The sequence below is a fragment of the Condylostylus longicornis genome, unplaced genomic scaffold, assembly GCF_029603195.1.
Source record: "Condylostylus longicornis isolate FDR11 unplaced genomic scaffold, ASM2960319v2 ptg000048l, whole genome shotgun sequence".
In the NCBI taxonomy this organism is placed as follows: domain Eukaryota; kingdom Metazoa; phylum Arthropoda; class Insecta; order Diptera; family Dolichopodidae; genus Condylostylus; species Condylostylus longicornis.
In genome coordinates this window covers 5337779-5474235 of record NW_026578017.1, presented here as the reverse complement: position 1 = coordinate 5474235, position 136457 = coordinate 5337779, and the positions used below count along the sequence as shown (strand labels likewise).

At 26.6% G+C, this 136457-nt stretch overlaps 3 protein-coding genes across 5 annotated transcripts; 2 read left to right on the top strand and 1 right to left on the bottom strand.

Moving 5' to 3' along the window:
* Positions 1 to 9913: 9913 nt before the first annotated feature.
* LOC129611108 (MIP18 family protein galla-2-like) lies at positions 9914 to 10613 on the top strand. The gene is made up of 2 exons (XM_055524062.1): positions 9914 to 10147; positions 10208 to 10613. Exons 1-2 carry the CDS (start codon positions 10033 to 10035, stop codon positions 10558 to 10560), a joined length of 468 nt encoding a protein of 155 aa, XP_055380037.1. The 5' UTR covers positions 9914 to 10032; the 3' UTR covers positions 10561 to 10613.
* Positions 10614 to 18977: 8364 nt separating this feature from the next.
* Positions 18978 to 127343, top strand: LOC129611260 (gamma-1-syntrophin). 3 transcript variants are annotated; one of them, XM_055524321.1, is made up of 12 exons: positions 18978 to 19124; positions 61695 to 61746; positions 83599 to 83680; positions 100894 to 100958; positions 108367 to 108513; positions 109103 to 109388; positions 109513 to 109674; positions 110164 to 110348; positions 111827 to 111985; positions 112402 to 112626; positions 112770 to 112973; positions 114627 to 116033. In XM_055524321.1, exons 4-12 carry the CDS (start codon positions 100899 to 100901, stop codon positions 114735 to 114737), a joined length of 1539 nt encoding a protein of 512 aa, XP_055380296.1. In that variant the 5' UTR covers positions 18978 to 19124; positions 61695 to 61746; positions 83599 to 83680; positions 100894 to 100898; the 3' UTR covers positions 114738 to 116033. The 3 variants fall into 3 exon arrangements, with proteins under 3 accessions (XP_055380296.1, XP_055380297.1, XP_055380295.1); XM_055524322.1 differs by lacking the exons at positions 18978 to 19124; positions 114627 to 116033 and adding exons at positions 20283 to 20595; positions 127205 to 127343; XM_055524320.1 differs by lacking the exon at positions 18978 to 19124 and adding an exon at positions 20288 to 20595.
* LOC129611259 (uncharacterized) lies at positions 101137 to 105928 on the bottom strand. The gene is made up of 4 exons (XM_055524319.1): positions 105119 to 105928; positions 103824 to 104081; positions 103175 to 103736; positions 101137 to 102402 (listed from the first exon to the last, which is right to left on the bottom strand). Exons 1-4 carry the CDS (start codon positions 105457 to 105459, stop codon positions 101641 to 101643), a joined length of 1923 nt encoding a protein of 640 aa, XP_055380294.1. The 5' UTR covers positions 105460 to 105928; the 3' UTR covers positions 101137 to 101640.
* Positions 127344 to 136457: the final 9114 nt, after the last annotated feature.

Here is a 136457-nt window from a genome sequence, read left to right as displayed (position 1 = left end):
CAATTTTATTTCATTACATTTAATGGAAATCCTTAAAGAATCTGTATATGGGATGCTATTTCTTATTTACATACTTGTTATATTCTAATAATGCTTTTTCATTGAAATCATTCTGTGTTCCAACTCATTAAATAAAAAATAATCTCATTATTTTATATTTAACAAAAATGTAAACTTATATATTAAACACTCCAATTTATAGGCATTTTGCTTTTATTAATTAAAATCATTAAATAAATTTTTATTCGAATTACCGTATTTAATTTTTATTTCCTGCCGTTTCCTATTTTAGTCATTCAAAGCTCTATGTTTGATTATCGTTAATTTTAATTAAAAAATTTAATGAATGTAAAATTAACAATTGAAAATAATATACAAAAGCAAACTTAAGAAAACACAAGTAATTAGCTAATTAAAGATATTGAGTATTTATTAAAATTTGTATACAAATACATATACATATACATATATATTTTTACTATAAGTGCCTATATATCCTTTTATGTTTGTATCCTTTATAAATAAATACAAATAGTTACTATGTATGCAGTTCTTAATTCATTATTTTTAATTCACTGTTAATCTTTTTATTGCCATCATTCTGTACAACTTTGTAATTCCAGGTGAAAATGATTATTCACTTAACGTTAAGACGATTTAGATGCTTTAAATTTAAAAAGGATAATTTAAAGGAGGTTACAAAAACTGTTACAAAATATTTTATTGAAAATAAATATTTTTTTCTCAGTGATGTATTAAGTAAATTTTATAAGCCTCACGATATAAGACTTGATATTTTTCTCCGATTACATAATTGTTGCATAGCCCAAACTTAATAGTGTGAGATGCTGGCATTTATGTTTTTACGTAACCTCAACTCTGAGCTCAACTTTAATTTATATTAAGTTCACCAATGACTTACAAGTTCAAAATCCTATTAAATGAAATTGAAACAGTGGTCTGAGTAATTTCCATGCAATTTTCAATTTGGTCTAGTTATTCTGTAGAAGCCACAGTACTTCACTTAAGCATAAACAAATAGGAAAATCGCTTCACTTCTTTCGATAAAAGTACCTCAGATCATGTGAATCTTAATGGTATCCGCCATAGAATTTCAAGAACAATTTAATCAAATCTACAAAACAATGCGATCTATAATCTCGAAATTTTACAAAAACAACTATAGTACGAGTATACTATGGTCGTCTGCGATTTTCAAAATTGTTTTAGGTTTTATAAAGGGGCTCCAATAGCTACAATAATAATTTATTCAAATCTTAGAAAGAATTGAGGTTGTAGAAGTCAAAATTAGCATAAACCATTTTAGCTTTCTGTAAAATTTTCATGTCATTTCAAAATTAGGTTTCTTATTTCCGGCTATAAAATATTCAATATAATATTTGAAGTAAATAAACAACTACGACCCTGTTGAACAATTCTTTCAATTCTTTCAAAAAAAAAACATTCGTTTGAATAAAGTTCAGGGAATCGGTAAGAAAATCAAATTAAAAAATTGAAAACTTTGAATTGCAAATTTTATTACGTGAGCATCATTAATTTAAGATATACTTACATATTATTATTATTATTTTATATAATTTATACATTTGGATTTATCCAACATATTTATAAATGTACTTATCAATGGGTGTACAATTATACCTACATATACATACATACACAGACAATAATTTATAACAATTTTTTATTTTTACCTTTTAAGTATCTGCAATATATTTAAATTTTACTATCTGTAACTGTAAATTTTATTCTTGTTGAATTTTATTTTATTTTAGGCAAACAATCTAATTGATAAGAAAAGGATTTTTAAGATTATCTTTTTTTCTTTTTGTTCCATTAAAAAAGGATATTAAAATTTATACGAATTTTAAGTAGGAATATAATTTTTATTTTAAGGACTTTTTCATTTGTTATTTTTATTTATGTTTGATTTTGATTTTTTTTTTATTTTCTGGTTTTAATTAATTTTCGAATGATCCTAAATTAAAAGATTGGGGAAAAAATTTTTCAAATAAATCGTTTTCTTTTTTAAAATTTGCCCGACTCCTGCCTGCATTTAATATGAGAAATTGTATAGTTGATGAAACAAAAATACTTTTTTTTGTCGAGAGTAATACCAGAAAATTTTAGATCTAAACTTCTAGAACTAAATAAGAAAATAGGAATTGGTTTTGAGGTAAAATTTTAAATTTAGTTTAGAAATGTCGAAATTTCTTTTCATATAATAAAAATGAAGGCAAAAAACTACATTACAAATAAACTGAAAAATAAGATTTTGATATTCAACTTCTCTACAAATTAGATTTTTCCACCCTTTTTTATAAAATTAAAGAATTTACAATAAATAACACTAATCTAAGTCAACAACTGGCAATTTAATCTCTTATGAATGTAAATTAATCAGTTCGCAATAATTTTCCTATTTCTTATCATCTTGAATTCAAGGACAATATTTGTTGAAATTAGTAGAAAAAATTTCGAATTCTACTCGCACTTAAATTAAGTTTTCAAAGATGGTAATTTTTATAGCATGCGTTATAATTTTTATTTAAGCACAATGTCCGAAAAGAAAAACAAAAAAATTACAAAAATAAACGATATTTCATTCCTCTGATATAAAATTTGCAAACCACTAATAATTGATCACACCTGTGATTAATGATTAGCTTTATACTTTTAATATCAGTTCTCGATATACCGTCTCAATGTCAACGTTCATAAAATATAGAATTTCTTTTACCGTATATTAATCAACCATATTAATTATACACAAATGAATTTATATTTTAAGTGTAATTATTCAATTTTCTATACTTTGCAGTGCATTTAGTTAAAGGGTTACAAAAGTAAAAATCACCAAATTATAAAATGATCGGGAAAATTATACAAATTTTCTTTCTCATAGATATTTAATTATAGTATAAGTTGTAGTAATATTTTAAACAAACATAATTTAATTATATAAGCAAATGTGTTCTCTATATACATATTTTATGATTTGTTTTGGAGAACAAAAATTATTATAAAAGAAGGGTAATTAAAATTACCTATCCTCATATTATATGTGTAGGTTCAAGTAATAATTTTTTTAAAATTAAAATATTTTATAAACAAATTTATTTTATAAATAACATTATGGCACATTATTTTTGTTATCAGATTAAGAAAGGGGTTAACATATTGAGCGAAAGACTTTTCAGTTAATCTTCTGTCCACTAATAGCACGTAAAAACTATAAAGTACATAATAAAGATAAAAAGCATATTTTTTCAAAAATCGTTTCCATAAACTTTCTGCCCTTGTAACACTAACTCATAAAATATCAAAATTTACTTGTAACTGTCGTTCAACCTTTTAAAAGAAGTAATTAAAAAAATATTATGAAAAAACAGTTCTCTTGAGTCAAAAAAAGTTAAAAAGAAATTATGAAAATTAAAAAAAATTTAAAGAGGTTGCCAGTGTATGCAAGTATTGGAAACATAGTTCGAATAAACCTTTTGTATGTAGAATTACGGTAGACTAGCAACATACCTAGTTAAAACTCTATGACGCAATGAAATTTAGGAGATGACAACAAAAAAAAATATTAAATAGGGTAGTTTAATTGCAGAAAAGGGATATTTTTAAAAGGAAATAACAGCTAAAGCTTATCGTTTTCCAATTCAATTTCTCTTAAAGCAATGCTTTTAAATCAGTTATAAAAAATTTTATCAGCGTTTTAAAAAATTTTTCATTTACGTTTTTAAGTTTTTTGGCAACTCTACGTACTACAAAGCAAATTTTTAATATATAGAGCATCTAAAAAACATTTGCTTTCGGAAATCAAAAGCAGCGTCCATGTTGATCGTATTTAAAATGTGTACATAGAATAATAATTATGAAACGCTTATTTGCTGCAAAAGTAACTCTCAATTATTTGTAAATTAAGAATTTGTATTAAGAATTTGTAAATTGTGATATGGGTAGTTCCTTGCAAATCACATAGAATAATTTTGTTCTCTATATTGGAACACACACGTTCATAAATAAAATCTTAACCATTTATTCTATATACGTGTTACATCTTTATTAATGAAATTAATTAAAAATATAAAATTCTTTATTTAATTAAAATCTGCCCCTTATTATGTTAAACATTTTAATTATATAAGGTTTTTGAAAAGAAAATTTCATTTCGTTACCAATAAAATACCATTCAAATTCAGAAATTTATTCACACAAGAAAAAGCAAAAAATTAATTCTAATATGTAAAGATTTTAAAAGTTTTTACTTTTGCTTATTTATGAAAAATTATTTGTAAAAGGAATGGGGAATAAATCGGTTCCAACACACTGGTAAAATATTTTAAAGGACAAAGTTTTTTAATTTAAAAGCTTTTCCGAAAAAACAATTACCGACATTTGCATTTTTCTATAAAAAAAAACCGAAATAATAAAAACGAAAGAACAAAAGTTTTTCGTTCATAAGAATTTAACAAGACTTTTACAGGATAATTGCGTTTTGGACAAAAATTCGCCTTTTTTTCTGTTTTCCTAAAATAACATAAGAAAAACATTTTGTCTATTTTTTGTATAAAATCACAATGGAGAGTAAAGTGTAATAGACCGTATACGATAAATTGTAGAAGAAGGCAAATTAAATGTTTGTTTTCAAAATGTTGCGTTTACCATGTGTTACCAAAAAAACAAACGGATAAAAAAAAAAATTTGGAAGAATTTTATACGGAAATTTCAATTACAGTTTAAATTTGAATATTAAATAGAAAAATATTTAAAATTTTAAATAAGGTTTTATAGGCTTAGAAAACTTAAAATTAAAATTTATTATATGGCGTCAAATAGTTTGTTTTAAAGCTGGGCCAACTTTTATTAACTAATTTTTAAAACAAAAAGATATTTCTCTTAAGAAACATTTCTCTAATATTGAAATTTTAATTTAAATTAGGGTTTTTTACATAATTAAGTTTTTAGCACTTGTCCAAAAAGTTTTTGAAAAAAAGTGCTTATTAGTTTTACTCTGTCCGTCCGTCCGTCCGTCCGTCCGTCCGTCCTTGGACACTTTTTTTGTTTACAAAACTTCTACACCCTTAAAGATAGAAAGCTGAAATTTAATACGTACATAGATCTTTACTAGAAAGTTATTTCCGTAAAACAAAATTTTTACCTATCTTCCCCCCTCTAGAAGTTATACCACCCCAAAAACCAAAAAATGGCCTTTTTTAACTATTTGTTGCAATGAAACCATAAGCATTTTTGAAATTTTGCAAACGCAAAAAGGCAGTGGCTTGCTTCCTCTAGCGCGGTATATTATAGTTAAACTTTAAAAAAACAAAATGGCCGTTCAAATTTACCGTTATATAAAGTCCTTTTTTTCAAATTTTTGATTTTGTTTTTCTTCTAGACCCCAGCCTGTAGAAGCTTGAAATTTTAGGGGCTATTAGACATTAAATAGTTCATTTTATTAGAACAAAATTTTTTTCCATCTCTACCCCCTCTCAAGTTATCGCCTCTTGAAATTTGTAAAATTTGAATTTTTGACATTTTATATTTCCGAAACCGCAAGCTTTTTTAAATTTCTATAAACGCAAAAAGCAAACGGTAAATTCCATGACATTTAAAAATATAATCATTTTTCTTAACTCATACAATTAACCCTTAAAATCGAACATTATGTTAACCCCACTTTATACCCATTTTTGCTTTATTTCAAAGACTGCATAAATCGTTCATCCTAAATATATGCAATCCTAGAAATAGTATCGTATATGAATGAAAATATTTTAATAGTGTGGTAGATATAAGACTGTTTTTAAAAGCCGAATTTTCACTTGTTGAAGGGAAAAGTGCTACAATACAAACCATTGGTTTGACCCAACTTTATTATTATATATTTATAATCTTGTTTACTGCATTAAGAAAAGTGTAGCACATAAGTACCTTGTTCACAAAGAATATAAAACTAGTGCAGTTTCATTTTCTGCAGTTCATTCATTGTTGTAGTGTCCGTTAAATTGTTGGCAAATTTGTAGCACCTACGTAATGCAAGTCAGCTTTCGATGTATCTATACATGTATGACTATTTCATATTGTATAAAGTTAAAGGCTGTAAATAAAATTTATCAAATTAAAAAAAAAACATTCTGAAGAAGGTAATCTCTTTTAATGGCAGAGGTGGTTGCGTTGTTGTACAAAATCTAAATTGTGTTGATAAATATCTAAAAGTGAAGCGCAAAGATATGCTTGAGTAACAAATTTAAATTTTTGCAAGGGAGCGTTTTGAAAGTTGCTAATTCGCAAAAAGAAGAATTAGAATCACGCTGCATAGTTAAATAATTTTGAAAAATTTGCTACTTAGCATAATGCTAATCATGTTCATCATCAACACATAAATACAGTAGAAATGGTCAAGGGACCAGGAAAAATTGATGTTTAAACCAATTTTCATTATAACTGGTATACAAATAAAAAATATGTAACATTTATATTTCAATTTTTGTCATTTTTTTATTTACTCTTCAATTCAAAATGAAAATTCAATTAAAATGACATTTAATGATAAAAGAAAAATTTTTTCCAAGGAACAAAAATTTTACGGCAAAAACTATCATAGATATTCGTTGTAACCAATTTTATTTCTATGTAAACAGAAATGTCGCTAAAGTAAAAAATATTCGACATTTTTTCATTAAAACCGATTTCGTTCCGAAGCTATTTTTTTCCATACATTTTATATATGAACCAAACTTTGTTATCGTTTTTGCGCGCTATAACCGATATTTCGTTATTACCGATATACTTTATAACCGATTTTCACTGTATATTAGAAAAGATAATCCAAATTACAGATTAAATTTTCCATTTATTACATTTTAGACCATATCCTTAGAATTGATAAAAACACATTGATTTTTTGAATTATCAGGTAATTTGTATATAACACTTTTGTAATTAATTTAGTATTATTACTTTTCTTATAAAATCCCCTAAATATCCGGCATAAATTTATTACTACACGAAACATCCAAAATAGACGCATTTTATTCTTAAACAATTCATTTGACTAATTTTTATGAAACTAAAAACTCATTACGTTTTCGACATAAATGTTGTGTGAAAGGAATTTTGGGAAGATACGTGAAATAAGTACATATCATATAAGGAAAGGCGCATCAAGTGTAAAACGGTATCACGCTCTGGTCAAATATATTAAGCAATGTTTTTAAGAATCGGAACTATTGCATAATGCTTTCAAGGCTTTTTCTTCTTAATTTCAACATTTTTACAAACTTTTCAGCATTAATTAAAAAATTTTGTTTTTCCTGCTTGCCCACACTTTTTTTAATTAAAAAAGTTTCTTTTATATTTTGTTTCTTTTTTTTTACTTTTAACGTCCCATACCCGAAAAGGAACTTAATTAATATTTTAAAAATTTATTATATATATATAAATTTAAAATCGAACAAGAGGATTCTTTCATTGGTATTTCATATAATCAATATACATAACTAAATCACAATTGTTCCTCTTTTAACGAAAATATACAAACAAGATGTCTTACTAATGAATTTCAAGTTTTCTAAAAAAATCTTTCGGCAATAAACATTCGGCATATTCTGTATACATTAATACCGTTATGTATTAAAAAATATAAAGAGCCTGCATTTGAGAACATCTCACATAACGTAAAAATTTTTAAAGTGATCAGAAAATTTCTTCATATACTTTTTTTTTAATTCAAACTTATCGAGATTAAATTCAATTTTAAAAATCCGCTTGATAAGATAAGGGATCAAACATAAGTTTTGGTGTAATACGTATCAAACTTTCCTTAGAAGCTAGTTTCAGCAACAATTATTAACAATGTCAATTATCACTGACAATCTTAATTACATAATTACACCTTAACAATCTGAGTATAAAAATTTGTTTCTCAAACATTCTCTAAAATATTTAAAATTCAAACATTTTTCGAATATTTAAAATTGGCTTTTAGAGTTTTACGGCAGCTACCCAAACTTGTCAATTTATTCCACAAGAACTTCAAGGATACATCTGACCTATAATTGGACACGCGACTGTCACATTTCATGCATTTAACTTTATTATTTTCCAATATTTAAAATTAGCTTTTGGAGCTGTATGGCAGCTATCTGACCCTGCGAAGCTATTCGATTAAAACTCCAAGGTTATATCTAGTCTGTGATTGGAACAACTGTCAAATTTCATGGAACTTTATTATTTTTTCAGCCATTTCAGCTCTGCAACAGCTAACAGATTCTGTACAACCATTCCATTAAAATTTTAGGAATATACCTTCATATGTATGTATGTATGTAAAATTAATTTGTACACACGCTTACAAAATTTACATCCTTATTAGTTTAAGAAAAATTTAAAATAATTTTGAGTTGTATAGCAGTTACCTGAACCTGTTCTCCGAATCGGTCGAATTACAACAGCATCCTTTTTATACTCTTCTCAAAACGTTTTGATCGTATCTCTACCTTGTTCTTCATTTTCAAATATTTTTGTATTTAAAATATTTAACTTCAATTAGTTACGTTAGTTACATAGAATCAGGAAAATCTAAACACTTGTTCTTTCACAGAAAATTTTTCTTCAACTTTATCTTTTTCGTCTATTTTCTTCATTAAATAATAACAAAACAGAATCCATTTTTATATTCTTTTAATCAAATTTATAATTCAATACTTTTCAAATTTATAAAACTTATGTTTCCACATTTAAAATTTGAATTTTGAAAATGGAATTGAAACACTCGAATTCGTTCAAATTTAGGTGAACACCAAATCTGTTTTCTGGAATCTGGAGAATGTAAAATTTTAATCCTGTTCACATTCTGGTAAATGCGGGAATATGGTGAAATTTAGTAACAGCATTAAACAGATTTTAGCCGTACATTTGAATGTACATACACAAATATAATATTATATTGTCGTTTACATGCTTAAACTATAGCACATTTGTAAACGCATAACTGAAATTAAATATTTTTCGACGTTTAATTTTTTATCTCAATTAATTAGTAAGTTTCTTGCACAACAAAAAAAATGTAACATCTTATCTAACTACATACGTTCACCTTTCATACACCTACATGCTGTAAAGATCGAATTTTTATGAAGTAAGCATTCCTTATGGAACCTTTACGGGACAAAAATTAAAAATATCAGTGTTAAAGTTTTCTGACAATCAGCTGATTTTTGATTTCGTTTTCTAGAGATGAGATTGCTGCATTAGATGCAAAAACTGAAATTAAAAGTTTGCTACACTGAAGTAAAACAATAAGTGCCTAAGGGAATGTCAAAATTGCTACAACTTAAAAAAAATTGTAGAAAACATTGAAAAATATTTTTGGAAAAAAAAAATATTTTCACGAGACTTGTTAATAAGTTAAAAGAGTTTAAATATAAATCTGACTCTTATTTTTTTGGAAATTTATACACCAGATATGTTGACTTACATTTACAGAGCAGTTCCGATATCATTTTTACCAAAATAACGACGAGCATTGTACAATGTTGACAGTATTTTAAAATAAATTATCATAAAAAATTCTTTATAATCTTTATATCACAGAATCGTTCATAAACGTGTCACATAATATTTTCGGTCGTTAAATTCTTTATGCAATTTACATAGAAAATTATGGCGATTTAATCATACATAAGACCAAGTTATTACATTCATCAAACTTTCTGCAAATTTGTTATAAATAACAGGCCTATATAATTTTTTTCCCTATAAAAATAGTTTGAAACACGTATTTTAATACAAATGTAAACGCAGCGCAAGTAAATTTTTACAAAACGTCTTCCTACTAAATTTCTGAACACTTACAATTGATGTCATTTTGACGTTTACCAAGTTGTTATCAAAATATTTCTGGAATCGTAGTAGAAAGAAAGACAAAATAAGATTAGGGTTTTTAAAAAATATTGATGGAAATAATTAAGGAAAAATAAAAAGTAAAGTTTCAAATGTTAAATTATGCCAATAGAATTATTTAAAATGAGTAAAAATTTATTTAAAAGTGGTAGTGTCGATAAAGCAGCAGAATATTTTTCAAATGTCACGGATCTTTATGATGAAAGGGAAATTTTTGGTAAGATTTTTAAGTACATATGTATGTATTTGTTTAAAAAAAAATATCAAATATTTTTAGATATCATTCGTAATATAAATGATCCAGAACGTCCGCAAACATTAGAAGAATTAAATGTAGTTCAACAAGAGTTGATCAGCCTTGATAGCAAGCAAAATTTAGTGAAAATTCAGTTTACGCCGACTATACCGCATTGTAATTTGGCTACTTTGATTGGTCTTTCAATTCGAGTCAAATTATTGAGATCTCTGCCACCTAATATTAAAGTAGAAGTTGGCATAACACCAGGGACTCATGATACCGAGGATGCTGTTAACAAACAATTAGCTGATAAGGAGCGTGTTGCGGCTGCTTTAGAAAATAATCATTTAATCGACGTTATTAATCAGTGCATTGATAATAATCGAGATTAGTATATAGGAAATAAACAAATGATATAAAGTTATAGTTTTGTATATTATAGAAATGATTATGTTTACTTTTCAAATTTAAATTTAAATCTTAAAGAATTGCTGACATTTTACAGAACAATATATGTAGTTATAATGTTCTAAATAACTGCAGTTTCAACTTCAATTGTAGCCTGAGTAGGGGACTAAAGGTGTAGTAAAGTTTTTTGTTCTTAGCTACAAATGAAGAAATTTAAATATGTATTTTTCAAAATTGAAATGTGCATACATGTTACATGCCTACATTATTACAAAACTTACAAAATGTTTTTTAAATTGATTTTCATACAATCAGAAAAAAAATAGTCAAAATAATTAAACAAAAAAAATATATTCTAAATAAGTACATATATATGTATCTTACGAAATTTCTTATTAATAAAATTATCCATAAATAAAGAATTTATATTATTAGAGATAGATTAGCCAATAATGTTAAATAATTCGTTAAATATGTTTTGTATTCTAATTCGTGTTAAGGGTTTTTTATTAAATTTTGAAATTGTTAGTAATATCTACACTATTATTTTATACTTTACATACAAGATTTTCCCAACTTATATTTTTGTCATGTCAAGGTGCCTATGCTTGTCAGCTAAAATAAGTTAAGTATTATCATTGTGTTGTAGTATTCAATATCAGATAGATAAGCTGAATATTGCGGCTTGATAATATTTCGTAAAATTTTATTTTTATAGTAAATAATATTAATTATTTACTAGTTATGGCTAAAGTAGGTACTTGACATACATATATCTAAATCTAACAACTAACAAGAGAAATTCAAGAGCTAAGGCTCACTCAATTTGCTATCGAAGAGAAATTTGTTTGAATTACTGAGCCTGATAGTATGCAAACTGTCGTTATTGAATTTAGATTATTTATTTTAGCAAAATAAAATTTTGTAGTTAACATATTATTCCGAAATTGTCTATCGTTATTATTAAAGAACGTATTGTTAAAACCTATTGTGGTTATGATGCATGTTTGTAAACATATTAAGTAATTTAGAAAAAAACTTTTAATAGTTAGGTTGTACATTTATTTCAAACAATCATTTGTTTTGAGAAAATGGCTGGAAATTGTTAGATTTACTTAAAACAATCATCTTAAAAAATTAACGAAAGAATGGTTCCTAATAACGGCTACATTACTTCATATATTTTGTTACAATATATTTAGAATCGTTTCTTCTTCCAATTATAGTCAAGGACATTAAAGACTTTCAAATACAAAATACAAATTCTATATATCCTCTTGCTTAAGTTAATAAGTATTTGATTTATTAGGATCTGGCAACTTACTTTATAATGAAAATTTTCCAAAAATGAACAGGATGATACGTATTATACAATTTTTATAACTTTGAATTTAGCAAAATTTTTCCGAAAATCACGCCTTAACTATAAAAATTAAATTATGAAGTTTATTATGCGAATATACTTCAACAGTTCAGTTTCGATGTAACAGTATGCTGGAAAATAAATTAAAATGACTGTTGCAAGTATTTACATATTTTGTTTTACTAATGTATTTGAACATATCAAAAGAGCCGACAGTCTTAATTATTATATATTAAAATATAAGTCAGATGAACCGATACCAAAACATTAGAACTAATAATAAAAAAAATTTCAGTTAAGCGTGGTGGAAATAATAGAAAGTACAAAAAAATGAAATAAAGCAAATAAAAAAAAATTTATGTCCCTAAAACTTATATTTAAAAGAGAATATCGAGTATTTAAGATTTTAGTGTTAATCAAATTGTAAAATGCAAAAATTATGTTTTATTTTAATAATTTTTTCTATAATTACATTGTATGCAAAGCATGTTGGATGTAAACAAATTTCAAGATATTGTAGTAATAATGGATCACTTGAGACATTTGTCCAAAAAAAATTGATCAAATCGGAATCAATTCCGAGTGTAATAAGTGTCAAAAATAATATCAAAAATGAAACAAAGCGCGGAAAGCTTATACGCAGAAATTGCCTTTTATCAATGGCATTACTTGGACATCTCATGGATGATTCGTCCTCTGAAGAAGATGACACAAATACATATGTTAGAAGAGTTTATTATTCCAATCCTCAACCAAGGCCGAAACCAAAGCCGAAGCCTAAACCAAAACCTAAACCGAAGCCGTCGCGTAAAAAACCAACGCCCAAACCATTACATAAAAAACCAGGACGCAAGGGTACACCCAAGAAAAAACCGAAACCAGTAACAACCACAGAAAGACTTACAAGAAATATGCAATCTCATGCAGAGTTGCAGAGTGCCTCAACATCAGTACCACAAAATTGTTCATGTAGAAACAAAAACCTTTCGCAAAATCCAAAATCTAAGCCAAATTCAAAACCCAGGCCAAAGCCGACAGGAATGCAGCAGAAACAAAAACATAAACTAACGCGAGCTACACTAAAACTTAAACCACAACCAACAAAAATGAATTCAAGGCCTAAGCCAAAGCCAACGAAAATAAAGCCCAAACCTAAACCAGAGTTAAGGCGAAAGCCAAAACAAAAACCTAAACCCAAACCGAAACCAAATTCTAAGAGAAAACCAAAACCCAAACCAACAAGACGGATACCAAGGCTACCACTCAAAACTACTCAAAAATCGCAAAAATTGTTACAAACAGCATTCCCCACATGCCCTTGTGCTAACCGAGGAAATATGATGAAAACAAAAGAAGTCACAACAACTACACTGAAACCAACAACAAAAATAACAAACTCTCCACAAACAACTACTGTTACTTGTAGCATGACTCCGATATTACAACCTACAAAAACTTCAACAACTGTAAAATTGTCTACAACAACAAAACGAATTAATAAACCAAAACCTGAATTACATCCAACCTCAACTACAGCATTATTCAATATTCCAACGTTCAATCTAAACAACACTCAAACTAAACAAACAATAAAACCCACATGTTCATGTTACAATAGTGATACTGCTGAAGAAAACATAGCGATATTACAGAATTATACATCAAAGCCACCTCACATAAACTTGGAAACGGCATCCTCTACATTGTCAAAGGAATCAAATATTACATTTAGTGTGGCCACTACTTTATTTCCAAAATCAACAGAAGAATCAAATCAGCCACCGAAAACACAGCTTACATCAGAAGAAAAAATAATAGTGAATTCTTGTGTAAACTCAATGTCTACATTAACATTCGAAACCACAACTACGCCTCCGACAACAATTCAGAGTTCCTTGATTATTAACAACACAGAACCTTTATTAACAACAACAGAAAAACATGAAGATCCCATTATCTCAAATCCGTCACAGTTTGATTTCGCAGATTTGCCAGATTTGGTAGAATGGACCACCGAATCATTTATGCCTTCAAATTCAAAAAATACGCAAATCATGCTTGATAAATTGATTGAATCAAAAACAGAATCGAACTCTATTGCGGAAGGAAATCGTTTTATCTGCGGTAACCAAAATTGCACTAATTGCTATTGTGCGATAGTAAAAATTTGTTGCAATCCTATACAAGATTCAAAAACGATGATTCAAAATAAAAACGATTATTTTAATTTTAATCTTTGCTCATTATGCAGCAAATGTTGCAACGTCGACAACAAATTTGGAAAGGAAGTTTCATACTTATAAACCACTATTGAATGCCAGCGTTACTTATTAATTTTATTTACATATTATTCATGACGGATTTTTTTGGTGTCTGAAAAAGACTGTCATAATGCAGCAGATGTTATCAGTAGTAAATTTCATTGTAAAATAAATATTAGTTTTTCCTCGTCAACATTAGATAGGCAATAAATAACAGAAAGCATCATTTTCTGTTTGTTTTCTTTTTGTTAAATTTCTGTAATGACATCTTTTATGAAACGTTTTTTGAGAACACGTTTGAGCTGCTGTGTGAAGCTCTAACTTGATGGTCCTGATTTATTGTATTTGAAAAGCTACCTATGTATTTTTGAAATCAGTAAATTTCAATTATTAAAAAAATAAAATATTGAATAAATCGTGTAATGGCGAAATTTAAACAGTTTTCGGTTTACTTGTAGCACATAACAATTAATAGCACTGACTTCAAAGGCTAAATAACAAGATTTTATTTTTCAGTATTAGAAACGAATGTTTTTAGTATATTAAGGAAACGAAGTTATTGAAGATCTAATAAGTTCATGTATGCACATTTGGAAAATGCGCATCAAAAAAATAAGGTAACTAGTTGTGTTGCAACTATATTTTGAAGCATTCATAACTAATAGAAATATAAATTTTTCTCATTTCTGTTCTATAACCTGCCTACTTCTTTAATATTGCTAATAAGAAGAAACTTTACTAAGATAATTTAGGTCGGGATTGTTATCACATAAAGGAATTAATAATTTTTTCAGTTGATTCTAATATTCAAATTTAATATTAGCCGAACAAATATAGTCAAATTTCATGACTAAATATCTGAATATTTCCAGAAGTATAACTAATTTTTAATCATTATTTAATCTTAACCTACATGTGTATGAAACAATTTGAATTGCCTCTAAAATTTTTAAATCTAATTTATTTACTAAATTTCCATTATGATTTTATGTTATATCATCACCCTCACTATCATAAGAAACTCGGATTTATTCATTCTCCACCACATAATATTAAATGGAATATTCTTATATATTAAATTATGGTCCAAATTTCTGATACAACATGTATTATGAAAGAAGAATACATTATGCAGTTTTAATAAATTCATAAATACGGTTACCACATAATAGTCACATACATGCATATTAGAATATTCGTACATAGAACATCCTTAATACAATTATTAACTCTGAAATGATTTAAGAAATTGTAATAATAATAATTTCTGATTATTGAAGCATTGCGCACCACAAGACACATATTTTATTTTTTTTTGCGAATTATTTCTTTTTTTTTGGTATCTAAGTAAAAATTGAAAAATCATAGAGTTTCGAAAAAAATATTCAATTAGGATAATTTATAATTATGTGTAACGAACAAGTCAAACAGAATATCCTTTTTTTATGTAGAAGCAACAGTTACCTTTATTTGTAACCTAATAGAAAAAAGTCTAAACTTATGGCATCCGTATATGATTAAATTTATTTAACCATAAATTATTAATTTTAATAATTTGTCCTTATTGTATCTTTCCAGCAATATCTGCCGGGTATATAAATTTATTTCAGCGAATGGTTATTTTCATTTCAGTCTTGTTTATTTACCTTCGCAACTTTACATGAATATTATTAAACGAGTTTCATTTCGAAAATGAAATTTCTCTATAGAAAATTAGTTGCAAAATATTGGAGCTTTTTATAATATATGGTTGTGTGTTAATAATCATTTTGAATTTTGTGTATGATTTTATATAAAGATAACCGTTTAAGAAAAGAATACTACCGAACACAGTATAAAGTAAGGCACTATTCATGAAATTCTCGGTACATTCTGCTATCTTTCGAGAATTTCTTTCGACTTCTGATATCCTAAATTTAAAGTTTGGTTAAACCAATTTTTACGAAAATTTATGAATCAACTTAATTTTAAAACATGATGAACAGATCAACTTATTTGGGATACTTATTTTTCGCAAGTGTATCTGAGAGATTTTCTTGAAGTTTTATAATGTATTCTCTGTTTGACAATATTTGAAAAATTTTCCAAGAAATAAGACAAGAAATTTAAAAAACAATTTAAAGAATTTACTTTAAAATTATTTGTTCAAACGAAATTTGTCTCACCAAAAGTATGTTTTCGTAATAGTTTAATTTTCAACAAAAAAAAAACGCAGCTATGTAAATGGTAACGGAGACAAAAAGTAACTTGATACATAAATCGAATTATTATTTGGCTAATTTTAGGTTTGATTATTTGCTAACTAGATTCTACAATGTTTTTTAGTGAATAATAACAAAAATGAGAAATTGTGTACATTCTATGTTTTTGGTTTGAAACTTGGGTGCTACTTAAAAGTACTAAAATATTTGTTTGCTTTACAATTTTTAATATTTAAAAAGTCTACACAAATTTACTATTAAAAAATTAACGCTTTTCATTTACTACAGCTTTTGGAGGATAAATTTTTAAATTCTCTTTAATAATTTCATGAAAACTTTGAATAAACATGTTTATAACTAAATTGTTGGCTCAATACACGCGTATAGAGTTTCATACATGCATGAAAAATGAAACTACCTTTTAAGATAATAACTCCATATACTTTACCGACTATAAAATTTTTTTTTTTCTAAAATTTTCGCGTTTCATGCAACGAACGAAAACAAAAATACGTGATCTTTAACAATTATGTATGCACTTGCGCTTTCTCTTAGAAGATGCTTAGATAAAATCAAATTAATCTGAAATGTTCGTTATTTGGGCAATATTTTATATATGTACTTGCAAAACACTTACCAATCAATAAAAAACTGAAATTGATTTTAGCCATGGATTTATATTATAAAATAATGTTCAACAAATCGTTTCGTACTAAGGTACTTGTTGTTGATTTGCCTAAATTCATAAGTGGCCTCCATGAACTTTAAATTAAAGGAATCAATTTTATGAGGAGTGCGAATTTTTAAGCTTTTACTGAGTACAATAGCCGAACTTTTTACTAATATTCCAACAATGTTATTCTAATATTCATTAATACTTAATATTCTTCTAATTTAATTTTGAATAATAATTTATTCTGGTAAGATACATGTGTATAAACATGAATATGGAGCACCGGAAAAATCGTAAACAAAAAGAAAGCAAAAAGCTGCGTTCAAAACCACAACGACATCCCTGGTCATAATGTAAGTAATATCTTTCGTAAAAAACTGTTTTCTATATAATTTTCTCTTCAAAACCTAATAAGGCAAAAAAAAAAATTTCTACTTTTATTTTCTATATCCACTATTCAAAATCATATGTTTTTATTCCCTCATCTGTCAAAGTCAAAATATTAAAATTTCCCAAAATATTAACACTTACACAAAGTGTTTTTTTTTTGTTTTTTATGGAAATGTAAAATGCAAAACTCAACACCAATACCAATATTTATTCCATATATGTTTACATAATATGTGTATGTGTTAGAAAACTACAAAATATATAGAGTTTTTATTTTTTGAAAATTTCAATCAACAGTCATTATCGATACATATTATATACACACAATTATACAAAACACATTTAAAACAAATACATAAGACACATACATAAAACAAGAAGAAAAAATAATTATATTTTTATTCCCACATAAAAGGAGAGTAAATGAAAATAACAGAACATTATTTACATGTATACAAGAAAGAAAAAACAGTAAAGATTACGCGCAAAACAAGCATGGTAAAATTATTTCTGATAACAGAGAGTAACGGGATGGCCAACAAGAATGTTGTAAATCGTTGCGGTCGCTTAATTTAAAATAGCAATAACAACAAAAAAATTGTTAATATAATATTATTGAAAATATTTTGTTTAAATACAATATTTTTAGATGAAATAAAAATAATATATTAAAAATATTAAAAAAAAATTGCTTAAAATATTGTGTGTTCTAAATTTTTTTTTTTTTAGAAAAAGATAGAAAAAAAACGTTGAATTCATTATAAATTCTTAGCTCTTAAAAAAATAAGAATTCTATAGTTTTTTTTTTTTTGGTGCTAAAAATATACATACGTATGTACATACATTTATATATAAGTACTTACTTGCCTATTATACTTTGATACATACAATGTAGTATTGATATACTAAAAATGTATTGAAATTGGTTTTAATATTTTTATTGGTTTGTTATTTCTCTTATATTGAAAAGCTTTAAAAAGCTAAGCTTAAAATGTTTTTAAAATAGAATACATACATACATGTGATAACATATTGGTATTTAAATAAAATATACATATAATATATATGTACCTATTGAATTTTTTTAATAAATAATATTAAAAAAAATAAAACTATTTACTTATATTATACACACAAATTTCTATTAATAAAATACTAAAATTATTTACACTTTATTGTTTAACAAAGCTCAAACCAAAAAGAAACATCTTTTGAAACTGCAAATTACGTACACACATACAAATGAGTGTATATCTAGTACTAAATTGTGTTTATATATTTTTAGTGAAAAATTTTTCGAAGAAATAGAATTTTTAAATTTAAACAAAACAGAACGTTTATTTATTCTTTCTACCAATATTATGTAAGAGCTATAATAAATAGTAATAATCAAATAATAAATTAAATAAAAAATATTGCACATGCAATGGTCTAAATACAAAATTTTTCCTAGTGAAAAGTGGAAAACATTAATAATAATATCTTATGTAATTATTTCCTATAAAATGGTCTAAAGAACAAAAAAAAAACTAATCGTACTTATACTTAATAAAAATTGGTTTCTGACTAATATTTATCTAATGTTATTAAATTTATAATAAGAATTTATATTCTTAATTTATTGAATATAAAATAACAACAAAACCGGGCAATTAAACAGGTTAATTTTTAATTATATTTTTCTTAAACTTGAAATTTGAAATTTTAATCATTTTTTTAATATCTCTATATTTATAATACAATTTTATAAAATATATTTAGGTATTATTTTTCAAAAATTACGATTTCCGAATTTAAGAGAAAGAAAAACAACAATACTCATTGTATGTATGTAAGCTATGTAGCTATACCAAATTAATAAAGAATTTATTAAAAAAAAAATATATGACAAAATCTTTTTATATACCACATATGCTCCGTAAATTTTAATGTATATACACGTACATATATATACATATACATATACATAAAATAATAATTCATATATATAGCTGTATATTATGTATGTAAGAAAAAGTTTTGATTTTATTAATACATAACTGTGTTATATAAACCGTTGATATCATCAAAAGAAGGCCAACAAAGATAAAAATAAAAATAAAAGAAAATAAAAATTCTATATATTTTTAGTTTGCACCAAATAACAACTGCCGTGAAATATTTTCATTTAAAAAGAAAAAAAAAAATATTATATAAAAATCCTTTTAATTTTTTATTTTTATAACAAAGCACAAAAGTTATTATAAGTAATATCCTGAACAAATTATTGAAAATATCCTGAATCAAAACTCAAAAATTTAATAACGAAACAGAAAACACTAGATAGAATTAAGTGAAGTGAAGAAAAGAAAAAGTTAAAAATAGTTTTTGTGTTTTTAAGGTCAGGCTCAATAAATCCTTTATTGTAATTATTTTTTTTTTCTTCCATACTTGTATATGCAATTTTTTGTGTATATGTTCATTTGTACAATTCTAAACTGAATAATTTATTTAACTTTAATAAATTATTAATTTTATTAATTTTTAGAATATTATTCATAAATTATTTTTTTTTTTAGTATTTATAAGTAATGTAGCTGAAAATCATATTCGAGTCAACGCAGTATAAAAAAATTATAACAGAATTAAATTGAAAAAATATTTAAAAAAAGTAGCTAATAAATATAAAATAATTTTTAAATTGAAAAAATAAAAATTAAATGAAAAAATTATTCTGAATTCAAAGTAATTTTTGTTAAATTTTCATTTTCTTTAAAAAAAAAAAAAACACCCTCTGTCATTTTGCAAATAATTTTCTGTTATAATAAAAAAATTGTAAGTGTATATAAGTATAGTAAATAGTTAATAATTGTAAGGATATATTATATAATATATGTACATGTGTGTGTTTCCATATTTATTAAAAGTATTGTTTTGTGCGTGTAAGTGTTAAAATAAATACCAGAAAATTCTTTTCTTATACCGCATATGAACATTTGTTTTTTTTTTCTTAATTTTTTTTTTTTTTTTGGAAAAAATCAATTCTTAAAAGAAAAACGAATTTAAATAAATTTATTTTTTTTTAATTCAAATATATAGAATAATATAAGAACATAGTAAATAGTAATTTATAATTAATAAATATTATGAAGGTAAATATTAAGGTTTCTTTTAAAATTATTTTTAAAAATTTATTTACATTTTTATATTAAAACCTATTTTTTTCTTAAATAATAAGCTGGAAAGAAAATATACTTACTTATGTATTAAATAGTTAATTTAGGAGTCATTAAAACATAATGTTTTTATTATACTTAATTAGTAAAAAAAATAAATTTGGATAACTATTTATTTTATATACTTACTTAGTACATATCCCTGTTAGGTTATATAAAAATATTTTATTTTGTACAATTTTCAATTTTAAAATCAAAAATTATTGACATTAAGCTTTTCTGAACGTTTCTCATAACTATTTCTTAGTTTTGCCCTAAATTCTAAATATAACATTTCTTTTTTAAAATTTACATTAAATGTCATTATCGTTGATTTTGTAGCTATAGTCTAAAACTTTCAAATTCATTTTGAAGAAATGATTTTGAATGTTCAGGGTTGTTTACAGTAAAAAGAATTGAGGAAAAGGAATTATTATTGGATTACTTAAGAGTGTGTGTTTATTCAATATACTTATACGTACGTGTGCAATAAAATGTCATTTAGATAGACTGCTCTTGCAAAATAGTGTCTATGTGAAATTTTTCGATTTTAAATAGTTCCTTTAAAATATTATCTAATGACATTAAACAACGACTTCTTCCGACTGTAAAACCAACAGTTACCCAATTGTCAAGTAAATTACGCAATAACCGACAGATGTGAGCAAAACAATAAGAAAAAAAATTTTACATACGGACTGTAGCTATGTAAATTAATAAAATTAAGCATTTATTTTGAAACGAAAATGAAAAATCGTTATTGCACAGTCAGTACCTAGAGAGGAGTGTACGAACAGATGTATATTAAAATACTTAAATGTAAAAATTGGTGTAAGTTTAATTCATCTGAATTGAAGAGATTTCTTTATATGTCAGATTGGCTAACATTTTTGAAAAAGAGAAAAAATTTATTCTCTATTTATTCCGGAGCAACTTTAATTGATTTACGTTTCGAACTACATGTTGGTTGTGACAAGTTTGGAGAACTCAGAAAATACTTGTAACTAAAAATCACTTAACTAAATCATGTAACTTAAGTTTGCGTTATAGCATGCATTTATATTGTATTTCAATAATATCTTATAATAATACCAAAAATTGGGATGCGATTGGGGTGCGATATGTAAATAAAATTCGAATTTAAAATTGTTTTGCAGTGATTCTTAAATATTTTAAACCCGTGGATTTGAAGAACAAACACAATCATACTGTTTAATGTACAACATTTTGCTAATCTGTTCTATACTTACGTACATACAATCTTATATCTTTTTGTATATGATTTGTTTTCTTATATTTTTATATTCCAGATTATTGTTCTTAATTTTGTTGTACCGCAGTTTACTGAAATAAAGACAAAATTATTATTATTTACATTATTAAATCAATTTTTATTATTGATATTATAATATTAATATAATCTTTATCATTATTTGCTTAAAAAGCACACGAAATTAAAATTTGAGTATAATGCGAAAATAAAATAACGCAAGAACAATAAGAAAACCAGAGGAGTGGTAAATTAAAAAAAAACATAATTTATTTTATTATGTAGCATAATTTTAGGCAATAATAAAAATTGTAACATAAAAATATACGAATACATATCATATCATACACATATGTACAAACATATACTAATGTATGCTTTTGAGGAAAAAAAATGTATCCGCTATGCATATATGAATATTATAGATTTTGATGACTGTAGGTCTGTGGATCAAAACGTCAAAATAAGAAAATGTCAAAAATTAATACATTTAATTTTGTTTTATTTTTGCATTCGGGTATTTGAACTATGTATACGTGTTTGAGTTACAACAAATAAAAAATACGAATACGAATTTCGCTATACGTATGTATGTTTGTATGTATAACAAATAAGAGTTAATTTTCTCTTGAATGTATACAAGTTTATATACTCATAAACTCTATTTTCCATGGCATGACGAAAGTATAAATCGACCCCCACCTAGCTATATGTATGTATTTTTTGACAGTTTCTATGTTAGTAGAACTTATTTTTACAGGGAAATTTTTATATTATTAGAATGTAGGTGAAATGTAAATGTATTAGTGTTATTTTTCTTTTTGATTTAAAATTCTTTAGTATATTTTATTTACATTTTTTTTTCTTTTATTTCATACTTTATAATTATGGTAATAAAAACGTTACTTACATTTATGATAATGTTATTGTTATATGTATGCACTTATGTATGTACTCATACGTATGTACATAAACGTATAGTCAATGTGTGTATGCACAAGTTTTTATACCTATTATGAATTCACCTATGTATGTATGTTAATATATATATTTATTTTCAAATTAATTTTTATGTGACTTTCATTCTAATTTTTACTGTGGGTAAGGATTCATCAAAAAGGCGAATATTCGTATATGTATGTATGTAGGTAGCTATATACAAGTAAAATACAAATATTTTTATTTTTGATGTTTTGTTGCTTATTTACGTTCTTAACACATACATCTATATATACATACACATATATGTTTTGTTTATATTCTTAATAATGAATTCTCGGGGGTAATATTTTTTATTATTTTTTTTTTTTGGAAATTTAGTTTATTTTCGTGCTGCATTAAATATAATTAAATTCATTATTAGTGGTTAGTGTTATTTAAAAGAAAATTTTGTGAATTTTTGAAAGTACTAGATTTAGATTAGACAAGTAGAGAATAAAACGAAAATACAAAATTTATTTATAAATTGCTATAATGTTACAATTGCAGTAATTACAAATGCAATTGCAATGATTACATATTATTAAGATCAACGGAGTTTATTAAAACATATTATTTGGGCTCTGTCCAGCAATGAAACTGACTAATAAATTTTCAACGAAATTGGTTTTAAACAGCACAACAGATAGTGTGAGCAAATTTACGGGAAAAATGTACAATAACTATTCATAAGCCTAATAGAAAAAGATAAGCGCATCCATTTTTAAAGTGTTCTTTCAGAAATCAGGAATTTCAATAGATTTTCAATTGCTAATATTTTTACTATTATAAACTACTTTACTTTTCCGATTCCGAGTTTGAGATGTTGAAGCCACTTTTCTTAAAATCAAGCTGGTGTCAGTCATATATGGATACTGAACACGCATTATTTCATAATATTTTGCTACTTCCACGATTTTTTTTTCGTATCAAACCAATTGTTTAAAAAGAAGAATTTTTTCTTAAACAAGTTTAATGTTAGAACATCTGTCTGCTTAAAATTTTTCAATATTATTAAAAATTTGTTTTACGAAGAAAAAAATATTGCATACTTTTAGGAAACAAAAATTAAAATTAAAAGAATCGTTTACGAATTCGAAGGTTAATTAATTAAGTTCAGATAATTATATTTTTTTGTTGAAAAGACATTTACCCTTAGTTTTTATAGAAAATTGGAAAAATAAGAGGAAAATTGAAATTTTGAAAACTTTGTACGGGAACAATTTGTAAGAGAAAGAGTGATGAAAAAAATTTCACTTGTTCATGTCATGAACTAAAAGTGAATTTATTATTTTCTACAAACTGTTTTAGATTTCTACAACATATCATCAAAGAGAAAAACAGTGTTAAAGATTCTGAAAAAACAGTCAATTAAATTTTAAAAAAAAAAATGTTTATTTTGAAGACCTTGTGGGTTTATAACTTCTAAAACTAGTAAATTAGATAAGGGTTCACTTCTAAAGAAATAGGTTTGTCGCAAAAATCTATTCCTAAATATAATTTTGAGTTCCTATCTGAAAATAGTATTTTGTAAACAGACAAGCGTACAGAGTGAAACAAACAAACATTTTTTCTTCAAATTTTTTCGAAAATGTACTAAAAAGTAAGAATTTGTGTCAAAACAAAACTTTTTTCTAGCTTATTTGAATATTCAGTCCCTTACAGCATAATATGTACTTCTTGATAGAATTAAAGGTTTAAACTTATTGTTTGTTTATATGGGGGGCACACATATTTCCACATTAGTACAAATGTTACAATAGCATCAAATTTTTTTTATTATAATTCACAGTAAGTAAAAGGTAAGGTATGTAAAATGAAATGTGTATAACTGCTATAATAAGTACACAAACAACAAATACAACAAGTAACAATAATAGGTAGTTCATAATGTGAATGAATGAATGCCACATCGTAAAATAATTTGAATGCATTGAAGCGCGGAGTAATAAACACAATACATAAAAAAAACATTGACATTCAATGGTTGTTTCTGTTATTTAAAAAAAAAAAAGATTAACAGATCTTTGGAATTTTATATTTTTTGTCTTTTTTTGTTATTTCTACATTTTGTTTCTAACATTATTTGAATTAAATGCACAAAACAGGTAAATTTTACCTGTTCATCTAATTATTTTTTGATTCACCTTGTAATTCATTTTTTCTTATTATTTCATTTATTTTTTGTCTTTATTTTTTTTTTTTACTATTGTCGTTATTAAATATTTCGTGATTACATGGTCGTATGTTGTTGTTTTTTTTTCAGGTAGACAATAATGAACTTTACAATTTTTCTAGGCTGATTTAAAATTTCTTACTAGGTAGGTACTTGTTTTTCTTATGTTATAAAAACAAAAATTTGATCTATAGCAGGTTAAAGTTAATTATTAGAAATTACGAAAAAAAAGTATTTTTTATTTTATTTAAAAACAAAAACCGGTCATCATTATCAATCAAAATGCTATTTACTAGCTAGTTCTTGTTTTGTTTCAAATAATAATTTTTATGTTCAACTTAATTAGGCAAAAGTTTTCGGACCAACTAGAAATTGAGAATGTTGGAAAATTGCGTTGTAATTTTATTTTAATTTAGATGGAAGATGTTAAAAAATAAAGTCGGAGCACTTATACAGAAGTAGGTTAAATCAAATTCTTATAATAATTACATGCTTAGCACTATATTACTTTTAAATTTTCTTACACTCAGTTTTGAACCTCATATTCCAACTCCCAAAAAAGGGCTAACCGAATTCTTTTAGCAGTATAACACATTACTATTTCTGCCAGTTTTTAAAAACAAAAACATTTAGCAGAACGAATTCGAACCCGCCAGCTCTCATTTTGTATCTGCTTACAGATAGTTCATTAGAGAATTTGTTTCAAGTGTCAAGCTTCAAACTGTCAAATTCCTGTAGTCATCGCATACTTAGTATTAATGGCATTATTACGTGACGGTGTCTTAAGATGGATTAATCGTTCCGTCAAGTTGAGATGAGCTTATTTTTCTCATAAATTTTTATCATTTCTTGTGAAAGTTACTGAACTGAATTTTTATTTGACGTTTTTTTTTTTATTTTTAGAGATAGGCTGACGAAACAATGAATTCAACATGACATGTTGTAAAGTGGCCAATTTAATTTTGAGTTTTCTTGTTAATAATATTTTTTTTCGTTAATATATCCAAAATGTTGTTTAAAAATTATAGAACCTATGCTCTTTTAAGGGCAATCAATTACCTAATTATTTATACAGATAAATAACGTTTTCAACACTACACGTTCTTTTACAACGTTCCAACTTTGCTATGCACTGTAATAGAACTAAATTTATTAAAAACCAGGACTAAATTACCACAAATATGTTGTGTTACAATTCCAAAAGTTATTTTCCTATAACAAAGCGTATTTAATAATGTAAAGCATAAAAGCCCAAGGCTAAAATGACTTTTAAAAATATCGGGTATACAATCTACATACTGGTATATTATTATGAGCGTAGAATATGTGTATGTATACAAATATAAAACAATGATTTTTATTATAAATTTTTGGTGATTAAGCAAAAAAATTTGATTTGTACGTTTGGTTTTAATTTCCAATTTTATCTTTTGATTACAAGATGATGCAAAGTTTGTTTCTTTTCTGAGTAAAATTTTAGGATTTGACTATAGAATTAAGATTTCATAAAAAATTAAGAATTTTATACTTTTGTGTGTGTGTAAATGTTGCTTTGTTTTTTTTATGCGCTATTCGATTAGCTTTTTTCTGGAAAAAGATATGACCAGTTACTTTTAAAATCAAATATAAGTCAATGTTGTTTAAGAAATTCTAAATAGATTTTAGATAAAAGAAATTTTTTTCAGTATAACAAATAGAATGACCTTTTATTGCTCTTTTTAATTGTAAAAAAATTCTTAGACATTAAAACTGAACATGAAGATTGATTAATTGTGGAAAATTTGTACCGTTAATTAAAAATATTTTTGGTAAATCAAAGTTGGTGCGTATGCCATATTATTAACCAGAGTTTAACTTTGCTTAGATTTAAATCATCTTTTTTTCAATAAAAAATTTCCTTTTATTTTCATTCCTCGTAAACAAAAATGAATTTTATCTCTTCTAGAGGAATGTAAAGAACTTTGTTATTTAATTATAAATATTAATGCTACATTAATTTCCAAACTACAGCAAATCATAAGGTATATTTTTCACACATTAACAGCACATTATTGCAGTTCGATAAAAATTTTCCACTGGTTGTAAGAATATTCTCTTTAATATTTAGAAATTTTTAATACATACTTAGGCAATTAAGATTATCTACTCGCAATAATACAAACTGTTAGTAAGCATAATATTTACACACATACATGTTCTTAAATAATATTAAATTCAGTCCAAGCTTGAAGCTACTGAATAAAACCAAAAAAAAAATTTCCAACTTAAATTATTCCATATAATTGCATATTTTTAGGGCGAGGGCAAAAGAAACGATAGCATAATATTCAAATTCGATCGCAAATTTGTAGGTGTGCTAACATAAACCATTATTATATTGTTTCTTTTTATTGGAATTTGAAAAAGCTTATAGTTTTAAGCACGACAAATTAAAAGTTTAAAATTGCTGTTTTGCTAATTTTGATAGGGCTTTTCGAATTAATCTTTTTGGAATCTGAAAAAAATTAGTTTAAGATAACTTTCAATATCAACAGCAATTTAGTCCTTCCAATTATTTAATTAGCTTTTGTCTGATTTAGTACCGAGACAAAATTAAAAGTATAATTTGTAAATTATCTAAACCTGAAAAAGTTAGGAATTATTACATTTTTAAATAAGAGAAAACAAGTGTCAGATTATTTTAGTCTTTCAAATCAACTATTATCGCAAATTACATTAAACCAGTTCTTTTATCATTTTTAGGTTGCAAACGCCAATTAATACTTACTTTACAATAATCTCTGATTAATAGTATACCTTGACTAAAGTTAGAATGAAATTTCGTTGTACCTCCCAATGAGTGAAATACTATCATTTAATAAGAAAATTCCCATATGTTATTATTGTAATGTCAACTAATCTTAATTATGCTACTCGGTGTTTAAAAAATTCTGGACAGAAATTTCGATATAAAAATGCTGTTCAAAAATCCTACTCACGCATTAGAGCTTTGATTAGAATTGACTTGAAAGAAATGCTTAAAAGCAAATAATAATTATGAATTTATAGGTTTCTAGAAATTTAAATTAAAAATGAAATTGTTTGAATCGAGGACGAGATTAGAACTGAATTAAAATAATTATTGAAAAAGTTTTTTTCTAAAATAATAGAACAAATGTATTGTTTTGTTTTAAAATCCTATAATGTATAAAAATTCAGGAAAATATATTTGTGTACAAATGTGTGCGTCTAGAAAGAATTATGCAGGTACCTTCCTAAATACATGGAGAAAATGCTGTGTCCTGTTATTTTTTATTTAGAATTATTAAACAAAGGGTTTTCTGACCCAAAACCATATTTATTGTGTATTTTTCTATGCTCTTTTATGTATCTACATAGCTACATACATTCACGTTCCTTTTTTTTAATTGTTTTTACAGATTTCATTTTTTTTATTTTTAAATTTTTATATAGTAGAAAATTTTTATTGTTTAATCAAATGGTGGTTTTGTTTTTCTTATTTCCTCGAAATTTTTACCCTCTTGACCGGAATATTTTTAATCAAGGAAAAAAGAATTTGTTGTTTTTTTTTGTTAAGGCTCACAAGTATGTTGTTTAAGTAAGAAAGAAAGTGAACAACAAAAACAAGTGAACCACAGATTGGCATACTTTTTGTTTTTGCATATATTGGAAGAAAATCGATCGATTTTGTATTGACTAAGAAAACAAAATAGCAAAAAAAGTGAAAATAAAAATTTGATGAGGAAAAAAAAACAAAGAGTCTCCGCTGAATAATCCTTGTAAAATGTTTTCAATCCTATTTTACACACACACATGTTTCCAGTAATATTTTAGAAAAAATTTGCTTAGGTACATTTGTTTTGCTCTAATAAATTTTTTCATTTGCCCATTTTATTATTTTGTTCCTCTCAACAATGCTCCATTAGAGAATCATTAAGTTAGAAAATCGAAGGCAGATGAACTGAGAAAAAAACGGTGAAAGTAACAAGAACATTTATTTTTTTAACCTCTTCCTTTTAGTAGCTTAGTAGGAATGCAGGTTAGGGTTAAACAACAGAATTGTTTTCCTCATATAATAACAATATAAAAATTGGAATGGGTTTGATTGACTAAGTTATGATTATGAAGATTCGGTAATTTCTCCAGTTTTATGACGTGAAAAAAGAAGATATACTCCATAAAAGAAAAACTGGAAAAGGTCGCAGAAATTAAAGTTGCTCGTAATGCCTTTAAAACTGTATAATTATTTAGACTTTGGCTCCAACCTACGGTTGGTAAAAAGAAATACTCTGCTAATAATAAATGAATAATGTGTATGCCAATAATTGGGTCAGAATTATTATAGCTAAATGTGGTTAGGAGGGTGGGTAATCGTATTTTTTATTCCTTATTCTTTTAAATTTTGCGCCATAAAATATGCTAACATTGCTCAATGTTTAATTGATTTAAATTAAAACAAAATTATTTTCTTATTTTTTTCGATATTTTGAAATTTTAAATGACTAAGTATGCACTTTGAGAAGCGCTAACGAAATGCGCTCTTTTGAAAATGTTAGATTAATTTAAACTTGGTTGTTTTTTGTTTTTACTTTTTGTTCAACTGCAGCAAACAAATTTTTTGCAGTTGTTTTTAATTTTATTCATTGATATGTTCAATATTATTCTCTTGTTATTGTTAAGGGAAATTTCTTAGAGATCAAAATTTAATAAGAGGATAAAATATTATCCTATTTTTCGTTAACATTTTGTAGCATTCGTTAAGTGGTATTTATACCCGTACGAACGTATGTTCGAAGGGTATACTAAATTTGCCTTACCGTTTGTAACGCTAAGAAATAACGGTTTTAGATATAGACTCAAGTGTATGTTTTTGATCAGCGTCAAATTCTGAGTTGATTTAGCTTTGTCTGTCCGTCCGTCCGTCCGTCCGTCCGTCCGTCCGTCCGTCCGTCCGTCCGTCCGTCCGTCCCAACGATAACTCAAAAACTAATTGAGCTAAGTTCACCAAATTTTCACAAATGATTCATTGTAGTAAGTGCCAGAACCCTATTCCCTACAACTTCAAAATTTATTTGGCTATATCTCGGAAACTATAAAAGCTGTGGTAGTGAAATTTCACAAAAACGAATATATTAGTAGGGCCAATGTATCTCATAAAAGTCGTTGAAATTACTTGGCTCCTTCTGGTACCTGCCATACAAGTTCAAAAGTTATTTGACTATAACTCAGAAACTATAAAAGCTGTGATATTGAGATTTCACACAAGTGAATATATTAGTTGGGCCAATGTGTCTGGTAAAAGTCGTTGAAATTGCTTGGCTCCTTCTGGTACCTGCCATACAACTTCAAAAGTTATTTGGCTATATCTCAGAAACTATAAAAGCTATGGTATTGAAATTTCACACAAACGAATATATTCGTAGGGCCAATGTGTTTGATAAAAGTCGTTGAAATTGCTTGGCTCCTTCTGGTAGCTGTCATACAACTTCCAAAGTTATTTGGCTATATCTCAGAAACTATAAAAGCTGTGGTATTGAAATTTCACATAAGTAAATATATTAGTAGGGCCGATGTGCTTGATAAAATTCGCTAAAATTTCTTGGCTCTTTCTGGTAGCTGCCATACAACTTCAACAGCAGTTTAGCACACACAGTATTTTGAAAAACACATTGTACTGAAATTTTGCATAAATTAATATACAGCAACTTAAAGTCATCGTCTGTCCCATAGTCAGTTATGGCATCTTTATTCGCACATAGGATAACAAATTCGTACGGGTATCACAGAGTTGACAAGGTCAACTCTATTTTTTTCTCGTTTTGTTTTAGCAATCTCAATCCGGAACTTATAGTTTTTAGGTTTAAATGATGAAAAAGATATTCTAATGAAACAATTCTCTTATCATTTTATGTTGCATATATTTAGGAGCAGCTTTTAGCGAAATAGCTTTAGGCATAGAGAAACTTTAGACAAGATTGTATGTATATGTACTAATAAAAAGATAAATTTAGAGATAATAGTACGATTAAGCTCATGCTAAAGTAATTGTGATCGAATATCGGAGATTCTGTATGCTCTTTAAATATCTCTCTGTCTATGGTACAGAAAGGTGATTGAACAGTACTTGTAAATATTTTTTGTTCCGGTAGAGTGCTATTAAATTAGTTATTTTACGGACATAACACTGAAATTAGCTTTCGATTTATATCAGACTTCTTTAAATTACCTTGAATAAGGCAGGGAGATTATGTGGCCGTACCAAATTACCGAACTCGAGTTGTTGGTGAGCACAAAATATTCCGTAACAGGATAATTTATTTACTTTTAAATTAATTTCTTTTAGCGAAAATTTCCTTTGGGCCACATTTTCGATAATTAGACAATATTTTTTTAAACTGAGGGGACATCATATTTTTTTTTTTATTCGATTGCTAAAATTGTATTCCTTATACCCGTACGAACGTATGTTCGAAGGGTAAACTAAATTGGCCTTACCGTTTGTAACGCTAAGAAATAACGGTCTTAGATATAGACTCAAGTGCATGTTTTTGATCAGCGCCAAATTCTGAGTTGATTTAGCTTTGTCTGTCCGTCCGTCCGTCCCAACGATAACTCAAAAACTAATTGAGCTAAGTTCACCAAATTTTCACAAATGATTAACTGTAGTAAGTGCCAGAACCCTATTTAAATTGGACATGATCGGGGTACCGGTTCGGGTAGCTGCCATACAACTTCAAAATTTATTTGGCTATATCTCAGAAACTATAAAAGTTGTGGTATTGAAATTTCATACAAACAAATATATTAGTAGGGCCAATGTGTTTCATAAAAGTCGTTGAAATTACTTGGCTCCTTCTGGTACCTGCCATACAACTTCAAAAGTTATTTGACTATATTTCAGAAACTATTAAAGCTATGGTATTGAAATTTCACACAAACAAATATATTATTAGGGCCAATGTGTCACATAAAAGTCGTTGAAATTACTCGGCTCCTTCTGGTACCTGCCATACAACTTCAAAAGTTATTTGGCTATATTTCAGAAACTATTAAAGCTATGGTATTGAAATTTCACACAAACAAATATATTATTAGGGCCAATTTGTCTCATAAAAGTCGTTGAAATTACTTGGCTCCTTCTGGTACCTGCCATACAACTTCAAAAGTTATTTGGCTATATCTCAGAAACTATTAAAGCTATGGTATTGAAATTTCACACAAACAAATATATTATTAGGGCCAATGTGTTTCATAAAAGTCGTTGAAATTACTTGGCTCCTTCTGGTACCTGCCATACAACTTCAAAAGTTATTTGGCTATATCTCAGAAACTATAAAAGCTGTGATATTGAGATTTCACACAAGTGAATATGTTAGTAGGGCGGATGTGCTTGATAAAATTCGCTAAAATTTCTTGGCTCTTTCTGGTAGCTGCCATACAACTTCAATAGTAGTTTGGCACAACCAGTATTTTGAAAAACACATAGTACTGAAATTTTGCATAAATTAATATGGTAATACGGCAACTTAAAGTCATAGTCTGCCCCATAGTTAGTTATGTCACATTAGTTATTCGCACATGGGATAACAAATTCGTGCGGGTATCACAGAGTTGACAAGGTCAACTCTATTTTTTTTCTCGTTTTTCTCTAAATTGGAATTGCTTAAATTTCTTTGAATAAATTGGAACGAAATTCTATAACTTTTAAATGTTTTAACCTATTATAAGTTGCCAACTTAAAACATTTCAGGAAAAATTTAAATCTAAGACGATTATGTTGTAAAACTATTCTCAGTATTTTATCGTACTTATACACTATATATATACTTTTGTTTATGCACCTTATGACCTAAATTAATGCAATAATTACGTCCTTACAGTTAAAGAATTTTTTTTTTTTTAAATAAACTTTAGTTGAATGAAAATTATTTTTAATAAGGTTATTAGAAAAAATTAGAGAATTTTTTTTTATTATTATATGAAGTGTTCAAACGTTATTAAATATGAACTTTCAGTTCCCTTTAGTTTACTAGACTAAGTAGTGTACGTTCTCTAAAATTTTACTAAATAAAAACATTTTAATAAACTAAAAAAAGATTAAAATTTAAGAAATAATTACACTTACCTACATACATACATATATAAATGTTTAAAAAATTTTTGGGATTAAGTACACGTTACCTTGAGCTGAAAATATAAATGAACATGTTACACTTATTATGTACTATATTCTGTATATGATTGATATTAATTTCTACATGAGAAACAAACTAATTTCATTCGTACTTGTTGTATAAACACAAAAAAAATTTTAATCTATTTTAAAAATATAATATTAACCTAGTAAAATAAAATAAACATAATCATATGTACATGTGTGCATGTATACAAATTGTACAAATTATATATGTACATACATACATGAAGATTTCTTATATTTAGTTTCAGATTAAGCAGTTTATTTGACCGTGCACAATGCGGTTGTGCAAAGAAAGTTTTTTTTTCATTTTTTTTTTCTCTTTTATTTTTTTTTTTGTTTTCTGTGTACTACAGCATTTTATTTTTAGTATTTGAATTTAATACTTTTTTTCTGTGTTTGTTTTTATTAAAAAAAAAAAACAAAAAAACAAAAGGACAACATGAGAGAAAGAAAGAATTCCATTAAAATATTGCTCAAGGCTTAATGAATTTTGGTTTCATAAAGGACATTCGAATCCTTGAAAATATTATAATAGTAACAAAACAATCAGAAATGAAGATAAAAAGCAAATAAAAGCAGAAAACTAATAATAATAATATAAAAAAAAATTATTTTTCAGAAGTTCTAACTATCAAGTTGTATAAAATAATTAGAATAATTGATTATAAATGTAATAAATAAGAACAAAAACAAAAAAAAAATGAATAATTTTATAGCGAAAACAGCGTATAAATGTGGTGAACAAATGCTCGCCATAGAACCGTTTTCATATTATGTGGTAAACATTTAGAATTATTTTATTATTTGTTCATAACACTGACATGCTCTAGGCGATAAATTGAAAAATAAACATGAAAAAGAAAATGTTTATTTCTGTACGAGTGCTTTTAATAAACTAATAGTATTGTACAACTTCACATATGACTACTTAATATGACGTATTCGATGCTATTCAATTTAATGTACGTACGTATGTATAATGTATATGCATATGCGGTATTGTTCACAATGTCCGGAAAATTAATTGATTTTATACGAAACATGTTGTATGAAAAATATATCTATAGCTGGACTCTAAAATGAATAGAAAATTATTGTATGCGCAATATTAATTTTTGAGTAAAAGTGAAATTAAACGTTAATGTTCTACCATAAAATTATTACAATAATTTTTTGTAATTCAATAGCACATGGGAATTAATTCTATTTTTTTTAATTCAATACTTGAAAAAAAAATTTTATTTTTTTAAACTAATTTTTCCTTATGATGAGCACATGTTTTACAATTTCAAGTGGATATTTTATTATTTTAATGACTGAATTGCTTCGGGTCAATATTTTTTTTTTTTTTGATTTTTAATTTTAATTGTGGAAACTTGCTGTTTATACTATCAAAGTAACTTGTCCAATTTCGAAAACCATATTATAATATGACAAATGAAACAAGAATTGCGGCTAGTGAATATTGTAAGTAGCTATATGTGAGAGGCAACTTATCGTTACCCAATAATCATAAAATCAACATTCAAATATCTAATTGGTTTTTATTAAAGATTTTTTACTAGAAATTAAAAAAAAATTATTTAAATCCTGTTTAATGCTTAATGTTTATCATATTGCATCAATACAATTTTTAATCTGCGTAATGGTTCAGTGGCTTTAACTAAAAAAGGACTCGGGCTCAAACCCTGGTCCATTGTATGAATTCAGATAAAAATTATAGTTAATATTATATAACTCAGTATACAATATATTATAAAATAAAAAAGTAATATAAAAGCAATTAATTCGAATAAAAACAAAAATAAAAAACTACGGCGGGCTAGTCCCTCTTTGACTTTAAAAAATTTAAATGGAAAGCCTTATGCTCTCAGATGGAATAAGTAAAAAAATAATTAATGAATCTTTTAATATGCTTTTGAATTTTGCAATTATATACTAAATCCAGTCGATTCGGCAAAGTTATTCTTTCATGACTAATTTAACAACTTTAGATTAATTTTTTTTCCTTTCAATGTCAATATTTTTTTTTTTTTATCGAGTACATTGCATACTATAAAAATCAACGTATTAATAGAAAACGTCAGTAGCTGAGTTTTCGCAGAAAATCTTCAAAATAACCAAAAGACTTTATAAAATTTATAATTTCAGATTCAAAAGATTTTTTGAATATGTATAAGCCCAGAAAGCTTCTCAATTAAATCAGATTATAAGCAAAAGAAACCGCTACTAGCTGTTTACACTGTTTAGAATTTACTTTTTTGTTCATGCATAGGCATTGCCATACAAATAAGTAAAAGATTTCGTTGAAATTTCACATTTCAACTGTGTTTGTTAAAACAACGACTGAACAAGCTTTTCGATGAAATCGCTGGTCGAAAAAAATTCTTCAAATGCTTTTATTGGAGTATTTTGTATTACTGACTTTTGATCTCAAGAAAAAGAATAATCAAGAAATTCAGACTTTAAAAAGTAAATCTGTACATGAAGTACATGAATAAATGCACTTTTAGAACCTTGCTTAGTACTTTAGCTGAAGTAGTAGCGAATATTGAAATTCTAATGAATTGAATTTTTTGAAATTCCTAAATATTAAAATTGGTGTTGATAAAGCAATTTTTTTTTATTTTAACATTATTGATTATTATTATTGATTGTGATTAATCATTTCAGATCGATACTAAAGAATTTGTTTTAATTAAGCTATAATTAAAAAATATAGTATTCTTTAAGAAACTGTGGCGGAATATTTTTGGCCCGGTTCACCTTTGGAAGTAGTGGCTCTGAGTCAAAACTTGTTCAAAGTTGAGTAATAAAATACATTCTGCAAACAGGTTGAAAATTTAAATTTTAAAATTATATCATTTCACTTTCACACTTCAAGTGTCAGACATTCCATTTAATCTCAGAAAATGGTACTCATGTCATACCAGTCCGACGAGCTTAAATTAGTTATAATTTTAATTTTTTTTATCAATTATCAATCTATGTTTACCCCTTTTTTTATACATTTTACTAATTTGTAACCAAACTTCCTTTCCAAGATAATTCAACAAAAATAGAATGAGAAATGACTTTTGATATTTATTTAAACGTCACACTCTTCATTTTGAAACAAATTAAAAAAAAAAACCTTTAAAGTAATTGTTTAATGGCATTTTTATTTGTTTATTGGAATAAACAAAAATAAAATAAAAGCAATTAAATATTTATTTACGTACACGTTCATGTAAATGAGTTCGGCTGGCTGGAACATTACCCGAATGAAATATTAAAAAGCAAAAAGAACAGGAGGAAAACAATTATATTAATAGAACCACAAAAATAAAAACAAGAGAAAAGAAATTTGTAAAATACTTCCGAAGCGGAAATTTTATAATTTTTATGAAACAAACAAAACAATAACAAAAAAAAAACAACAAAAACGAAAAAAGTAAGCAACCAGAATTGGCTTTCCATTTGTGATTACAATAACCTCATGTTTTCTGATTGTACCGTAAGTTGAAGAGGGTTTGATAAGTGTTTATTTGAATAAAAAATGCGGCAGAAGTTTTAAAAACTCAAAATAATTAAAATTTTTATATTGCATTGTAACTAAACTTTTTAAATTTTCCTCTTGATTTTAAATTTTTCTCTTGATAGCTTGATTGGATCAGCTAACATGAAGGTATAAACGAATTTTAAAAAATATTATGAAATATATTCTCAAATGGAAGGGTTTCAAACTTAAAGAGTTCTTAGCTTACACGAGTTCTTAATATCTTTACTTCTTGCCGGACTTAAACGAGTTTATAAAATCTTTTTTCCTCAATGAGTTTTCCCATTCTCATTGTAATTTCGGAAATGACAAAATAATTTATTTTAAGTTCATGTATAAAAACTAACTGTATGACTTCTTTAATCGTAATTCACTCTATTAATAACCGAAATGTTGTGTGCTCTTGTGAAAACAATAGATTGCTGACAAGAGTTACTCAACCAATGTAAAAAAGTTAATGGGAAAGTCATTTAAAAAAGTTTTGTTTAAAAATTTATGAAAACTGTGTTTAATACAGGCCTCAACCAAGACAGTCAAGTCGTTAGCAGCCTGTTCGTGTATCTTGCTTTTTCATCTCGATTTTTATATTCACATTCACATCAAAAATTCTCATTTTTTTTTATAATTTTTTCAATTACTTATTGTTTGAATTGGATTTTAGCATTTTGCATTTTAGAAAAACCGAGAAACGCAACATGAAACACAATAAGAAGAATGCAAAAGTTTTTTCCTCCACAAATTAAATAATTTTATACGAATTTGAGACACTCACTCACTTTTGTCCCACCCGGTGAGTAGAAAAAAACGAAATATTTACGCGATTAAGCCCTGATATTTTTTTCTTGCAATTAACGCTTGTTTTTACTGTTTAATTTTAATTTCTGGCATCAAAAAGCTTATAGGGATATTTTCGTGCAAAAGGAATCAATTCTTTACTTAACCTTTTATTTATATGAATTTGTCCACTTTGAAAGTTCAATGAGTTTGATTCCGATTTCATGAAGCTCGTGGATAAAGTGAAAAGAAATTAAGGAAAATAAAACCCTCACCATATTTGTGTAGCACAGAAATTTGATTGCCACTCTGAAGTACCCGACAAACTCATTCAATTATCTTTATAATATATTTAAATATTATTTAAATTAAAAATTTCATATCACTAGGCACTTTATATAACAAAATTGTCTTTTGTGTTAAATTTAGATAAATACGAAAGTTTTGTCTAATTTTAAAGTTATTTTTCTGGAAATTAAACATTCGGCTTACAAGCAAGTATATATTTAAAATATATTTTAGTGTGCGTGATGACTGTTTTCACTTTATGTGATTGGTTCTCTACATTTTATTTCCGGATACTAAAAAAATCCAAAATCCTAAAATGAATTATTAAATGAATTCTCGACAAAATGAATAAAAGTAAAAATAAAACAAGGGAAATGAAAATATAAAATCATGAAATATTTCCCAATTCCTATATGTGTAATTTAACTTTTACGAAGGTAGTGCTTAGACTTGAAACAAAGATAAAATGGCTTTTTTGATGACTTTTAAGCACATTTACAAAATATTTTGCAAAAAAATACAAATAATAGTGTCATTATGTTAATGTGTCTGTCCACCTCTCTACAAAAATTCTACACACCAATCAAGACAGAAGAATGAAATTTTGTACGCAAATAGACCTCATTAACACATTATTTAGGTTATTTAACACATTTTACATTACATTATAATTCAAGTTTTTGGTAAGTTACACTGTCGAAATCAAAAGCAAGGAAAATTTTTCTTCTAACCGGCAATTCAGTAATTATCTTGTTATCAAATCTTTACGTAAGTTTTTTGAAAATTATTACTTTAAGATTTTTTCTAAACTTTTGTAAAATTATGTATGGTATTTATTATTTACAGCTAAAGCTATGTAAATACAATTTGTAAAGTAAAATTTTTAATAGGAAATGTGCTATTTCATAAACAATGCGTTTGATCTACTACTGTTTTTTTTTATTATTATTTTGTATTTCATTAAAATTTCATACAAATTTCCCTTATACATTTGTATTTATGCGGAAATTTGCCAAATTTTTCAACATGAATCTGCTCTCTGTATTCCCGCATTCCCTTTTGAATTCTTTAATATAATGAGTGCTCATTTATAGTATATCTCTCATATACATATATGACACAGAATGGCATTGCAAAACTTCATCATTTGGTCTACATCAATCTAAATTTCTTGTCAATAATAAATGTTGACGAATTACAACTGAAAATTAGAAACTTTCAAAAAAACTTTGTGTAAATGAACGTTTGAAAAGAATATTACACTTTCTGAATAGATTTGGTTATATGCCAAAAATTTAGTAAATGAATTTTTGAAGTCTCCAAAAAAGTTCATGTGAGTAGAATCTTATTGTAAACGCACAATAACTTTATGAAACGATTGATTCTGTAAAGGGTTTTTGGGGTTCATATTTCAACTAAGATGTAGAGCTCGCGAAGTAATGGTTTGTAGAGTTAATCCGTATAAAAGAACCAAGTTGAAAGCTCAGTACTACAGGAAATCCGCTTTTAACAGAGCAAATCATATGATTTTGTATTGAAAACGTTTACATGAAAATATTTTTGGTGAGATTATTTTTTCAAACAGTTGAATATTAAATCGTGTTATTCTCAAGAGACCTCATTATAAATATTAATTATTTTATAGCCAAAATCTAAAAATTAACCTGTTCGGTTGACAGAACTGAAATTTTACTTTGAAACTACAAATAAATTTTTAATTAATTTTATTCGCCAAAACAGGGAGGCAAAAGAGGTTAGAAATGATACAATTTACGAGACGGATAGATTCCATTCTTGGTCTCTCCAGTTTCCCTTTTAATATTGTTCGGTGTGTGGTTTGTAAAAAATACTATTTATTACTCATCTTATAACACACACTCGTTCTGAATCCGTTTAAGAACATTAAGAGTTAAAACTGATTTTTAATATTTTAACACATTTTACAAGTATTCTAAGAGCCTTCTAACCTAACTGATACAGAATTTTTATACCAGTACGAATGTATGTTCGAAGGGCATACTAAATTTGCTCTACCATTTGTAACGCTAAGAAATAATGGCCTGAGTATATGTTTTTGATCGGCATCGAATACTGAGTCGATTTAGGTTTGTCTGTACGTCCGTCCTTTCGTCCGTCCAAAAGAGTTTCAAACAAGTGAATGTATTAGTATTGTCAATGTGTTTGATAAAAGTCGTTAAAATTGCTAAGCTCCTTCTAGGTAGCTGACATATAACTTGAAAAGTTATTTAGCATAATTTCAGAAATTATTGGAATTATAGATAGAAATTTCGTGAAAACAACTGCATTAAGCTATGGTATATTTACTCGCACGTAGGATAACAAATTCGTGCAGGTATTACAGAGTTGACACGGTCAACTCTATTTTTCCCCGTTTAATATAGAAACTTGTCGTTAGTATCAGATACAATAATGTTAAAATAAAGAATTATTAAGAATTAACTAGAAAATACACCACACCTTTTAGTCATAGTATATTGTGTAAATTCTGAAAATGTTGAATTATTTACGATCTTCACTGCTTGACTCTGGTGATAATTTAATAGAGTATTCTAAAAAAAATCTCGTATGCTAGGAATGATTGTGCTTCACAGAGATGATATTAAATATTTGATGATAATACCTACATGTTAGGACAATTTACGTTCCACAACTGTAATAATAAACTTTAAGGATTATACAAAATCGGATCATGTTCTTATATAATGTGTATCTCTATAAAACCTACCGACTAAAACAATTAATATGTAGATAATTGAAAATGAGGTTAGAAAATAATTCATATTTATGGATGTATCCTGTCTGATATTGAAATTTATTCATTGCAATTAACATATAAGCAGCAGAAAATGCTTTGATAATAAAAAATAAATATTTAATTTTTACTTTTAAAATTGTTGGGCAGTTGCTTAGCTTCAAAAGCACAGATATAATGTACATTCACATTTGTTTTGTTATATTAAACTCATTATGTTTATCTCATAAACCCCGAAAGGAAATTTAACAAAAAAAACTGTCTGTAGATTGTGTGAAAAGGAAAAATAAGTGAAAAACAGAAAAAGCTCAAATAACCTTGGCTGACATTTCACCTTCTACATTTTTTTTTCATTTTCTTATTATTCAATTTTTTATTACGTTTTTTTTATGTTTGCTATGTTTAAAATGCTTGTAGGATTTTATAAAAAAAAAAAGGTTTTTTTTTTTTATTGTTTTACAAAATTGTTTGAGTTATTAGAATACCTGGTATATACCTAGAAGAATTTATATAGGTTAAGTTCTGCATAAACTCCTCTGCTATGATTAAAAAGATTTACACACTTTTGTGCCCAAGAACAATAACCAAAGAAAAGCGAAAACACAAAACAATTTGATAACCTCCATCATTTTCGTTTTCATCCTTTGATATTTAGTGGTAAAAGATGACTTTGTATTTTTATTAAAAAGTAACTCGGTTTGTTTTTGTATTCTAATTCATTTGTGTACATAGTACATACATACATATATATTTTATTTAACAAAGCAAATATAGTACATAAATGAATAAAAATTACAATATATTTACCGACCGTATTGTGTAAACAATAGGTAGGTTATGTGATGGCAACAAATTTTGCATAACGAGTTTTCGGTGGAAACTTACTTCTCCATAGTAGGGAAGTGTAAATAAACTATTTTTAGCAACCTGTCGGTCTGTCGGTCTGTCGGTCTGTCGGTCTGTCGGTCTGTCGGTCTGTCGGTCTGTCGGTCTGTCGGTCTGTCCGTCTGTCGGTCTGTGTGTGCATGCGTGTATCTCAAGTTCGGCTGAACCGATTTTGATGAAATTTTATATGTAAGTTTGTTTCCACCATGGCACGGATCGATCAACTTTTGGTGTATATCAGGCCTCGGGAACTGCACTTTTTAGCGGGCCTGTTTTACATTTTTGAACATTTTGAAGAAAATATTCAACAGATTTACTTGAAATTTTATATATAAGCTCAGCTCGACCGTCCGCAAAAACGTGTATGTTTTGGAAGAAATCAGGCATCGGCAACTAGACGTTTACTACGGGCCAAATATACATTTTTGTGTATTTAAAGAGAAATAATCAACCGATTTCATTGAAATTTAATATATAAATTCCTCGTATTAAAACAATGAACATATAACTTTTTTGGAAAAATCAGGGCTCGAGAACTGATTTGCGGGCCGATTTTACATGTTTCAAAATATCCACAGTACAAATTGATGGAATTTCTTGAAATTTGATATTTGAGCTCTGGTTGTTACCGAAACTAACTGGCGAGCATTTCAGGGAATTCAGGTAGCACAAAGCGAAACACTACTAAGAGCCAAATTTACATTTTTCTAAGTATGTTAACTATAAGCTTACTAATGTCCTAAAAATTGGAAAGAAGTATTTAACAGACATTTTTATATATTCTGTAACACTTTCACTTAACTAGGCAATATACAATGCGGTCGGTTATGTGCTGACCACATCAGATTTTTTTATTTGTGTACTTAAACAAGCCTTTAATTGTTATATTTATAAAAATGTAGGGCAAAAATAAGATGACAAATGCATATTTTATCCAAGTATAGGAAAATTTATATGAATATATATATATATATATACGTATACTAACATACACACCCACAATATACATTAATGTATGAATAATGGGTATAGAACTTTTTGTGAAACATTTTAATTGTTGTAGAAATTATTGGGTTAATAGTATATTAAATAAAATACAAAGCTGTACACAAAAGCAAAAAGTTCATATGACATGAAATTGTGAAAATCACACGTCTCAGTAGCTGATTTAGTCTAAAATCTCTATATAATGAGTGCATGAAACAAGTGATGAAAATCATTTAACAAATAGGTATCTGAACCTGGTAAAAAGTGTAATTGATTTAAGAAGTAATTAATATAGAAAGTATTCAGAATAATGACAGTCTTCTTTGTGTAAATTCCAACTTAAATCTTTTGTCAATGACATTTTTGAAATCACATTTTTTTCATTTTGTAAGTTTCTTTTCAAGAAAAATCAAATAAATTGGAGTTGGAAAGAAGTTACAGCAATTTTTAAATTTCGCAAAACGCAGGAAAATTGCTATTTGCTTTTGCTATTGACAAAACATTAGTACCTGAATGGTCTTGAAATTATTTTATCTTAATCTAATTTTTTTCAATTCTTGATATAGCCACGGATTAGTTTTGGAAAGTTAATTTGCGTTTTTATCACTAATGCTCTGCTTAGCTCGTATACATGATCCAAAACATAAATTCAAAAAAATGTGTTGTTTTTTGTTAAAATGCGTCGCTTTTTTTTTGCCTCACGAACAGTTTATTCTTTTTCATCCTAAGTCTGTGTTTTTAAGAAAACAAAAACAGAGGCTTAGGATAACAACAAACAAAACATAAAAGAGAACAGTGCGAGTTTTAACATATAGGGCTTAGTTGTGGGGCCAAAATATTCCTACCATGTTAAAATTAAATCTTATTTAATTCTGTAACTAAAATTTTCTGGATCTTGCAACATTTTTTGAATTTTTTGTGCATTGTTTATTGAAATCAGCAAATGAACTCACAATCATTGTTTCTAAACATTTTCAGAGTGAATGCGTTTATGTTACGATTGTATGTATGTATATATGTTATTATCCATATGGTGTATGTGGAAGTAAATAGCCAATTAATTGAATAAAGGGTAATCCTATTAAAATTTACATTATTTTATCAGCACAGTATTGAAAGCAAAAACTGCTGCTTTGAATTTTTTTCATTTATTTTCGAATTTCCCTCTTTGTTTGCTTCATCATAATTATTTAAAAAATCATGTATACCTTTAGTAATATGATATAGTATTATAAAGAATGAGTTAAAGCCCATGCTCTGGGCATGCAAAGAAGTTAATTTTGATTTCTAAATAATCTTGACTTTAAAAAATAATTAAATAACTTTTTCATATTGCAATACTAAAATTTTCATATTAAAAAATATTTCATCAATGAAGGACTAATTTTGAAGAAAAACATTTCCCAAATTTGAAAAGCGATTTGGGTAAATACTGAAATAGACCGTACAAGCAGACTTAATAAAATTTGCCAATATATTTTTCATACGCCTTTATTAAAAATTCTACAAAAGAAAAAAATTACAAAAGAAATATGCAAATTCCCATAAGGATATAAAAATAAGGATATAAGAATATTTTAATTTAATTTTTTCTTTATTCTTCTTTTCCTTATTTTTTTGTATTCATTGTGATATTGATATCCGTAGAATGAAAAAAGCCGGAAAAATATTAAAATTCAAATTGGCTGAAATTGAGAAATCGTTTCAACATTGGAATTTTACCATTCCATTTTTAATTCAATTAAGTAAAATTTTTACATACACACATTCCTTATGGTGAATATCAAATTTTCATTTGATGTAATCATATCTGTCTGTTTGTCTGTAACTTACGGGTTTGTTCAGGCGTAATTTATACGATTCCAGGTTAAAAAACGAAATTTACACAAAAAGGTTAGGATTAGATGACAGGGTTCTTCAGATGAAAGTTCCATTTTCATAAATTAAAAAAACAAATCCTCTTTATTACAAGAAATTATTCTTTATTTTGTTTGCGTTTGTTGAAGTATCATGCAACTATCATAAAAATTTTAAAATTACCTAATTATGTTTCTGAAATTATTTCAGCCACTATTTCATACGAAATTCCACAACGATTAAGAGAGTATCTAATTCTAAAATGAACTAGCATAGAATCCTTTTTGTATAAGCATTACAAAAGCCTAATTTTACATATTCCCGTTTCCTTTTGTTCTTATCTTTTAATGAATGTAGATACATACAAATATATTAAATACACATACATTGACATATTACTGAATAATTCTTTAATCAAAATGCTACCATACTGATGATAATCAAAAAATATGTCGCCTACTACATTATTTGATTAAAGATAATAAAAGGAAACATAAATAAGTAAGAAGGTGGAACAGATAAAAGAAAAAACGGTAAGTATATACGTTTATGTAGGTTTATCTCGAAAATATCTTAAATCCGGTAGGTTTTATAAAGAGAATGTATGACATTTAATTTTGTAATATAAAGGACATAAAGCACAAATTTTACTTGTATTGTTAGAGTGATGTTGAATTTTTAATGAACATTTATAAATTATGAAGTTTTTGTTGTAATACAAAAGTTTGTGAAAGACTAGTGTCGTAACCAATATGAAATTATGAAAAGATTGTCTTCGAAAGCGTCACAAAAATTTTAAGAACTGTTCGATGTGATAAAATGATTTTGAAATTTAAAACTATTTAAATTTTTATTAGCAAGACATACACTAAAATTAAAATCGAGGAAGCTGTAGGAAATTGAGGATCTCAGAGACCAAAAATCTCATCTTGTTTTCCTTTAAAATGAAATAAATTCAAGTCAGTCGGTTCTATACTTTATTTCTTACCATAATTTTTCATTACTGTCGAGTCCTTAAATTTGCTTTAAAGAAATATAAGATTAAAAAATTTTACTAAGTTGTCCCTCCGATAAACTTTAAAATATTATGTAAAATTCCAAGTACATTTCAATTATTTCGAATACATTTTGAAAAAAAAATCAAAACTTATCCATATGCATTCATGTTCGAGAAAATTATATAGCATTTTTTTCGATTTTGAAAATTTTTTAATTAAAACTAACATTTTACTTTTGTTTTTCGTAAAAAATATTCTATTGGATTCCTACACTATATCCATATTATGCAAGTATGTGCACTGAAAGCTTTATAATGTAAATTATAAATGGGAAAGTAAAATGGGCAGATATTTGAAAAAGCGTTCACTGTTTTCTAAAAATAACTAATAACTAAACTAAACAAATGTTACCAAATTACCAAATATTCTAAAATTTCCAGCACGTTCAATTACGTTATTAATAATTTGGAATATCAAACCTAGGACCGTATATACAAGTATTGAGTTGCGAAATTTATCACCTATATATATGTATATGAATCGAGTCGTGTAGTTCAAATAATTTAATCAAATACGAGCACATCTTGCTATTTATGTATCTTCTTTATATATGGTTCTATTAAATTATGTTTAACTTTAATGTGCTTATAGACTTAATCCAACAAACTTTTATAAACTTTTGGTAGAATTAACACCACGGAACTGACTAAATACTTTGTTTTGATATAAAAAAAACAAAAATGCCATTCATTAAGCGAATATCTAAATTACATGCTCTAGAACACATTTTAATTCAACAATAAATAAATTAAAATGCAACTCATGCCTATGTGAGAGTTAGCATTCACCCATTTACATATGTATCCATATGCACATTCACTTTGCACAAATAGGTGGACATAGTAATGCAGATATATGTAGATATGTTCATTGTACGTACATTTATAAATAGCTGCATTTTGAAAACACAGGGTGCTTTTTAGTTTTGTCTATATATATTTCTCTAGAAAACCGATTTCTGTGAAAAAACACCAAATTGAGAAACAGTTTTAATAAGTTTAGATTGAAAGTTTTAGGTCACGGTTCACAAAGGAGAGAAATAGAGAAGTTTCCTAACTTTATAAAAGAAATAATCGATTTCATTAGTAGATAACGCTTATGGTTCTTTTGTGAGTGTATAAACCTCAAAACAGTATACCACTCTCAACCGTATCAGCTTTTGTATTCAAGCAGGAGTTACGTTATGGAAATGATTTTAGATTTCTGTAATACATTTTAGGTTTTCACGCAAATTTGACTTTTCTACATAATTATGCTTTGTTTTTTAAGTGCTGTGTTCTAAAAAAATTTAAATATCGTCTTAATGAACGGCAACACTTTTTCATAAAAAAGTTTTCACTAAAAGGCACCATGTATAAAATAGAAAATACTTGGATTATGTATGTATTTATGAATGTATGTTTTGTAAGTGGGCACGTATATTGGGTATGTATGTATAGTATGATTTTGTAATTGTTTGTATTTTGATTCAGATATTGCGAAGTAGTAAAAAAAGGGTTTCATTGAACTTTTAATTCCTGGCGCCGTTCTGTTTTTGTTTTTGTAAAAGTATATAATAAATACATTTTCGTCTAATGCAGATACGAACCCCTATCGTTTATATGCGCATATATTTATTTTGTACGTTATATGTGTATAATCATATGTATTAGTTTTAAATGGATACGTATAAGTATTATTTTCTCCAGTAATTTATACAGGGGGTTGAGAACCCGTTGTTATAAAAGCAAAATGATAGAAAGGATTCAGGCAAATAAAAAATCCTAAAGGACAAAAAAACAATCAAGAAAAATAATAAATTTTTATAATTTTCTTCTCTTCTTTTTGTTTCTCGAGTTACTATATTCAAAATTTGGTTTTAGAGGGTTGTCCCCATTTTAAATTTATCCGTATGATTCAGAAAATATGAGTCAAATGATTAAAGTTTGTAAACCCATTCAAATTTTTAAAATACTCGCGTTCTGGAATTTTTTTAACTATAGATTAAAGGATATTTAATAACCGAAGCGCTATATAGATCGCAAATAAGATATGTAAGAATTTTTGCAACAATTTTTTCGAATTAACAATTCTCTCCTAGTAAAAATGCGCAATAATTTGTACTCGTTCTCTTGCGCGACTGTGCCCACGTTTTCAAAAGTTAAAATTTTAATTTTTCATCAAATGCGTAGTTTTTCTTGGAAAATAATTTCTTCAAACTGAAACTTTCCCCTATCTCCTCTTCCTTCAGGCCTTATAAAAGCCAGAAAAGTAGTGTGAGATTTTTTTCTATTTGAAAAAAAATTGTCAGAAATTCGATGGTGTCAAAGTAGCTTTCCAAAATAACCCTTAATTTTTTTAACATGGCTTTTCTCCTAATTTTTCAAAATTTAAAAAACTTTAGGTATCAATAGTTTTTCATATAAGCTCGTCTATACGTAAGTGCCAGAATTTAAAAAAAAAATCTAATACAGAGAAAATACAGAAGCAAATGTTATTTTTTGTTGAAGCAAATAAATTTATCGTGCCAAAATATTACGGCTAAAATAAATTAAAGGATTAAAAGGAAAATTAAAAATTGTAACACAAAAAATTTTTCAAAATTATTTTTCTTTCTGCAATATTATAAAAATTAATATGCTTGTTCTCTTATCCTAGAAAACAATTTTATTACAGCAGAATTGAGGTTATTATTCTTAATATTGCTAATTATTTTAATACTCATAGAGATTTGTAAAAAAAAGGTTAAAACGTAATTTTTTAAATACTACGAGTATATTATATAGAAATAGATAAAAATGTGTAATAGAAGTTCAGACCCCTTTTAAAAATTTCGTGTGCTTAATAAATTTTGAGACCTTGTTTTTATTATGCGCGCATATTTAAGTGATTACGAAGGGATAAATGTGTGGTTAGCAGTTTAATGAAGGTGAGTATGACGACAAAAATATTCCAAATTCAAAAACATTTTTCGGTTTTCCAGGGAAAGAGTCTTGTTTGGCAGGTTACTATCGACACAAAGGTTACATATTTTTAAATATAATCTTTTTAAATCTAAGCATTCTCTGAACGAGACTGAAACCGCAAGATGAAATATATTACGAAAATTTGTAATCATTCAGAATAATTCATTTTCAAAAATTTGACCTTTGGCCGAAAATATTAATTTTATGAACTTCAGAAGTAAATTTAAATTTTATTCGGGAAAGATATCTTTAATTTGGAAGTATTGCTCTAAGATTAAGGATAAGTTCGGACTCATTAACTTATGTTAATTAATTGGAATATAATTTATATAACATATTTTTTTATGCTTTCTTGTCGTACATACATACGTACATATCCTTCATACACAAATAATTTAAAACTACATGTTAAAGTGAGTTTCCCTGTGTTGTGGACAAAAAAAAACAATTTTCATTTTCATCGATTAATACATCCCATCAGAATCAAAATTCAAAATTTTTATTACTAATTATTTTTCTATTTTATGTAAATTAAATTCCTACGAAATGTTTGAAAATGTGGTATAATTGTGTTCAGATTTGGCTATTCATGATTAGTTTCAACATGTTAATAGAAGGCCATGCATACTTTAAAATTTCTGCGTCTTAGGATTACAAACGGAGTGGTAATTTATGATACTTTTCGAAAATAAATTATTTTATGCGACCATAAATATTATATAGAATAATTTAAGCAAATAAAACTAAAAAAAAGTGTAGGTTAGTCGTACCAGCATTCTACGACCTTGCGAGTATTATGAAAAAAGGAAAATATTTCAAGGTAAACCTCACATAATTCGAAATTTACGATCAATAACAAAATTATGTGTACGAAATAATTTGTTTCCATATTATGAAATAGATGAATCTCTGTAAGACAATTACATACATACATATGTATGCATAAACATGTTGACTTGCATTATATTCTCTTATTTACTGTGTATGGGAAATTAATCTAAAAATTAATCAGAAAACAAAAAATTATGTTCCCAAAAAGGTATGAATTTTATTAAAAGTTTTGTTAATAAAAACAAACTAAAAACCTTTTGATTTCATTTATAGTATATGCTTGATTTCGTAATGCACTAATATGATGGACATAAGATCTACATATACAGCACGTAGTGACAGCCTCACGATCGAAATCATACAACAAAACAGTTTAAAACTTTTTTCTCTGTGTTATTTTTGACGTCATAGCTTTTAATACAATATTAAATTTTTAAAATGGTGTTTTCGTATAAAATTGTTGTATGCGGTAAAACTGAGTTTGTTTTTTTCTTAGCAAGATATTACAACTAAAAGCATGCGTTTGGCTAAGAACAATTTACGGCAATGGCACACCATCCACTGACCAGCATTCGCTTAAATCAATAGCAAAACTCATACATATGTTCGGTGTTATCGTTGTAATACAAAGTCCAAAACAAAAATTTTATTTTAGGTTTAAATCTTTTTTAAGACATTTAGCCTATTTTTAAATATTTACAATGTCAATGGATCTGTTTGACTAAGGTTTCTTGTCATTTCCGTTGGTGTCGTTTTATAATCTAAAATTGATTTCATTCCGCTGGCATTTACGCTGGAGCTTCACTATAAAGCGAATAAGAGGTTTTCATTTCTTTTTACTAGTTTACAATAACAACCCGATGTAATAAAATACTATTAAAAGCAATTAGTTCGGTACAAATTACAGAGCAATAGCAATTAAATGATTTTAACATAACTTTCTGATCATTCTTTGTAACTACATTATTTGTTATATAGGGGAAGTAGGCAAGAAAACAATAAATGAACCTGTTTATTACAAATCCAGCATTTAAATGAAACTGAAACAAAAAAACATATTTTTTTCATTACCACGCTCAAGCTTTTTATTTGTTTTTTCTCTTAATTTCATATCGTCTATAAGCACAGAATATACGTTTGTATATTGTACATAATAATGTACATGCTTTGAATCGAACACAATACCGAACAATGTATTGCTGTTTTTGCTTTAATTAAACAAAATTATTTACGTGTAGTGGTGAATTTAAATTATAAATATTATTTTATAACCACTCAACTCACCAGTATACAGGTGATTTTTTTGGTGGCCGTAAAGAGAGAGCTAGTTAATTGAATATTTTTTTTTGAAGTTAAAAATGTATTCTAAGTTGATAAATTATCTTAAGAAACTATAAAAGTTTAGTTGTTCGAAATTCTGGAGAAAATTGATCCTCATCTTTAGAACTCAATGAAATATTTTAAACTATAAGTACTTATATGTATCTAAAATTCGCAAATTTAAGAAGCTTTAAACATAGCAATAGTACCTATATATGTATGTACGTATAAAATTTTGTCAAAAAATTCATGGCGGTATTACAACTGGGTTGTACGTACACTGTTTTTATTGACAATAAATAGTGTAACGGTTTGAGTCACACATTCCGTGATTCGCTACGTATGAATGTCATTTTCACTCAGTGACACCTATGTGGCGATTTTTTTTCTGTTTTTAGAGCTTTACTAAGCTCATACATACATATCTCTTGTTTAAATATCAATCACCCAATATCGACTACAGTTCTAGAAAGCAATAACGAACATGCGTTTGGACTGAAATGCTCCGAAATGTTGCTCAAAATTGAACAATTTGAGTGGATCACTTTAAACCGGAAATAAGAAATTCCGTATGAAAAGTTACTATCAACGGAAATTAAAAATTACATACTTATATATATGCAATTTCTCGATGTTTTTCGTTATTTTAAAATGAAATATATACACGTATTATAAAAGATATATACATATGTACAATATTTACATTAATACAAAACTCAAACATAAGTATGTATGTATGTTTATTCACTGGTATAACGTGAATAATAAATAATTTTATGATATAAAAATTTTTCAAATTAACAAAGAAACACAAAAAAAAACCTCAAACAAGAAACATGATAAAACAAGCAGCAAATAAACTGGAAAACAAATACCTTTGAAGGTCACTTTATTGTCAAAGCTTAAGAAACAAAAAAAAAGACCGGTTATCTACCAAATTTGCTCGTAATATATGGGTTTTCGTTTATAGAAACGTATAAGTATACTGAAGTTATATGTGTATAAATGTGTGTGTATCCAATCATACATTATTACATAATAAGATACGAAAAAATAAAACAAGAATTAAAAAATAAAGTAAAAAATCAGAAAATTCAGTGAATATTAAAAATCAATAAAAAAAATAACAAAAAAATAATCTAAAACAGAAAAGACAATTATGACTACAGGATAAGCCTGGACATTGCCATCACACATTTTTGTGAAATTTTCTATGAAAAAAGCAAAAAGAAGAACAAGTTCTGCAACAATGAGTCTACATTTGAATAAAATAGCAAAAACAATCTTGTTAGAAGAATTTCTCTTTGTCGAAACATTTTATTGCCCTACTAAGGTAGCCGTTTATGTCGAACAGCCTGGACATTTTTCTAAGAACCTATCATTTTTAAGACTGACTAACTGTAACTCGAAAAACTGTTTCTATCGCAATGAAATCAAGTAGATTTGTAGCCTGTATTATCTAAAACAATTTGGCTTAAGTAAATTACTTTTTGAAATATTATCGCAGGGACGGACAAATTGATAAACAAAGATTTTATAATCCGTGTGATTAATCAACATGGAAAAAAATGCTCTTTGAAGTAGCCAGACTGTCTGTCACATATTATCCTTTCTTATTTACACATATTATACACACCAAAACACATACTTATGCATGTACGCGTTATGTCATAAAATTCAATTATGTTTTGTAGCGTGTCCATTAACACTGTGTACAACCGAAAATTATTTTTACAAATAATAACTTAATTATACAATTATGAAGAACATATAACCAGTAATTTTACACAATAATTAAATTACTTAATTTTTTAAAGGGACATTAAATTTGATTTAAATATGCAATGCAATTAAAGTTTAATTTACAAAGCAATGTTGTAATATTTTGCCGAGTTGATTGTGCTGGATTAAAATGGTTATACAACAAATATTAAATTTTCTATTTTAACAAATTGGAAACAAATTGACAAAATAACTTCAGCTTTAATTTCCATTTTTTTACTACTCGTAACAATCTCCGATATAAACAATTTATTCAAAATCAAAAACATCTTTATTAAGCTAATCAAATCAGTCATTTTGTTGAATGCATTATTACAAAAAACTCATACAAAACTTTGTCTTTTGCTAAAAAATATATGCAACGAGACCAAAACTTCAAAGCAAAATTATTTTGTTTTCTAATTTAGAAACTGCTTTCTTTTAATATTTCAATGTCTGTTCCGTCTTTACTCGATAATTTTTAAAAAACTCAAGGAAAAACTAAGATCCATTATGCTAAATTTGGTTTATACTAAATTTGCTAATATGCCAACAGTGTTATAAAATTTTAGAGTAAGAATTTTATCAACATTTCACGCCCTAAGAATAATTTATTTTGCAAGCTTGTTAATATTTGGTAAACCAAAAATGGTTTTTGTCAATATCAATTTTGGATTTCTAACGAACTAACATAAGCTCTTTGTCAGAATTATGAAAATAATGTAGGTAAGTAAATGTTTTGGAATTCCAAAAATCGAAAAGAGCACAATAATTATTATTACTTATATTTTTACAAAAAAAATTAAGAATTGTATGTGATTAAAAATGAATTTGATATTTTCATTTACTTAAAAATAAACGACTTAAAATTGAGCGTTATATTTATAGCGAGCTAGTGGCTGGAAAACAATCAATAAATTTGTCTAATATCTATGGAATTAATTCCATATATGTATGTATGTATTTGTTTTCTCGTTGTGCAAAATGAAATGCATAATAGGAAACATTCTTTATTTTCTTCATTAATACAAACACCGTGGTTGATTATCATAAATCACTTAAAAAAAATATTTTATCATGCAAAACATTATGCATTTCAAATCATAAAAAAATGCATAAAAAAAATAACGTTTTGTTTTAACATAATTATGAGGTCAATAACATAAGACAAACATTCATGATTGAGATTGATGATTTGAAATTTATGATTGAGTTATCAATTTTTATTTATACATAAATTGCATAGTACAGAATAACATGGGCAGACATGATCATAATAATTTTATATTTATTAAAAAAAAATTTCAAACTGCATAGAGCGTTAAGATCTAAATTGATTACTATACATATAATATGAAATCGCGATTGAATTGCTTTTAGAGTTTTAAAACTATGAGCGCACATATGGTATTTACTCACATCATGCTACAAAATTTTAACACCTAAAATAACATATACACACAATATAATATAATTTGCATATAAAATCCATAAATAATCGCAGTCATGTAATATTAAAATAGCATAGTGTCATCATTATTTATTGTCATTTATGTCACATAATAAACAATAATGTAATCATAACTTATATACTCACTGTACGAGTAATAATTTGAAGAACAATGGATTTAATTTGAAAATTTCAATATAAGAAAAAAGAGAAGGAAAAAGTACTCAAAACTTTTTCTTAAGTATTCAGTGTTGTTGAAAAATTTGCTGATAACCTCTACAAAAGTTCATACTTTTACTGAAATCTCTAAGTTCGTTATCGGTTATCGTAGAAAAGTTTAATGGTATGTAAAGTATAAAAACATGTGCATATTTTCGAGCTAAAGAAAAAAAACACGCATTTTTTTCTCAATGTATGGTATGTGCGTTTGTATAATATTGTAGTATTTTAGTCAGATTGTTTGAATCTATCTAAACATTGCAACATCATTTGTGGGCAATATATGCGTTTCAGTTGACAAAATTATCATTAATCTGCATTTGAAATTATTTATGAATTTTATATAAAATTTTGTAAAACTAATTTACATAATACTATAGATCAGAATTTTGTATTAAAACATTTATTTAGGAATCATTCATAAGACAGATATATATACGTTATACAATAGTAGCTACTCTTTATAAAAAATTCCTGCAGGGAATGAAATTCAGTGTCTCGGTAAAGCTTCAACGCAGAAATTTTAATCGTATTTGCCTAAGTAACACCAAATGCGTTTTCATTACTATTAACTTACGATTATGACAATTATTTTTCTATAATTTGCCTTCATTCAAAAAGTCATGGGCTTTGTTAAAGATTTTCGCTTTTATTACAAATATGGGACAAAGCTAATGTACAAAGCTCCTGTTCATGTACATATGTATTAACAACAAAGCTAAGGTTGAAAATTTTAGTTTTTAAATAAATTCCCTCTTGGTTTTTGCTAACTTTTTTTTTAAGGAATGAAATCAATGTTTTATTGCAATAACTTTTATAAATCGCCTAAAAACAATCCTAGGTTAGAAAGTACATACTTGATACAAAGAATATTTAAAAACATTTCAAATACATAGCTAAATTAGAAAAAGGGCGTGCATTATACCATTTAAGTCGTTGAATATTTCATTTCTTCAGTCTTCTTTAAAAGCAGAATGTGTTCTTCAATTAAGCGACTCACAATTTTGAAAAATTCTAAGGAAATGTGTTTATTTTTTATTAGAATAGTAAAATTTTTCGTTACAATATCGAAATTAGTTTTTGTGCCATTTTTCTTTAACAAAATATAAAACCATAAAGTAATCAAGGCTCATTAGGTTTTGTTTAAATCGATTAAAATTATGATTGTCACCAAAATTATTATTATGTAAGTTTTGCATTGTATTATTGGCTCAATTACGAGTACTTTGATTTGACTCCGACTTTGAAATAAATAAAGTGAATAAAATAAAACGATTAGGAATGAAGGCAAGAAATATAGGGTGGTTCGCAACTGGCGTTAAAGCTCTTGAGCTAAGATTCGTTGAAGTTTAATTAGAAAAACAATTTTTCTAACAAATATCCATAATAGCAAACACGAGAGTTGCTCGCAACCCTTTTTCTCAATTAAAAGAGTAACATAACAACATGTTACTCTTTTGATAAGTAAGGCACCAAGAAATGAGATATCCTGTATAATTACATAATGACAACCTATTTCTAGTTAATCAAGACTATAATCTTAAAATATATTTGAAAACATTGAGTACTAATATTAATTAATTAAATTTTAAAAATAAAATATTAAACATTGATGATCACACCGGATTGGTGTTTCATGTTTTTCTAGTAAATTGAAAAAAAAAAAATAAAATTGTAAACACGATACAAATCTGCACATTTTGCTTTAATAAATCGATGATTTGCTACTCGTGTTTTGAATTGAAACAAAGAAAACATCAAATAAAATATTTAATTATTAACTGAGATTTTGTATTTCTGCTTTTTTGTATATTTTTAAAATATTTTGCGGAAATTGGCCAATTAGTTTCACTCTGTCTGTCCATCTGTTTACCAAACCTACTAACCTTCAAGACAAAAGGATGAAATTTTGTTTTCACATTATTTCTTTAGAATATTTTCATGGCCCACTTACCTTCGAAGTAATAGCTAGTCAAAGTCATGAAAATTCTATATTTTTGGACTCCAACTTGAAAATTCGGTAAACGTAAAAAAGTTAAAGATTACTTTCTTCCCTCATAGAAAGCTATAAGCGAGGTAAGGTTGGCGAATAAATCCTTCAAGATAATTGTTATATTAAGCAAACATTTTGCTAATTTCTGCAGTAATTTTTATTCTGCATTTTCGGTTTTTCATTTTTTCGATATTATTAATGGTAATTATTATTGTGGTAATAGGAGAATTATTTCGACAGATTTTTTTCAACACTTATACAGATTCGACACTTAAATTCTTAAAGAGAAGTGTGCCATTTTAAAAAACTGAAAATTTGATCGACTACATTACTCTATCCAATATTATTGATTAGAAAACGTTTTCCTATAATTTTGAATTTGCTCATCGTTCGTTAATTTCAGTTTCTTTTTCGTGAGATAGGCCGGCATGACGAATATCAATGGGGTGAAAGAAATGTATGTGCCAATATGTAAATGCGATTGCATGTCGTTGTATTATTTTTCAGCATTATAAACTGAATTATAAATTCATATTATCTTTTCCATATTATATGGCTAGTACAAATTTAATGAGATTTTTTATTGAAATCGTACTAATAGCTAGAGCTGAATATCTAATTTGTTTTAAAAAAAAAAAAAAAATTAAAATGTTTATAGAAAATTCAACCTTGAAAATTAAATGTTTTTTTTTTATTATTATTTAAAACTTTATTTTTATGCGTTTTTTCCCCTCACATTCATTTTTGGTTGACCTTAAAATTTGGTGGGCGTTTTGAAAGCATACTATTAATATTTCTTATGAAATACTAATATATCAGATGTTGCAGTGTATTAATCGTAAAATAAAGACAAACTCATTGTTTATATTAAAAATCTTATGTGAAATGAAAATTTAATTAAAACTGAAATTATTTAATGAACTGTAGCACTTGAATTTGTTACGTAAAATTACGTTCCTCTGCAAAGTTAATTAGATTTGAAAAAAAAATTTACAAATAAGAGGTTATCCCATTTTTGTCCTCATTTTTATTAAATTAAAAAAACAATTAATTGTAAATATTCAAATTTAAAAATAATTTAAAAAATACAGAAAATTATTTCAGTTCAAAGTCAAAACATTTTTGAAATTTTTTATTTTTTCAATCGTGTTACAAAATTCTAAACCGAAAAACAAGTGAATTGAAAAACTTCGTGATCTTTTAAATGAATACACTTTAATTTTGGTTTAGTAATCAATCACTTGACGCAAACATATGACGTCAGTTTAATGACTTACGTGATGTTTCTTAGAAATTTTAAAAAAATTTACACGAATGTAACCTGGTATAATGAATCGCATTCCCAGTAAAATAATAATTGTTCTGCGTTTAAAAATTCTAGCAATAAAAACTGAAACATTGTTTTAGATTCTTCCTAAAGAATTTTAGTTGTAGTCACATTTTGTCTTTCCTTATTTTAATGTTAGAAGAATAAACGATAAAACAGGCAATATTATGCATAAAATATTGTTTGTGGTATGGTGTAAGGAAATTGTGTAAAATTAATGAAGTAAAATTTAAATTAAAAACGTGAGAAGCGCGTATAACGGAATAAATCGTTTTGAATGAGATGAAAAAAAAATTGTCAATCTGGAAAAAAATTTTTGTATTTACTTTTTAGCACAGAGATTTTTAGCATTTTCTTTCGTTCAATTTTTAATTTTAAAAAAAATTACGAGATTTTAATTTAAGTAGAAAACTAACAGCTATGTTTAACGGTACTACGAAAATGTAACATTAATAAAAAATGAAATTGACAAAATTCACTCATCCGAACAAATGTTGGAACTTAAATAGAATTTATAATGGAAAAAGAAGAATAGCTATTATGTAAAATTTGTGGAATAAAAAATCTAAAAAATGAAATGGAAAGTAGTGTATAAAAAGTTCTTTTTTCTTTAAATGAAGAATGGGCACATTTTATGAAGTTTCGGAAATTGAAAACCATTAATTTAAAAAAAACGTCGTTGAAATGCATCCTTTACAATATTATAAATAAAAAAAAATTTGATGTGATGAGCACATACATAATCGATTGCCTGTTTGCATTGACTGTTTTAGTGAAAGTGTTACAGAAAATGTATTTTAAACACTTCTTTCCAATTTTAGTGACGTAGTAGACAATTTTAGCTATTAATCAGCATGCCTAGAAAAATGTTTGTTTGACTTTTAAAGTTTCCCTTTATGCCATCGAAATTCGCTAAAAAGCTCATCAATTAGTTTCTGTAACAACCAAAACTCTGATATGAAATTTCAAGAAATTTCAGATATAAAATCGGCCTGCAAAAAAGTACAGTTCCCGAGATCTGATACATCCCAAATAATAATCAATCTCTGAAATAGCCAAAATAAACTCACACATAAAATTTCATCAAAATCAGTTCAGCTGAATTTGAGATACACGTCTACACAGATTGACAGACGAACCGACAGACCGGTATCTCTTCAAAAAAAATTTGCTTACGCTAACCTACAATAGAGAAGTGCGTTGTCCACGAAAACTCGATATCCGAAATTTGATGTCATCACATAACCTTCCTTATTGTATGTGCGTTATATGTGTCGGACTCATAAAATTTTGTTAAATGCATTTTAAACTGCAAGTGGTTGTTTGCACTACTCTAAATTTAAGAAATAAATTTATCAAGCATATGAAAGAAAGAGATATAAATATTTCTTAATCGATAAATTTACAATCTAACACAATCCAACTTTTAAGAAATTTCATTTTTTTTTTAAGTTTTTCGCAAAAAAAAAGTATTTTTTATCAACGAATAAAGAAATTCTGTTCAAGTTTACGGTTTGCAAAGTAGCTCATTATTTTAGGTTTGCAATATACTACATTATATATATAATGTACCATTCATTTAGGTATAAATAATAAAAACGATTTAGTAAAATAACTCTCCTATTACTAATAATTAAAACAAGTAAAAACGTTACAGTCGGTATAAACCGATTGAATTATACCCTGCACCTTTTGTTGTTGTATAGCAATTACTCAAACCTGTGAAACCATTTTATAGAAATTTCACGGATATGTCTGATTTATAACTGGACACACAACTGCCAAGTTTCATGAATCTGACTTTATTTTTCCAAATATTTAAACTTTTGGACTTGTATGGGACTTCAAAACTTCAGAAATATGTCTGACCTATAATTGGACACACGACTGCCAAAGCTCATAAATCTGACTTTATTATTTTTCCAAATATTTAAAATAAGCTTTTAGACTTGTATGGGAGGTACTCGAATCTGTCAAGCAATTCCACCAAAACTTCAGAAATATATCTGACCTATAACTCGACACACAACTGTCAAGTTTCATGTATCTGACTATATTATTTTTCCAAATATTTAAAATTAGCTTCTGGAGTTGTATGACAGCCACCCGAACCGGTGCAGCTATACCTTTATAATTTTTAGAGCATATATAGAATATAATTGGACACATGTATACAAAATTTTATATTTATAGCTTTATTAGTTTTTGAAATATTTAAAATAAACTCTTTGAGTTGTATGGCAGCTACCCGAACCCGTTATCCGAATTAGTCCAATAACAATAGGGCTCGTCCTTGGCACAAAAGAAAAAACTTGTGAAAGTTTGGTGTCGATTGCATTATTCGTTTTTGAGTTATCGTGTGGTCGGACGGACGGACGGACGGACGGACAGACAGACGGACATGTCTAAATCGACGCAGAATTTTACGCTGAGCAAGAATATTTATATATTATGTCCATACCGCAGATGACTCCTTCACGAAGTGCAGGGTATAAAAACCTATTACCAATATGAAAATTTTCCATGATTCTTAGAGAAATCTTAGTCATAATTTTCGAAAAATTCTATGCTAATTTTCATTATATTAATTCAATTAAGACACATTAAGAATGCATTTTTTTGCAAGGGTGGATTACTGGTTACACTTTTATTTTTAAAGAAATTCGATGGAACCAAAATCTTTTTTCAAAATGAAGGAATTGCAGAGAATACTGTTCAAATTTAAAACTAAGCCCAGTTGCCACTATAGGAGAGAATCTGCTCAGATAATCAGAGAAGAGAACCGGTTTGAGATTTAATATTTAATTAACATGTGAAATTTGACAGCCATAACATTTGCTTTTTCTTTGTGTAAATACCTAAAGTAAATTGTGTACGTTATGTGTTAGAGAATATTCACAAATTGCTTTTGTCTTCTGCCTCAAAACTTGTATTTTTAATTCAATGTCTTTCAAAAGTTATAGAGAGATATTGTCTTCACTAGACCATTTGGGTACAGAATTTCATTTTTTTGAAACATCTGAATGTTGAAGAAATTTTTTAAATAGACAGACAGAAAGACAAACAAATTGAAAATAATAAGGTTTCCTAAATTTCTTCTTAAATATTTTGGAAATGTGCCAAAAGGTAAATGGTTTTTAAATAACGCTTTTATGTATTATTTGTAAAATATTTTGTTGATATTGTAGTGAGAAACAAGCAATCACTTGCAGGTATAACTAAAATGACATCAATTGCACATTACGAGATGAAGAGAAGCTAATTTTACACTAGCGTAAATTTTATTTTGTTTTAGAAATGTGTGTATTCCTACCAATAATTTATCAAGTATATTATTTGAATTAATTCTTACTAAAGAGGAAAAAAATAAAATATATAAAATTCAATAAAAACGCAAATCATTTTAAAAAATTTTCATTCATTTATCACCGTCGTACATATAAAGAAGTTTTCAATAGAAAACAACAACTTTTCTGAAATTTTTGCGCATTAAACTTACCTTATCCATATTTAAAAATAAAAATAATAAAATGAGGTGTTACTGTTAGACTTAAAATGAGTCAAAAAAGCTCATAGCTTAATACGAATTAAAATATACTAGAAATTTTATAGAATTTTTTGTTATGCAATAAGTGCCTTAAAGCTAAAATTGATTTTCTATTTAATTTCCACTTGAGATTCATTATTGTATGTCATAGGTATAAAGTATAAGTTACATAATTTGAGTTAAATTCGTTAAACTTTAACATTTCAACTTAAATAGTTTTTGATAATAGTTTATTTTGTGACTAAATTATTTTACATATTGCAAGATAGCTACTCTAAAAATCAATGCAACTACAAACAAATCTTTTAGAAATTATGGTCCTACTACCCAAAATCGTTTAAATCAAATAGAAATGCTGTAGGCTTCTCAGTTCTTGAGGCATGCATATATTACACTAAATTTTTTTAAATGAAAAATTAACCGGTAGATGTTCGAACCGATGTTTGAATCTAAATTTTTTGTTAAAATTTCCCAAAGAAAGTAGAATGAAATGAAAATTTTGCATATTTTGTATTAGAAAGTCTTGGAATAACTTGTCTGTCATTTCTATCTCCAATATTGCAACAGATAATTTAACAAATTGGCATTTTGATGTAGCTATATATATGCATGTATACTACCATAGAGATAAAGTCCCCACTGCAAATTATGTCGTTTTCATATACGTTTTATTTTTGTTTCAAGCTGAGAGCGTAAATTGGGGTTCGCTCCTAGTATAATCGCCTCAAGTGTAAAGGCGTATATTAATTTATGCCAATTTCTATAAGTTTCTAATATCTAAATTTATTTTTAAGAATTTTGATAATTTATATTTGCGAACTTAAATTCCAAATAATTATTTTTAATTTTCTCTTTTCAGAAAAACTGATACATACGGATCAATCTTTTTATTCAAAAGCTGTGCTGTTCAGGTATCAGAAAAATTTTAATCAAAACTACAATATTCAAATTCGATTGAGCTACATTCTAATTTTAAAATATAAAAATTTCAAAATTTAAAATATTCTAAATAAATATCTTAGATATGATAGAAAATTAAAACCTGATCTGAATCTAAATTGATCTGAATCGATAGTATGTCATATAAAGCATCTAACCCATATAGTAACCTGGAGTCAATATGATTCTTGTAACGGAACCAGAAAAAGGAATTTAGTGCAAACTTGATGAGATGTTTTGGTAACAAAGCTTCAGCTGAGAGCTTTGGACAGTTTAAAGTTTAATTGGTTTCTCCAACGGATTACCATTGTGTCGTTCTAGCATTGAATTACCATGTCTGACCAAACGCTTTTAAATACGTGTTGTTTTTTTTAGAGAGCATGTGTAAAATTGTTTTTACTAACTAATTTTACTAACTAATAAAAAAAAACTATTGAACTTTAAGTAAAAATCATATCGACATTCAATATTTTATGCATAATAGAAACATAAAATATAAAATTAAAAAAAAATAATTTCGAAATGAACAAGTTGAGCTACATTGGAGAAGATTCATTCGCATATGATTTTCATATTACGTGTAGGCACATAAATAGAAACGTATGAAAAGAAAACGCGAAAATTAAAAAAATGAAAAGTGGTGTAAAATTAAAAAGACAATCTGACAACTAGTTACAATTACATCCTCTATATGCAATCATCTTCCGTGTTGTTGCACACCTTTTATGAGTCACCATTGGTTTTTGTTGGGATAAATTTTTTTTTTAGCAGATTAACATGTAGGTTGTCGATTTTTAAATATCGTATTTTATTATTAACTTTTCATATACTTATTATGCCTCAAATATGTTTTACGCCTCTTGAATAAACCACTGAAACAAAAAAAAAAAACAAGTAACTGAAACTCATTTCGCACTCTGCAGTTTTTTTGGGTACATTTTTAAGAAAGTTTATGAAAATTAGTTTTTTTTTATTTATAAGTTTGTCAGTCAGTTTATAACTTAAAATTTTAGTTTTTGACACAATTGTTTTAAGCAATTTTTAAAAAATTATGCTTGTAGCTTAAAATGTATAATGTCTGCCAATTTCGACAACATGCTAAGTCAGTAAGGATGATGTTCAATTAAGCGAAATTTACGGGATGTTATATTGTTGTTAATGGCACTAATCACATGAGAAACAATTTACTAAAATCTAAGTGTTGTATTTTAACTCTAGTACTAAATATGTGCTAAACAATAAGTCATGTGCTTCCAAGAAAGTAAAACTATGCTAATTCAAGAACTTCAATAATTGCCAAATATATTGAGCAATAATATCTTAAGGGTGGTCATAAAATCATAATACAAATTTAATATTCAAATCTCTGTAACATTTAAGCGTTTGGACTCTTAATCTTAAATTTATTTATAGTTTCAATTTTCTATTGTCAAAAAATGAATTAAATCTGGAATCTTCATTATCGATAGATGATGCGATAAAGATTAACTTTAGAAGAGTGTATACAATCAATTTTTTTCCCAATTAGATTTCTTTTTTATGTTACTGTTCCGCTTTATTTATTTAAAAGAACCATACAAATATATAAATACATTTTTATAGCGGACTTCTGGGCAGATTGTATGTTTTCCGATATTTATATATACGAATACAATATAGCTTTTTTTTTAATAATAACAATGTCATGGTTTATAATTGATCCCATTATTATTTTAGGTAATCAAGCATAACCAGCTAATATTTACAATTGATGAAATGTGCTTTCCGGATATTTTTTGTTCTATATGACTAACTTGTATTTTTAACACTAAATACAAAATAATTTAAAATCGCAAATTATTCACTACTCGCAGGTTAGGTTTGGTTTTATTTTGATTCTTTCCCTATTAATTCTTGGTGTGGCAGTATGGGGCTTATATCATCTAATTGTACATGTATGTATACATATTTATAATTTTATATAATTCACGCAACATTATCTACCAACGTTAATATTCCACAAATTTATTTTATTTTTGATTTTTCTGAAGTGCTTTGTGAAAATTTAAAAATATAAAATTATAATTTGGTTATTATTTTGTTTTAGAATAATAAAAATCTTAAAAAAAAAAATAAATCGAATGAGAAAAAAAAAGGGCGCTGGTTGTCTGAGATCTCAATTATTGTTTATATATACATATACATATGTATGTATACACTTACAATACCCTGCAATAAGAAGATTATAAAAATACTGCAATAACAGAATGAAGCATATCTGTGTATACGCACAGCTGCTTATGTATCAATAAATTGTGTAAATGTGACAATTTTAAAGATGGTATATAAAATTAAAGAGATGTATTTCAATTTTAAAAATAATTTTATATATACTATATACTATCTAGTAAAACTGCATAAAAGTATAATGATACTCATTACTACATTTATTGGTATATATGACATAACATAGAAGGGTATAAAACTTATACCATAATAATTTTCCAATATATAACAAAATATTTTATTAAAATACAAAAATATTAAAACTCAGAAACCAACGATTCCGTATGCGTTTATGGATTATAATTAGTCTAAGAAGAGGGACCCACATGGCCATCCGTGCTCGGCCAACAAGAAGGCCCATCGGCAAACCTCAAATTAATGTTCGACATCCTCTATGTAATGCAAATCTCAAAATCATCTGTCGGAACTAATCAACCTCCTGAATGATTCTCAAGAGACGGTGCATCAATCTCCTTAACAAATCTGCCCCAGGTCCTAAGTATAGTTTATAACGTGAGATTTCTGTATAATATATAAGCATGAATATATTAAGAAATAAATGTACATATACCAAATAGGTATCATGGAGAAAAGAGATTATTGTTGACATTCAGTTACTTATTGTATTAAAAAATAATATACGTTTCACAAAGAATTCTATATACTTGCATTGGTTTTTTTTCGAGTTCATGAACGTTTTAAAAAATGTGTTTTTAAAATTCTAAAAAATTGTTAGTGTCAATTGTCCGTCATTCGAATTTTATAGAGTTTAATGTGTTTGCTTAATTTTCAAGATATTGCTAACAAATAAATATCATTTAGTACTTACAACATCGGTCGTAATTCGAATTTTTTTTTCGCAAGTTGGTTAAATACATACTTTAAACGAAGTCGACTTAATAAATAGTTTAAAAATTTTAAATTTGTATTTTAAATTTTGCGCATTTTTAATTGCGCACCTCATGCAAATTAAGTTTCTTTTTCCGGTAAAAAAAATTCTAGATTAATCTAGGTTTCAATGCAATGCAAAAAATTTATATTTGAACAGATTCAAGCGACCATATATTTGAACTGATCAATATTACTAGTTATTAATATTACCAGTTAACAGCGAACTAATTTTTTGCATAAATCTAGGAGAAACATAAATAGAAATAGTTGTAATTTAACAAGTGTGCTGTTGTTTATAAATTGCTCTAAGATTTAATTAAATTCAGAGAGAGAGAGAGTGCAATAAACGGGAGTTTGTGCCTCGGAACTTGCCTTGATTCTGCATATTAATATCGTACAACAATTAAGTGCTTTTTTTCAAAGCTTATAGTGTACATTGTCATAGCACAGGCACAATTGATCTTAAATTTCACTCTTTTTACATTACTTTATTTTAATGTTCTAGAATTTATTTTGATGTACATATTATGTAAATATGCACATGTACGAATACATTTAAGAAGTTCTTTGTGTGCGGCGATGCTAATTGATATTAACGCATTTACACACCCTTCATATGTTCCTAAAAAAAAAAAACAAAAATTTTTATTATTATTTTAATCTGAGTTACATCATAGCACAGACATAGAACTGTGTGCACATACTTGTACACTTGCAACTATTTTATGATATTACAAATAAATTACATTTATTGTATGGTTTGTGCCAGTATTTTGAACGTACATATGTACATGTACGAGTATTAAATGATATTTTTTTGTTTTCTGGCCGCAGTTTTATTCACGTTGCTGCTGCAGTTTATAAGAGTTCCCATATTTAATGTTAAAAATTATTTTATAAGCTATATTTAATATTTTATAAGCATATATACATATACATACAAAATTATTTATTAAATAAAATTGAAGATATAAGTAAAATATAAAAATGTATGAAACATAAGGTTAAATGATTGTATTTAGATTATAATCTATAAATACATACATATATACACGCACAAGAACATACTTTTCAAACCAAAATACTCCGATGCTATGCACTTACAATTAGTGTTGTCGTATGCATTTATTAATTCTAGTGTGTATTCAATTTAATAAAGTTCGCCTATACCACAATACAGCAAATTTACTTTATTAACAGTTTAATTTTAATTCTATTTGAATATTAGAGCTCAGCTGAAAAAAACGCTGGAATTTTTGCAGCCTAGAGCTCTGTTTTTTCAACTTTCAGGATGTCGTGAAATTGAGTAAATTGTCTGAAAATTTTATTTGATTATTTAATTTACATATCTGCATTTTTTCATAATAGACATTTGAAAACAATTTGAAATTCTATTTTAATTTCTATATTTCTAGAATGGACCACTCTTCTAGAATTAGTGTAGAATGGTAACCCATCTGAAAACAAAAAAAAACAAAAAAGTTTTTGAGAAGTTTTTTTACAATGTAGTACTCAAGTGTGTTTACAATGTGATCATCAAAAGCGTAGATGGTGGCTTATTTGAATTTTATTAAAAAAATTATTACTTTATTAATTTTTCTCTTCTCATTTTGTTCTTTTATTTCTGAAATATTACAGAATATTGTAATAAGCGTTTATTTCTAGTACATATATATTATATATGTATATAATTTGTAATTTGGGTTGAAAATTCGGATTTGAAACAACTTTTTTTTATTAAACTTGCTTTTGAATTGAAATGTTCAATAATTTATTTCTGTTTTGTTTTTTCAATTTCATATTTGTAAAAAATAACAATTTCCGCTTGGAAATATAATTAAGATTAGATAAATATGCACACAGAGGCAACACATATGTGCGTACATATGTATCTCGTTAATTATATATATATATATGTATGTAGGTACATATACATATTTACTGTTCTTTACCCGAACATTCGTTCTCGCAAAAATTTAGAGCATATTGATATTTATTCGAAAATTTATTAGTGCACGTCTATTAACTTCTGAAGACTACTGCATATTACAGCATTACCGATTACTGAACACTTAAACTGCCATTGCTGTATTCCACATTGCCAAGAACAATTTTGAAACCGCCTTTAAACCGTATTTAAATTCAAATCTAAGTACACAAACTGTGAATTGTCAAACAAAAACAAATTTTTTCTTTAATTTTTTGTTGTAGAAATTTTGATTTTTGGACGCTGACATTTCTAGATAGTATTGGTAAACTTCCTTATTATCATCATCTTTAAATTTAGTAGCCTGCTGCCAATTCACCACACATACTAATAATACTTATCATAAAAATTTTACAAAAAGTATCCAGAATTTTTTGAATAAATAATTTGTTTTTCTTTGCGTTTCGAAAACTTATTTTATACAATTCGAAATGAGGAATATTGTAGAATTTTTTAAAGGTACTGATATTATAGGGGTTAATGTTATAGATGCCAAATTTGCGATTTTTTACAATAAAATTTTTCCAAAATTGCCGATGTTTAACTGATGCAAACTCTGAAAAAGTAAGATGATAAATTTTATAGATCAATATTCCGACTATATTTACATTTTATTCTTCAGTGTTGAATTCCGAGTCGAATTATCTATGTATATCGTTGTCGACAGTTCACAAGCCAAACTTTAGCAACGTATGTGAATTTTGAAACTTACTTTAAATACAATAAGGCAACTGATTTTGAGAGAAGTTTCTGACTTTTTCCCAAAATGTTTACTTTTAAGAACATTGAAAAAGAATATTGGAAAACCCTAAAAAGTCTATACATATCTATAAATTTTGAATATTTCTGAGTATAAAAATTTTCTATCAATGCCATAGAATTATCATGTCATGTAGAGCAAAATGAGGAAGACTTTTCGTTGTAAGAAATAAAAACAAGCTTTTTGTCATTTGTCATTATGTAAGTTCGGTTATGCCTTTTGAAAAATTCAATTTATTGTACTACTGTCATGTAAATAAAAGCTGACAAAATATATTTAAAAATCAATAACAACTGCGTTAATATAATAGATGCTGTTCGAATGATAGCACCTACAGTAGCATACATATATTTTTGTATAAGACAAGAAAATGTGTGTATCTATGTACATACATATATGGAATTTAAAATTGGTACAACCGAATCATTTATACAAAACATACAAATATCGAAACATACAAGGCATTTATTTGTACATCTTCAGTTAAATGGGAAATTGTATTTTCAATAAGAAAAATTTTGTTTTATAATATTGATGTTTTTTGGCAAATTAACATTTGTGCATGATTATATTTGTATTACAGGGTTGCAGTAACATTAATAGGGGAAAATGTTCTAAACGAACTATTAAATAATTTTTCTGATTTGCCAAAAGTTTAAATGTGAATTTATGCGTTCTTTGTATAAAAATTGGAGAAAATTTCTTAATATATTGAAACTAAAAACCTTATAGATATTGACGGGTAACATTTACGACATTGTAAACTCTGTACATTTTATATTTTAACCTTAACATTCGTCTAGTTCAGTGTTAGTCAAAAAAAATTTATTTAAATAAATTTTACAAATTTTTCGAAATGTTGATTATCGAAAAGAAAAAAACACTGTTGTTTCAGCAATACAACTTTTAAATTTTCCGAAATTTGACGGTTAAAATCGTAACAAAATATTTACTTATAAATCGACGGTATTTTAAGGCAGATTACGCGGGAATTTCATATTACAAAAACAGTTTTTTTGATACCGTATTTAAACCATATTGCAGTTTAGCAACTCCTACAATGCTTGGAAGAACATTCACAAATTTACATTTTGAAAGCTGCCTCTTAGTTTATTTAATACTGGGCATGAAGCATATCCATTGTTTTTTAGACAATTTCATTTACAAAAGCTTTTATTGTTGATTATAGCCCTTTTGCCTTATGTAAATAATACCCACGTTTATATAAAAATTAGAGCAATTTTTTAAGTTATTGAGGTCACCCTGTAAATTTTCTTTATGTCATAACCAATTTTCGATAAAATATAGAAAATATTGTAAAAGACTCTGTATGAAAATATTTAAATATTTGCAAAATTATGTACAGATAATCTCGATGATTTATTCGTACGAATAAATTATTGTCAGAGCTGTGTGGTAATTGTCATACTACGTCATAAAGCCTTGTATACATAATATATTTTTTATTAAATAGTTTGAGTTGAAATTAAGCACGGTACTTGACTTACTTATTTTAATTATAAATATTTAAAAAATTCTTGAGTATGAGTGTTGGCAGTTACCATACCACATATTACCATATTTGTTTATGTAAAATTTTGTTACCGCAGCTGTAGCTTGAAGTTGTATAACTATCCAAAGCACCAAAACCACTCAATCACATACAATTCTAATACGATTTTGGCACTAACTGTAACGCAAAACTTTCGAAAATTTAAGGCATTTGTTCCCTCACAATCAATTAGTTGTTCTTCACTTCTATGAAGGTACAGAAGGTAATTACGACTCACCTTATCTTAAGGTCCTTATACTAAGCTCTTTCAAAAGTTATATGGAAACTATAGTATTCTTAACCCGGAAAATGAGAGTCAGCAAATCCAAGTTTGCTTGAAAAATTTGTATGTCACAAGCTATTAAGATTTGGCACCTACTTCGAAACAGAAGTTTCAATTATTTTTAAACATGTTAGTTATATGCATTGCTTCATACTTTCTGAATTGTCCTAAATCGTTATGTCAAAACGTAACATATGGGAGTGAACTTTGTAATATTTAAAGTTTTCAATTTAAAAACTGAAACATTTGGCTGTTTCTCTTTTGAAGTAGCATAATATCAACAAAACCATAAAATTACATTTTTCACTAAGTTTTTACAATTTAATTTAAAAATTGGGAATTTGTAATCATTTATAATCGACTAAAGCACACACTTAGTCATTTACCACTTGAACACAGAACTTTAAGAAGTAAAAGGCGGACACTAGTTTCTTAAAAAATCATCCATTATAAGTACGTTTTAAATTTGTGGTGAAAAATAATTTTCTTACTTTAGTTTCAAAACTTCAGTATGTGTTCGTTTCCAGTAAATATTCTCATGGTGGTCGTCATTATAAAATTGATTCGATAGTTTTTTCTTGATAATCTATACGTTCAGCACAAGAATAGAAAATAAAAAGCTACTTAAATGTTTTTTTGTTTAATTTTTTTTTTTTAGACCTATAGGTCAGGGTTCAAGCTCTAATTAAGGTCAAAAAAAATTCATTGAAATATATTATGAATAAAATCCCGACAACGCGAAAAAGAAGGCCCGGACATTGATTCTTGTTCTTAATTCTTGTAAATTAAGTGGAGAAGCAATAAACGCATGTACGCGTATAGTTATAAACAGAAAAATATTTTCTTTGAGAATAACAGAATAATTCATTTGCTTTCGTTTATTTGAATATCTTTGGGGGAAAAATTGGAATTTTTGATTTGAATTCATTTTTACATTATGTTGAAAATAATAATCAATCATAATCACCCATATTTTGTTTGTCACATCACTTGAAGTGATGGGTTGTTATTCAAAAAGCTCGTAACTTTCTCAATAAAACTGATTTCGTAATTTTCATTTCTATACTGAAAGTCAAAACACTTTTCAGATATATCCAATCATTTCAAGTGATACGACTAATGAATATGGGTTAATCATTTTTAAAGAATTAACTTGAAAAACATTGAACTTTAATATTTTTCAAAAAATAATTTACGATTATTTTTTAAACAATAAGGAAAATTTTAGAATTCTTCATAATATCATGTTTTAAATGGCGTGTTGCATTGCAAAAATTTTGATGAGTGACGAAAAATAATTACATATGTATTTTATGTCACAATTTTCAGAGTAAAACTCTAAAAACAATAATATGCGGGCACCCTCGATCATAGCAACATAACATATTTGTTAATTACTAACTCTTCCAATTACAAAAAACTATGAACAAATATCAGGTTGCCGAAATGATCCAATTGCTTTATCCTATTAAAACTGAAATCAGCAATCTTTCTCTTCATTTTGGGAGTAATTTCATGCAAATTCTTAGATGGGAAATGTGCTGTTATACAAGCCGATAGATTTAATTCACTACATATTTTTCACTTTACATTACTTTAATATGTAAAAAATAAATTATATGTTAAAAATTGTACTCTCATATGTAAATTGTATTCGTATGAATAAATATTTATATTGAATGTATGTTAATTTTACTAACTCAATAGTTTATCATGCGTATATTATGCACACACATAAATGAGAACATACGCCCTTATTACTTGCGTATATGTTGTACTTATGTACATGCTTACCATTATCAAGCATTTGTATTGAATAATCCATTCATTTTGTATACACATATGTAATCATTTCTGCAGAAACTATTTGTAGATTTACTTTAGAGAGCATAGTAAATATTGTTGTTATTGGAAATTCAATAAAATATAAAACTAAAAAATTATGGATAAATTTTTTAATGTTGAATAAGGATATTTCGGATGGAAGCATAACATTTTCACATTAAAGGTTATTGATCTTTCTTTTAATGATTATTTAGCTTGTTTTTAGCTAGGGGGATTTTTTCCAAAAATAATATTCAATATTGTACGTTTTACATTATTGTGATAGGCACCTAATTATGACTGAATAATTAATAAGTTCATCGTTTAAATGGTTTTAAAATTGTAAATGTTTTTCTTGACTTGACAAGTCTTATGAGCCAAATTCTTTCTGCAATAGTCGATTCCGAATTAAACTATAGTCTTATTTTCTACACATTCATAGAAAAAGGTCGTAGTCTTACAAAACAATTTGTGTAAAAAAAATCAATGTATATGCCCATATAAATAAAGTTTTACTACTAGTTCCCAATAAACGTTCATTTTAGTAGTTCAGAATTTAAACCGAAACTCAGTGTCTCGTATACAACGAAGGGTTTTATGTGAATTATTTCCTTTTATATTAAAAAGTTTAAGAAAGTAGCTTCTTATATTTCCTGGCACGAAAATCTTAATACCACTAAATTAGGGAGTAAAACATATTTCTTAACAATACCGAAATAATTCTGATCTCAATGAAGTTACAAGTATTTTAACCCAAAAAAAAATATTATGCCAATTTTTTTCCAAAGGAATTGAAATAAGTTGAATTTAAAAAGAAGTGCTTCAAGAGTTGAATTGAAAAACAAATTTATTTTTCTGAAAAGTAAAAAAAAAACTTTTTATGACAAAGAAAAAGTTTTAAAATTTGTTTTTAACAAAAAAAAAACAACATTTTACTTAAACAATGAAGTTTTTCTCCATTTAAAATTAAACTAGTGGGATTTTTCTGAAAACGAACCTTTCATATTTTGAAAAAAATTTTCAGCTTCCACGTCTGACATATGATTTGGAATGCTATGTGAAAGCAGTTTCTCACACATATCTAAAACGGCCGATGAAATTTCAAATATTGATTATTGATTTTTTTGAGTGAAAGTTATAAAATGTCAAATTATTGATTACGCCTTTAAATTATACTCATCAAGACCTCACATCTTAAATTTCTGTCAATCAAGAAAAATAAGTCTTAAGTTGTAATACACATCATACATATAGTATTACGTATGTTTGATTACATGTCAAACTTTTGAATGATAACAGCATTGCATGCAGCAGGGTAGGTATTGTTTGCAAGTTTAAATTCTGCTTTGGTTGTTAATTTTAAGATTAACCTTTTACTTTCTAGACATAGAAAATAATTTTTCATAAAATTTTTTAATAATCATCAGTGGATATCATAAGAAATTCAAAAAAACTTTAAAAATTTTAAATATTAGAAAAGGTTTTGCGTTTTTTAAGAAATTATACCTGCAGTTCCATATTGCAAATTTTAAAATCGAGTCAAATTTGTGCATAAATAATAAATCACAATTTGAATATTGAAAATTAGAGTAATTTCAGAGGAACGCAGTAATTTTATTTGTTATGAAAATTTCTGTCTACACTTATGCGAATACATTTATTTAATAGGTGCGGCGTAAAAATATGTTGAAATCATAATGTGAGTGACTCTTGTGTTTTTATATAAAACTCGAATAGTACAGAGCTTAAAAATTTTCTGTATTGATTACTGTGCGGGAAATTCATTTGAAAATGCCTTCTTAACCGAGTTTTACTGTACGAATCTCAAACACCATAGATGTATTATCTGACTACTGTAAAACTAGACTTGTTAAAAAACTTAACGATTTGAATAGAAAAATACAAGTATTGTGTAGAATTTTTAAATTCCCAAAAAATATGCAATGTTGCAATATATGGACTTGTTTTGATATTCCTTCGATTCACATTGATTTCACTTTCGTTGAATTTGTGAATTTTTAATTAGATCCCTACGACATAGAAGGTTTATAGGTTGAAAATTTTGTTATTTTCAAAGATAAAATTTCCAATTTTCAAAAAAAAAAAAAAATTCTAAAGAAAAAATAAATTATTAAACAAACGATGAAATAAATTGGTAACCACAATAGAGAAGAGAGGTAGTAGTTTTTTTTTATTTTAAAATTCTAAATTCATAAAATTGCTATTGGACTCCGGAATTCCACCAGAGCATCAGCAATTTGAACAATTTATACGAAACGAAACTCTTGTTATACGCATAAAAATTTATTTTATATCCTTAAAATTCTTTACTTGAAAACCAACCCTAAAAAAACATTGAATTTATTTCAATTTATTTTGTATTACACTCTATAATATTATGTAAATCAAGTTTCATAACAAAGTCGAAGTTATCCTTTTATTCTAACTGGTATAAACTTTGTATATAAGTGAAATTTATGCAAAATAATTCAATTGTTTAAGTTCTTTTATGACATTGTAGAACATTACAGTTTGGTCATACCAAATTATTTTTTTTAGGTATGAGTACAAAATATGGATCCAAATGATTACTTGTAAAACAGGAGTACTTATTTCATATTTCGAAGTGCTGGATCATTAAATTAATCACTAAATGTTATGACACAGTAGAACGAACCATTTTTAGTCTTTGTTTTGTTTATTATAACATTATTTTTATAAGTAAAACTTAATTTTTAAACTTTTGGTTTCAATCTTAAACTTTTTGGTTCTAAGTGGCGCAGTATATAGAGTATCGGGTTTTCATTAAAAATGTTTCAAGTTCGATCCCAGATAGTGGTAAGAAACGTATGTCATATCAAAAAAACGTGATCATTATTAAATTTATTAATACCGCCATTTTCGTCCACAGATAGTTCATTGCAGACAGTAACTCTACATATATATATAATGAGTACTTACTCACATTATTTTAATAAATTTTAGAAACTTTTTGCTTTAAGATTTAAATTAAATTTTTCACAGTGTACATTAAATTTCCTATAAATTAGTTTTTAATCTTGTATAACTAATTGAATATTTAATTTCCAACATTTTCATTTCGAAATATTTGCAACTAATCTTTCCTCTTCTTTGAATAAAAGGAACACAGATAATAATTGTTTTAACAAAATAGAATTTTAATTTTCTTCGCCATTCTATTTTAGCTGGGATGTTGTACACTGTATATCTGGCACCATTAATGAAGTGAATGCTTAAAATTAATTATTGAAATACAAGATATTAAAATATTTATTTATTTTTCGTATAGAAAAGTTTAAAGAAACATTAATTTTTAATTAATAGTTTAAATGAGTCATCACATAAGCTCCCTTATTGTATGCAATACGGTCGGCAATAAAGAATTATAAACTAGTTTAAAGAAAATTTGAAAATAAATTCTTCCACATGAAATTCTTCTTGCTCTAACCAGCGTGGGCTTTTATATCAAACAGATAACAAGTCTTAAAAACTGTGCCAGTTAAGGTTATAACTGGAACTCTATCTGTAGTCTTTATAAATTATTGACCAACATTCAACCTCATTATAAATTTTATTATTAATAAATGCTTCTTCAATTTTATCTAATTCTAATTTTTTCTATATCTTATAATATATTTTAAAAATAATGTTCATAAATAATTTGTAAGTGTGTACTCATGTGTTTTAGTGCAAAATTCATTTTGCTTTTTTTTTTTTATTTTTACCCTACATCTGCAATATTCTTTGAGAAATATTTGTTAAATCTTATTTCCAGAAATTAATTTTTCAGTTTATGTTGGTCAAATACGGTTTTTATTTTCTTAATAATTATTTTTTAGGGTAATTGGTTTTTGTTAGTTTTTTTTTTTATAAAAACTGCAATTTGCCACAATTTCAATATTTAGGTCATGTGATGTTCAAGTTTTTCGATAAATTTACAAAATTTCTTAAAAAATTCTAAACTTGTATTTTTTGAAACACCTAGCAGATGTAATTGCTCAATTAAAAAATTATATGCGAAAATTCTTAAAAGGCACCAATTTACCATACAGAACAATGGGTATTATATAGTTTGTTGTGTAAATGTTAACTAACTTGTTAATTTCAATATGAATGGGTAGGTATTGAAATACTTATGGTAGGGCAACTTAAATTCAATTAATTCTATTTTCAAATTGATTCTACTTCACCGAAATGTTATTAAATATCAAATATCAATTACTGAATAACAATGAAAAACCTGTGACCGAATAACATTAAAAAGTTAGTGGTGAAATAATTTTGAAAATTATATTTACAATTTCCATAGTTTACCACCATATTGACAAGACATGATATTTACCGTTTCACTAACGTTCCACTTTATATGTAACCAGAATTTTATGTGGGTCAATTTCCCTCTTTTTGGTGATATAACTATGTACAAACACACACATAATCTTGTACACATTTAAAAAATTAAAAAAAAAAACGAAAAGGATATTTTAAATTTAAAGAAAAAGGAAAAAAAAAATTGTTAATCGTTCTATACAAAAAAAATTGCTATTTCAGTAAAAATTAGAGCATGTTCTTAAAATTTTAATGAGTGATACAAGGATCAAAACTTATTATGTATCAGGTATTGGAATCCTATAGAAGAACGTGATAAAAATATAAAAGTGTTATAAAGGAAAAACTTTTTATTTATGTGTAGTGAATATTTTATTTCATACTTATTAATGAAGTTTTCTTAAAAAAGAAAAACCAAATGAAAATAAGGAAAATTTATAGTTGAAATGAGTTACTGGGATGAAACTGGGTTGAAATGAGTAATAATTTTAAAATAAAATTTTTCAAGACATTCTATAAAAGAGCACTTACAGAAATGGTTTACATAAAAATTTTGGTTACAGAAATACGCCAATGCTCTGTATTTACGGAAAATATAAGCCAATTCCCTTATTATTGGAATGCTCTATATGTATGTATTTAATATTCTACGTATATGTATCCCATTCAATCACAATTTACACTTGCATTTTCGATCGCTTATTAAACAATCAATGAAATGCTTTCATATACAAAGAAACACCATTCGAATGCTAAAATTCCGGGACTTAAATAATGCGCTTGCGACGTAAAATTTACAAAGTATCACATTCGAAAAAGTTTAGTAAAAGCTCTTGAGATTTTACACTTATCCAAAGTGCGTTTTATACGTATTGGATACATAAAATAAAAGTAAATTGGTTATCGAAAAAATCGAGCACGTTTTTCTTGTACATGTCACATAAATGTTGCCAGAAAAAACCAATTAAATAAACTAGCATATATTTTCAGCAATAAAGTGCTAGTTGTTAAGTTTTTTTTCCAAAAATGCTATGTTTTTAATGATGTAGCAACGTTTGTTAAAAATTAACATTTGCACAGAACTCTAAATTGAAATTTTCAAATAAACGTCAATGCATGAATTAATATTGTAAAAATTGTATTCTAAAATGTATCAAAAGTTTTAGCAGTTTTTTTTTCACAATGTGAAGGTATTGAAATGCTAAATTTAGCATTTGTTGTTATAAATATGTGAAAATTTTCTTGAAAATTTAATACTTATAGTCAATTTATAAATTATTTAGTGAAAATATTCAATTAATATGCACAGGTTAAAAATCATTTTAATAATTCATCAATACGTCAAACTCTTTTTTGAGGACTTTAATTTTAGTATACGAACAAAAATCACCAAATTTCTTTTTTCACAAAATAGCAATAATTTTTAATACAAAGGCAAGTTAATAAGGAGTTTTTCTCTGGAAAGAATTCCTTTTTAATATTTGAAAGATTACGTTCTTAATATTAAGTGTTGTACTCGAACATAATGTTATGTACATCACCAATGTATATGTATATAAATAGTAGAAAAATCTATTTATAGTACAAATAGTAGCAAATCTCTCTATTAATAATAAAAGAGAATATTTCAAAGTAAGTTTGGTAATGGTAATCTTATTATAAACTAATACACAAACATAACGACATATCCATTGTGCATATACATAGATACAAATAGGTACACATAATTCGTTGATTAATATTGGAAGAGCATGTAATATAATGTGGGTTAAAATCTCTTGGAATGAATCAAGAAAGGAAATATGGAAAAAGTTTATGAGTTTCAAAAATAACTTTATGTGCTTTTTTTTTACAAGCCTAGAATAATACAATGGGAAAAATCCCCATAAATGTTATTAAGTATTAAGGGTATATTAAAATAAACTGTAATATAATTTTAACAATAGTAAATATAATATGTAAATATGTAAATATTCTGTAATACAAAATGTTATTTTTAGAAAATCGAAGAACATTATGTAGGTATGGTATTAAATCTGGTTTCAAGCATCAATAGCAGTTAATGTTTTGTAAAACCTTTGAGATCATAATTGTCAATAAATATATGGTACACACAACACATCTACCTATATAACATTAGATACTCTATACAATCTTAAATATAAATATAAAATATGTGTATGTACATAAATTATTTATATCATAAGGGTTCAGTACTATAAAATGGAATTAAGAATTGGTTTTAGTTCCTTTTTATACTTTAATAATTTTCTGAATTCCTGAATTCTATTGATTACACTATAGGGAAACTGTAAAAAAATTATTTTTGGGAAATTATAGTCAGGTATAATAATTTCTAATCACACCATAATGGCTTGTGAGGTAACGCATTCTCCTCTAACAATTGGAAAAATTTTTTTAAAAAATTATTTTCATTAACATCCCAAAATTATATTGCCGATAAATGATTAATGAATATTCTTGATTTATGAATAATAAGAAAATTCTTTGTTTTAAAATATAACAAAATATGGACCAGAAACCGAATTACTAACATAACGTGTAGTTGTTTAATTAATAAGTATTACTCTAATAATATTAGCTCAATAAAAATTTCTTCAAGCAACTGCAGGGCAGATGGATAACGTAATCAAAGAAACGAGTTAAAAGCAGAAAAATTAAAAAAAAAATCTCCTCGAATTGGATTCGAACCAGTAACCTACAGCTTTCTCTGCTTGTTTTCCTTCAAATTACAACATTAAAAGCAAAGTTTATAAAAACATTTACTATTCAAATTGCCCAGCCCATAAAATTTATTAAATTTGTGAAAATATATTTCACCTTTTCCTTTAAAGTGCAACCGTTCCTTTTTAAGAAAATTCGAAATTGATCGAAAGCAACTTACCTATGTTTATTTCTGAAAAATCACATTCACCATTTTGAAATGCTTCAACAAAATAAGGGTTGTCGGAGCCAAATTAGTTTGGGGCTCTTAATTTTGTGTGGTCTAGTAACTTATTATGTAATGTTTTGAAAAATTTTGTCGCTTTGTTATGTATCTTTAGTAGATCTGCAACACTGCATTACTGTAGTAACCAGTGCTGTGCAGTGCTATGCAGTATCAGAAGGTTTACGTTTAATATAAAGATTTTCGACCTATTCTATCAATGACTAATTGTGCGTATTAAAAAATATTATGCATGCGACAGCATTCAATTGACATTATTTTTAAAATGAAATCAGCAGAAGCTTCTTTGTTAACGTCTTAATACTATTTTATTGGGACTAGAATTGTTTGAGCAGGTTTAAATTGCAAATTTAAGTCTTCCATGTATTACCTACATACGGATATATGTAATATTGCGTTGACATTTTATATTGCGACTGCATTTAAAACGAAACATTTTATTTGTACTGCAATCCAATTAAAAAAGCGCTCACTTCAAACTAAATTATCGATGGAAAATTTATCTGGTATAATGTTTTTTCGCATTAAATGAGAAAATAATTTTTAACAAAAATTTTAGATCATTAAAACTGAAAAATTCTGTACATCTAATGTTATTTTGGCGACATTCATCAAACTAGATAGTAATGCAGTCTATATAGTAAATCATTAATTTCATATATGCGGTCGTTGCTTTAAATTGCAATAAAAACTTTGCAAATGTATTAAAATCTTTTTTGTTTTTAATTTTCCTATTACATACTTTCAATTCTTTAGTAAATCATTAAAAATAAAGAAACGTTTTTCATTTTTATTTGCCTTTTTATCAAAAACTATATGTTGCTTTGTATCAACCAACACAATCTGCTGAAAATTCCAACTAGGCGGGTAAGGAAGTGAATCAACATTTTCTTTTTATTAACTTACTTGATTTTGAAATTAAAGAAATTTATAAATATGTAGGTATATGTACATATGTGTAGGGAGAAAGATATATAAATCAACTGAAGAGAAAAGATAAAAAAAATGTGCGTACGTTTATATACATACTCGTAGGCCGATGACAACTAACACTTTTTGAATTGGAAATGTCTTATAACCGTCCGCCAATTCAAATTGAAAAATATAATAGTTAAAGTTAAGAAAAAGAAAACATGTTCAGTTGGAAATCTATGGAGAAAAGACAATAGACACAAAAATAAAATTAAATTAGTTCTATAAATATTGACGCATCTACCTTAAATACATTAAGATTGTCATTTATACTTTAAAAAATATCAACAGTGGAGAAAGGAAAAAAAAAATTAATTGAATTTAAACATTTTTTTACTTGATAAATTTCTAGATTTGTTCAGTAACCATTGCAATTTTCGCACAATATTTAATCAAACCATAATACTTAACTTACACTGTTGTCTGAAAGCTGGTATATAACTACGATTCTTATTGATAAACTATGTTGCAAGTTTAAGGTTTCGTTGGTAACAAATAAAAAGAATAATATTTCTGTTATCTGTTGCTCGAAAAACAAATTGACCCAACAAAAACCAACACACAAAAATGATTGTTTACCTTCAAAAATCTTAATTTAAATAGAAAGGGCGATCATTTAGTAAAATCAGACAAATTGATCATGGCCAACTGAGACTGCCGAAGATAAATTTAATAAGGCACCGTTTATCCATATTCATTCGATCATTCGAAAACGAAAAATTCTCTTTTATACAGAGTTCGCGGTTAAAATCAATTTCAGTGCAAGTGCATATTTGTATACTTTGCTGAGATATCATAGAGAATAATTAAGTGATTAACTCGAATATACTCTTTTATAAAATATACGAATTTATACTGAAAACTGCAACAATTTTAATCCGTCACTTCAATCGTTCGGTATGTTACGTCTAAAGGAATACGGATATACATTCAAATTTTTCACAGCAATGTTTATATTGGCGATAAAAAGTATCTTAAAGAAGGCAGTTACAAATTTTGTACTCATTTACACGAAATAATAATATTCCACTTCGTTGTTATAAGGCATAGAGTTAATAACAAAATAAACAGAATAAAGAAAAAATGAATTGGCTGCGGCGACTCTTTACCACCTTTATTGTTTTATACATCCTATTGTCACAATATTTTTTTTTATCCTACTTTATATTATAACATAAGTGTGTTTTTACAAAATATTTTAAATGCATGTATGTATATATAGTGTGTAAGTACATATAAGTACACTTACATACATTCATTTGTGTCGGGAAATATTTCAAATACAACTGCGTGATAAGAAAGCTAAATGATTGTTAATTGAATGCAATTGATGAGACAATATACTCATAGAGAGCCTCAACTAAAAACCCTTATTATAAGATTTCATGTACAGTACACATATATACAAGCATACAAAGACATAAAATAAATATATATAGTATACATTATACTGGTACTGATAAAGCAATTTAAAATAAAAAATCGAATGACCTTACTTAAAGTATTTTTGTTTAGAATCTTAGCTTCTTGTTATAACAAAGTTAATAACAATCAATCGTAATAAAACAAAAAAGAAAATCAAGGAAAGTAAAATACTGAATTCTAGTATATGTACTCGTATAAGAATAATATAATTGATGATGGTCAAATAAATTTAACAAAATAAAACTACATACTTTAGATGGAAATACAAGCGGATAAATTAATATGAGATATTCTCGACGTTGTGCAGAATTCATAATTTTTCAATAAAATAAAATTGTCAATAATATGAAAAGAATAATGTCTTGAAATTAAATCTAATGAATGCAAACATACTTATAGGTATAGTTGAATATGTGCTTGTAAACAATGCACGGAACTAAAGTGCACGCTGGCGACTGACGCTCTTAAATACCAGCATTTTTTTTTGTTGTATTAAGAGTTAATTTATGTATAGTTTTAGTGTGTTGATGTTTTTTTTTTTAGAATTTTTAATATAGATCAATTTAACATTCACGCGGTAGCTAATAATTATTGAAGAGCTATAAAAGTTCGTACGTATACTTATTGAAAAACACAAAATAGTCATTCGATTTTACCAAACTTGTTGCCATAACTTCAACTGTTTCAGAAGTTTTCAGAGGTATAAGAAAAAGTTCTGCCTCGTATTTATTACTTTTTCCCAATAATCTCAACAATTTTTTTAAATTAAATCCGAAAGTTGCTTTTAGGTCATTCAAAAAGGCTTCTCTGTTATCTTTAAATTCTTAAGCATTCATCCATATTTCCATTTAGAGTGATATTCAATATTAGCAAATCTACGAAAATAGTGAAACTAAATAACATTTCGTTATTTTCATTAAAGTGATTTCGGGTTGCTACAATTACATACAAAAAATAATTTGTACCTGGAACAGAAGGACGAAAAAAAAATTTGAATATTCTTTTTCAATTTATTTAAACTTCAATAAGTTTTTGTTCTTGAAAACATCATTTTATAAGACTGAAATTTTAAGTTCCCATCATCACGTAAGTATGTTATGTCCTAACCATATGAAACTATGTAAATTGTACTTAAGACCAATTTTTCTTATCTTATGTAGAGAGCGTCTCTTAATTAACTCAATTAGACATTTTATAAAACCAATGCTGACTTATGAAAATATTTTCCTTTATTATTAATGTTATATTTAAAAATGTGCTTCTAAATACGAAATTATGCAGAGAGAAAAGAAAATAGAATAAAAAGAATTTTACCTTCAAGGACCGAAAGTCCTTGGCTGTTGACATTTTACGATTTTGAAATTCTTACTCTCATAATTTTAAATGGCCAAGTTTTTTTTTTAAGTTTGTTTACACAAAATATTTTCATCTTAAAAATTTTTTATTCTGTTTTACATTTTTCAGCTTTTAAAGGGCAAATTTCGAGCACCTCTACATCAACAGTTTTAAAAATAAAAATGTACTTTCTTGAAAACTATTAATTAGGTGCGAATTTGCTTATCTTTATTTTAGTTTCTTGGTCATTGTATGTGTAGTACCTTTTAAATGAATTATGAATTTCTCCTTATAATGAAGCATTATGATTCTTTCATAATCTTCGTAGTTATTGTGTATAGAAATAGTGTGTGTAATGCAAAAAACAAAATAAAAATATTTTATTTCTTGCTTTATTTTTAGTTCCTTCCTTTCCTGCATAATTATTTCTTTTTTTAATTAAAATTTAATTTTATTTAGCACACCTTCTTTGCTTTTTCTTAAAAATTTTAGTTTGACTTCGTTCAGGCATCAAAATGGTCCTGAAACTTATAAGCGCAACATAAGTATTCGAAAAATTTTTCGTCTAAATTAGCAAATATTTCCAATTTTTTGGTGAAAATTGTTGCACTTAGTTTTCTAAAGAGAGAACTTATTGTAAGCTTACTTTAGCAGAAGTAGAATTTTCTAAAAGCAAACTTTTGCCAAGAAATTATTTCAATATTTTTTATTTAAGGTTACCCATCAGCAAAATTTTCCATTAGTTTTTCAATTATTTGGACCCTTTATCTCGATAGTTGCTCGCAAGCATAAAATTTACTTTTTAATTAAATCAAAATTTCTTATGGAGGCCAATAATTGATAAATTTTTGATTTCGTTTTATATTATGCCACCCTAATGGCATTATTCCTTTCTCGAAACCTTTGACACAACTTTCTAATTGAAATTTGAAATCTTTCAAAAAATATTGCCGGATCGATATCATATCAGCAGATCATACTCGTATGCACATAAAAAAATGAATTCAGGAATAATAAAAAGTTTTATCTCTAAAAGAAAATCAAACCATTAATAAAACACCTTTTATATTTAATAACGACAAGACAGGAGTTTCGTAAAATACTTTAGAAAGGCTCTTATCCCAACGAGCAATAAAGTAAATTATTAAATTCTTTCACACTCACTTTACTATCAAAACAAGAAAATTCATTTCAACTTTTTTTTAATTTCAGATGGTGCGTTGCTTGATCTTTTGTGTACATGCATTTTGGGACGATTAGAACATTTCTTTTAGTACAGAATTATATTCGGAACGTAAGTATTCTATTAAGATGAATAAATAACTTTAAAAATACATGTTTCATTAATAAATAAAAAAAATAGAAACTACATGTGAGCCAAGAATTTGAAGAAATTTTTCAATTAAGTAAAAATTGCAACAAATTTACCTTGTCTTGGGCTCACAGCTAAAATAAACGCCTGCTCTAAAGAATAGCTTCCTTCTAAAAACATTAGTTTTGCGTTTGAATCGATTTCAAAGTCTCCTAAAATTCCAGAACCAATAAAAAAATTCAAATAAAAATGAATAAAAAACAATTTCTCGATTTTCTGTAGGCTAAGAAGACTTCAAAAGTGCCTACTCTAACTTAGTAAAACCAAACTTAATTCTATGCATCCTCGGATTTCTAGGACACAAAGCTATTCTGGCTAAATTAAAATTCTCAATCCGTATGCATTGCATTACTCTTTTTCCATATTTATTTTTTCTCATTCCTCCTTTATTCTGTATAGAATTGTTCGTTTAAATGGTTAAATGGATTTGCCTACATGCTTATCGTACACAAAATTCTATCCAAGTTGCATTATGCATGAAATGTATTGAATATTCTGGTGCATATGTGTTGTACATTACATGTGGTCTACTTTTGAATCAATATTGAATTACATTGTTTATTTCGCTATTTTATTCTTTTGCACTTATTACGAAAAGCTTAAAGAAAAAACTAAACAAACATAATTTTTTTTGGTCCTTTCATCATTTCAATAGATTCGCGTTTTATAACTGTGAATGAATACCTTTTCATAATCATTTGCAACTGTCAGAGTTCTGTTGAATTTTTGTTTTATTTTTGCTTTTGTCGTTTTGCTTTTTCTAAAGAAAAATTGAATGCAGAAGTCGTTGTTATTTCCTGAAAGCTGTAAATGAATTTACGGTTTTATATTCGTCATTATGATATTTTTCAAGCATTTTGCTTTAATTGCTACCTTATATTTTGTCTCATTAAAATTGTTGTATTCTCTTTATGAATTAAAATGAGAATGAAAAATAACTAGGAATACAAATTTTCATTTCATTCCGTTTCCTTTTGTTTATCGTTCTCACAAAGTAAATAGTGAATAACGTAACATTCTAAGCTACATAATTAAAAAACAAAGTGTGTTATAATTTTAACTCATCACGTTTCTAATGAAATATTTTTTTCGACTGATCATTCTTTCTCTTCTGAAGAGTCGAATGCAAAATTAAGCTTACTAATCTTGTTGTAAAAATTTCAATTCTGCATTATGTCATTTATTATTAATCTCATTCTCTTTTAAGCAAAATCTTTTACTGATTATATTCATATGACATTTGAAAGTCAATTTATCAGCACAAAATGGCGAAGGAATTAACTGCATTAATGAGTTCATCATTGTCACAATCATCAATAAGAGGTGGAACAGATTTCCATGTGTTTCTAACAAGTTTCACTTAGGTTATTTTTGTTACATAAGTTTGGAGAAGAAGAAACCTCCTCTTAAAATTGAAAGATATTCTCTAGAAGTCTAGATAAACGAATAACTTGAAAAATTTCATATCACCTGTAAATTATAATCTCACAAAATTGATTAAAAATATGAGATCGCCTACTCCAATAACAAATAACAGAGGGTCCAAATTACTGCCTTACGAAATGATTTATATAGTTGGATGTAGTGCGGGATACGAACCATCTTCATAATTCATTTTTTAATTTCAATACAATTTTTTGCATTTTGTGTGTGTGTTCGGTGTGAGAAATATACTGCGACATTTCCACAAGTGAAAATTCGTCAGTTTTGACTCAAATTGTTCAGTTTTTACTTTTATTCAGCAGACAATATGACTTTTGAAAATTCTTGTTATTTTTACTTTTTTGACTAAAAACATTTTAAGTTTTCTCTAATATTGTAAAGAGGATGAATTATACGAGTATGTTATTTAAATACGCCTTCGACCAAGGTTGACAAAACAAGGCATAAACATCCTTCTTCAAATGATATTTTTGCTTTTACTTAAAAAAAATCCTCTTCATTGTTTAAACGAAGTTCAATGTTTAAAAGGAATACAACTAACATACATACGAGTATATGCTAGTTTTATTTTCTTTTAATTAAATTTTGGAAAATAAAAGGAAAATTATAAAAAATGTGCATATGCTCTTGTTTCATAAAAGTAAGTAAAAGAAAAAGGATCAATAAAGGGAATAGCATTTCTGAAATTTTAAATCTTAACTGAAATGCGTTTTTTGAGCAAAAAAACAGGATGGTCTATATACAGGATGGTCTAGAACTGGTGTTAGGAAAAAAATTGTTCATGTGGCGGGGAGGAGAGAGGAAACTGAAATTTTCTTTTTAGCAAATCTGATTGAAGAAACTCTGTCTGACAAATATACAACAGCTTTGAAGCTGTTGAAGTTTGAGTAATGTATTACTGGCGACTCCTTCTATATTCCAACTCCATATAGAGGTGATTGGGGGAGAGGGTGAGGTACTTTTTTGACTTAGTTTGATTTATCTTTTTTTTCCTAAAAGCTGTTTTACGAAAATCAATATTATTTATCGAAACATTAATCAAAAATTAATGTTATTTCAAGTATTAACAAAAGCCCTTATTCTTGTTTCATAATGACTTTAATTCCTGACTTTAATCCCGGGCATCCGTTATTCTCAATGTAAATATACTGATAATAATTTTTTTCCAGAGTGTATTCAAAGGCACGTTGGTGAAAATAAATATGAAGTCTTTATTTAATTATTTTTCTTTACTAAATTTTGTACAATTGTTTTTTGAAATAATTTGACTCTGGTTGAGTATTAAGTAAATTTCAAATTCAAAGAAATTTTTACTTGATATTCTTTTTTGATTTTAAATTTAGATTTTCCAACGACAACAACTTTTAGTCGAATACGCAATTCTCATATTTTTTAATGCTGCTTTGTTTTTCAATATTGGTTTTTCCATGCAATCACTTACTCACAACAATAAGAACTCTACTAACCTAATACAAAAATTTAGGAAAGTACATTATTTAGCAAAATTATTCAAAGATTTATAATTAAGTTTAATTGGATCTTCCTCTATATACGTTTGCAACAGTTTTATTATACAGAATAAACCACTTTTAATATAAAAAATTTCATAGAGAATTTTGCATTTGAAATTTGTGCAGTCTTCGGCCTCATTACAGCTCAACAGGTTTCTTCGATTTTCTTTTAGAAATTAGGTATACAATTAAACATTAGGCTTGTTTCTAAACTATAGGTTTTCCTCAAAATTAGGTTTTCATAACGCTAATTGTAATGGCACATTTGCGAACTCAAAAGGACTTTATTTTAGAGTTTTATACAATACCTTATAAGAATAGAAAAGAGTTTAGAACAAGAATTTAATATTAAATGATATGGTCCTACGGCTACATTACGTCTTCTTTTAAAATAACAAGAAAACACGGGAATTAACTTATACATTGTTGCTGATATAATTTAATGCTTTTAGCAAAGTAATAGAAAAAAATATTTTTTAAGGCAGAAATTCGTTGCACTTTAAATGCTTTTACAGTAAGAGTGTAAGCATTAAGTTTTATGTAAAAGTATAACTTGAGAACATCTTATCGTGTTCTTCAAAACTGTTTTATTTCAATAAACAAAGTGCACAAAGTGAGGAAGTTTGTTGCACCAATAAGAGTCAAAACAAAAATTTTAAGCATCAGAAAAAAAATAAGAAAAAAAAACACAGGATATTTGAAAATACACCAAACATACATTTTTCTATTTGAGTATACACTTACGATTGTAATTTTAACCCTTTTAGGGTTTCTTTATTTTGTAAGTTAATATTCTGCTTTACTCCTTATTCTCGCAAAAAAAGAAAGAAATCCATTTCAAAATTTTATTTTATTTTGCAACATTGATACATTTTTTAGATATTCAAACGTAATTAAGATAAACGCAATAACAAATTCGGGCTCAAAAATCATTTTTGAAAACAGTTTTGAATTAAAACGTTCGAGCCGAAAGATACAAAATGAAACTTTCAGAAAAACTAAAATTTTTTCAATTAGAAAAACTATCCGGATTAAGTGTGAACATGTGATAATGGTTTTGTGAAGTATGGAAAACAAATTTTTTGGAAAGCTACTTAAATAATGTAAAATGCAAATGTCGCAATTCACGAAACTAAAAATTGAAAGACTGATCATATAGTATACGAAAAGAGAGTTTGGCAAGCTTTTATACTAAAACTTTCGTACTTGAAAGGTGACTTCTTGGACAACAAGACCTCTGAAAACAATTTTTTTTTTCTACTAGATGAAAAAATCTCGAAAGACGAAGAAGGGAGGGGCTACCTGCCTTTTTCCTCCGACGGTGGGGGACTGTGACTACTACCCCAAAAAATCACCTAAACTCTAAACGGAACCCTACAGGAATTAAATACCTTAAATAAGGAAATTGGTATTTTGTGTTAAATCGAAAGGTCTTGTTCGTTAAGGTCTTTCTGTAATAACGCCATTGTCTAGCAGTTGAACTGCTTCCACATTTACATGTTGTTCTAGTCGAGCCCTATGCTTTATAGCACAACTCCTAATTTCATCTACATCCAAAGAAACCCCTAACTCCCTGTGGATGTCACCGTTACGTACACACCATGTCACATTTACGATGCCCCGTAGAACTTTATTCTGGAAGGTTTGAATTTTTTTAATGTGAGTCTTCTTGACATTGGTTTAATGATTTGGCTATAAATCAATATTTTATTATCAATTGCCAAATTGGACTTGCGACCTAGGGACCAATAATTTTCTTTATATTTATTTTCCAATTCTATGTGTTTCTTCTTTATATGCTCTTTCAACCTTAGCTTAATATCTAAAGTCATTCCTAGGTATTTTGCTGAGTTATGGATTGCTACGTTCGTTCGATTTAAGTTAATTTATGGTGGATTCACTATTTTCCGATTCGTGAAGTTTTTGTGAACCGATTTTGCTTCATTCAACCTTGTTTTCCAATCCCTATTCCACTGGCTTATTTTGTTACTTGCCTCCTGTATTTTTTGTCGAATCGTCAACGTTTGATGTTACTGCCAATATGAAATTTCAATATCGGACTAATTTTATCTTTGTGATTTTTAAAGATGCAACAACATCCTATCAAAAAACTTGCAGATTTTTAGATATTGAATAAAATTTAAAAAAAGTTATGCGTGATACTGGGCTTAAAATTTTTTTTATGTTTTTCAAAAGTTTTTTAAACGGAAGCTTTTTTAATATGTCACGAAGCATCTGAAAATGACAATTAATTGACAAATAGAGCTATTTACAATACTTTTCAAAAAATCCGATCAGTGCTTCTGGTAAAATACAATCAAATCGTAAGGAAGCTTTTAGCTTTCGAAGGACATAAATGAGTTCGAATATTACAAATATTTAAAAAATTTCAATTAAAATTGTGATAATAAAAATTCAATAGGGCCAAACATTGCATTAACAATTAATATTATTAAAAAATATTTTTAAAATAACAAAATTATATCTATGAGTAGGATAACACACTACATTTCTTTTTAGAACTTCGTAAAATATTAATGGGAGCACATTAAATGTGTATGGAATATGTGAATAACTTTATTCTATTGTTTGAGTATTCAATTTTAATTAAAAAAAAATATTTTTATACGAGCAATACACACATGTTTTTTTTAAATAAAAATAATTGAATATTTGATATGAGAATAAGGAAGGAAATATAAAAATAATCTAACAGAAACTGTTTTTGGAGTACCTACATCTTTCTATGTATGTATATCTATATAGAGATTAAGTTTTATGTACACAAACTATAATACAACAGCATTATTTTAAACCATTTTAATTTTTAATGAATTTCAGTGAATGCAAAAATAAAATAACTGGTTAAATTACAAATTTGAGAAATAAGAGGTTTCAGTGTGATGGTCACAAAATATTTGAAATCAACACACTATGACAGAACTTTTAACATTTTTTCATTTAAATTTAATTTAAATTTTCATTTAATAATCTGACACACTTGAAGTGAATAAAAACGTATTCATTTACTCTTCAAAAACTGGCCTACTGCTGGGTGGAAGTGCTTAGGGTGCCGCCAACTCTTTCTAACTGACTAGTTAACTATTCTTAACCAGCTTTATTGGCTTTTTTTTATTTAAGTTTTTTTTTTACTAAATTTGGCAGTAGTTTTTGTTGAATAAATAGAGATTTGATTGAAGCAATCAAAGAAACTAAGGGAGACCTATATTTTGTCATATAAAAAAACTAAGGTAAAGAATTAATGCTTCACTTCATCAGTTCAATACTTTGAGGCCGCTCATTTCATTTTAAAATCTTGCAGTAGATCTTATTTTCACTAAACTTTATTTGTTTCTTTTATGGCATTTTGTAAATTTGATTTTGTATTTTGATGCCAATTCGCCAATTTTTCCAATTTTCTACAATTTTATGAAGAAAAAATTCAGAACTGTGGATAGATATATGAATATATACAATTTCGAGTCATACGCCTCATTATGCAAAAGAAATCGAAATAAATTATTTTTATTTACAAGGAATTCAAAATTTCGTTATTTCACAAATTAGAAAATTTTCTCAATAAAGAAGAATGAAACATTGAACCGAGAAAATTGAGAAAATTCGGAAGAATTTATCTTTATTGTGAGAAAACCCGATTCAAAATAAGGACTCTGGTTTGATAGTGACTAAGAAAGGTGACTAAAAATGAATATCTGCCCCAAATATTTACACTTCAAACTTACTTTTTTTCACATTTCCACATCAACCATTATTTACTGGATAATGTGCGTCTATCAACGTAATTTTGCATGGAGTACAATTAAACATTAAAAATCACACATGTCTGACATGAGCGTAACTTAACGTAAGTCGTATTTACATATTTGAAGAAATTTTCTTATAAGAAAATCCACATTACTAACATATGAACCTACTTCATTTCCAATCTAATTACACTGAATTTCAGTGTTGTACACTCGTTCTATATTTGAGTTTTACTTAATCTTAACAAAATAATTTCTATTTTAAGAAATTTTATACACATATTAAATATATTTAATTAACATTGTGAATTAATTTAATATGTATGTTTAGTATATATAAGTTTAAATTCATTGTAATGCAAAACTCTCCCAAATGATTAAAGTTTAATTAAATGGTGGAAAAGTGATTATATTTGAAAGTGCTATTATTACTTCAAAAAACAAAACAGACCAAAATTTGAAAATTTAATTAAGAATTTAGAATTGCTTGGTCGTTAATATGAAAAACTTCGTTTTTTTTTTGTTGTTGTTGTGACGTATATAAATATAACCTCATAATTTTGTCTAATTAAAAGTTTGACTGTGTGGAAGTTTGTACTGTGGAGATTTTATGTATATTGTACAAATTTTTGAAGGTATAATCGAAACTCTAAAACCACATAATGTTAAAAGTTTCAGTAAAGCAACACTAAAATGGCACGATATTGAAATTATTTGTTATATTTTCTGAGTGAATTTTAACAAAATTGTTACGACTGCAAAAAATAAAATTAGAAACCAACAAATTTTTTTTATTGGAAATATAGATACACTTATACACAGTTCCCAAAATCTATTGGCAGAGTATGCGCCTGTTAACTCGTTTTCGGCTCCATGATATTCGTTCAGCCTTGTAATTTTATTATAGTCACAGTCGAATTTAACCACAGTCGAATTTCTTCAAATGGAGAACCGTGGAAGAGATCATGAAACGCTCTCCAAGTTTTGCTTTTTTCCATAATAGACCCTGCAAGGCTCCAAATCCCAAAAAAATTTGAAGGAGGGCCTGCAAAACTTAATTAAAACATAGTCATGCGGCATACCATCGAATCACGCTGTTTTGAAAATTTCTACAACTTTTGTTCGGCAAAATTTTTGGAAATTAGTTGTGCAAACCTAAATTTGGATCTAACGTTATATGGTTGTCAAATTTGGATAATAATTTTTAAAGGAGTACATTTCCCTTGAACAAGAAATGAACCCCGTTATTTGTGTACATACATATTAAGTATATATGTTACATTATTGTCTTAAAAATTAAATTAGTTTTTTTAGATCAGGTCATCGTTTTATTTGACTCATATAAATTGCAATGTAGTTTAATTTGAATCCAACTTGATTAGTTTGATTTGATAAGCTTTTGCTCATTCCATATTAACACCTTACAAAGTTGCTATAATAAGATATTTAGGCAACATTCCTGGTTATTACATAACTAGGTTAGTATAACTAGGGCAGTGTTTAGACAGTACTTTTGGATGTTTTATGCTTGTACTTCACGTCTGTATTATTAGTTTATAATTTTGTAATGTTCCCAGGTTTTTTTTGTTAATATAAAATCTTAAACTATATTTGAACACATAAAATATTTAAAACATTTTTGTCATTGTGAAAATTCCAACTAATTTCTGAAATTATAACCGAATGTTCATACTTACATCTGATTGTCCCTATAAAATACAATTATGCGTTTTTTCTTATCAAAAGTCTTAAAGTACTTACGTATACATAAATTACTCTTAAAAGTAGGAACATGAAGATGTTATTAAAGAGTACTTATGCATAACTCATTTAGGCACTTAAAAATATGCAGTCATCGTTAGAATTATTCATAACACTTGAAATTTTAATTTTATCAAATTTTTCAATTATCACCTAAATATGCAAATATTGTTAATTTTTATCTTTAAGACATCACAATTTATTCCAAATTTCTATTAAGTAACCATTTCAGAGATTTTTATCTTATGTATTCATGTATATACATATGTAAATGTATATATTCAATTACAGCATAATACTTAAGGATTTTATAAAGCCTCTTTTATTATATAATTTCCATTTTGGATAAGTAAATTTTGTACTTAAGAGTTGAATGTACCCTCTGTTGTAACATATACATATATATATAAGGGGTGTGCATATACACGCATATTCTATGAATTTATATTTATACATGATAAAATGTATTATTATGCATATGTAAACTACATATTCACAATGTATGTATCATATGTAGAATTATAAGAGCAAGAACTTCTAAGTTCTTAAAATATATGAAACGTATTTTTTCTTCGCCAAAGACATAACAAAAAAATTACTTTCAAGTTAAAAATCCTGTTTGCATATACTATTTTATATCCTTTTTCACTCACTTGTACAACACATTAAACATCGAATTTTGTTTCACTTCACTCCTTTTCAATTTTATCTGGGTATATTTTCATTATTTATAAGATGTTTCCTTTCTTGTTCGAATATTTTTGTTGTTATTTTATAATTTTTCGTCATCATCTTTATTATCATCTTCAACTTAACAAAATTGGGTTAATCCCCTTACTGTGCACAAAAAAAGCATATCTTAAAAATAAATAAAAAAAAATATATATTTGCGTTAATTTTGCAGAGTACGAGTGCTCCTGCAAATATGGAAAGAGAACAGATGTGTAGAAGTAACTTTTCTCTCTTCTCGTCTCTTATTTTATTGTTTATAAGTTGACGTTGCATACTTTACTTACTGAAAATGTATCTATCACAAGAGTAAAGTCATCCCCATAAAAATAAAAGAAAATGATAATCTCATGAGAGAGCACATTATCCTAATTGAATCCTAAAAACAATAAAAAGTAAAACAAAAATAATAGTATGGAAAAAAACTTAATACTTACCAACTAAAGGGGTGATTTTAGAATGAAGATTAACAAAGTTTTCTTGCCAATGCGTAACGCAGGTAATATATAAAACGAGGTTTTTTCACCTCATGTAATGGACTAACATTGAATTTTAATCCGTTAATATTTGTTCGAAAGTTGAAATTTAATTACCCATTTTAAAATCAATAAGGCAAATGTAATTTATTTGAAGGAAGCCCTCTGCCGTTTGAGTATAATGTATATCATTAGTTGTCTTTCAGACAAGTATATATTATATGTATGTATATGTTTTTTGTACTAATAAAGTCGATTGAAGGTCAAAAGAAGAACTGAAAAACGACAAGATATTCGTATTAGTTATTTGTGACTACTGAAATATAAGCTGCAATAATCCTCCTCAAAAGGAAGGATTAAGATTCTGTTTTAAACTACAGAAAGAAACTATAAGACATCCAGATACGTATTCAAAAAATTGGAAGTCGTAAGTACATTATTAACATACTTGTATAACATTCTAATAGATTTATTTGTATAAGTGTTGCGAAATAATTGGAGATAGCAGTAAATATTTGCAACTAAAGCAAGCAGCACCTTTAAAGTGTTCTTCTTCTCTTTGTAACCATTTTTGCCTAAAATGTTTATTACATCACAATATGTTACTAATGGCATTACGTTACATATAGCCAAATATCTGGATCCACAAAAAATTTGTTGTTTAGAATAATCGTAATAAAAAATTTCATGGAAATCGGCTCCGCCAAAACTGAGAAATACACAATAACAGGCAGACAAATCGACGAAAAATCTCAAAAGGCCCAAAGCTAAGAATAGGCTCATTTAATTGTGTTTCTTTATAAATTTATCATTATGACGAAGTTTTTTTTATTACATAATAAGTATTATTTTAATTGCTAATTTGAAATGTATGATCAATTGCCTTATTTAAGAACAGAATCCAAAACACGAATATAAATTGAATAATTTCTCTTCTTTACAGATTGCACGAAGATGTAATTTTGCTTGAAATTGATCAAATTTATTTTTGTTTATGCTTATTAAGAAATCAAATCAATTCAAAGGTTAATTCAACCAATTGTTCAGAATAAAATATTATGTAATAAATAAAAGTACACTGTTTTATGTGAAAACTCCCAAACAGGGCTGAAATATACATACCTTCAAATTATAAAAGATCCTGGACTTCTTGATACAGAATCAATTCTCATAAAAGAACTAGTGTATTACTAAATAAGTCTAAACGTTTTAGTTGATCTGAACCGACTAAATTATACCCTGAACCTTAACAATCTAACCTAATTCCATTAAATTTTTAGAATATATATAAAATGTAATTGGGCATGTATTGCAAAAATTTATGCAGCTAGTTTTATTAGCTTTTGCAATATTTAAAAAAATCTCTTTGAGTTGTATGGCAGCTGTCCGAACCCGTTGATAGAATTAGTCCAATTACATTAGGCGAATATCTCTAAATCAGCGCAGAGTTTTACGCTGACCAAAAGTATATATGCATGCCCAAACAGCAGACAACTCCTGCAAGTGGTTACAAACTCCGGACCAAAGTTAGTATAAAAAATAATAAAAGCGAAGCACTTTCTTTCAAATTTAATATTTAGACCCCGAACTACTTGTATTTGAGGGGTAACCGTTTATTATATGAAAGCGTTTCCAAAATTTTTACAAATTGAAATTTAGATTTTCAATTAATATTTAGGGAAATTTTAGGGAAAAATTGGTCTCAAATTTAGGTTAGAAATTTTAAAAATCTGAATTTTTTGGAAAAAAAATTTTATGTCCTTTATTTACATGTAATTTCTCTCTTCATAACTATGTAATGTCATGGTAATGAATTGAAAGTAAGAAATTGATAAATAAAATAAATTGACATTTAACTTGGGAAGTAATTTTGCTCAAAAATTCTAATTTAACCAAGATATATGAATTCATAAAACTGGTTCATGAATTCTTCATGAATATCCATTTCAACTCACTGAAAACTTCAGTTAGTTGAAATGGATATCAATTAGGGTTCTTAAAATTCCTTTGTTATATGTTTTCAATTTAGGAGCAACAAATCATTTTAAATCAACAAGTTATAAATTTTCGCCTTTGTTTATTTAACAATAAATCCTTTAAAATTTTAAACAAAACTGTGTTATAGTTCCATTATGTAAATTGTACAATATCATTCATGTTTTTACTTAACTGTTATCCCTAAGTATACTGTCAGTTTACTAGATTTATTGTTACGTCAAGAGTCATTATAATGACTTGTTGATGCTGTTATAATATAGAAAATACAAAACCAATTGACGAAAAGCAAAGCATGTCAATGAAAAGAAAGAAAAGACAATTGATGTATAATTTGATGAAATCAAGTAGTAGGTACATTCATTTTTATTTTTTCAAAAGATTTTAATCAAAAATTTAAAGAAATTAAGTATACACATAAGCTTTTCATACCACGAATTGAAAAAGAAACTAGTTTTTCTAATAATTGCCGACTAATTTTTCATTCAAAACATTTTGGCTTTTTCATACATACTTAGATCTCATCGTACTTGCACGAAACTGCTAAGAAAACACAAAATTTTTTATTGTACGCACTTTTTCATTTTTGCTTTTCAATATTCTCATCTGTGTTCGAAAACAACTTTAGAGCTTCGTTTTCTTTCAAATCCTATCTGTTCAATATGATCCTGAACATAAAATTAACAAAATCAAAACGTTATTCTCCACCCCTACTTTAGAAGAAATTTTGCAGATGAAAAACAAGAACTTTTTGTTTTTGATTAGAGACAAACTGCTATTTTTCGACTGTATCTGTAATTTTTGTTAACTAAATCATTAAGCTTCCAATTTTTACTAAATTCGGTGCATGGTAAACATTTAATTGAATTGGTACCTAAAATGAATCCAAACAGAACCTAAAATCTAAACCTAGAATCTATATAGAATAAGCAAAATGAATGAAAGTCCATTCTTATGTTTAATCACAGTAATTCAAATATTATGATCGCAAAATAAATAATCATATCTCAATTTAATAGATTTACGCTTTTTCCGCTTCTTTGTATTTTTACACAATATATTTCGTACGTACTTCAATATCATACGTACTTTAATTTTCTCTAAAAAAATTATCTAGAGAGTTATTATTTGCTTCACTCTGCCGTGCAAATTGAGCCATGCCAAAATGCCTCTTAAACTTAACCATCACCTAACATTAGGTAATAAACCGTCATTTAGATACTAAAAAATTAATAGTTTATTTTGTTAGAAAAAAATATTTTGCCACATCCATCAACTCTCAACTTATTAACTCTTTGTAAAGTTAAATTTGTGGCACCTTATACATATTTGCGAAAGTTCAAGCTTTTCCAATTTACTAAAAATTCAAAAAACTAACAGTAAATGCCATGACATAAAAAAATATAGTTTTTTATCTTAGTTCTCGCCACTAACCCTTGAATTTTACCATTATGTTAACGTCTTTTTCAATCTTTTTGTATCATCCTTAATGTATGCAATCATTTAAAAAATTTTGTATATAAATTAAAGTAATTTCAATAATGTAGTACATAACTAGATTGTTTTTAAAAGTAGTATTTTCATTTTTTTATGGGGAAGAATAGCTTTACAAATCATTGGTTCGCCCCAACTTTAATTTCTTCCGTATTAATATTAAGCATATTAACTTGACACAAAATATTTTTATAAAATTGCAACATTTCAGTTTAAAATGTTTTGTTTTGTGACCACAGAATTAATTATTTCCATATTATATTATTTGTTTACTTAACAATGTTTAGCTATGCAATTTTGTATAAAGAAGGGTATGATGACTATTTTTCTTTTCTATTTATTTTGTCACATAAATAATGTTTTTCGTAGACCTTATGTTCCCATATTGTACCCATGGTAGCTGTAAAATTTCCTTCAATAGTATATAAAAAATTTGTAAAATATTAATCCTAATTTAACAAAATTTGGTAATTTTCTCTATAAATAAAAAAACTTTTGGAATGACCTAAAATTTTTTCTTTTAAAGTATATACATACACACGCACATATATTTATATAAAAAATTTTGATAAAGATTATAAAAAAAATGATATTAATAAAAACAATATAGTCCTGTCCTCTTTCTAGAATTAAAAAAACTTCATTTGAACTATTTATAGAAATTTAATACTTAATCTCTTTAGAATCCTTTAGTGAAATTTTGTATTCATTTCGTAATGAAAACTAAAACTCATAATTTCTTGACCCTAAAAGGAACAAGTATGCATTTATATAATGAAATACTTATAATTTTCTTGTTTCCGCTACAAGAATTTTAATAAAAATAGAAAGAGACAGAATATTGAAGTTTATCATTATTGTTTGGTTCCTTTTTTATGCTTTCTTTCTTGAATTTTTTTTTGAATGGGTTTCTTAAAATGGTAGGTAAATAAATAGTAAACCGGTACATTTATATTTAATACGTACATTAAAAAGGTTCTTTCTAATTACCAAATTTTAACTCTATTTTAGTTTTTAACTAGTTTTGTAGATGGCAACTTGGAGTTTGGGTTTTGTCAAATCGATTTATTTTAGTTTGCAACTTCAACTTGAACTTGACCAGACTAAAATCCGAATAACTTTTAACACAATATGCAATCCAACGTGTTTTGCACGATTTGTGGACATTGCCTTAGAAAAGAACTTGACGTATATGACAATATGAAATGAAACGACGTAGTCGTCAAATCATTTACGTATGACAAATTACATAAATGTAAAACTATTAAATAAATGTAAAGTCCTTGAAAAAATTTATATCTAATTTTATCTAAATAATTTCAGGAACCGCTTCTCTAAGCATTATTTCCAAAAATGAGACGAAACTATCGGTTTCCAAAAGTTAGATTTCGTTTTATTTTATGAGAACTTTAGGTCCCTCATAGCATTTGCTACAAACATTATTTTCAAGGCAATTTTGAAACTTTATTTATTGTTCGATTAACAAACGTTATTCCAACACGATCTTTTTAATAGAAGCATTGTTTATAAAAAAAGGGTTTACCAATTTCTATAACAACACGTCGAATAATTAAAACAATCAAGTTCTAAAGTGTACAAAATTCAGGCGTTCTGGTACTTAAAATAGATATAGGAAAAAATTAAAAACAAGGAAAAAATTTTAAAAATGCATTGACTAAATTCTAAAATATTTTTTTTTATTTTGTTTACAAAAATATTAATTTTCACCCAAGAAATAAAAATATTTTGTAATATACACCTATATGCACAAATATATATATGTACATACATATATATATATGTACATTTTAAATAAATAAAAATTAAATATGTATGTGTGTATGTATGTAAAAATCTCTTTTTATAATATTAAGACCATTTTGCATTTATTTTTATTTAGACTTATGCATATACATATACACATTCTTATATACCCTTATAATATACCCCTTATATATATTCGGAATCTGCAACTGTTGTACAGGGTGTTTTCAATATAAATTTCAGTGTTATAAGGATTAAACAGTTTGAGAATACTTAAAAGTTAGTTAAAATATATTTTGTTATATTCACACGTGGCTTTTTCTTTTTGTAGGACATATCTAATTAGGAGAAAGTTTGGTTTAATATAGGTGTCGAATCCAGGGAGAATTGTATGGGTTCAACTATCCATGAACTTTATTCTCTTCGGCATAATAATGGAATTAACCGAATCATGAAATTTCCCGTCCAAAGGACAAGAGTTTTTTCCAGCTTCATGCGAAAATCTTGTACTCGCGGAGTTGAAATTAAAGCAAAAGCAGCTTTGTTACCTTATAAACTTTTGATAAGCAAAATTGGCATCAATAATATTTAATTTAAAATTTTTTTAATGTATACACACAAATGCAGTAAAACTTCTTCAAATTCAGACTAAAAAGTCTACAAACAAAATTAAAAACTATTAAAAAAATATTTTAGTGTTTTAACACTGTTGAAATTTTCACAAAAATTTTAGCCATTTAAATTACAAGCACGTGTCTGGGCTATAGATAAAAGGAACGAAAACACTTCCACTTAATACAAAAACTTACAAAACCAATTCAAAGAATCTATATTCACAAACATCCTGTAATTAAACATTTTTTTTTCTACAAAATTTTTAATAAACTTTTTTGATACTTATATACACACTGCATAAAGTGATAAGTACAATAATTTTAGGTTAATACGAAAAAATAAAAGAAAACTGACCTACATACGCTATAGCCACTTATCATACTTACAGTCCTCAGTTGTATATATACAATTATTTAACATGTAAATAATATATTTCATAAAGGGGGTCTCTTTTATGAACTTATTTTTACATTATTATTAATTTAGAGCCACATTCAAATACATATTTAGCTCAGTGTTTTGTTTTGTCTTTTCTAAATTTTTGTTTTGATAAAATATGAATAATGACGAAAATAAGAAATTTGTCGAAAAAATGAAATATTTCTTTATTACCAAGTGCATCTGTAGAAATGATAATTTTTTAGGGAAAATAATATGTTTCATGTACAAGTTCTGGTGTCAAAAGAATATTAAAAGGCATAATTTTTCACATACATATAACGTATATAAGAAACTAGAAATATACAACGCTGATAATGTTTTCAATTGATTTTAAAGTAAAATTTTAATTTGGCAGTCTACTATTTCCACCAAATTCTGATTAGGCATTTAAATATTGAAAAAATTGTGGAATAAAATTTTGAAATACATAAATTAATATCTGATATATATTTTAATATGCTTCTCGCTCTCTAAATAATTTTTGGAAATATTATACGTAAATTACTTGCATAAGTGTAATTTTTAAAAAAATCCATACTTTTCGATAGAAAACCTAGTGACAGTCGATAATCAATTCTAGGTTAAGTTAGGTTAGGTCGACTCCGCTACCGCAAGGTACACATAGGCCAGTAAGGCCCGTTGTGATACCGCGGGGTCCACAAAATCCCCCTTCCTCACGAGAACCAGTTCGAGCTTTTCAGAAACCGGCTAAGGCTCCTAGCATTTACATTTGTCAGATCCGTAGTCCGCAAAAAGAAAAATTACATTTGTCAGATCCGTAGTCCGCAAAAAGAAAAATTACCCAAGGAATCTCCGCCTCCTTCCAGACAAAGCCGGACATGAGCAAAGGAGGTTGGCCATCGTCTTCTGGCGTGTTCGTCAATAAGACAATCCCTTATGACCCCCATCATAGATCCAATGTCTTTTATTCTAACTAACGTTGCATTCTACGATAACGAAAATCTTTTCTTGTACCATTTTGGGCTAACCGCATAAGTTATTTGGCTCTTAATATGTAGGTAACTATTTTTTTGAAACCTTTTATAATTTTGTTATGAATTAAAGGTGTTTCCTGTGCATTAACATTTGTAAAAATTTTAGCTAAAATAATACTAAAAATATATTTTTTGCTTTTGTTACAGAAAATATGAAGATCAATGCAAAAATGGCTACTCCGATTGAGGAAAAAGTGGACCAAAATTTGAAGGTAAATTAAAAATAATTAAATGGTATTTTGTTTTGTACACAAACTAACATATTGGTGCTGTGTTAAATTCAAACTTATTTTTTTATGTATTGCTGATACTGTCTAGAATCTAGATGTATAATCCTTTTTTGCTAGAAACTTGTCAAATTTTTCTCTTCCCATACGAGTAATGCATCTTTATTTGTTGATTATATTTGTATAACAACTAAAATGAAAATTATTATCTTTGTAATTGGCGGAAGTAATGAACCGCCATAGTAAAATTTCAAAAATTACATCTATAAAACTTGAGGTCCTACCGACTGAAGTAATTTCTTCATTAATATCTCGTTTCATATAATTTTTCTGCTGAACGTTTAAAAGATTTGAAAACGAATAGATAAATTAACGGGCACAATGAATAATAAAAAAAATGCTTTTCACAGATTGATGATTAAATTTTCTAAAATAGTTTTATTCGTGTCACAAACGCATGTTAATAAAAATGTCACATTACAAATACTTTCTAATAAAAATTTTATAAATATATATATAAATTGAACGGTATAAAAAGATTAGAGTAAACACTCAGAAAACAGAGACACTAACATTTTAACTGAGAACTGAATAAAATACACGCAGAATAACTAAAGTATATATATACAATGGAAGAGCAATCGTTTAGTCTTCAACATTCAAATGTTTATGAATGATTAGATAACAAATTATCAACAGAGGAAATTCCTTTTATAACCGCATCACTTAATTTCGATCCAGCAACATTATCTAATTCTTTTTTAAGGACTTCAGCTGCTCTTAATAAATAATCTCGAGCTAATTTTAAATTATAAGCAACCTGTTCTTTAACTTTGCCACTGTCATCACTAGTCGCTTCTTCTCCGTTATTTATTTGTCCGTTTTCATTATTTCCGTTATTTACTGCTGTTGTCGTTAATTTATTCATAATTTCATTTAAATTTTTTAAATCAGCGTTGTCTTTATTATATTCATTATTTTCTTCAATTCCTGGGCTATCATCTCGATTTTGGTCTGTTATGGTACTTCCTATCAATTCTAAAGGTGATGGTGGTGATAGTGACAATGATCTCTCCTTCAACATTCTTTTTGTAAATTCTACTAGAACGTTATGCATTTCAAAAAGTATAATACCAACATAAATCGATAATCTTATTGTAAATGGATCTAGTTTATCGCAAATATTTAATAAATCATTACAAATGTACATTTTTTTCTGCAATAAATCATCCGAAAGTTTATCTAGTGTATAACCAGTTTGTGAACCATATAGTTGAATTAATGAATGCTTTAAATTGAACAAATGATAATGATTTGGATGTAAAAAGTTTGACAGCTTGTCAATTAAAGTTTCGATTTCTTTTATTGTTGGTTTTGACGACAATAAATTTTCCACTTCTTCACCCATTTGTGAAATTAAATAATTAATCTACAATGATAAATAACAGTTAAATAAATCTTAAATAAATAAGTTTTTTATAATGGTGAATGTTTTATGAAAAACTAATTTTGCAATTACAATGCAACCTTAAAACCCCAGTTATCGCGAAATAAAATGTCTAAAAAAAATAATTATGTTTTTAATGAGCTCTTTGAAGCCTTTTTCACTCTCTAATTACTTTGATACCATTACGCTGAAGTGAAGTTGAAATACCACGATTATTATAGAAGATTTTTCTTATACAGTTACAAAACTCTTGGTTGCTTCACCTGTAGCTTCAAGTTTTATTAATTCGTATTAAATATAACAATTTAATTAATACATTTCGTGTAGAACGTCTTAATTTTTTTTTATTTAAGTGTTTTCATTTTTCTCCCCTTCATTGTGGTCTCATATAATCTTTTCTCTTGGAGTCAAGAAATTGAATATTATGTCATAAGGAGTGAATATAATTATAAGGTCGCTTATTCTCCTTATTAATTGTTTATAAGGGAGATTTAACTAAGCCGGTTCTTAAATTAACCAACTTTAAGTTGACAAATCTTCACCTAAAACTTCACTTCGTCTAATATTTGATTATGATAAATCTTTGTATTCATAGATTCAGATTATTTTTTACCATCTGGTTAAATTTTTAAATTTTCTATTACAATTCTACTTTTTATGCCAGATAGTTACTGATAAAATAGAACTATGAAAATTCTATGGGAAAATATGATATAAACCATATGAAAATTTAAATTTTTTATGCAACACTTACCTCATCATATCCAATTTGAACGGGACATTTATTACAATGCCAATTGGATGTTAATGATAGTGGATTTTTTGGTAATTTTATACCATCGCATGTTTTATTTTCATCTCCAACACATTTTAATGCACTAAAATATGTTCCAAATTCAGTTGGATCACAACAGCGCTCACATTTACAATTAAAATGTTTCGTCATTTGTAGATGTTCTTGCCTCATATGTGTACCCCACAACATATTTGAGTACATTATTTTTAAATGTTCTCCCTGTTTTATATCACGGCCAGCAATAACAGATATTTTAAAACCATTTTGGTGATCAAATAGGAAATAACAATTTGGTTGACAGTTGTGCTCCATCATACAAGCAATTGCGAAAATTCCAGATAATTCTAAACCGTTTAATAAATTGATACACATGTAGTTAGTTTCAATTATTCCACATATTTTGTGTAAAATATTTTCATCATATTTTTTTAATATTTGAGTTTGAGACTGTTCCTGCAATTTCTTAAAATTTGATAAAAAATTATCATGCAGAAACGAGACAATTCGTTTTTGAGCATCTCTAATTAAAAGTTTTGAATATAATGAAACAAGTTAAAAAGAATGAATGGTTGCGATATTAAAATTTAATATTATAAATTATACTCACAAATATAATTCAGATCCTAATCGTTCATCTTCATGGCTTTGCATATTCAGAAGGTCTTCCCATTTTTTTGGTTGCTTCCACTGGAGTAGCAAACATTTTAGAACAAATAATGAATCTGCCCGATAATAATCCATTAAAGATTTTAAGCTGTTACTATCAGTTGGTCCTGGACCAAGTGACAATATAGGACACTCTAGACTATGCAATTTTGGGTTGTCCAGGCCAGGACACATAGGTGAACACGACGGCCATTTACACCTGTATTTGCAAAAACATATATGCACATTAAATTTTTTAATGTCTACATTAAAGGTAATTGTGCCGTTCCTATTTTAAGTTCTTAAAGAAAAGCAGAAAGTTTTGAGAACACAATTAAATATTTTTGGTAAAGCAAATTTTTTACTCTTCAATTTTATTCATACTTTCTTTCTTTTAATTTTGTTCACTAGTTTTATTTGATTTTGTCTTTTTTTAAAGATAACACAATGTATGTGGAAAACAATCGATCATTACTATTAATGGATTTTCGTACATTTTTCTTTGACTGAATTAAGTTTGTTCGAACCCTTTCAGAAATTGTTTGTTATTTTATTAATCATGCACCAGCCGTATTTTACTAAAAAAAAATACTTACAAACCTATTTAAACCACAATGTTCAAATCGATAGAACAAGTTTAGTAGTACTTGATTTGATTGATTTGTAAAATAGCAAATTTGTAGAGTAGCACTTTTTCCTTTACCAAATAAATAACAAAACATTTTATGAAATTATATTATGAAAAGTATACTGCATACTTTCGGGGGAAAAAAAAAACAAAAATTTAAAATTTTAACATTCTCTTTCCCAAAAAGTATGCAATATTTTTTTCATAATATAAATAATGCATAGCAATGAAACAAAAGTAGACGAATATTTAAACATTAATTTTATGGTTACGATTCAAACGTTAATTATATGGTTAAAATGCAACCAGGATATTTTCCATTAGCTTTTTACATCGATAAAAAGTTGGAAAGTTTGCAGTTTAGGGTAAGAATTGCCCGAAAATTGAAATTTTACTTGGAAGCATTCCTTTGGAAGGATGGTTGTAAAAATTTTTTTTCACAGAAATAAGTTTCAACCATAGTTCTATTTTTGTACATTGTATTGCTAAATATTTTTCTGAGCCTTGGAGTCAGAGATCATGTGGCGGAATTTGACAACTTCCTTCTTAAATATATTTGCGGGAAATCCGTTATTGCGTAGTGTTTATTTTAAAAGTAAATAAATAAATTTTTTCGAAATTTCATTTACCTTGGGCATGAATGTATACCAATCTTGCAAGGCGAATAACAACCAACACATGGAAATATAGGTATTGTTTCATCACGGTCGCTTATAAACCATTTAGGGCCGACACATATAGGACTCTCAACGAATATAATATTTTTAGCTAAAATATCACGTGTTGCAATTAAAACACGTCCCATGTCTTCTGTTGCTACTATCTTATATGGTTGACAATCAATTTTGTGCTGTTTCCAATGTTTCTTTTGATGTTCAACTGAACAATATTTTGTTGTTCTACACGCAGAGCAAAAACTTTTTGCTTCACAGCCACATAATGCACACTTTCCACTATCATTTTCTGTCATCTTTATTTATTTTTTTTTATAAATTAATATTTACTTGAATTTTTTTTTCTTTCCTATGAATTAAAAAATTATTATCCAAATAAAGAAGAACGATTATTGCAACATCTACATATGTATGTATATAGTCTTATTTTTATCAATTAAATTTCTTTAGGTCTACCATCTGCACAATCTTTCACTTAATTTAAAACTGATTTTCTTGTTTTATTGTGTTTGTAAAGTTGCTTTCCTATATTTTATTATTAATTTATGAAATTTTATTCTAAAAATGTGTTCGTTTCTCTTATGTATTTCTTTTTTTAGAAACAAAATATCTCTTTATGGGAGAATAGCTTCGGAGTAAACAATAATCAAAAAAAAAAAATAATGATCTGCTAAAAAGCGAAAAAATATATGTGTTCCACACGAGAGTGACGTTTTCACTTTATTTTTCTTTTATATGTATATTTAAGCTATTATATTGTAAACTTTTTCGACAGCAACGACTTAAGTAATACTGAACTGAAATCAAATATAAAATTTTGCTTTCGAATAGTAAAAATCAGAGAAAACGAAGAAAGTAAAAGTGAGAGACAACGCAATCATTAATTTTGCTTTTGATGTATTTGGTATTTTTTTTTTTTGTTTTTGTTAGGTCACTTAACACTAATTCAAATGAGAGAAAATATGGTATTGTCGTTCAACTTTCCAAAAAAAGAGTAATTAAATTTCTTGATACAAATATTTTCATAATGTGAAAACATTTTTATGCGGAGAATTTTATATTTTAACGCTTTTGTCCATGTTTTTATTTAGAATATTATTCTAAAGATAATTCCAAAATTAGAGTGTATTTTAATATTTTGACTTGTGGGATTGAACGTATGGGTTTACTATAGGTTAGAATTTTTTACAAAAAAATCATCTCTCTGATTTGCTATGAATTTCTTTTGTTTAATTTTTTCCAGGTATTAATTACTTTTACCGAAATTTCCACTTCCATATTTTTACTAATAGTAGAGTATATTCTCATTATAAACTCAAAAAAATTCATACCAAAAATTCGATAGTACTGTTTTTGAAAGTTTTACCGTTCATAAAACTATTACTTAGGGATTTGATACTTATAATAAGGTCTAATATCATTCAAAAATAACTCATCCAAGAAACAACTATTTCTTTAAAGTGGTTCCGTATCTACTACTTTGGTGTGGTTCATAAAGTATTTCTAAATAATATTATTTTTTTTTTTTCCTACATTTTGTATTGTTATTTTGTTTTCTCTCCAGCGAGAATTGTCGGAATATATATGTATGTATATACGAATGTGTATGCAAAATCGCTCAAAATTTTATATCGTTTATTATTTTTGGAAACGTTGATATCTGAGAAAGAATACAACACGCTATAGTATTACTTAATAAAAGTATAAAAAGGAATTTGAGAAATATTTTTCACGTGGCTGATTTTTTCATATTTTCTCATTTAAAAAAAATTTTTCTTTTATAATAATAATTTTATTAAATTATTTATAGAATGGTTAAACTGTTCATCATTATTTATTCAAACTCTGCAATAAAATCAATTTAATTTTTTATTATAAAATATTTATTATAAAAATTTCATAATTCCTATATAGCTGCTCCATTATTTGCAAAATAACATGTTATCAAAAACAAAAACTTTTCATTACTAAAGATTTTTTATCTGTTTTGAAAATGAAGGCTTTTCATGCTACTGTCGCAGTAACATTTTATTAAATAAAATATTTTGTTCTAAAAATGGTCTTGTTATAGGTATTACGCGGCTATATTTTATTAAGCATTGCAAGATCGCTTTTCAAATTATTTGAATTTTTCCTCTAAGTTTTTTCAGTTCGCATGTACATATTAAATATGTATTCGGGAATTTACTTTAGGTTGACTTGTACAGCACTCGAGAATCGATTTTATTTCTGAATCAGCTTGTAACAGTGATAAAATTAAAATGAATCCATACGAATAAAAATTATGTACGAGAACTACGGAAATATTATCATCTTTTCAACCTCCTTCTCATGTTATTGACTCAAAATATAACGTTCGCGAAGAAAATGTCGTCTTTTTGCATTCTCTTTGCTTAAGCTGCGAGGTATCACTGATATACGAAACCTTTTTCTTTTACTTAAGTGCAAAAAATGCAAAAAAAGCATTCTAAAATCAAAAAAATTATACGCAAGTAATAATTTTTTTTTGAGAAAAACCTTCATATTACAAATTAAAAATTCATGATTTTAGAGTTAAATGACTATATACTAACTCATGAATATCACAAGCGAACCGCGTACACATTGCATAAAAGTGAATTTTTCAACAATTGTTTTAATTTTTGCCGAACTATAACACTGTGAGTATTTTGGGAGAATGGTTACTTGATTCGCCACTTAAAATTTTTAATTTTGCTATGTAGAACCTCACCTTAGCAATATTAAATTAATATAAAGTATTTGGGGTTTAAAAGCAAATAAAAAATTAAAAAATTAAAACCTCAATCATTTTGATTATCAAATGGGCCTTTACTGGCAACAATTAGGTATTTTGGTACTTCTATTTTTTTATTCATAAAATCTAAAAGTGACGAATTCACCATAATGCCATTACGATTTTTGATACTTGCAATGGGATTAAATTACATGTTAGAAAAAATAAATTGTAACAATTTTAAGGTGGTTTTATCACCTGAATAACAACAAAATAAAACATCTTTCTAAATTTTAGTTCATTGTGCTGTTAATACTAATCATATTTATTGCAAATTATAATTTGGGGTCATATCTTGTAATTGAGACCACTTAAATACGTAGAAAAACTTACTTCATTAAAACTTTTAAATTAAATTACATGCAAATTACAATATGCCAATGAATTTAATTTCGATTTTTAATTATAGGTGCGAACCGGAATGGTAACGGTCAGTGATGGTAAAAGTAAACCGGAGCCGGTACGCTTACATCTAACAATGGAGCTACTAGTTTTACAAAAATTAGAAATCGTTACACCAACTAGTACGTCAACTGGACCGCCAACAGAATCAAAGGTAATTTGTAATTTAATGAGAATTTCAAAAACCTATACGTATGTATGTATGTCTTTAGAAATACATATAAAAAATTACAGAAATATAAAAATTTATAAGCCTTTATAAATGATGACATTCATTTATTTTAAACTAAGTTTTTGAAGATGCTCTAAATTTGGTTGGTTCTATATAAAGAATAAAAATGTGAACAATTTCGAATGTGTTGTCGAACAAACCAAAAACTAAAGCGAAGAACCGTGCATTTTTGCTTAAAGATATTTTTTTAATTAAGTTTACTAAGTTGTTTAATTGGAACCAATAATCTAGTCGTTTTTTGAGCTGATTTTTAAGCAATCTGGCTTATAATCTATACAGTAAAAATAAAAAAAAATCCTTTCGCATTACAAAATCCCAAAACTTTTGGCTTCAAATGACTCTAATATCATGGTGAAATTTAAAAAGCATTACAATTTTTTCGGCCTAAAATCTTTAGTTTTTTCTTAGTTTATTCAAAATTTCAATTCAGTTATAATAAAAATTATTTATATGTATTTGTATGTGCTTTACTCAAGTATTTACAAAACTTAAACAAAAAAAATTATATTAGGAACGGATGGTGCAAATTACTCGACAGAAAGTTGGTGGATTAGGTTTAAGTATAAAGGGTGGTGCCGAACATAAGCTGCCAATATTAATTTCAAGAATATATAAAGATCAAGCTGCCGATGTAACTGGCCAATTATTCGTTGGTGATGCAATTATTAAAGTTAATGGTGAATACATAACTGCATGTCCCCATGATGATGCTGTTAATATATTACGCAATGCTGGTGATATTGTCGTTCTTACCGTTAAACATTATAGAGCTGCTACTCCATTTTTACAAAAACAATGTAAGATAACTATTAATAAATTTAAAATTAGAAATAAATATTATTTAATTTTGTTAATTTACGCAAATATTTAAATCTAAAAACTATATTTAATAACTTTTAATATTTTACAATATTTTGATAGTATCAAAAGAAACCCCAGATTCAGATAATGATGCAACTTGTGCTGAATTAAAAGCTGACGAAGGTTTTAAATCTTCAGTCAATAACGGAACCAGTGGTAGTGGCAGTCGTCCCATCTCCATTTGTTCTGAAGGTGAAAAGAAATGGGTGGATATTAAATCAGGTAAGAAATAATATTCAAATAAATGTCTTGGTCCCCCAAAAACTCACCAAAATATCAAATATCAGGTTAATTGATGTAGATAAATTTTTAAACCTATATTAAAATTTCTATGAATTTTTCCTGCACTAGTCTATTAATGATTCTTAAGCAAAATATTGAAGAGTCACGAGGACACAGAAACAATGAATTCGTTAAAGTTTATAATTTTTGTCCAAACTCGCTATTATTTAAAATAACACTTTGAAAGTATCCCAAAATTAAAACTTTAAGTTTTGTTTTTTAACAAAATTTAACCGAACAGTAATGTATGGGGGACAAATGTGTTTCAATATTTAACATAAGTGGTTCATTAATACTTCGGCATATTCTAAAAATTTTCATTTTGATCATTGTAAATAAGAATATTACATAATGTATGTATGTACATCATGTTGTATTTCATTTGTCAATAATTTTATTATTTTTATTCATATTATATTACTATTTTAGTACCACTAATGATGGCCTATGTAACACGATACATATATGGTACGGATAAGCTTAGACCAAATGCATTTGAAGTTCGTGGTTTAAATGGTGTATCAACGGGCATTATACATTGTGATGATTTAGCAATATTAAGTCAATGGCTCAAATTAATAACAGATAATGTAGTTGGATTAACACATTTACAAGTAAGTCGCCTTTTGTATTAACTTTTTGAGTAGAATTTCTTAAAAAAATCAATTTCGATTTTTTGATTTAACTTATTTTATAAAAAAATACTATTAAATTTTTGTCCCAATTTTCGAGAAACATTGCACATGACATCAGACCTTTAAAAAACTAATTAGTATTTCCATATATTATATTTTTGAAGTTTTTAGCGGATCATTGCAAGTTTTGAGTGATTCAATTAATTTCGTTCTGTTTTTATTTGACTATAGAAATTGGGCATTATTTTTTGAACGCTATAAATTCTATTTAAATTCTGTGAAAGCATTAATGTAGCAGTAACCGTCTTTCTTCCCAAAAATATACGATAACTTATGCCTTAACTAAATTAATTACCGATATAACTTAGACTTTACATTGGTAGATACGTTTTATCTAATTTTTTTGGAAATTATTAGCATACATAAAATTTCTAGACTGAAATTGTTAAAGGAGAATATAAAATTTTTGAAGATATTTGCTGCTACTTTTACTTTTTGACTATTGTATAAAACAAGATAAAATCTATTAGAGAAAAATGTTAATAAAATTGGAAATTTAATAATTTTGAGATTCAATAATTTCAGATTGGCAGGAAATATCATTGATATACAATAAACTGTTTTTAATTTGGGAAAATAATGAAATGATAATGATGAAAATAAATAATGATGATGGAAAAAATTTCAAAAGAAAGTTCAACACGCTTTTTGCTAGTAAAAAAAGGCAACGCTGTATTTTTGTGTTCGCATCTTAAAAATATTGTCCGTATGTTTAATGGAATTTTAGAACTCTGAAAAACTAAAAATAAATGTTAATGGGAGAAGTTGTTGAAACTCTTACTCTGACGAAATAATTTTCTCAGTGCGTTATAAAATGACTTGTGGACAGGAAGCGTGCTACCAAATTCCTAGCTTAATTGTGAATTATTAAATTAAACTATATTACAAAAGTAAAACTAGCAATATTTTTAAATATCCTCATACTAGACCAAGTGAGGAAAAATTATATATTTTGTAGGTACTTTTCACTAATAACTGGCTTAGCATTTTATGTACCTATATTGAAAAACCTAGTTTTACTTTTAAACACAACTAATTGGTAAACATTACAAGTAAATTTATTATATTAAAAATAAAGAACGGATTTTACAGTTATAACCATATTATAACCATATTATAACGTATTACTAAAACTTTGTTAAATTCCAAAAAGAAGTATAAGACCTTCATCCATTTATACAACATGTACATTATTTAAGTTATTCGCTGTGGCTTATAAAAATAGAATTCCGGGATTTGAAAATATAATGGTGAAAATATTTATCACAGTCGGTTGTAGGTTGATCACGAAAAAGATGAACAAACAACCATTTGAAATCATTCCATACAGTTTTGTTTTATAAATTTTCAAATAATATAATTGAAGCTCATTGTTCTTCCTATTTTTTTTTTTGCAGATGAAATTATACAATAGAAATTTCGCAGTGGGTGAACGTATCGAATACATGGGTTGGGTAAACGAAGGTGTAATTAACAACAACATATCATGGCAAAGCTATAAACCTAGGTTTTTAATTCTTAAAGGAACTGAAGTAATGCTCTTTGAATCACCACCGGTGGGTACTATAATAATTATTTTCGTAAATTAAACTACATACTCATACCCATGTGTGTGGCACAATATACATAGGTATGAGTATGTAAAATTCGGGGATTTTCGATAATTCAGGTATGCACTTAAAGTTTTCACTAAAATTTTAAAAATATTATTTTGCGTCTTTTAAAAAATATTTTCAATATTCTAATATTTTCGAACGTGTGTCGTTTTTAGTAAAGATTTTTTAGGTTTGATTTACCGAACGTATTTTATATTTAGATTTATAAGTTGAAACTGAATTTTCGAAAACTATTTTCTGTTATATAAAACAGCTTCGAATATCTTAAGTGAATAAATTGTCAGTTTCCCATGAACATAGATTTAAATGCTTATTTTGTAAAAATTTCAATTTATAATTTCAAATTTTCATTTCAGTTAAATGTAGCTGGTTTATCGAAGGCGTTAGTAACATATAAAGTTTATCAAACAATGTTCCGTGTTGTTAAGGAATCTGAAACAGTTGATTCAAGACAACACTGTTTTTTATTGCAAAGTTCTGGACATGAACCACGTTACTTGAGCGTTGAAACCAGGCAAGAATTATTAAGAATTGAAAATAGTTGGAATGCTGCAATTGTAACTAGTGTGATAAAACTTGGTGTAAGTATCTTATATTTTATTTTGTCTCTTCCAAGTTATACTTAAAATACCTAAAACTGTTATATGTATTATTAAAAAATATTTAATGAAGATTATGGAAAGAAAATAAATATTGCTTTAAAAATTATTTTTGAAATTTTTAGCGAAAAACATTTGCTGTATCGCATCATGGTAAAAGTGGTGGTCTTACATTGGATTGGCAATCAGGTTTTTCATTAGCAGAAGGTGCTGATGCCAGTATAGCATGGCAATATAAATTTTCACAATTACGAGGTTCCAGTGATGATGGAAAATCTAAATTAAAATTACATTTTCAGGATCACGAAACCCGAGCTATAGAAACAAAGGTGATTAATTTTTCTATTTTTCAAAATTGTTTTTTTAAGGTGGTTTTTGTTACACCTAAAAATAAAATTAAAAAATTCAATTTTTCATTGTCATCGCCGTTTGTTTTTCTTTTCTTTTCCTTCTACTAATTTTCGTTTATTTTTTAAGTTTAAATTTTCCTACTTATTTTTGTAATTTAATAATGATAAATAACTTTTGAATTTATTGTAAATAAATTATTTTCTTGTAATTGCTTACTTTCAATTTGTTCACTTTATAATTATTAATTTTAAATAAATGTAGGGTAAACTCCAGTAGTGAAATGTTAATAAACTTAATTAATTTTTCTTTACGTAGATCGCAGTACGTTAAATCTTAATGACTATTTTCATTTAATTTTTATTTTTGTATCTATAAAATTTTATAGAATTATAACGATATCAATTCTGCTTATAGTATATAAAATATCTGATATTTAAGAGTTATTTTTAAAAATACATTTTATGATTTTTTTTTGACTTTGAATTGAATTTGGTAAAGTAGTTTTGAATTAAAATTTCTGCAACTAACGTATATGAACTTAAATAATGAATTGTTAATGAATAACATGTTGTGCAAAATATGTACAAAAATGAATTTTATAATGTTTTGATGCTGAAGATGAATTTTTGTGTATAAGGTGAGTTCTACATTCATAAAAAACTAAAAGTAATGACTGTTTTGGAGGCTCAATTCGATCATCTTACATTAACTGTTTATACTCTTTTATGATAGAAAAAGTTATACTCTTGATTCTGCCAGATTTACAGAATTTACAATCTCTTTTTGGTTTGTACACAGTAGTAGGCTATCAAAAACATACATTTTCATGAGCTTAAACACCTACAATTTGTAGTGATGGCTGATGTTATGAAGTTTTGTAAAAACGGATTTTTTTCGAAATGTGCCCAATATACAAAAAAAAATTAAAATGAAAAATGTGTTGTTTAAATTTTCGACAAACTATTTTGTCTAAACCAAAACTAAGTTGTAAAGTAACATATAAACACAGAAAACCGTCAATTTCTTTTACTATAATGGAAGTCTTCTATCATAATGGAACTACACGCAAACATCTAGTTATCGAATTAATTTTTCAAACCAGGTTTTCTGTAATTTTTAAGATTAGTTTTCTCCTGTGTCTGACAAGTTGGATTAGTTTCAAATCAACATTTTATTTTGTTAGGAAAAATTTTCTTTGCAATTCCTTTCTTTTCCATTATTTCTCAAAGTATAAAAAATTGTCAATTTTCAATCCCTTATGCGCTCATCGACCTTCTATAAATGCACAAAATGTAATTGTCACAAGTATCTCTTTGGCCTTAACTATATTAATTATTGATCACATTCAGCTTACATACGAGTTTTACAAAAATTATTATTTTTAAAAGAATATCAGATATTTTATTAAAATTACAAGTTATTTAATAATTTTTTATAATTTAATTTTTAAACTTTTTAATGTATTGGAGTAAACCAAATTGCAAATATCTATACGAGTAGGTATTTGTTACAACGCAACGTATATAATCTGTAAAAAAAAATTGAATTTTTAATTTTTTTTTATTAATTTATTTTTTATTCTTAACTATATATAGATTATTTTTTTCTTCGTTTCTTTTGTACCATTGCAGGAACTAGAATGTCAAGTGCTGCAAAGTTTGCTATTTTGTATGCATGCATTTTTGACAGCTAAAGTTGCTTCTGTCGATCCAGCATTTTTGAGTTCTATTCAACAGTCTTAATTATTCTTATTATATAAATTATAAATTATATTTATTATATATATATATATATGTAGTAATATATTTAATATAAAAAAAAAAACTGATTACTATAATGACTAAAAAAAATTAAAAAATTGGTAATGTATTTATGCTTTTTTTACAAAAAAATTAAAAAAAAAAAAAAAACAAAAAAAAATCAAATTAAAACCAAATAATTATGATATTATTAAAACTGCAGAAAAATGTCAACTATGTATGTATAATATTTATTATTAAATATAGTAGGATAATTTAAATTGAAATTAATTCACAAAAACAAAACAAATTTAAAAAATTTAAATAATAAACACAAAAAAATAGGACGAAAATAAGAGAAATATAATAAATTTGAAAAAATTTGAAAGAAAATTTCTAGAATATTTTATAATTCAAAACAAGAAATACGTTTAATTATAATCAAAACTTATGAACTTATTTGACAGTTCTTAGTCAGTCTAAGATATCTCATATGACAGTTACCTCGTTTACATGACAGCTTGAGTACTTGACTTCAAATCATTTCGAAACTCAAACTTGGTTTTTACTATGTCAAATTGAAAGTCCTAAAATGAAGTTTGGCTATTATATTTCTATTTCATATTAACATGAAGCTGCCACATAAACGGGGTAAGTAATTCAAAAATATTTCAAAAGGGATAACATTTTTTTGTCTATCAAAATCAATTTTAATAAAAAACTTCGTTCTCCATTTGCTTGGATAAATCATCCATATATCAATTTCGATTTTAGATGTGGCTCTTAGCATATGATTGGAAAAATTTTAATAAGCAGCTGATCCACTATATCGCTTGTTTGCTGCAACATTGACATAACTCAAAATTTGCACATTTAAGAAAAACAAAAAAAAAAAAAAATGCACAATTTTTGCTACGAATCCTTTTTACATTTGGAATTTTCATTTCAATAAAATTACCATCTGATTTAAGAAAAGTGATTTTCAATTCGGAATTACACTAATTTCAAATTAAGAAAAATGATTTGTCATGAAATATTTTTATTGAATAGGATTAGCGCAATTGATTCAACTATCTTAACTTGTTAAACTATTCAAGTCTCTATAACTATTTTAAACCTAGCCCATTTATTTCTTTCAAATTATTTTAACCTGCTAAAATCAATTATGTATAAGAGTAAAGATTTTATAAATAGTGTAAATGTACATGTAAAGTATTCTAAAATAATTCTTTCAAATTACTATATTACATATGATATTAAATTTTCTGTATAAGTACATATAAAAATAATAATAATAATAACTACAACAATACTACCCGTTTAATCAAATCTATAATATATTTATGAAATTTACAAAAGTAGTAAAAAATCATAAAATTACAACAAAATATTTACATACATATTATATACATTAACCATACTTACATAATATAAAATAGACGTAATAAGGAAAACAAAAATTATAAAATTTGGAAATTGAAAAAAGCTTTAAACTAAAAATATTATTATTTTCCAAATTAAAATTTCAATATATTAGAATTTACAATTCTTTATTCCTGTTAAATGTTTGTAGAGAGAAAAGTTGTCAATTTTTTGCTCGTAATGGTCTTACTTTATTATCTTTATACATAAATTAATCGAAACAGAAAAAAAATAAAAACATAATTATGTGAAACATTTTTTCAATTTTCGATTATAATAAGTGGCCATTATAATGCATAGGGGCTAGTTAGCAAGATTATTGACGACGATTGTTGCTAATAACGCTATAGATACATCGACTGTGAATTATTTTGGTAATCTGAATCATAATCGCTATACGTAATCAATTGACATGCGATCTCAGAGAAACAATCGCAAAAACAAAATGCTTCTTAGCGATTGTAATTGCCTAACTGTTTATCAAAATTTCGTTATTTTAACGCCACAAGCGATTGTCATTATTTGAAAAGAAATAATTTGTCATTAAAAAAGATATTATGGTAGAAAGTCATTTAAATTACGAGTATGTCATGATATAAAATTCTAATTATAGCTCTTTTGCTGATAGCTTTATTTACGGAATATCTTTTTAATAAATATCTGTTACTCTACTTCATTCTATTTGTAACATGAAAATTAATATCGTACAAAAATTCTCGTAAATTTTATATTTCAAAAATCTATTCAATTTCAATTAAAATTTCATACATATGAAAAAAATTTTCTAATTCAAAATATTTCACGTTAAACAGCATAAATCTCTTCTAAAAGAAATTAATGACGAAGCAGGAAAAATTTATCTTAAATACATTAATCAACTTTGAACTTTATAGTACCCATGAAAACACAATGCTAAACGGACTTCTTCGTGAAATTATTTGGAATTCCAATTTTCAAATTTTATAATCATATTAAATTGATTAAGTTCAGAACAATTATAAAGAACAGAAAAGAACCACTGATATTGAATACAAAAATACTGAAAATCTAATTAATATTATTAAATATATATATATATATATATGTACATTATATACACACATACGTAATAAACATTACATATTTACAAAATAAAAAATATTTATACCTATATGTGTACATTTTTCTGTTTTTTTATTTTTGAAATTTAATATAAATTTTCTCTATTTTAATTTTTGCTTAAAAATTTAGAGTAATTTGTAAAAATAATTAAAAAAAAAAAGATCCTTAGTAGAAAAATATTTAAAAAATTTTAATTATTAAGACGTTATACAATTAAGTTATAAATTAAAATATAAATTAATTAGCAAAATAAAATGTTGAAATTTGAATGCTATGAAAATAATATTTATAATCCTATCCGGATTATTATGGAAACTTAAATTTATTTTCCTATATATCCATTATACGAGTACTATATAAATATATGTGTATATTTTAATTGGTTTTAAACTTTAAATTCGCCCTTCAATTTATATTCGTTTTTCATCACTCCATTAATGTACTTAAGTTGACTTTTTAATTTGAAATACATAATTTTTTTTCTATATCATCTGCAGAAATTTTTTAATTTGTCTTAATTTGTTCAATTTTCATGAATGTTTCCGTTATCCATATTTCAAAAGCGAAAAGGTCCCATTCATTATGTATTAACATGTTAAGTCACATATATTATCGGTGAAGGTTTTTAAAGCACCAATTTAATTTTCATAATTTTTCCGTCATTGATAAAATTCCGTCAAACGAGAATAAAATCTCGAATTATTCTGGTCTTTTCAATTCTGTTGTTTTTTTAGCGCTTTTCCAAAAAAAATTTTGAAAAAAGTGCTTATTAGTTTCACTCCGTACGTCCGTGGACGTCCGTCCGTGGACACTTTTTTTGTTTAAAAAACTTCTCTACTAGAAACTTATTTCCGTAGAACAAAATTTTTACCTATCTCCCCCCCCTCTAGAAGTTATTCCCCACCAAAACCCTAAAAATGGCCTTTTTTAAATAATTGTTGCAATGAAACCATAAGCATTTTTGAAATTTTGCAGACGCAGAGGGGCAGTGTCTTGCTTCCCCTTGCGCGGTATACTAAAGTTAAACTTTAGAAAAACAAAATAGCCGTTCAAATTTACCGTTATCTAAAGTCCTTTTTTCCAAATTTTTGATTTCGTTTTTCTTTTAGATCCCATACTGTAGAACAAATACTTCATTTCCTTAGAAGAAAATTTTTTTCCATCTCCACCCCTCTCAAGTTATCGCCTCTTGAAATTCGTAAAATTTGAATTTTTGACACCTTATATTTCCGAAACCGCAAGCTTTTCTAATAACCATAAGCTAACGGTAAATTCCATTAAATTAAAAAATATAATTATTTTTCTTAATTCACACAATTAACCCTTAAAATCGCGCATTATGTTAACCCCTCTTTATATTAATTTTTGCTTTATTTCAAAGACTGCATATATGCATCATCCTAAATATATGCAATCCAAAAAATAGTTTTTGTATATGAATGAAAATAATTTTAATAGTGTGATAGGTACACATAGACTGTATTTAAAAGTAGAATTTTCACTTGTTGAAGGGAAAAGTGCTACAATACAAACCATTGGTTTGACCCAACTTTATTAAATTTAAATATTACACACCTGTGACACACGTGGGACTACAAAACAATAATATTTATTTCTTGATATTAAAACTCTTAATTTTAATTGGAATAATGCAATTTTTGACGAAATATAAATGAATTTGAACTGAAAGAAAAGGCGAATATTAGATAAAAAATGGCGAATTTGAAATGAAAAATCCACATACTACATATTTATTGCATTTATATAAGTATGTTATATAAATTTATGTTTTACATACAGAGTTTTCTCACTTAAGTTATACTGTTATACATATACATATATATACATGCAATTTTACTTATGTATATCAAATAGTAATTTTTTTATGTTCGATTTAAGTTGTAATCGATAATGAAAAAATGACATTCGACAACAATTTTATCTGACGGTCACTATTTTCGCATAACTTTCATATACAAACTGCTAACAATAAATTATTTTTGAACAAAATCAGCAGGTAAAGTTTTTGCATTACAAAAATGCCAAAAAATATTTTACTAATATGACAGGTTCTTGACATTATTAATAACGTGACATTTTTTTTTCACATTGACAGGCTGCTCTACAATTATGGAAATATTGTGCTGACAATATTAAAAGTTACAATATTAATTGCAAAAGTTACATTAAGATGCAAAAGAATTCAACTCGCATTTTACATTATCGATTACATCTTTATATTCATATATACATACATATGTACAAATAATAATTTTCCTTTTTTCCTATATAAAAATAATGTTCTTATATTAACAGTATGTAAAAGTAGGTAGGTTTGTATTTATTAATATATGCCTACTCAGAAAATTAATAAGACATAAAAAAATTATTAAGCTCCGAAATAATAAAGAAAAATTGAACTCTCTTTTATCAAGTGAATTTTGAAAAATATAAACTTAAATTTCGGTATTAAGATTTTCGGTATATGTGACAAATATTTTCAGCTGAGTTCATGATATCCAACACATATACTTTAAAACACTTGTTTTAAATAATGTAAATCTAGAATTTTAAATGGTACATGTACTATACAAACCGAACTCCTCTTGAAAAAATTCAGGACCAACCTCTATCACGGTAATGCTGAGTGTATCGTTTTATACTTTATTTTGATTGCAATACGTTAATACTCGTTGTTGAATTTTTTGTAAAAATTTACATTTGTTATGTAAATTTTGTATGTATATGTAAAATAAACTCAACTTTAATATTTATAGCTATAAATTATAAGCATTTAAAAAAGAATTAATTTTAATTGTTAAAAAAATTCGAGGTAATTTTCAAAATTATAATCGATTTCAAATATTTAATTAAAAATATAAGAAACGAAAAAGTGAAGAAAATAAAACAAAGTTACAAACTGATATTCAAAATTAAATTACATGAATATGAAAAATTTATTTACAATTTCTAGTTAAAGCTATGATATTATATAATTATCTACCTGCTTAAGTATGTTATAATATTATTGTGTACATTATTATTATGTAAAACGATTTATTGTCGTTATATATATAAACACATTTTTTATATGTATTTAATTAGTGCAATAAATTTTTTATTTAAATTCAAAATTTAAAATATGCATATAACAAATTTACTTATCGAAACGCCGAAAGAATGTTGGAATTGCCACTAAAAACAATTTGTAATTAAATTATTTCTATATTTAAACAAAATATTTTATCTATACCATTCGAAATTGCAAATATTATGTAAATTACTTTTTCATTTTCCAACTTAATTCATTGTCTAGATTCACCATTCTTGCTCAACTTTTCTTTTATATTGTATTTTTTTTTTTTTAAATTATAGAAAATGATTGTATTCTTTAAAATAGCATCAGAATTCTCATTTTTTCTATTAGATTTCTTATATTTTCTTAAATAAATAATTAATTTAAACTTTCAGCTTAGTTTTTGAAACCATCCACGTTTACTTTTACTTAGAAATATCAATAAAATATGTAGATTTTCATATTGAAACAGTGCCTATTCTGCGGTTTAACAAAGCTGAAAAACTGTTCATGCCTAAAATTGGATAGAAATTTTGCAATTAAAATATTCTTTTACCGATGTAAAATACTAATTAAAAAATACATTCAAATAGAAAATTTCAAATGTGGCATTCAACAATTTTCATTTTACCGATAAGGTTCGCATATATAAAATTTTAGTTTATGAAAAAGTACATAATTTAACAGAAAAAAAATACATATCCAATTTTTAATTATATTCAAATAGGGTGCTTTCTTTTGTTGAAAAATAAGTTATACGTAACGGTTAATTGCCAAACAGGTTGCCGACTTTTATAATCAGTATTTATGGTGATTCAGAAAGGTATACAACAACATATACTATGTCCAAGGTTAGAGGGTCCAAAATGGGTAAAACTTTTGTTCCGGAGTAGGTGCAAAAACTCAAGGGTTTTCGAGATACAGGGATTTAAACGAATTTTCATGAAATTTCTAGTTGTCTAAGCTTTTTTGATTATAACTTCCGTTCCGAAAAAGATAGGAGCTTCAAACAAACAGTTTCTGAAAGGTCTAGTAAAGGGTTTAAAGTAAATACCTTACTTGATTTTGTACTTTCGGAATACCAATCATTCGAACTTTAGTAAAAATCAATTTTTTCCCTTTTTTTATTTTTTAAATTTTTTCTGACCAGGTAATTTCATTCGAAATTTTTTGAAACTTTGAAATTTTTTTACAGAATTTTGGCCACTTTCTCAAACCTTAATTTTATTCACTAAGTGTTGAAAAATATTTTATTGTACAGAAGATTACAGCACAAAAACTTTTTCTATGTCAAGATTTTAAAGGCCCCAATAAAATCTAAAAAGCTAAAAAATTTCATTATTTTTGATTTTATTGATTTTAAAGCTGTATTTATCATCTACTATCAATTTCTTAATGCACTATCATTCTAAAAAACCGTTAACACTTTTAAGAACCGTTATTTTGATAAAAAATCTGAATTTTATCATTTTTACTGAAATACAACAAATTATAAAGAAAAATCACTATTTTTGAATTTTTTCGGAGCTTTTCTCTACAAATAAACTTTTTAGATACCACCTGTTGTCATCTCATTCACTCTTTCTGGGAGCTAATCTCTTGGTTAACAAGCTTTGTAAATTTAATTTACTTCAGTTTATTTCCCTTTTGGAATCCCTGAGCAGCTTGAGCAATTGAGTATTTGTAGCAAAAAATTGTAAGAAAGTAAAAGCATGGAGAATTTTCTCTAAAATTTACGTATTTCAATAATAATATTAAAATTCAGATTTTTATCAAAATAACAGTTCTTAAGAATGTTATAAGAGTGATATTGCAATAAAAAATCAATAGTAGGTGATAAATACAGCTTTAAAATCAATTAAACCCTTAAAATCTTGGCATAGAAATGGTTTTCGAGCTGTAATCTTCTGTACAATAAAATAAGGTTTGAGAAAGTGGCCAGAATTCTGTAAAAAAAATTTCAAAGTTTCAAAAAATTTCGAACGAAATTACCTGGATAGAAAAAACTGAAAAAATAAAAAAAGGGAAAAATTTAATTTTTCCTAAAGTTCGAATGATTGGTATTCCGAAAGAACACAAAATACATAATCAAGTAAGGTGTTTATTTTAAGCTCTTTACTAGCCCTTTCAGAAACTGTTTGCTTGAGGGCCCTATCTTTTCGGAACGGAAGCTATAACCAAAAAAGCTTAGATAACTAGAAATTTCGTGAAAATTCGTTAAAATCCCTGTATCTCGAAAACCCTTGAGATTTCGCACCTACTCCGGAACAAAAGTTTTACCCATTTTCGACCCTCTAACCAATGGTCTATGTTGTTGTATACCTTTCTGAATCACTCTGTATACTCTGGCAAATTACTATAAAGAGATTCACACTAGAACAACATTCCGAAAAATAAAATTCTGTTTAGTGATATGGATCTATTTTTACCTAAAAGCATTTGTTAATAAGCAAAATTACCATTTCCATAGGGAACTGACGTTACATTTACACAATGTAGCCTTTAAATTCAGTTTATTTAAAAATGTGATTGAATTCACATTATTATTGAAATAACTACCGTATTAAGATCAATAATTCTCTTAATGCCTATAAAGTTTCAAAAATATACCAATTGGGCTTCCAACTGGTTCCATCTAACGCTCAATCTGACGCTGATATTATTCACGATAATACCAACGACAGTGCTGGAAAAAGTATCTCGAAATAGTAAATTTAGAGTTTGCTTCGTAAAAATCAAAGTTTCTAAATCCCTTTTTAGCACTTTTGTAAAAAAATTTTGAAAAAAAAATGCTTATTCTCTAATCTCTAATCACTCTGTTCGTCCGTCCATCTGTCTGTCTGTATGTGTGTCTGTGGGGCAATTTTTTGCCACCTCCAACACTTCTCACGTCATCGAGTTTTGAAATTTGGAAAATTTGAATTTTTGGCACTTTATATTTCATATTTTTCATCCTAAATGAATGCAATCATATAAAAAATTTGGTATATGAACGAAAGTAATTTGAATACTGTAATAAATAGTTTTTAACAGCAGCATTTTCCATTTCTGGAGGGAAAAGTTCTACATTATAAACCCCTGGTTTGATCTAACTTTATTTAAAACTTCTATTGGCTTCAAAAAAAGGAAACACTCTATTTACTTTTTAATAATTTTAAGTATGTATAAAAAAATATGCAAAAATTTATTTTAGTTATATTTAAACTGAATTCTTTTTAGCAAAAAATATTTAATAATTAATTATTTTTAAAATTTATTGTTAAAGTAATACAGAAAATGTAGCTCAAATTTTTTTAAATTATTTGAATTTATCTTTTATTCTCCTATACTTCTTTTAATTTTGAATGTTTTAAGTAATCCCAATAATTTCTCATTTTTTTTTTTTTTTATCTTTTTGTAAATATAAGAAAAACAGCTTTGATTGAGAAAAAAAAAAAGAATAAAAAAACAAAAATTAAAAAATAAAGAAAAATAATAAAAGCACGCAATATTAAAAACCAAATAATTCAATAATATTGTGTTTATTTACTCAAAAAACAAGGCTTGTGGTGAAAGTTAAAGATTGGCATTTGCAAAACTTTATGTCAAATGAATGTCAAATATGCATACAGAATTTTCAGTTGACTTATTTTTTTTCATGTAAATTTCAACATACATAGGTATTATGTAGAACTTTTTAGGACTTTTAAGAAATTTTTGAAAAAAAGTGCCCATTGGTTTCACTCTGTTCATCCGTGCACCGGTGAACTTGTTTACAAAACTTCAACACCCTTGAACCTAGACACTGAAATTTCAGATGTACGTAAAACCCCTCTTAATTAATGGTAACAAAATTACCATTAAAATTTTCCGTTATCTAAAATCCGTTTTTTTTAACAGCTGTAGACACTAATAAATAGTTCATTTCTCAAGTTATTTCTTCTCGATATTTGGAAAATTTGAATTTTTGCCACTTTATGTTTCCGAAATACAAATTTTTCCTAATTACTATAAATGCAGAAAGCTAAATAAATTTTTTTTTTCTTAATTCACACAATTATTTCCTAAATTTGAAATCTTTGAAATATTTTCGCATATAAATGAAAGTAATTTTAATATTGTAGTACATAAATTATTATTAAAACGAGAAAAAAAGAGTTGATCCTGTTAATTCTTTAAGTATAGTCAAATAAATTTTGAAGTTGCATGGCAGGTACCCCAAACAGAACTTCGATCATATCCAATTTAAATTGGGTTTTGGTATTTACTATAATAAATTATTTGTGAAAATTTAGTGAACTTAGCTCAATTAATTTTTGAGTTATCGTTGGGACGAACGGACGTAAAGACGAAGAGCTAAATCAACTCAGAATGCGACGCTTATCAAAAACATACATAAGTCTATATCTCAGACCATTATTTCTTAGTGTCGCAAACGGTAAGGCAAATTTAGGACATCCTTCGAACATACGTTCGTACGGGTATAAAATGCATTTTTATGAAACCTATTATGTAAAAATACGAAACTCGGAAATTTGCATAGATTGATTTACGATTCGCAAGTGTACTATGTATTTCACAAAATCGCATCACAAAAAAATTAAACTGGCAGAATTTTCTAAAATTTTTGGATTTTGGCATTTCTGACAGTTCTTTTCAAAGTAAACATTTCAGTTATTTTATAATAGTCATACATTTAAATGCATATTAAGGATGCGCTTATTGGATTCCAAAAGATTTTTAGTAGGTAGGTTAAAATTTAAATATGGCTCTTGCTCAGCAAATCATTTCACTTATTTGTAAGGCCAAAGGAAAAAAGTTAAGTCACATAAAAATAAAACTAGAAAGGAGCAAAGTCAAGAAAAAAGAAGCGAAATAAATTTAGAACAATTAATGAATTTTACCATTATCGTAAACCGGGATATTTTCGTATTTTATTTTGACCTATAATTATAACTATTAATTACAAACATTTAGTTAAATGCGCTAAATTTGGAATGCAAGTTTTTTTAATTTAATAACATAAGATAAATGTAACACTTACATTGTTTAGTTTTATTTTTTCGAAAACAAAATCATATAAATCAAAAAGATTACAAGTTTAACCAAATTGTATTCAGGTACTGATGTATTAATTAGGTATACATATATGTATATTTTATACGTGCTAAAAAATATTTTCAAATTATTTGATTGCAATTTTAAATAAAACAATTGATCATATACAAAAAGTGACATAAAGTATAGCAATAATCGATATAATTTGGAATTTTAAAAATTAAAAACACGATAAATTGCCAACATGTACATGACAAAGACATGCCGTAATTTATTTTATAAAAATTTTTTAACATATTGGTAACAGTATTTGATTACAATAATTTTTTAGTTTTTCTACCTTACAAAATAATATAATAAAGTTTTGTTTCTAAATTCAATAAAATAAGTACGAGTAAATGAGATCTCCTTAGAATACGTGTGGAACGTTTTAATTAAAATTACATGATTAAATACTTTATAAATGAGTTGAGGAAGTAATCGCGCTTCTTATTTTTTTCCACTCATTATTAGAACATACGAGTATTTTATATAAAAAAGCCAATTTTCAAAATATTTTTATAAAATTTTGTGAGAAACTAAGTACATAGGAATAAATATCGTTACATTGACAAGTTAATCAATAAGGTAAGGTTATATGATTTTTAATAGTTAAATTTTTGACTTCAAAACATATTTTTTATGTACATATACGAATATTATTAAATTGCAAAGTTGATTTTTATGAAATTCGAAGATTCATAATATGGTAATAAACGACTGCTGTTACAAATTCAACTTGACTTTACTTTACTTTGAATATTGAAATAAGTCAGATTCAAATTTTAAAGCTCTCGGAAGATGATTCATTTGATTGAAAAAATTCTGTCCGACGAATACACGTCATAGTATTAAAGCCGTTAAAGCCAGGGCAAAGTTGTGCTGGAGAACTTCTTTGTCATGTGTGGTGTCAGATTTACCGTTTTCAAGTAATAGCTGCTGAAACACAAAATTTTTAATTGAAAAACTGAAATTTCTCCAAAAAAAAATATAATAAAACATTATTATATTAAAGAATATTGCAGTCTCAAAATTGGATCGGACACTCTATATACTCGTATAAAACATAATCGAAAATACTTTATCTACATATTTGTAATTACTTACATACTTACATACACGCATTTTATTTTCTAATTTAGACATTACTTACCTTAAAGTTACATAAAATAAATTACCGTGAAATTTGTCTGATTCAATTTGTTATTCAGAAATGAACTCAATAAATGTTAAATTCTATTCATGCATTTTCGAACTTTTTTTATGATTGTTGGTTCAATTTGGACCATTTTGTTACGGATTTTTAACATGTAACAATAAACGTCAAAAATCGTTTCATGACTTTATGTTCAATCATTTTTTTGCATTCAGAATCACATTCGACAAAAAAAAATCAAGCTAAAGTTTCAAAATTTCAAAATTTTAAATAAAATTTGATAAAAAAAGAAAAACAATAAATTATTTAAGATAAATTAAACACTACACAAGTATAATCTATTTCCATGATTTTCCATTTTATTTAATTTTTATTAGTTAATTCTTAATTTAATTTTAAAATTCATGACATACTTTGTGCTATTAAATTGAACTTAGAATTTCACAGGCTCATTTTGCATATTGGTGAATTCGTCGACAAATTTGGACAATGAAAATAAAATTAAGTGTTGACAAATTCGCAAGTTATAAATGAAAAGTTGATGAATTCGCCATACGTAATAAGCCTATATTAAATTTTTTGCAAATTATTAAAAAGAATTTACGTATATTATCATTCTTTTCTTTTCTTTCTTTTCAGGAAAATTTATTGTAAATTAGACATAATATTTCTGCTTTTCAATTGCATACATACATACTTGTTATATAAAAAAATTACTAATACTATAATAGCCTAAAAATAAAAAATCAAGTTATTAGATCAAATATTATAAAAATTATATACATACATATTTACAATACTCTATTAAATTAATTTAACTATAATATTGCTATATATGTCATTAAATTATTTATCTCTATTAATAATTACTTTATTTTATTTTAATGTATACTTACTTATCTGCACAGACATTATGTTAATGGTATGTTTATAACCACATTCTGTATTTAATTTTTTCAGTTTTACTTTTGTTTTTTGTTATTTGCAAATCAGAATTTCCATGTTTAGCACATTACCAAAAAATTTTGAAAAGATCTTATTAGTTTGACTTTGCCTATGCGTTTTCCCTATTTACTTCGCCGACATATTTGTAGGTGAATACGTTTTGAAAAAAGTATCACTTCTCTAGTACAAAATTTTTAAACGTACACCCTGCCCTCCAAGTTACATCTCATCAAATTTATGAGAATGCAACTTTTCAATAAATAAGGTAATGCAGAGGGTTTTTCAATTTTCTTAAGCAATATTCAGCAGTGATTAAGATTTTTTCTTCACATTTTAGTATAATTAAATAATATTAAATTTATAATTTTATTTAGGATAGATATTTGCTTTTTTTTACCAGATGTTATGCAATTTTAATTAAAAAATTTACTTAAATTTTTATTTGAATTTGATTTTAGTATAGATGAATATAATTTTGAATTCTGAGGCAACGTTTTTACCGCAAACATTGATAATTGCAATATATGTAAAAAAATTGAATACACGGAGGTGTAAGGAAATACATACTTCGCAGGTAACAGTAATTATTGCAAATATGAACTTAGTCATATCCATAAATATTTTACCTTACCACACCAAATTTTTTTTTACCTCCACCCTTGTTTGATTAATACCCCTGTAATTTCTCAAATTGCCAATTTTTGGTCCTTAATTTTAAGCTCCATTAAATTTCTATTAAAAACAAAAATACTGCCTTCTAATCAAAACCATTATTGCTTAATTGAATTATATACACATACATATGTTATGAATTATATTATATAAGTTAGGCTACTACAGACCGTGTACAGTTAAAACCAGACTCTGAGGTTGACACTTTTTTATTTTGCTAAATCTTGTAATACGAAACTTTTACTTTTTACTAATTGTAAGTAAAAAATAGGTTTGGCTGACAGTCTGAACAGGACTTGAAAGACATTGGAAAACTTTCGGACTTCTTAAAAGAACTACACATAATCGAGGGAAGCCCAACACATTATGTTTCTTGGATGCAGAATGTGGAATCTGTTCTACGGGATTATGAAATCGTCAAAAACAAGTATTCGGCAAAAGATACGAAAAAATGTGGACTCAGCATTGATTTAATACAATATCTCGATACCAGCTGGGAAGAAATAAAAGCTTGCCTGTCGCTATACTATGTAGACAAGCGTGATTTGAGGGCAAAATCAGCTAACAAATCTATCGCAAAGAAACAGAACCATAGACGAATTTTTTCCATTAGTAAAATCAGCTGTAAACAATCAGGTTTTCCTCAGCATTAATAAAATAAAAACAGAAGACTACTCACATTACATAGTAACGGTGTTAAGCGAAACAAATCACAACCGGGCTCAAGACGCATTCATTAGAGGCCGCAATGGTGACCTATCAAAAATATTAATCATACAACGCCCTCAGACTCTACCAAAGGCTTATTCACCATGTTTCGAGATACAATATTTAAATATAGAAACGTACCGATACACAACAAGAACATTAGCAACACCATTACTTCTCCAATTAACCAGCTTTCAAGAAAAAACCTGTTCTAAACTACTCACAAAGAGAGGGGAACCCACAATACCATACTTCTAGTCACAACCAATATCAACATCTAAAACAAAACCAACAAATGGCAAGACTGCAATTCAACCAATATCAACAAAACACATTGGCAAATCAACCACCTAGACCAGTAAACCTGAAACCACCAGCACCAATAGAAGTGGATAGATTTAAAATGTCTAGAAACGTAAACTGTATGAACCGATCAGGAAATCAATCACACAAAGTATTCCATCTACAATCCTAAGAGCAACAAAAAACCTTTGAAGAAAATATCGAAAATTATGAAGATTCAGGTGAAGAGAATTATGTAGAAGAATGTGACGAACAACAAGTAAATTTTCGGATCTCAGCCTTACCACACTTAGAGTATATAACACAAAACAACAAGCCTTATTTTATAAAGCCAGAATCAGCACTAAATACATTACCAGTCAGGAAATTTTTCACAATCAAATCTGCTGGAGACAATATCAGAATAAATTTCAAAATCACAACATTGAAATTAAACTAAAAAAACTAATCGAAATATTCTGTGAGCTTCTTGGAGCTCTTTATCTTATATCAATGACGTAATCATATTTGGTGCTAGCAATGATTAAGTGCATTTGAGAAATGTAGAAAGAGTATTCAGAAAACTTATAAAGGCTAATCTGAAAGTAAATTTGGAAAAGACATAATTGCTTAAAAAAGAAATAGAGTTTCTCGATCACATTATCACTAGAACAGGTATTAGAGCGGATTCAAAAAACTTAAAAGAGCTTTAGTCCTTTCTAGGGTTAGCGTCATATTACAGGCGATTTATAAAAGACTGTGAGCAAATCGCAAAGCCACTCACCAATATTACTAGAGGAAAGAATGCCCAAATTAAAGTTAATTAGCCTAATAAATTGAATTCGAATTCGAACCAGAAGAACTAACAGCATTTCAAGAACTAAAGGAATTATCGTCAGGTCAATTAGTTCCGACAAACTAGTCTTCTTTCCCTGGTTCCGACAAACCTGTCGCAGGATGATATCGAAAAGAATAAACCAATTACTTACATATCACGATCACTCAATCAAACCGAAAAGAACTAGACGGCAGCTTAAAAGGAGACGCTCGCGATTATGTGTACGATGGATAAATTACGTAATTACCTTTATGGAGTAAAGAAAATAAGAATTGTGACGGACCATCAGCCTCTAACGTTCACCTTAAGCAACAGCAACAATAATGTCAAGCTAAAACGTTGGAGCCTAGAGGAATACAATTACGAACTCGTTTACAAACCAGATCGCACAAACAAAGTAGCTGACGCGCTATCCATTCTAAAAATGAAAATTAATGTTTTAAGCGAAACAGCAAATATTTTTTCAACAGACTCAGCATCCGAAACGGAAATCGCACAAAATAACGAAAATTGAGTTTCCTCATCTACAGATACTGCACATAGTGCAAAAGAAAATAATTCGAATCTGATAAGGACCTTTAAATGCTTTTCGAAAACAGTTGATAATTCCTATAGGAAACGGAGTTACAACACATGCCGAGCCTCTTCTGAATTTCTAAAGATCTGTTTTAGCGAATTTCGCAAAATTGAGCTCATCAAAGCATTAAAAGAGAAACTATCCCAATTTGTAACCAATGGAATCAGAATTCCAAAAAGTTCTAGAATCTAGAATTGTTTAAAACTTTTAAATTGACTAAAATAGAAAAAAAGAACATTGAAACAATAAAAAATGCATTCTCCAATACACCAAAAACAAATGAAGTTTTTGAACCGTATTTATTTCATACAAGAAATCAAAAACCCGGTGAACCCTCTGAGTTATTTTTAGTAGATATCAAAAAACTTTTAAAACATTGCAATTTTTTATTCCAATATCACTATTAATCACTGTTTCTCCACAGGTAAATTACAATGAAATTTTGTGTTTTTTTACTTGTAAACTCACCTGTATTTTACACACCTCATCTGTAACTCATCTGTATTTAACACCTGTAAAGTTGCAATCATTTTGAAAGAAATGACAAGGTTTTTTAGATTTAAAACTTATTTATTTATATTAATATTAAAACATATAATACGATAATATCAATGAAAACCATTATACATATTATAATTATCAATTAATGGATCTACAGTAAAAAATTTACCTAAATGTTCAATACAACTGTATTACAAATTATAAAGTTTATTACGTTATGTAAGCTTATAATGACGGCCGAAAATATCGCAAGCATTATTCAAAAAAAATTCGTATTACTACATCTTTCGCATTTTATTTCGGTTTTCAAATTATCTTAACTGTCCAAATTAACATATTGTTACAAAAATGTTTTTTAACATCTACATACATATATTATATTATACAAGCCAAATCCGATGGCGCAACCATCGACTGCTTTCGCTTATATTTTTTATCTTCAAAACAATAACATAGAAAAAGAAAACGAAAAAAACAAAAAAAAATAATTCTGAATTCTCTCAACATTTTAAGCATGTATAATATCATTTATTATACACAGATTATACAAATTGTACACAGATTTGTTGCAGAACTTTTTTATTTTTGTTTTGTTTATTTTGTCATAAGTTTAATAAGCCTGTTACGCAGCGCAGCGCAGAGGCGATAACATTCGTTTCTGTATAATTTATTCTTAATATTATTGTTTTGTTTTTTGTTATACATTTTCTGCAAAATTAATAAAATCAGCAAAGAAATATAATTCGTACATGAATCATAAATCATAATAACGCATACGAAATAAAATAATACTCAAAAAAGAGTTTTTTTATTTTTGGTTTTACTCATAAACTTAAGCATCCAAGAAAGTTTTGGGTTAATTACATGCATTTGTATTATGTTACAATAGAAAAAATAATATTTATATGCATGTAAATGAGTACATAGGCATATAATAATTAAGGTTCTATTCGTTTACAGTCGTGATGGTCAAGACATTCGACATAATATAAATATAAAGTAAATAAAACACAAAATACGGGTCAACTTTACATTTTTGCGCATATAAAGAGAAAAAATCACCCAATTTTCGTGGAAGTGAACGATTATATTCAGTGTGTTTACACCGCTCGGAAGCCGAAACATGGACCGAATTTTGATTTGTTATCATACCCTGGAACTAAGTGATGGAATTTCTTGAAATTAAAAATTCCAATTCGGTTTGCTACCAAAATTAACTGACGACCTTTTAAGGGAATTTCGTTAGCGTAAAGTGAGCTGCAAATAAGAGCTAAATTTACATTTTTCTAGGTATGTTAACATAAAGCGTATTAGCCACCTAAATTTTGTAAGGAGATTTGAAAGTCATTTTCGTTTGAAATGCCTTTTGTAAGGAGATTTGAAAGGCCACGAGACAATATCTTGTGGTCATGTGTTACCGCATCCGATTTTTTTTTATGTAAATCAGCATAATGCTTGTAAATAATATTATAACATATTATGTTAGTTAATATGTTAAGTTTATGTGGAACCTAATGTGTATATGACATCTGTAGCTTCATTTCAATATGAATTTATTCTTGCAGAGCACTGCTATATTCATACTAAGCATGCAATTCATGCATATTGTACGTGTGCTAGTGCAAACCGTCAACGTATAGAGGGGTGAAATTTGTATTTTTGTTTTGAAACTTAAGTTCATGTTCATTTCAAGTCATTACTTATTGATTGACTATAATGAGCGCTGGGGGCATATGGATAAAATTTTTTATATTTTGCGAGCCAACGGCAAGCCTTATCTAAGCTTTAATTTTCCTTTCTTTATCAAATTAATTACTAATGTACATGCATATATGCCAGTGAACAAATCTAAAATGTCAAAAATTGTGAACATAAGAAAACCAATGTATATGCGTTGAATCATTGCTGAACGTAATCATTAGTAACACAGAGACAAATTTAATTTCTACAGAAAAACAGGCTAAAATTTTTTATATGTAGCTCTTTTACTTATACATATACTTAGTTTCTCTAAATTATAGGATCGCTTAAAGGTGAGTACGGACTGTACGAAGTCTTTTAGATTTGCTCATGGGTTACAAGATATTTTTTATAGTCATGAAGCTCAACGTGTTAATTTTGTTTTAATGTTTTTAAAAATATTCGAAATTAGTGCGATTCGCACTTCTGCTTCTAATTATTTTTAAATTTTACAGTCGTTGCTTATGTTATACAGGGTGTTTCGCACAAGGTGGCAAATAATTTCAGAGATGATTCTTCGATGAATTTCTAGCAAAAAGTAGTGCGTGGGTTATCATAAACAAATTTAACTTTTCATTTCCTTTATCAATTATTTAAATTGATTATCATTACAGTGCGATTTGTTTTGTACATGGGAGTGTATATACCAATATACACTCAATATTATTTTAATTATTTCTTTCTTTTTCTTCTAATTTGTTTATTACGGTTATAATTTTTTTTATTTTCTTTTTTTTTCTCTTTAATGACTCACATTGTCTACTTTGCAAGAACAATGTGATAAACCCCTTGGGTACAAAAACAAAACAACAAAAGAGCATCATCCGATGCATCTGACAACAACAATAATAAAAGAATTAACATGGGAGAATCCAGTTTAAATTCAACTCAAAATCGCTTCGATCTATTGAAAAATATAGATGAAGATGATGTAATTCATATCAACGAAAAAACTGAAAACAATGTTGTTAAATATTGTCCACCGATTATAATCAAGGGTTTGTCCCTTAAAAATGTTCCTGATATTTTTAAAAAGGAAAAACTTAAAGACGTTTACAAAATCAAATTGACGTCTTTTGGAATAAGGGTTCAAATGAAAAATTCTAATGACCACGAATTTTTGCTGAAATATTTAATCGAAAAACAGATTGAGCATTTTTCGTATCAACTAAGAGACCAAAAACCTCTAAAATTTGTTTTAAATTGTTTGCCCACATTGAAACCTGAAGAAATCGAAGCTGAACTAGAACAATTTGGTATAAAACCAGTTTTGGAACTTACACCAATTCCTCTTAAAAATAAAAGATATGACGAACAATATGTTTATATTGTAAAATTTGAACGAAAATCCGAGCTTAATTTGAAAAAACTTAAAGAATTTAAAGCAATTTTTAATGTTATTGTCACATAGGACATCTACAAACGAAAAAATTTAGGATCAACATTATGTTCGCGTTGTCAAAATTTTGGATATGTTGCAGTAAATTGCCATTTAAAAGTGAGATGTTCTTTTTGTGGCGAAAATCATTCTTTTCAGGAATGTTCCCAAAAACAAAACATTGACAGTCGTCCAAAATGCGCAAACTGTAACGGCAATCACAGACTAACTGAACGAGATTGCCCTAAAAGAGAAGAATATTGTTATATTTGATTAATACACAATTAATGACCTTGTGATTATGCTTGCTCGAAATGCTTATACTAAACATGAGGCGATCATCGCAAACGAGCATGATCGGTTTTTGCTGAATAAAGGTTTTTGCATTCACACGGTAAAGCTTTCCACATGGTCTCAAAGCATAATAAATAATTACCTTTTTTTTTGAACATAACACCTGTACTTTATTTGTACATTCATTTCTTTATTTTTGTCTGTTGTTTTTGTTTTTATTATAAATTAATGTAGAATAAGCAAAATTATTGTAAATAACTGTAAAATTTTATATATAATTTAAATTAAAAGAGTCAATCTAGATTCAACCGTAAACGAGGAAGTTTTATTGTAGATTCATAGATAACTGGCGCAGAAATCGGTTCGCGTAATAATAAAAAAAAACTGCAACCGCGACTGTAAAACATTTTGAAGTGTATGAGAATTACACGAAAAAAGTAAAAAAACAAAAAAAAATTTAATTATTAAAATAATTATCTACTAAATTAAAATAATTAACTACTAAAAATTAATTATTAATAAAATTTTTGATTTAACTATAAAAAACAAACAAATATTCTGTGATATAATAAAATAAAATTACAAAAATAAAAATATTAAATATTGAGTTCAAAATAGAATATCAATTCCAAAATACACCCAAAATAAAAAATATATAAAAAAAAAATAAAAAAAAATTGAACTATAAGTGAGAAAAAAAAATATATAATATTATCAAAAAAAAAATTGTTTTGAATCAAAGAAATTCAACTAGCAACCTAGTCAGCTCAGCCAGCCCAACCCATACCAGAAATCAGTAGATCAATTCCAGAGTCATAAACATCAATCAATAATTATAAAAAAAAAGTAAGATAGTTCTAATTCAATTAAATTTACATTTTTAAACAACAATTATTATTTATGTATACTCCGATCGTATACAATTTTTTTTAACAATTTGAGAATTTTAATCGTAGATTATTCATAGAAAACTTGAAACAAAACTTGAAACAAAAACTATTATATTTGCAAGGAAAAAAGAATAATAATAATAATTCTTTACTTAAAATTACATTTATAAAAAAAAAATTTTTTTTTTGTACATACTATAATGTAAAACACATGTACACTTATACCCAAAATTTTCTCTTGCACATGCATGTAAATAAAATTCTTTTCCTTCTAAATAATTTTTTTGAAAAAATAAATCCAATGATAATTATAATAAAGAAATAATAAAAAAATCCAATAATTATTTTAAAAACAATTCATCTAGTAATCAAACAAAAACTAATTTAAACTACAATAGAAACCTTAGAAATAGACAATTCTCATAGTTATAAAAAAAATAATGAACCAGAACCTTGAATGAGGAAGAAATTAGGCTTTTACATAAATTAATTTTAAATAATAAAAAAATCTTTTATAAGGAGGATGATAATTTAACCTTCACCAACCACATTAAGCACTCTATTTTAACGAAAAATGAAATCCCTGTGTACTCTAAATTGTATCGATACCCTCAAGTTCATAAAGAAGAAGTCGATAAGCAGATCGAAGAAATGCTTAGAAATAAAATAATACAACATTCTAATTCACCTTACAATGCTCCTATTTGGGTAGTTTCCAAAAAGGCTGATAACAGTGGCAGTAAAAATGGCGTATTGTCATTGATTATCGAAAATTGAATGAAATAACTGTTGAAGACCGCTACCCCATTCCAAACATTGAAGATGTGTTTGAGAAACTTGGAAAAGCTAATTATTTCACTACCTATGATTTGGCTAAAGGATTTCACCAAATCGAGGTAGAGCCTAAAGATAGACCAAAACTGCTTTTTCCACATCAACTGGGCATTATGAGTTTATAAGAATGCCATTTGGGCTAAGAAACGCGCCCTCGACCTTTCAGCGTTTAATGAACGACGTCTTGAAAGAAATTATTAATAAAATTTGCATTGTATATATGGATGACATCT

What these genes read in the sequence shown, in the direction of transcription:
- LOC129611108 (XM_055524062.1), top strand. Translation starts at nt 10,033, where the DNA reads ATGCCAATAGAATTATTTAAAATGAGTAAAAATTTATTTAAAAGTGGT. An exon ending in TGATGAAAGGGAAATTTTTG is followed by an intron (nt 10,148 to 10,207) that starts GTAAGATTTTTA and finishes AAATATTTTTAG; the next exon opens with ATATCATTCGTAATATAAAT.
- LOC129611260 (XM_055524321.1), top strand. Translation starts at nt 100,899, where the DNA reads ATGAAGATCAATGCAAAAATGGCTACTCCGATTGAGGAAAAAGTGGAC. An exon ending in AAGTGGACCAAAATTTGAAG is followed by an intron (nt 100,959 to 108,366) that starts GTAAATTAAAAA and finishes TTTTAATTATAG; the next exon opens with GTGCGAACCGGAATGGTAAC. An exon ending in TTGGATTAACACATTTACAA is followed by an intron (nt 110,349 to 111,826) that starts GTAAGTCGCCTT and finishes TTTTTTTTGCAG; the next exon opens with ATGAAATTATACAATAGAAA.
- LOC129611259 (XM_055524319.1), bottom strand. Translation starts at nt 105,459, where the DNA reads ATGACAGAAAATGATAGTGGAAAGTGTGCATTATGTGGCTGTGAAGCA. An exon ending in GGTATACATTCATGCCCAAG is followed by an intron (nt 104,082 to 105,118) that starts GTAAATGAAATT and finishes TTGCAAATACAG; the next exon opens with GTGTAAATGGCCGTCGTGTT. An exon ending in TTCAAATTGGATATGATGAG is followed by an intron (nt 102,403 to 103,174) that starts GTAAGTGTTGCA and finishes TTATCATTGTAG; the next exon opens with ATTAATTATTTAATTTCACA.